The 119,888-nt window shown below is 46.5% G+C and overlaps 6 protein-coding genes across 6 annotated transcripts; 2 read left to right on the forward strand and 4 right to left on the reverse strand.

Annotated features, from left to right (window-relative positions):
* The first annotated feature begins 5,499 nt into the window (after positions 1-5,499).
* On the forward strand, positions 5,500-50,757 carry kirrel1b (kirre like nephrin family adhesion molecule 1b). The gene is made up of 15 exons (XM_068748834.1): positions 5,500-5,545; positions 33,040-33,189; positions 36,064-36,213; positions 36,834-36,991; positions 38,658-38,808; positions 39,250-39,355; positions 40,125-40,273; positions 40,739-40,866; positions 41,232-41,358; positions 41,623-41,723; positions 44,337-44,553; positions 45,992-46,099; positions 47,208-47,335; positions 48,457-48,531; positions 50,080-50,757. Exons 1-15 carry the CDS (start codon positions 5,500-5,502, stop codon positions 50,755-50,757), a joined length of 2,472 nt encoding a protein of 823 aa, XP_068604935.1.
* Positions 50,758-57,519: 6,762 nt separating this feature from the next.
* Positions 57,520-62,064, reverse strand: bpnt2 (3'(2'), 5'-bisphosphate nucleotidase 2). Its single transcript, XM_068749037.1, has 8 exons — positions 61,580-62,064; positions 61,056-61,128; positions 60,682-60,828; positions 60,386-60,542; positions 59,382-59,477; positions 59,150-59,311; positions 58,457-58,591; positions 57,520-58,036 (listed from the first exon to the last, which is right to left on the reverse strand). Exons 1-8 carry the CDS (start codon positions 61,699-61,701, stop codon positions 57,894-57,896), a joined length of 1,035 nt encoding a protein of 344 aa, XP_068605138.1. The 5' UTR covers positions 61,702-62,064; the 3' UTR covers positions 57,520-57,893.
* Positions 62,065-62,385: 321 nt separating this feature from the next.
* On the reverse strand, positions 62,386-67,661 carry dars2 (aspartyl-tRNA synthetase 2, mitochondrial). Its single transcript, XM_068749010.1, has 17 exons — positions 67,408-67,661; positions 67,169-67,268; positions 67,020-67,086; positions 66,814-66,915; positions 66,571-66,666; positions 66,329-66,452; positions 66,182-66,228; positions 65,103-65,209; positions 64,916-64,985; positions 64,657-64,836; positions 64,458-64,565; positions 64,314-64,376; positions 63,741-63,893; positions 63,411-63,629; positions 63,227-63,337; positions 63,069-63,144; positions 62,386-62,873 (listed from the first exon to the last, which is right to left on the reverse strand). Exons 1-17 carry the CDS (start codon positions 67,583-67,585, stop codon positions 62,689-62,691), a joined length of 1,986 nt encoding a protein of 661 aa, XP_068605111.1. The 5' UTR covers positions 67,586-67,661; the 3' UTR covers positions 62,386-62,688.
* A 406-nt stretch (positions 67,662-68,067) lies between these two features.
* On the forward strand, positions 68,068-72,842 carry cryz (crystallin, zeta (quinone reductase)). The gene is made up of 8 exons (XM_068748737.1): positions 68,068-68,606; positions 69,495-69,647; positions 70,806-70,969; positions 71,137-71,188; positions 71,270-71,419; positions 71,499-71,600; positions 71,879-71,974; positions 72,225-72,842. The coding sequence occupies exons 1-8, from the start codon at positions 68,499-68,501 to the stop codon at positions 72,384-72,386; spliced, it is 987 nt and encodes a 328-aa protein (XP_068604838.1). The 5' UTR covers positions 68,068-68,498; the 3' UTR covers positions 72,387-72,842.
* A 6,598-nt stretch (positions 72,843-79,440) lies between these two features.
* Positions 79,441-106,285, reverse strand: tox (thymocyte selection-associated high mobility group box). Its single transcript, XM_068749267.1, has 10 exons — positions 106,181-106,285; positions 92,397-92,462; positions 90,800-90,910; positions 87,959-88,243; positions 85,052-85,297; positions 83,170-83,406; positions 82,632-82,712; positions 81,958-82,458; positions 79,577-79,751; positions 79,441-79,475 (listed from the first exon to the last, which is right to left on the reverse strand). Exons 1-10 carry the CDS (start codon positions 106,283-106,285, stop codon positions 79,441-79,443), a joined length of 1,842 nt encoding a protein of 613 aa, XP_068605368.1.
* Positions 106,286-115,305: 9,020 nt separating this feature from the next.
* On the reverse strand, positions 115,306-119,271 carry LOC137904252 (lysine-specific demethylase 4B-like). The gene is made up of 5 exons (XM_068748411.1): positions 119,186-119,271; positions 118,743-118,919; positions 118,065-118,184; positions 117,428-117,520; positions 115,306-117,246 (listed from the first exon to the last, which is right to left on the reverse strand). The coding sequence occupies exons 1-5, from the start codon at positions 119,252-119,254 to the stop codon at positions 116,719-116,721; spliced, it is 987 nt and encodes a 328-aa protein (XP_068604512.1). The 5' UTR covers positions 119,255-119,271; the 3' UTR covers positions 115,306-116,718.
* Positions 119,272-119,888: the final 617 nt, after the last annotated feature.

A 119,888-nucleotide genomic window follows, 5' to 3' on the forward strand; every position in this document is an offset into this window, starting at 1 on the left:
ACACACACAAGGGTCAGCTTCGGGGTCGACGTGAACTCACGTCCACGCTGAGATCAACGAGCCTGAACCTCCAATCAACTTGTCCCCCCCACGCGTCGTGTGTTCCTAAGCGCCAGCGCCTCCTAAAAGCTCAATTGTAAGTAACGTTCCGGTTCCCTGACCTGCCTCCTCCAGCACCGGAGCAGCTCTGTCCTTTACGTCTGTCGCCCGTTCTCTCCATCCAACGAGGCAGGATCGCTCCATCGGAGGATCTCACCCCGCCCATCAGTAAGGTCCTCGACCCCCCCCCCCCACCCCGCCCGCCTGCCTGCTCACAGACCCTGGAGCCGACACGCGACCTCGCCACTCATGCAACAGCACCGTGCGCTGCCGAGCCAGGGAGCGCCGGTATACATATATAAATACATCTATATAAAGAATTCTAGAGCGTTCTGTTCACTGGACAGCAGATGTTTGGTGTTCTGTAAATACACTCTCTTCCTCTGTCTCAGTCGGTCGCTGATATACTCAAACAAAGCCTGCCTGTGTTTATTACATGCGTGGAAATGCAGAGTCTAAACTTTCAATACCGAGGGAGACAGTAGATGAACGATACTGACCTTACAAGGAAAACTAACCTTATACACGAATATTTGTTGAAACATTTTCCTTCCTTTTCTTTCTTGCATTCTGTCTTCCGTCTGTCCTCAGTGTCTCGGCGTTGACGTCACCGTTAGCGGTTTGCAGTGTCTGTAAGTCTGTCAGTCCAGGAATCCACAGATGTCATGATTTCTGACTTGGACTTTTATTCGAGGTTTTGCGTGTCCCTTAGTTGCTTCTGTCTCTGCACCACGTTCACCGGCTGTACTCGCCCTGGCCTCCTGGCCTCCTGGTCCTCCCCGGTCCAACACGGTCCAACACGGTCCTCCGTCCCCCCACACCCATGCGGCCCGTCCTGGCGCTTGATGCATCGAGCAGTTATCTCATGACTTGCTTGTAGAATGTGTCAGTTCTACTGCTTCAGGGCGGTGGAAATGCTTGCTTGCTTTCCGATGCAGAGCCGAACAGGACTACCTGCATTCAGCTGTTCTCTCTTCTGCTGTGTGTGTGTGTGTGTGTGTGTGCGTGTGTGTGTATGTGTGTGTGTTCTTGTAAGGAGAGGTCATTCGCCGGCTTAGCAAAAAGGTTCCCAGAATTGAACTGTGTTTTATTGAGGTTTGAAGTTCGCCCTGGCCCCGAGCTCTGCTTGGCCCGCTTGTGTAAGTTGAGGCTCTGATCCGGACTGTGCCGATGCCAAGGTTTGGCTTAGGTGGGCAGGATGGCGAGTCCGAGTCTAACGGACGCAGATGTCCCCTCGTCTGCTTCTTTTCGTCCTTTAATCAGTCATCTCATCTGTCCTGATCCACCTTCACCCGGCCCCTCCTCTCCTCGGCACGCCTTTCCCTCGTCTCCGATCGATGTCCGACTCTCCTCGTCTCCGCCCCTGTCTCCGATCGATGTCCGACTCCCCTTGACGGTAGAAGTAGCGCCTCTCGGTTTGCCTTTGTGCACCGAAGGCTCTTTGTAGCAGGCTTTTGGACAAGGATCCATTTGCCCTTGTTGGTCTACCTGTAGACAGGTGTGTATGTAATAGTTTTGTACACCTTTGTCGGGAACGTTCAGGGATTGTGCTTTTCGTATCCGCCCCCCCCCACACACACACACACACTTTGTCCAAGATAGCTGCTGTGAAAGCAAGTGGCCCTATTGTGTCTGTAAGAGGTCATGTGACCTGAAGCAGCGTCAGCAGGGTCATTCATTTGTTCTATCCCCAGCGTTTCTGTCCTGTCTGCAGACCAGAGGACGGGTTTAGTCCACTTTAAGGATTAGCTGTTAACCCCAGTCTGATTCTGCTCTGTGAATGGAGAAGTGAAGACCTGCCTCATGCCAACAAAGTGTTGTGTCTTTTACAAACTGCTGGACCTGTATTTGCCTGTAACTTATAGTCCTGTCCTTCGTCTTACTTAATGTGCTAGCATGTAGCTTGCATGAGAAATGAAAATGTAGATACCGCTGGAGGTGAGGAGGGCGGAGGTGTGTCCCACCGACCTCCCGGCTGTCCTCTGCTCTGCAAACAGGCCAGTCCCTGTTGAACCCGTCTTAACGCCGCGGTCATCGCAATAACGCGGACAAACTACTGGACTCATGTTGCATCAGTGCCGTGATGATGAGGCGTCACCTTCATCAGTCGGACCCAACTTCCATCAGGCGGTCACACACTCGCTGCCCAAAATCTCATTTCAATTGTAGTTCAGTCAAATTGATTTTTAAATTATGTTTTGTAAAAGCTGTGCATAATCTTAAATGTATTACTTTTGACTCGATTGATAACCATTTTCTGTTTTTATTTTATTAGATTCTCCAAAACTTGAAGTTTAGAAATGTTGTGTTTGTAGCAATTTTAAATCATTTCATGTATATAGTGTTGCCTTGACTGGATACTCTTACAAACACACCCACACACACTCTGCACACAGACCTTGGGTACCTGTGTGTGTGTGTGTGTGGGTGGGTGCGTGTGAGGTGTGTATTAATTGACCCAATCAGACGCCGGAGACACTCTTGTGTTACCTTCACAGAAATGTTTTCATTTCAATGCTTTTAGATTTATTATTTTGAATGAAAAGTCTTCCTTTTGAATAAATATCCATATCAATAGTGCTGTCATGTATGTGAATTAGTGCAATGGCTGATGATGTCATCAAGGTGAGGCCCAGCCGCATGCCGTGGTGGGCCTGCATCTGTTGGCTGTAATGTTCATTCAGTATTTGTTTTATATGTTGCTGGTTTTTTCTTTGGTCTTTGAGTTGTTGACTTCAATAAACATGCATTTGGGTTCATTTCACCGGATCTTTCTGCTGTTTTTATCTTTTCAGAAACTTTGAGATTCCTGAAATGCATGAGGCTTATCATTTTCTTTTCGACATGACGTACGTAAAACGGCCATTTGGTCAACCAACAGAAAAGTCTGCTTTCAAATCAGACAGAAACACATGAAACTACAACGTGCCAACATCACGTACACATATACAGTATGTATATGTGTACGTGATGTATTTATACATACTGTACAGTGCTTTTCTAATTTGCTTTGATCATTTCATATCATCGTAGCAGAAGCTACAATCCTGCATGGTTTCTCATGTTTACTTTTTACGGTGAGTGTGGATTATAACTGAATATTCATATTACACTGATACAATAAAGAATTATAATCTTAGTAATTCTGTCTTAAGGGTTTAACATAACTCATACAACAATATATATATAGCATATTTAACTCATATACAGCCTCACAACTGTCGTCCCATTTTCATACAGGTAAGTAAGTGCCTGACATGAACCTGCAGTTTTACCTGAAACACTGAAAACAGGCAGAATAGCGAGAGAGAAAGAGAGAGAAACAGTCCAGCTTCTGATAACAGATGTTGGAGATCAGCCACTTGTCAGCAAAGCTTAGCATTTATCCTTTTTTGTTTTAGATAAATAGTTGATGTGAATTAATTAACGCAGGAACAACATGCTGAGAACTCATCTATTTTAACAGGTTCAATACATTACAGTTAATCCAGCTGTCAGCTGTACTGTACAATTACAGAACACCACCAGCAGGTGGTAGCACAGCAAAATAAAACGTCTAAATACAGTGCATTGTGAGAAACGTCACCTATCGATGACTAAAACAACATCTTTTGGATGAAAAGTCTTCCTTTGACTATGTCTTTCCATGACGTAGAGCAGCTGGTTTGTTCTGCCATGCAGGTACAGCTGACCTCTGCAGCAAAGATTTCACCTCCCAGAGATGATCAATAATTCAGTTTCCTATAACTTTAGAATCTCAGGGATTACAATGCACCTGTCATCTTCAGGTGTTTAACAGAACGCTACAATGGTAAATTGACTGGAAACCTCCTCCCCAACGTGTGATTTGCATGGAGGCCAGTAGAAAATTAATGCGTTTATCCTTTGGCTGAACTGTTCTCTTAACTTTGGATTAAAATGCAGTCTGCACAATATTCTGCCACAAATGTTGAAGACCTGCTCTTCAATATTTTACAAAGTAAGAGGAGACAGCATTTTTTTCTGATGCACAAAGTTTAGTAAGTAACTGCATATTGAAAAACTCATAATAATAGTGAATCCTTTCATTTACAACATTCGATGTTGCATTTAGAGGCGTTAACTGGCAGCAGCGTTACCATCTAAGGATTGTACTTTTATTTTTACAGTTTTTAGAATTACATTACTCTACTCTTAATTAGTCTGGTTTGCTTCATTTCCACCTCACTGGTCCCAGTGTTGCCAGTAAATGATTGTGTATTTACAGTGTGGAAACACGTATTTGAATCTGCAGCATGAATCCTGCATTTATTGATAAGGTATATTGATAAGTTCACACGCTGAGTGTTCTGATACTTGGAGGCAGACTAAACATGACAGCTCATGTCACTTTGTGAGGTTGCATTGAAAGCAACCCAATCTGATCCAATGGCCATAAACCGGCTTGAGTTTTGGTAGCAAATGTCTTAAATTAGGACTCGCCATAGTTTTTAGCAACAAGCTCAGTGGTGTTTATTTTGCACCACGGATCTGATCCAGCTGCGCCTTTATCTTTACATTTATCTTAAAACGTAAAGTGATCTCTGTCTTGCCCGTTTTCTCTTTAGCCATTTTATTTTCCAAATAAATTTATATTCTATTTCTTAGCGCTTTAAAATTTTAACATGCTCAGATCCAAAAGCATCATCTCCTGCGGGATGGCTACAAGGTGGCGCAGTGGTTAGCACTGTTGATTTACAGCAAAAGAAGGTCCTTGGTTCAAGCCCACCTGGGTCCATTCTGTGTGGAGTTTGCGTGGGTTCTTTACGGGTTCTCGGGTTTCCTCCCACCTCCAGGAACACGCAGCGTGAATTGATCACTATTGATTGACTGCAGGTGAACGTGAGGGTGAACTGGGTTACCTGTCGCCCGATGTCAGGTGGGATAGGCTCCGGCGTAAAGACGAGTCGATGAATGAATGAATGAATGAATGAATGAATATCAGGCGCACTCAGTTGATGATTTCAAGTTTTATCGTTCAAAGCGCAATTCAACCTGCGGCCGCCGGAGCGCCCCACCCACACCCCCTCTCCGTGGATTTGGAGGCGTATTAGCGGTGGGGGGGGGGGGGCTGTCTGTGCTACTGGTAGTAAGAGAGAGTGAGAGGAGAGAGGCGGAGAGGAATTGACTCCTGTTTAAATGGAAAGAGCAGAGAGGAAAAGCGACGCAGAGTGTGGCGGTTCCATTTTACGCACGGGAGAAATGGAGAAACAAATCAAATAGAAGGAGCGGAGGAGAGAGAGGCGTCGTTCTTTGCTCTCTGCGTCTTTGACTCTTGTTGCTGGAGAGGATTCCGGTGAGATTCACCCGCGCAGGAAGGATTGATGGTCTTCTCGGAGAAGCGGCGTCGAGGGGAGCAACTGGAACGCGCGCCGCGCAATCATGGCAGATCTGTGGATCCTAACTTTGGCTTTCACTTTCAATCAAGGTGAGAGATATTGACACGCACGCGCGCATCCTGATCCGGCTCACGCGCCAACAGCACAAAGTTTCTGTTCTCCTTTGTGTCTGTCTGCGCTGGCAGCGCGTGTTTTTTTAAATTTACATGTCTGGCAGTGTGAAGTGTGTGTGTGTGTGTGCGTGTGTATGTGTGTGTGTGTGGGGGGGGGGGGGGTGTACACGCCACAGCTCTTTGGTGTGACCTTTAAGCATGGATAGGTAGATCCACAAACAAACGCAGAATGGGTCAACAGAACATTTGTAAAAGCGCGGCCCCCGAACACACACACACGCGCACACACACACACACACGCACACGCACACAGACTGCGCATAGCCTGCCAGCGGAGGATGATTGATGAGGAGAGGATTCAACGGAGTCTGGTAGCCGGGCTTTTAACATGGATCACACTGTATCAATTACTAACGCGCACACGCATTGAACACGCACACTCCTTCAATTTCTGCATGCGAGACAGTGGAGATTGGAACACAAGTGACCCTCAGTGTGTGAGAGAGTGAGCGACCAGAGACCCCAGTGCTTCTCCTCTTAACATGCAGGTAGAGTCTCCGGTGCTCGTGCCCGTGCGCGCGGCTCCGCTCCGCTGTACAATTACAGAACATCACCAGCAGGTGCCAAAAAAAAAAATCCTGTTTTACTGTAAAGACGGATTACTAATATTAACGTCCCCATTTATCGATCACCTTGATGGATTGCCATCTTTTTCTTTACACACACACACAAAGAGAGGATGCATGCAGTATTTACATTTGAGGTTATAGTCATGGTTTCAAAGGCTCAATTGATTGAGGTGGTGTGTGTGTGTGTGTGTGTGTGTGTGCGTGCGTGTGCGCGTGCCTGTCTCAGCACCTGGGTCCCCGTTGCTGCAGGCTATGATGTTGTGACGACACAGACGGTGATCTGCTGAGACAGAGCGCTGAGTATCCGCTGATAGTACAATAATACTGCGGTACCCAGACTGATTAGGGCTAACCTGCCCATCGTGTTGGACACACACACACACCTGTAAAGGAAAAGGGTAGAGAATTAAGCTGTATTATTCTCATAGAGAATTCAAGGGGGGGGGCAGCAGCAGAGCAGAAAGATGAAAGAACGAGACCGAATAAAGCAAGGAGGGTTAGGGAATGTCCATAAAAGAGGAGAAACGGAACACAAATGGAATAGAGTAGAAAGAGAACGGCGGAGAACAAAGCAGAGCAACAGAGAACAGAACCAGAACAGAGCAGAGGAGTAACAGAAAGGCAGGGAACAAAGCAGAACCAAAAGAGAACAGCAAAGAGTGGAGCGGAACACAAAACACAGCAGCTATAAGCAGAACAGTCCAGAAACGGAGCAGAACATCTACAGATCTGAACCGCTGCAGGCCTGTATTTGTGTTGTGAGCCCGCGGGTCGGCCTGATCTGTGCTCAGCCTGTCTGGGGTCCTCCGGGTGTATCTACCTGTGATTGACCATGCATCTATACGGGCAGCTGTAGACACACCTGGGCCCAGTGTGTGTGTGTGCTCGGTTATAGCTGCCGGCGCCGATCTGCCCACGGGCGAGGAAGCCCGGCTCTCGCAGTCTGTTCCTGAACAGCACTTTTGCTTGAGCCGAACATTTTTACAGCCTGATCATGCAAGCAAAGCAAGTAGAGCAAGTCTTGCCCTGCCAGCACCTGCCCCATCTCTCTTTCTCAAACACACACATAGACTTTCCTTCTCCCTCATTCCTCCCCTCCTCCTCCTCCTCCCACTCGTTTCTCCTGTCACAAGACTAGAGCACAGGCACAAATGTAAAGAGACAGAAAGATGGAGGCTGGGAGAGACGAAGAAAGGAAGAGACAGCGGGGTTCAGAGCTAATCTGTTGACAACAGGGGATGTTTGAGGATAAACCGAGGCAGAGAGCGAAGGGAGGCGGTCCACCAACATGGGCTCAGGGGCACCGGGGGTTCCTCAGGGAGCTGTCTGGGGATTCCTGTCTGAGCAGCAGAAGTACCTGCATGTAAGTTCAGGTCTGTGGTGAAATCAGGATTTAGACAAATGCATCACAGCAGAGGAGCAGGATCTTTATTTCTGTCATGAAAATCATCACTACAAATTCCAGTTTTCTTAAACGCTCACCACAAGTAGAAGCCTTGACCCCTCGCTAACTTTCCAAAGCAGTAGAAGCATTCATCTCAGTTACTGCACCAGCAGCAGAGGTCCCTAAAGGTTAGGATTTAAAATGCCCTCACAATAGAGCCCCAAAGGAAAGGAAAGACGCGTCGGAAGGAATCCCTTCTGAGAGGATCAATTAAACATGCAAAGAATGGGTGACCCTATTTCCTGATTGTTTCTTCCAGAAAATGTGATAAAGTCCCCCCCCCCCGTTCTTTTACACTAACATCGTCATCTCTTGTTCTTATCCACACTTTTGAAAACATGAAGGCTGAGAAGCAGGAATAAGTTAAGGCCCCCGCCCCAAAGTTGGGTTTAATTTTCTTATGATCACTGTCGCTCCATATTGAAAGGAGTCGAGCACATTGTCCTTGGTGCGTTTTATCATCGCCGCTGATGAGCATTGTGTGCATGAGTGTCCTCAGGATGAATCAGAGCGCCACCACTGGCCATCGGCGCCATCCGGTGCTGATCGGCCCATAAAAGCGCTTCTATGAAAGGATGACTGACTCTGTTGTTAAAAAGAATCCACTTCAATAAAACAAAATGTTGTACTCTCAAATGAAGATCGTTAAAAATGGCGTGACGAGCCGCGTTTAAGTGCAGAGTGGAGGTTGAAACGGTGCGTCAGTGGTGCAGGTTAGTGTGTGTGTGTGTGTGTGTGTGGGCCGCATCCCAAATCCCTGCAGGTCCGAGATCCGGATGGAGCAAGAGGCCTCATCCCGCAATCCCCTGCTGCTGGACACAACGTTCATTTCATTAGAAGTGTGTGCGTGTGTTTGATTGGGAGTGCATTAAGGGCGTAGGTCCTGACAGGAAGCGCCGGCTGGGATGAGGATTGACACTCGTCAATCTGGCTGACATGTCAGACGGAGTGTGGGAGGAGCTCTAGACTGGAAATGGAAGATGGGGGGAGACTTTCTGACCCAAGGTCAGATAAGGTCAACACGGAGATCAGAGGAAGAAGGTAGAGGAGTGAACAAGGGTCAAAGAAGAACGCGGGGACATGTTCTAATAGAAGGGCGGACGAGAGAAAAGTGAGACAGGGGAGGAGACAAAGCGTTGGAGCCAACGGGAGAAAGGCGAAGAAGTGCAGACGACAAGGAGGACAGAGGAAGGAGATCCGATTTACTCTGAGGAGTGACAGAGATGGGAGGAAGACAAAAACTGGAGGGGAGAAATTCAGAGGACTAGTTTAGGCTAGTGGAACCAGTCAAGAGTTAAAGAGGAGTAGAACGTGTTGGAGACATGAACAGGAGCAGATTGTTTGAGGTGGAGAGGGGAGCAAACAGACAGAAGGAGCAGTCAGAGAAAAGAGAAAGGAAAGCGAGTGCTAGCAGACTTATGATTGAGGGAATGAGATGAGAGGAAAGCAGAGGAGTCGATGAGGGGAGGGCTCTGATTCTGGTGGGAGGAAGGGGGACAGCAAAGAGGAGATGATCATGAGAGGAGGTGTGATTACCAATAGAACACAAACGGGAGGGAGGGGGGAAAGGAACAATGCATTATGGAGAAGACAACACATGATGGGGGGGGGGGGGGGGGTGACTTCTGAGATAGGAGAAGAAATAATGGAGATGAAAGGTGGAGCAGAGCATTGGGGGGGGGGACAGATTTGCTGTTTGACAATGACCAGGAACATAAGAATCATTAGATCAGGGGTGGGGAGGCAGGAGGTGATGAGGAAGAGGAGTGATAGTAAGAAAGAAGGGGAGGAGGTGTAGGAGTGTGGATGAGGGCAGGAGTGAAATCCTAAGAGGAGGAGAGCGGAGTCGGGGAGCAGAGATTTATGTGAGGGGAGGGCAGCAGCGAAGGAGCGCCGAGAAACAGCCAGCCCATTATAGAAGGGCTCTCCTGGGAGCGCCGGGCCAAGCAGCGCCATGCCAGCACCAAGCTCCGCCCCCTCAGCCCTCTGAGGATAAACAAAGTGGGTCTCCTGCCTCTGCAAGAGAATTCAATGAAGGCAATAAAAGGCTGCGGGCAACCCTGCTTCACGTTTTTGGATCTAAACTGACCAAGGAGAAGCTTTCAAATCGCTTCCTGCTCCACGAGGAGAATGTCCAGAGAGAGGACGGAGATCAAACACGCTCGTTGTGTCTCGCCTCCCGCCGTCCCACGCTGGACGACGGGACGACAGAACGGGCCTCCCACACGGAAATCCATTCAGACATCCTGATGAGAAATCAATCAATCAATCAATCTGATCCATTTCAAGATGGCCACTAGGTTTTACCTTTTGTCTTTGCCCTGGATTGTGCATGCTGCTGGATAGTGTGTGTGTGTGTGTGTGTGTGTGTGTGTTGCATTGAATCCCACCGTCCCATGTTATCAATGAAATACTGACATGATTTCAATTTACACAACAGATTATTCGTTTTGGTAATTCAATCACTCATGGACGGGGACGGGGACGGGAACGGGGACGTCACCTTTTACAGCAGAGTCGAGTTGGACATAGAGTCTGAACATCACAACTCAGAATGTAAACGTAACACAAGCTTCTCTACTTCTTTACTTTAGCTTTAGTTTAAACTACAATGCTAGTTGAATCTTTCTATTCATTCAGATTACGGGTCCGTGCCGTATAACATGGGATTAAAGTAGACTGCATCATCATATCAAACGTCAAGTCATTGTTTTTGCCTCGTCGTACTAATTCTATTAATGCAGCATATCTCATCCAATGAGAACTTCAGCTGAAGGAAAAGTTTGTAACATCTAATACTAACTCTGACAATCCTAATCCAATTTGAACGCGCCGCAGAGCCCGTATCTGCTGGCTGCACGTTCGCTTCATTTAGCATTAGCGCCTTTTAGTCTCCCCGCAGAGGCTTCTCCAAACTCATTTCCCTTATCAGAAAGCGAGCTTGTGTAACCAAAGGATTTCATTGCGTGGCTCGACGGCGTCACAATAAATCCCTCAATGCCTTTATTTCTGTTCCTGTGGCGGATTTTAAACGGTGATGAAGGGAGAAGCTAAGATGGAGATGGACAACATGATTACAGATGATGAAAGCTGGTATCCATCACCACCCACTCTGCTCGTGTTGCGTTCTCCTCTCCGTCAGCCCCCCCCCCATGTTTTAATGCAAGTCGATAACTATCAGGAGCTGATAACAGCCGGGCCCCCGCTTGGCTTGGCGAGGCTTGATGAGGCGAGAAGAGGAGCAGGCGAGAGCGGGGATTGGGTGAGGTGGGGGTATCTCCGCTCCGTGAAGCCTGATATGCCTGCGTGGGGGTGGGGGGGGGGAGATAAGGCAGCGTCTCGCCGTGGTGGCGGTGACATCACACGCCTCGGCTGTCCTGGGCCCGGCTAATGAAGTCGCGGGTCACAGCTGGAGGTCACCCCTTTGTGCCGTTTGTCGTTGCAGCTTGTGCTCGTGTCGTTTTACCAAAGCGACGTCCTGACGAGTCATAGTGGGGATGCTGCGCACGTTTCCCGGTGCACCAGGGTGGCTAACACACAATAGCAGCGTCCTGAATAATGCAGCAGCCATTAGATTCACGATTCACACCTGTGGCTCGTCTTCTATCAGGCTGTCTTCCGTTAGAAAGCTGGTCTCAGGACGCGGACGCGGGCGAGTCGCTTGATTCCACTTCCTTTGTTGCATTTGTTGTTTGTCTAAGGCGCCAATATGAAGCATTCCCTCACTAAAACGTCTTAAAATCACATTCTGCCGAAGGTTGTGATGAGTAACCATCGATGGCATGGGAGATGGGCGTCACAATGGAGCAGAGGATAGCGCTGTCGTGTCGCCTCGCAGCAAGAAGGTTCTGGGTTTGATTCCTATCTGTGTGGCGTTTGAACGTTCTCTCCGTGTCTGCGTGGGTTTTCTCTGCACGGCGCATAAAGGGAGATGTGTGTGTGTGTGTGTGTGTGTGTGTGTGAAGCGAAATAGACGAGTAGGTCTGCATGCTTGTGATTGAGAGAGAGGGGGAGGATGAGTAAGATGGGGCAAATGAAAGAAAGAGGATGCCTGTTGGGGAGAGCGAGAGAAAAGGATAATTTCTTAGCTCTTCTTTTAAATAAGTCTGTTTCTATAGCAACCATCCAACCAGCCGCTGCGGAGGGAGGGAGGGAGGGGGGGGAGGGGGTGGAAAGTGGGGGGTGAGAGACAGAGGGAGAGGAGGGAGAGAAGGAGAAACAAAGTTGCCATAGCAACGAAGAAATTGGGAGGAAGAAGCACTTGGAGAAACTTTAAAAAGAATATATGCGCCTGGGAGAAAACGTAAAAGACAAAGATGTAAGTGACTTAACGGGACTGCAATAACAGTAATCCAGCAGTGGTGGGCAAGTTAATCCTTGTTTTTTTTTTATTAATGATTGAATACTTATTGATAAGTGATTACTGGACTTTATCTAGAGGCCTGACTTCAGCTCTGAATAGGTTTATTTCCGGGGGAAACAGAGACGGTTTCCTGGAGCGCTTCCAGTATCCGGATCAGCATGAAGACTTTCCTGGTTGAATATCAAGTAGGAAGTGATGAGCCGCGTTCTAAAACATGTTTCTGATTGCGGCCTGGTGCAATCTTTACGTCTGCTTTGATTGGCTGATCCTTTTCCAACTCGCACCGACGGGCAGAATGGCAGCCTATCAGAAGGCAGCTGCGTCTGTCGCTGGATCTATGGCACGCTAGCAATCAGTATGCCAGAGAGGCTTTTGGGAATGTTGAAGTGCCCTCGGAGTCGGATCTGCATCCCAAATGCCCCCCCGCCCCCCAGACACTTCCCCGGTGAGCTGCCACCATGAGGCCGCAACGTATCGTAGCTTGATTGAGTTGATTTTCTGACCCACGGGCACTGATTTGTTGGGATGTCATTTAAATGGTAACTGCATGCAGTTTCTCAATCTCATGGGTAAAAGTTATTATGAGGTAAAATGTCGATTTGCAGAGGGAGTTTAAACTTTAATTCCATGTCCTAGTTTATGTTTAAGTTGATGCTGATAGGGCACAGCAGCCCCAACAAAACTGTGTAGGATGTATAAAGAGGCGGGCTTTGTAGTGAAAAGGAAACGAAGCAGGCTGCAGCTCTGGGATTCCTGTTCTAATGCGTCCTGTTGTGTGTTAGCAGGAACACAAACGACAAACAACACGATGAGTTTCATGCAACCCGGCGGGGGGGGGGGGGTTATTGGTCTTGGCCCAGAACAGATTCTTTCAGCATTGGACCTTTGACTTGTCAAGAGATCAACTACAAGCATCCTCCGTGTGTCTGATTGAGTGGCAGATCTGGTGCAGACCCGACAGCGATCCAGATCCAGATGTTTTGGGTGGGTTCTACTGGGCCAGGATTTGATTCGGTGACTACTGAGAGCTGTTATGTTTGCTGCAGCGCTAATTTATGCCCTTGACTACCTTCCTTGCCATCAATGACAGCCGAGCAGATGGTAGATGTAGAATTTAAAGCCACCCACATTCCAAACTACAGAGAGAGCAGTGTAAAAATAGGGTTGTTCAATAATCCAAGAGACTTTTGAGCAGTAAACATATTAATGCTTTAAAGTACTATAGTAACTCTGATGCTTTAAACACTCCTGTATTTTCAATACGGATCAAAATCACATGATTCATGAGGTTGACTCATTTGGGTATGTTGAAGGCACCACGATGAAACAAATACAGTCTAACGTCAAACTAGTGTCCAGCCGGGATGTTGTTAATGAATTTCCTTTGAAATAAAACGTATTCATTCTTGGTCTCCTGCTAAGCTCTGTAAATATTCGATAAACCCGTGAGCAGCATCACGTCCAGCCAGCAGAGAATGAGCTGCAGGGATGATCGTGGTCACGACGGCCGCCTGATTGTCCGTTCTCAGCTCTTGACCACATGACCCCCATCTCTGCGTGGAGAGGGCGAGTGAGCAATGAGAGACATGTAGTGGGGAGACAGAGAGCGAGCACCAGAGTTCCGACCGCACTGATCGCACAGGCATCCAGGCTTTCCCCCCCAAAAGCACTGGAGCAAGTGATCGGAAATCCGAATCCTGGCAGGTCATAAATTTGAATTTGTGATTGAGATGGGCCTTAAACAATTCCCACCCGGAATTACTGTCGTGAAGATTTTAAGGATTTTTCCTTTCCTTATCCCTACAAAGGACAGTCATAAATATAAAACAGACCTTTTCAAATAAAAGAGCACAGCCAGCATGGCTGCCTTGCTCATGGCCCATGCAAATATTCGACTACATGTACTTCTCTATCCGATGACGGCTGACTTTCTCCTTAGAATGTTCTGCATTATATTTGACACAAGCGAAATCAACAAACAATGAACATCAACTTATTTTTTTATACTTTAAAAGCCTTTTTTGTTTTTGCAAAGGAGCTGTGTATCAGGAATAATTTAAGTTTCAATTATTCTAAAACCTTTTCCGACATCAGTTTCCCGTTGGAATGTGGGTGCACGACTTTTCATTCTCGGCTGAATCAGAATCTTCCATGCTGCAGCTTTCTTACCTGTTTTGTTAAACGCACAGGAAATGGCTCTAAGATTTGACCTTTGAAGCGGCTCGCAGGGCGTCAACCTGCTCCTTGTATTCGAGATGGAGCAGGGTAACATTAATGGGGTCTGGAAAAAGATTTCCTGACTATTCCCCAACCAATGACTTAATCCCTTGTAATTAGTCTTCTTGTTTGAAAAGGAGGACGCGCTCTCTGACTCCCCCTCTGTGCTTCCCCAGTTGGAAGATCCTTTGTGGAGCATTCTGCCTGTCGACATCCACAGTCTGGCTTTGAACAGCAGTTATCATGATTTACATTTGTCATACTCAACTTCACAGGGATAATTATTTTTCAAGGGAAATGAGAATTTTAATTAGACATAAACAAAGTGTAATTTTCCTGTCTGAATAAGCATTTTTTTTTTTTCTCATGCACTCAGACATCCCGGGGAAGAAGCGCTCATCGCTTTCTTCTTTTGCGTTCACGAACGATGGTTACGTGATGAATTCACTGCAGCAGAAAATGAGGAGCACATTTCAGTTCTGGCTGAGCCCACACAGGACAGCTGTCTATTTTAAGCTATAGCTGCTGGCCAGCGAACCATTATCCTGTTTTACACCCAGAGCAAATAGCCATTAGCCATTATCTGCAAGCCAGTTAGCCAAAAGACATCTGCTGCACACTGAAACGAGTCTGCCTTAAAGTGCTGGAAACATAATATATAATAATGACCCGACGCAGCGGTAAGCGAAGGAGCAACAAAGGAGGCGTTGCCTAGCATGCAACAACATTTCATTTATTATTATCAGAAACATCCAGATGTTATTTCAATTAAGAGCAGAACTCCTTGCGCAAATTCAATTACGCAAAGTTATACCTCGGCTGACCTCAGATGGAAGTGCCGTATGGCAGCTAGCTGGTTAGCCGTTAGCTGGCTGCCCTGCTGGGTGGCAGTGAGCTCATTGAGCCCACACTGCTGCCACTGGCCCTCAGTGTAAATCTACCGGCCAGGCCTGGCAGTGACATTCAGCAGCAGTCGGGTCAAGCAGCTTGACCCGTGCCACAGGCCCTTTCACTTCCACAATGCTCCGATTAAGTGATACAATAGTCGTCAATCCGCTGGCGTGTTTGCTGAAGCGCAATTAGCAGCGTCCGATAAGCATTCTGGGGACGTTTCCCAGCTACATGATTTAGTTTTGCTGAATTGGCTCAGCCAATGATACTGGACACGGGCCTTGTATCACACACTTGATGAAACAACAGATTGTCTTGTATGCCATCCAACCCAGAAGGATGCTGCACGCTGTAATGATTCACACCATCCAGCAGGGTCTTTCCTGCATGCCTTCATCTGCTGCTGACTGGAAAAGCCGGAGCAGCACAAATGTGCATCGGGTTTTAATTGCTTGGGCTCAGGCCACATAAACGGGGGGGCGGGGGGGCACTCCGGACCGTAGCGCCGCGGCACAGGAAGGAAGGCTTCCCACTTCCTTCATCTGCGTCTGTGTGTGGAACCTCTCCTCTCTCAGGATCCCACCGTTAGTGTTACCATGGCGATGGCATGTTTTCTAGACCCCTCCTTCTGAACCGCTACTACTACCACCTCTCTTTTCCCTCCATCCTTTCACTCGCAGGTTTCAGTGTTACCATGGCGACGCATGTCTGTCTGCTGTCTGCCTGCTACCTGTTTCACATGCTGCCCTATCTCAGCAGGTCAGTCTGTCTGTGTCTTTGTCTGCTGCTGGGTGCTTGTGTCCTTGTGTCCTTGTGTCCCTGGCGTCCCGTCTCTGCTTAGCCTTTGTGTGCTTTATGTTTTACGTCTGTGCGTTGGTTGTCTCGCGGTTTCCCCGCGTCCGTCCTCTGTTTGTTTTCTGTCTCGCTGCTTGTCTGGCCACCACCAGGCTTGTCCAGCTCTAATCCATCCTCTCTCCTCTCTCCGGTCTGCTGCCTGGCATTGTTGCCCCCCTAACACCAACCCCTCCCTTCTTTTTCCACTCCCGCTTCAGTTGTATGCTCCCATATTAAAACGGCATCCACTGACTGTCACTGGGAACGTAGAGGGAAAGAAAAAGGAGTGATTTAGGTAATTTTTGCAGACGGCAGCTGTTGCTATGGTGACACAACTTTTGGATTTGCTGGGCAGAGAGTGAGGGATAAATGGAGGGATAGAAGTAAATGTGTGAGAATAAGACAAGAAGGGGTGCTTGTGCCTGGTTCTGATGGCGCAAGCTGGCCGTGGTTGGTCCTTTCAGCATTTAAACCAGAACACACCACTTTGGGAAGAGACCTAAAGGCACCTGGCGATGTCCCGAGAACCCATGTGGCCCTTTGGGTTTAGATCCAGTCACTGGAAATCATTGTTCTCTGTTTATGAAAGTGTGTGCCTTGCTTTTAAAATGAAAAGCATCAATGAGTGCTGATGCATCCAGAAAAGCACTTCATTAGGCTCTCAGGGGCCCGATCTGGCCCCGTGTTGTTATCTACCTCCCGCAATTAAAGAACATAGTAAATCAACTGTGCTGAATCAAGAACATGTTTGTACAAAGGTGAGTCCACATGAACCCAAATGAACCCCATCGAGTATTTTCTTTGTCTCTTTGAATCCTGTTCTAAACATGCTCAGCACAAAACGGAACATTTAGATTTAACCTCCCCACCAAGTGCTCCTGCATTTAGAAAAAACACTTTATTATAATATGCATCTGAATATTCATAGTAGGCAGGCGGCGGGAGGGAAGCTACGCGAGCCCTGCCGCGGGATATTGATGTAGCTCTGTGGAATTAGCTGTGAAACTGCTATTGATTCAAGCTGCGAGGACTGGAATGTGAAATTCGGAGGGGATGCAGAAAATGGCAAAAGACCTTATCAATGAACTTGGGGAAAGAAAGGAAGAGTAAAAAAGAGTGAGGACTCAGCAGAAGAGGAGAGAAAGGAAAGGCAGATTATCCTCTGGCAGAGAATTGAATTAAAGGGAGACAGAAGGAGAAAGTGTCTGAAGCAGGAAGAGGAGATTATCAAGCAACACAGAAGGGGAATGAGAAATGAAAGAGGCAAAGCTGAACAAAAGGGAGGCCAAGAAAGAATGACTACAAAAAGTGCATGAATTAAAGAAAGAAAGAGTTTGATTAAGGAACCAAAGAAGGCATAGTCGGATGAAAGAAGATGAAATAAGCTTAAAAGACTGAGAGAATGCTGAGAGGTCAGGGCTCGCTGCAAGTGGCGCTTCAGCCTGGAGACGTGGCGCTGCAGAAAACGCTGCCAGTTGTTGATGTCAGAGTCAGGATGCCGACAAATGTCAAAGTTTACATTTCATTAAAGGAGGGAGGAGGGAAGGAGAGGAGGAGGAAATGCCACGCATGCCATTAAGTGGCCAGAGCAAACCACAGACAGAAATGAGAGAGAAATGCAGGAAATGGAAGAAAAGTGGCGGAGGATGAGGAGGAGGAGGAGGAGGAGGAATAGACCACCAGACGCTGATGGATAGAGAAGGGGCTTTCACAGCAGACGATGAGGCGCTGGATTCACAGCCGCTGACCTTTGAAAACGGATTTAACATTTTACACGGCAGCACTTCACATTCTGATGGCCTCCGTGTTTGTTCTCACGTTGTCACGGAAGCCTCGTATTATTCGCTCTGATTGTCTTTTGAGATGTTCAGAACTCCCAACAGCAACAATGAACTGATGCACGAGCCCATACTAGATGTTGTTGTGGGATTATAATGTAAACGTTTAGCCCTGTTTGATTTGTAAATATCTGTCATTAAAAGACAGACCTTTGGCTTTTTGTTGAAGCTTCGTCATCGCCTGTGTTTTTCTCAAATGAAAGTTTCAGTAATTTGTACATGAGGTTTTAGATCAGGGGTGGGCAATCATTTTGACTCGCGGGCCACAATAGGTTTTAAAATTTGACAGAGGGGCCGGACCGAGAACAGATGGACGAAGTATTTGTGTGAGCTAATATAAATGACACATGAAAGCTATTGCATTAAAGGATTTGGCCTTTTACAGGTAGCATTACAGGGATTAGGTCAAATGAATGAGGTTTAATTATAATACAATTTTATTTAATGATATAATTTGGACAAGTTTGGCGGGCCGGATTAAAAAGACCAACGGGCCGCATATGGCCCCCGGGCCTGGGTTTGCCCATGCCTGTTTTAGATCCTACAAAAACTCTCTTTTGTACATTAAGTTAGTATTATGTAGTAAAATAAAGTGATTTCATCTGGGGTAATACTATGTATGTATGTATGTACATATATGTAGAAAGAGTAATACATGCTACTGTGTGACTGTACTTGTACTCTAACATTCTATCTAATAAATATATTCATATTCATATTCAGGCAGAAATCCACCAAGCCATCTTTTCCTGCCACATTAACATTAAATACATCTAAACAGTCTCACCAACCGTCTGCTGTGGACATCTTGTCCAACATTAAGACAATTCGAGACAGCATGTCCAACACAGTTGATGCCACAAATACAACAGGCCAGCCTTTATTGCCCTTTTCCAGGCTTCCATCATGGAAAAGCACAAATGAACACTTTGGTTTGGCAGAAAAGGTAAACTGCATTCACGCCGGTAAACACGAACGACCTGTCAGAATGTGCTCTGGCAGGCTTCACAGCATCGTCGCTGATGCACCAGTACGCCTCACTGTTGTTTCCTCGGGGCTGGGGGGTGGGGGCGTTTGAAACCAGTCTGGGCTCTGTTCTCATGTCTTCCATTGAAGGCTGCTGTTGGTTCAGGCTGAAGAGGAGCTGAGTGGGTTGTGATTCACAGCGAAAGAGAGCTGGAGTGTGTGACGGGTCTGTGGGGAAACACTGGAACAGGTTTGTTGCAGTGTTTTCTGAAATGACAAAGCGTGAGTTCACACACAGAAACACACACACACACACACACTCACACACACACACACACAAATACACACGGATTATGGAGAAATAAAATGTGCAAAAAACCATGATAACAAAGACATATGCACTCAGCCTTTGTCTCAAATGTTGAAACTGCAGATATGTGGCTGTACTGTGTGTGTGTGTGCGTGTGTGTGTGTGTGTGTGTGTGTGTGTGTGTGTGTGTGTGTGTGTTCCTACGTGCTGCCGAGAGTCCTGTGACTGGGATTTCCTCCTCCAGCCTCCTCTGCATCTCCCTCCACCGCCTTCATACCACGTCTAATGAGGAGCCTTCTCCTCCACTGTCTGTGTCTCTTCTAAACACACACACACACACACACACACACGCACCATAATCAACTCCACAGTGATGCCTTTCATTTCCCTCCTCCCTGCAGGAGTCGGTCACAAAAACATTTTTTTTTTCATTTTTAAAGTAAAAAAAAAAAAAGAATCAATGAAAAATTCATCAAATTGAAAAAGAAGTTGTGTGTGTGTGTGTGTGTGTGTGTGCATGTGAATTAAGTCTGCAGAAATGGAACTGATGCATCTTTTCTGTGTCACTGCTAATGTTGCATGTCACAAGAACCTCCAGGGGGCTGCAGTCCGCACACACACACACACACACACACACACACATGTTTCTGCTCAGCATCATGGGAGTTCACACTCTGGATATTAAGGGAGGAATGAGTGCATGTATCTGCTGTAAAACTACTCTGCTTGTGATACCTGACACACACAGTGTGTGTGTGTGTGTGTGTGTTCTGCTCTAATGCAGAGGTTGACCTCAGGCTATCAGCTAATTAAAACTAATTCGAGAGAGAGAGAGAGAGAGAGAGAGAGAGAGAGAGAGAGAGAGGGGTGTCTTATTGAGGATCTACGGCCACGCAGCCCTCAGTCACAAACGTTTGTACTGCATAAATAACTTTCTGCCTATAAATTAGATTAGATTAAGTGATTAATTGAAAATAACAAGAAATCATGGAGTTAAAATGTTAGCAGAAAATCTCATTCCCTCTAGAATGTGTGTTTGTCCTCGGTCCTCGAGGATATTCTCACTTCGCAGTAACATTAACTTTATCTCATTTGATAAATCTCAGTATAATCCTAGAACCAAACGCAGACCCGGAATGAGTTGAGACATGAGGCGCTCCCTTCCTGCCACTCGGACCACTGCTCTCATCCAATCAAAGCGCCACGAGGCCGGTGGCCCTGTTGAACTTCCCGCCTCATCCCAGAGGTTTAATGACTGGATGAGGTTGGGGTCAGTTTAATTCTAACAATATTTTTCTTTGGAAACGATTGAATCACGATTCTGGTTTTGCAGCGTCAGAGAATGAAATCCACCTTCATGACTTTTTATTATTTTGGGTTTTTTTTTCATAAACTGAGGAAATTAATTATTTGTTCACATAAAACTTTAATATCAAAACATCTTCTGAGATCTTCCACTGCAGTTTGATCAAAAGAATAAAACGTAGAGCGTGAATGAGTATAAATGAATGAATGAATATTGGATGTGTAGAACAGGAATCTAAGCAGCGAGAGAGAAGACGAGTGGTTTTATTCCTGATGCTGAACACACTCCTCTATTATTCTGTTGTTCTCATTCTTTACTTCCTTTCATGTGTGTAAAGCTTCATTGAGTCGAGCAGAATGTGACTGACAGACTTCGAGGTCGGGAGGTAGAAGCACAGAAGGAACACAGGATGTTCATGTTTATTCACACAACAGATATACAATCGATGTCTCGTTGTATAATTCATGCCTCATTTAAATATTTCAATGTCAACAAGCCAATTAGAAGTGGAGCAGAGGAGGAGGAGGAGGAGGAGGAGGGTGTAGTAAGGGATGAAGCGAAAGGGGGAAAGCCTGGGCTGAAGTTTGATCCGTTCGTTGTGTCCCCCCTTGTCCCACTTACATGTCCCGATGGACGCCAGAGAAGGAGGGAAGGGCGGGGTGTGTCCATGTTCATGTGTGTGTCTGAGCAAACATGAGAAACACGAGAGATAAACAGATAAATAGATCGCAATAGACAGATAGGCTGACAGGGAGGGGGGAAAGATGGATGAAGATGGTAAACACACACACACACACACACACACACACGCACAGCAGGGAGTGATTGACAGAGACCGACAGACTGAAAAAAGGATGAGTAAAGGAAGAATGACAGAGGGGAGGGGAAAGACATGCGGATCCACAGACAAACTCAAGCAGACAGCAAAGACACAAACAGGGAGACAGACGGACGGACAGACAGTCACTTCCTGTATTTGTCCGTTTGTCTCCTCGGCTGCTCTGTTTAGCAGCTCCTGAGCTTGTTGTCAAATATTAGCTTTGCTGCCTCGACAGCAGCGACGCGCCAATAAAGCGGCTTTATTTTGTTTTGTTTTATTGAATGCATATTTTACAAGACAGGATTTTTTTCTTTTTTAAGTCTCCATTATAATTAAACAGGAAGTTCCAGATTCTTTTTTTTATCCAGGCGGGTATCTGGATCACTCTGAAAATGTAACGGGATCTAAATTAGACAAAGACCCTTCACATTTCTTTCCATTCTGGATCCATCCAGCAGTTCCATCATCCTGCTCATGAAGCTTTCTGGGGGCGTCTGTACCCTCCCCACTATCTGGGGGTGTCTGTACCCTCCCCACTATCTGGGGGTGTCTGTACCCTCCCCACTATCTGGGGGTGTCTGTACCCTCCCGCTCTCTGGGGGTGTCTGTACCTTCCCCGCTATCTGGGGGTGTCTGTACCCTCCCGCTATCTGGGGGTGTCTGTACCCTCCCCACTATCTGGGGGTGTCTGTACCTTCCCGCTCTCTGGGGGTGTCTGTACCTTCCCCGCTATCTCGGGGTGTCTGTACCCTCCCCACTATCTGGGGGTGTCTGTACCCTCCCGCTCTCTGGGGGTGTCTGTACCTTCCCCGCTCTCTGGGGGTGTCTGTACCCTCCCCACTATCTGGGGGTGTCTGTACCCTCCCCACTATCTGGGGGTGTCTGTACCCTCCCGCTCTCTGGGGGTGTCTGTACCTTCCCCGCTATCTGGGGGCGTCTGTACCCTCCCCACTATCTGGGGGCATCTGTACCCTCCCACTATCTGGGGGTGTCTGTACCCTCCCGCTCTCTGGGGGTGTCTGTACCCTCCCCACTATCTGGGGCTGTCTGTACCCTCCCCACTATCTGGGGGCGTCTGTACCCTCCCGCTATCTGGGGGTGTCTGTACCCTCCCGCTCTCTGGGGGTGTCTGTACCCTCCCCACTATCTGGGGGGTGTCTGTACCCTCCCCACTATCTGGGGGCGTCTGTACCCTCCCGCTATCTGGGGGCGTCTGTACCCTCCCGCTCTCTGGGGGTGTCTGTACCCTCCCCACTATCTGGGGGCGTCTGTACCCTCCCGCTATCTGGGGGTGTCTGTACCCTCCCGCTCTCTGGGGGTGTCTGTACCCTCCCGCTCTATGGGGGTGTCTGTACCCTCCCGCTCTCTGGGGGTGTCTGTACCCTCCCCACTATCTGGGGGTGTCTGTACCCTCCCCACTATCTGGGGGCGTCTGTACCCTCCCCACTATCTGGGGGTGTCTGTACCCTGGACAACGGGGTGTCACCCTGCGTGCATACTATTTGCACGGCAAGTGTGAACGGCTGTTTTCAGCCGGCCTGTTTGGTCCGGTGCAGCTTACAGATGTCTGACTGGGGTCACCACTCGCTTGTTCCAGCTCCTGTTACTGCTCATAGCGCTCTTAGAACATTAAAGACGAGCTCCAGGACGTGAGCTCAGGAGTCTCAACTCTGCTGTTAAGATATATTTCCTTTGAGAGATCACAGCTGTGCTGAGGCAGAGAGAGGAAGAGTGATCCCACCATTACCTTAATTCTGCCCCTGCAGCAAGTTTCTCTCAGACCGCTTCTGGAAATGTGTGTTTTTTACCCAGAGACAAACCTGATGCAGTCTAATTATCGGATAAAAGAGAGTCATGGTCCCCTGAGGAGACACATTTGGAAGCCACGAGTCCACTGATGGACTTCAGTGCTGTTAAATAGACAGATAAACGCTTGCTTTTGCTGGAGCTAAACCTTAGCTTAGATGTTACACCTACAGAACAGACAAGTCTTTAGGTTTCTGAACACGCACACAAAACAACAATATTCTGATTTCTCCTTTTAATAAAACAGGCTGTGATTTAAACTTGGTATAACGCTGAAAAATAAGCAGGATTAAAAGTTCAGGCTTTCAGATATTGCCAGATCTGAGACATTCTGTGTGCGACTGAGTTCAAATCAGCACATACAGACATGAAAGGCCTTTTTCATAGTCCACATTTTTTGCAAAGGCAAGAACAGATCTTCAAAGTTTTTAGGCACTGAGGTGTCTGAAACTGAGAAACCCTATTAATGTTGGATGGCGCTCTGCTGTGGAGTTCTGGCAGAACAGGGCCTCCAACACAGAGCTTTAGCCCCCCCCCCCCCCCCCCCCACCTTCAATGCAGCTCTGTTACATTTTTAAGAAGCACAGAACAGCAAGGAGACGACATGAAAAGAACATTATCTGCATGTCCATCAGGCAATGGAAGAAGATATTTCCATGCAGACAGCTGTTCAGTCAGATGCTGCATGGCATGCTTTCATTTCGGAGATCTTTTAGTTTAATCATGCCTTTTGCATTTTGCGATGCACCGCTGCACTGCAGCATGTGGGAGGTCAGGATTTACAAAGAACACCTGACAAAGGTTCTCTTTTAACCTGCAGTCCTTCGCTTTTCCACCTTTTGTGAGCATAAACCTGACATTTAAATTCAGCTTTTCTTGTTCTTGGAAAAAAGCCCAGTTCTGATGCACTAACTGCAGCAGCGGCATGAAAATGTACTGTGCAGCTTATGAACGATGAGATTAAGCTGCGTGAGCGTTTTAATTGGATGGATTTTGTCCTGTTTCACGTCGTCATTAGGAGGAAAGTATCCTCTACGCTTTCTGCACACACGGCTCCACAGCAGAATCTCATCTCGCTCACATCAACAATTCTTACCGAAGGGGAAATCGTGCAGCGGTTGCTGACGCAGGTCATTATAATGACTAATCTGCTCATAACCTACTGCAAACATTTCATTCACACTTAAAGGAACTTTCTTTAAACTCCACATTTTATCACATTGCGGTGCATCATCTGTATGAATCAAGGTGTGTTTTGTATGACTTGTTTTCCATCTATACATTAAATTGAGATAATGATCACAGATTGCTGTGTCATTTAAAGGGATTTACTTCTGTCGAGAGGGCAGAAACAGGAATATTAATTATAATTATGGAAAAGTTTGCTTTCCTGGACTTTGTTTTTTAATTAGTGTTGTTACTTTTTTTTCCAAATATGTAATTATATTTCATTTCTTATCAAACCTTTCACCCCCTTAATTACTTTTATGTACACATTTAATCTTTCCCAAATAATTCTAATACATTTAGAAAGTAGAGATGATGCAGCTGGTTTAATGATGCCGATGAGCTGGCGACTCATCCAAGGTGTAGTCAGATGGGATATGCTCCAACAGCACCCGAGACCCACAAGTGGCTGTAGAGACGATTGAGGTGGATGGATGGATGGATGGATGAATGGATGGACGGATGGGTGGATGGATGGACGGGTGGGTGGGTGGATGGACGGGCGGATGGATGGATGGGCGGATGAATGGATGGATGGATGGGTGGATGGATGGATGGGCGGATGGATGGATGGATGGGCGGATGAATGGATGGATGGATGGGCGGATGAATGGATGGACGGATGGGCGGGTGGATGGATGGATGGGTGGGTGGATGGATGGATGGGCGGATGGATGGATGGATGGGTGGATGGATGGATGGAGGGGCGGATGTATGGATGGATGGATGGATGGATGTATGGATGGATGGATGGATGGATGGAGGGGCGGATGGATGGATGGGCGGATGAATGGATGGATGGATAGATGGATGGATGGATGGAATGGCAGAGTGCTGCGTAGCGACAGCTAAGCTAACCTTTGCCACCGCCGAGTGGATCGCCGTGTCCTGCAGGCCCGTTATCAGTAGCTGGTGAGACTTTGATGCTTTCTCCAGATCCTCTCAGAAGAACTGTCCGCTCTGCAGCCTCAAAGGGACGGTTGTCTCTAAAACACACGGATGTAAAGGACAGACTGCAGAGCTGATGGCACAAGCTTTTATTTTGTTAACATTCCCACGGTGGAACCGCTCTTCATTGGTTTGTTGGCTCATAAACTCGAAAGAAAAGCATCAAAACAAAGCTAAGATAGTTATATCTAGTTATAACCGCAGTAAAGTCAAGAGTAATGTACTATTATTTTGAACGTGAGATTCCACATTTTATCACATGCAGCATTCACACAATTGACCTGCTCAGTGTACCAAAACGCGCACACACACACACACACACACACTTCTTCCTGCCTCATGCTTTTTCACTCTGTGCTCATTTGATGATGTTAATGTCAGCAGACATGTACAGTGTGCTACAGTGTGTGTGTGTGTGAGAATGTCTCTGTGTGCTTTTGAGCATGTGTGTGAGAGTTGGCATGTTGAAACACAGTGTGTGTACGTGTGTGTACTTTCCACTCGTATAAACCAATTAACAGGACACCACAGCAGCATGCCCCCCCCCCCTCCTCCTTCCCCAAACGAAGAGGTGAATTAAACATCACCACGACCAGATGGAATGAAATCAGAGAGAGAGAGAGAGAGAGGCATGAATGATTGAAGACATGGGGGAGCAAAAAAAGGGGAAATAAGAGATTAAATGAAATGTAAGAAAACAGAAGTCAATTAGAGCGACTGAGAGAGCGCTGCAGGGAGGAGCAGATAGGAAGAGAGGTGTGTGTGTGTGTGTGTGTGTGAATTCTCTCTTGGCTGCTTTCTGGAATACAGTCGACCATCCCGGTTGTTTGAAGTCCACAGTGGAATAATCAGGTTGGAGATGATTAGACTGTGTTCCCCTTACGAAGCTGAACTTCAGGAGGACTTAATTCCATCCTCCGTGTGTGTGTGTGTGTGTGTGACCTATGAACCAGTGGCCTACTTCCAAAATATGATCTGTGAGTCCTGCTGACATGTATTGTGAATGTGGTGTTTCAGGAATAATTGGAGCACACGAATGACTCGTGTGCCTCAATTCATAAAACGTGTCTAAATTAACTGTCTCGTGTCAAACCCATTTCCTCTGCGGCGATGGGTGTACCAGACGCCTTTGATGTAATGCACCCCAGCGTTCCATGCGTTGTACCGTTCCAGCTGGGCAGCTTGTCCTGCCCGACGCTGGGGGGGGGGGTGCATCGCGGGGCTATAGCATATAGACACATCGGCGTCTCGCGCTCAGAGCAGCGTCGCAGCACATTTCTGTTGTGCTGGAATTCAGATTAAACTCCAGCGCTGTACAATCTGTTGCTGCTCCTTTTAGCAACTAAATCTGACTTCATTTAGAGGACTGAGCAAATAGGGTTGTCTTTTTGGAGTGCACATTACAACAATCCAATTACATATTCATTTGCATCTAATAATAACCCGCATATCCGAACCCAGAACCGTGCCGCCGCATCCTCCTCATCAACATGCACTGATAGATTCACATTAGGTTCTAATTCAGATCAGTGCCGTTATAAACTGCTGTATTTCCACCATCACCATGATGTATTTTGGTGCTGCAGCAAACTCATGTGTACAGATGTTTTCTTTGTGTGATTTTCAATATAATGTGCGTCTGATAATGGGGTTCTGCATTGAGCCGATGATTGTAACATTCTGCCCTTATCCCGCCGTGGTAGGAGGACAGTCTGTGTGGCCAATATGTTTCTAAAAATATAGTCGAGCGATAAAAGCACAATAAATCTTCAAAGTACTCTTAGAAAATGGTTGCCAAGTAGAACAGACGATCTCGGGCGTCTCGGCAGCTGCTTCATCCACCCTGCGGGTCACGGGTGGGTTTTTATCATTTTTTTTATTTGCTTTTTTCCTTCTACAAGGCATACCACATGGAGTACACAACTTCATACTGCTCAATTCTCCTACTTGCAATAAGCAAAATGTCTTTCAAATGGTCCTGCAAAAAAGAGATTCATGGCTGTTGCTGCAGCTTATCCCAGGTGACTACAGGTGAGAGGTGTGACACACCCCAGATGAGAGGCCAGCTCATCACGGAGCCACACAGAGACAGACTCACACACTATGGGAAATTTGTAGTGATAAATTTGCCAAAACTGCATGTTTTTGGGGGTGAGAGGAAGCCTGAGAACCTTAGTTAGGGTTCAGAAAGGAGTCGAACCCATGACCTTCTTGCTGGGAGAAGGCTGTGCCGCCCTATTTTTTGTAGTAGCAAAAAATGTAGTGTCATTGAAGCTAATGGGAAGTGAAATACTTTAATTAAGGACGTGCAGACAAGAAAGGAATAAGAGAGGGTTGAACTGTGACCAAATGCAACACTTAAACTTACGTTTCAACGCCGTCCCACTTTAAGTCTTCTTGGGGGTGTTTGAATCCTGCTGTGCCGCCGACTCACAGTAATGCTGCGAGTGAAACTGAGTATCTTAGTGTGTGAGTGCATTTAGATTTGAAAGGGTGTTGAACTCTGCAGGCATTTTTGTAAATTGTGTGTGTGTGTGCGTGTGTGTGCGTGTGTGTGTGGGCGTATGGTATTGGTGCCTGCTTTATCCTTTGTATGTGTGTTTGTGTACTTATGAATCATGCATGCAGATTGTTATGTGTTAGAGTGTGTGTGTTTCATTTCAGTTAGTAATTGTCCTAGATGAGTTTCTAAGTGCCTGCGTGTGCGTGTGAATGTGCGTGTGCGTGCGTGTGTGTGTGCGTGTGTGTGTGTGGGGGGGGGGGGGGCGCACAGCGTGACCGTCTCTGGGTGTCTTTTGGGTCCCTCTGCTCTCTTGCTCGTCTCTCAGCTTCACGCCATCGGCTTCCTGCGTTTAAATGTTGCATCAACAACAAACAGGCAGGCAGCAGGACGGACACAGTCATCCCTCACAGCCAGTCAGAACAAACAGGTCGTGCAGACCCCTCTGTAGACTGATAGTCATGTTGAGCAGGGGCAGTTCCGGGGTTAGGGTTACCTTTTGGGGGGGGGGCTGAGCCACCAGAGATAGGACAGATAATTGTGACTGTTGGTTGTTGCAATACCTGCACAAGGTAATGTAAAAACATACATGGGAGAGAATTGTGCCGACAACCTTTTGACACATAAAACATTCCTGACTTCTCCACGACGTCGTACTCAGCATTTGTGAAGTACCGTAGGCTCGTACCAGCAGTACCTGCGTTTGGATTTATATTTCAAATCTGTGTTCTAATTTGGGATGCTCTGTATATTATTTAAGTTCTCTTATATTATTTAACAATGTTTTAATTAATATATCTAAGTTTATATGTACCCTCTTGGAGGATGTGGCCGGCGGAGGTAGAGAGGTGTCCTGGGAGGCAGGGGGGGGCAGGAGATGGTTGGTGTATAAAGAACAATCTAGAACCTTCTGATGCTGGACGGTGTGCATCCAGTGAGGAGGGGAACGAGCTGCTTGGGGGAGGTCTGCGCTCTAACTCTTTTTATAATGGAGCTTCTCCAGTCAGCTGTTGGCCTTTACAAATGGACCACTTGTTCAGAGACGGAACATGAGCAGTGATTATCTGTAAAAGAAAGACGCCTAATCAACAAACATGTTCTTGACTTTGAAGATTTGTAAAAGGAGGAAGTCTCCCGATTCAATTCATTCCAATGTTCAAGTGCAGTAATGAGGCTTGAATGAAAACAGCTGCAGCTGGGCCTTTACCGTCGACTGCTGCCCTCCGTTCTCTACACACACGCACACGCACACGCACACGCACACACACACACACACATGCAGTGTGCTCTCTCTTCCCTGAGAGTGGTGTGCAGTTGAAATGGGATGGAGCTTTAGCCTGGAGGCAGAACTGGGAGATGAATACAAGGACAGGGTCAGTGTGGCAGTTTCTGGGGGGCAGGGGTTAAAATGAAGGCTCCGGGGGGGCTGGAGATTCCATGTGGCTTCTGGTGGCCCCATTGCAGTCTGATGGGAGGACAAGGTGTCCCGCTGAGGTTCCCAGAGACACGCTGGATGGACCTGGACCTGGACCTGGACTCCGACCGAAGCGATGCAGGACATGAGCGATGTGTTTGATCTCCAGTCACTGCAGGCCTTTTCAATATTAACATATTAGCTTGATTCTTAACGAGCCGTTAAACTAAAGATATTTTCATCAGCACAACGTTTAGTAGGAACTAAGTGACGCGTGTTTCACGAGTGTGACGATGTTTTGTTTAATCTCATCTTCTTCAGAGCACATTATTTTATCAAGCATGTCCTTAGAATAAAATCAGAAACACAACAGAGACCCTCCTCCCAAAAAGGTTACCCGAGATATCGTTTGCAGGGAAATAGAATGCTGGAATAAATCTATGACTAAACAAAGCAAAGTAGAGGCTTTGCTTTGTTTTCTCCAGATCGTCTGCACATTTATCGTCAAACCCGTCGGCAGCCTGCCTTTGTTTCAGGTAGATTTGAAGTACATGTTTTCCACTGAATTAATACCTCAGCTCATCTATAATATATATTTAGAGTTTAGTATCGTAAAGTGCAATGTGTGTTTATATTCAAATGTTAAGTGCACAAATTGATGCAAGGCTACTAAAAGAGCACTTGCGTTAAATAAAAGTGAGCCTGGTGTGAAACAGAAGAAAGTAAGAATTGTTAATGACATTAAAGATGATGTCTGGACAGGAAGCGTCTTGCTGCAGTCTACAGTACAATCAGCTCATTAATATGCAGAGAGAGAGACAGGAAGTGATGAGACGGAACATCCTATACCTCATGACGCTAAAACCCAAAACGAATGCTTGATAAATGAACCTTCCTGTCTGGGCGTGGCGTCCAGGGATTTGTGGGCGGGGCAGACATTGACCGTGTTTCAATCATCACATTTCGCACTTCTTTTTGCCGAATGGATGAGCAGATAAAGTGAATGGGGGGTTTAATTCGATGCTATACCCTAGAAGTGGGACTCAAGTCCCCTTTCTTTATGCCCCCACCAACGGTTATGGAGGCTTGCTGGACGGTAACCCTGGTAACCCTGCTCAGTTCCTCTATCGGGTTAGGGAGGGGAAATATTTTAGAAAGTAGTACAGTAGTAGTGCAGGCGTCTCAGGAGATGAAGCAGTTAACTGAAGGTAGGTGAACCCTGGCCCCTGGCCCCAGGACAGGTATTGCAGTACAGTTTTTATTGACTAAACATTAAACCTGCTTTGTCTTTATTTACAAGAACATAGTAATGAGCAATATATTTATTTCAAGTACTATAAGTACTGCATTCTAAAATACAGTAACAGTACAGAAACTGGTGTTGATTAATTTCTGTAAATTTATGTTAAAATATTTTGCCGAACTAGAGAGAAAAGAAAAGGAAATTAAAGAGGAAGGAAGGAAGTGAACAAAGAGAGGGAGAGAGCAAGAGGAGCGTGTTGAGGGGGTTTCTAAAGCAGCAGGGGGAAGAAGAGATAGAGGAGGAGGAGGAGTGTGTTCAGGGGGTATCCTGTAGGGTTAATTACATCTCTGTTCTCTGTCAGTGCTACAGGCTGACACACACACACACACACACATGCACACACACACACACAGATAGAAATGTTAATTTCCTTTCTCTTTGTGAGATAGGATCTCACTTGGTTGGTTGGTTGGTTGTCAAAACTATGTGGAAGAGGCTCTGGGTTTTCAGGACGTATGCTGGACCCTTGCTAGAGGGACAGTGGGTCCACATGAACTAGAACGTCCCTCTATAGTCCAAGAACTTCCTTCCAGGTCCAACAATCCTTCACAGACCTTCAGCTTGCCTGAACCCAGTCAAATGTGATTTATTGAACAAACTAGTAGCATCTCAACCAACCGGTGTGATTTACTGAACAAACTAGTAGCATCTCAACCAACCGACCAGCTGCTGGCTTTCATACACGATGCTTTGATCTCATTACAGTTGCTTGGAGACTCTCGGCTGTTTTGTGGACGACGTTTACGGAGCACTGTTGCTGCCATTGTGCCTTTTGACAAGCCAGAAATGGACTGGTTCTGTTCACACAGCGCACGCAGACTGCGAGGAAAGGCAGGAACCCAGGAGAACCCAGGAGAACCCATTCAGCACAACTAGGAGGAACAGCCTTGTTCTGGACACCAGCAAGACCAAGAAGGTCAGAGTGGACTACAGGAGGCCCAGGAAGACTGAACACGCCCCTCTGTGCATACGAGGGGAAGCAGTGGAGCGTGTGGAGAACATTCAATTCCTGGGCATCCACATCTCCTCTGACCTCTCCTGGACACTCAACACCAGACACCTGGTGAAGAAGGCCCAGCAACGGCTCTTCTTCCTCAGGAAGCTGAAGCGGGCTGGACTCTCCTCTGTGCTGCTTGAGAACTTCTACCGGGCCACGATAGAGAGCATCCTGTGTCTCAGTGCGACCGTGTGGTACGGCAGCTGCACGGCGCAGGACAGGAAGGACCTATCCCGGGTGGTGAGGACAGCTCAGGGGATTGTGGGTCACCGTCTGCCTGATTTGGACTCTGTTTACACCTCCAGAGTCCAGAGGAGGGCCAGACGCATCGCCTCAGACCCCACCCACCCGGGCCACAAACTGTTTGTCCCGCTCCCATTAGGGAAGCGGTTCAGGACAATAAGAAGCAGCACTGCGAGGCTCAGAAACAGCTTCTTCCCCCGGGCTGTGAAAGCAGTCGTTCCCTTGTAGCGATCTGGGATGCTTTATGTCGGCCCTGCTGTGCTGCTGCTGCTATTTTGCACTATTGCCTGTGATTCTCACTCTTTTTGTGTACATATATATTGTTGTTTTAAGAGAGAGAATGTGTTTTTTGTTTTTGATTATGTTATGATGTGTGCCTTAAGCCGTGGGCCCTCACGCGATTTTATTATGTTTGCGTAATGATAATAAAGTATCTTGAATCTTGAATCTTGAATCTGGCAGGCGGGATTTAAACGGACACAAATAATGCTGCGTTTTGAAACTGTAATGGAGATGAAATCGGCTGCTCGATGCAGAGAGTATTATTATTACTAGAAATAGTCCACCTCTCCCTTTTGCTTCGCCCGGGCCCAGCTATCAGCTCACAGTGCTCTCGTCTCCTTCGCTCAGACCCGCAAGAAGACGATGAAGCCTCAAAGTGCTTCTTGTTCGGATCCTTCTTACAGGTCCCCTAATCCTCCTGGCAAATCAGTAAACCCCCCCAGTTGTGATTGAATCCCAGTGAGACGCGTCCCTCAGAGCCTCGGCCTGCTTTATTAGGCTGCGGAGCCTTAATTAAGCCAACAGGATTGTTTTAAACCACGATCCAAGAACAGAGCAGCCCCCGGGAAGACGAGCCCGACTCGTTAGCTGGTGTGAGTCGTTCTTATGATGCATGAACTGGGTGGGATTTGGTGTGTGCAGGAGTGTGTTTCTTAATTAAAGCGCCTTCCTGCTAGACCTTCTGTGGAATATGAAGCAGTTTTACCTGATGATGCAAACAGCAGAAAGCAGCGCTGGGTTCTGCCCCGCCCCCTCACCTGACATTGTCTCTTTGTGCATGCTAACGTACGGCGGGCTGCACTGGGACTTTTTCAGAACCGTGTATCTCCAAAAGGCTTATTTTGCTTGAGGAAATGTGCGTCTAAGCAAAGTCCTTTGTACTGTGTGATGAAGAAGAGCGGGCTGCAGCTTGGCAGCCATCACACACACGCATCCATGCACACACATGTTCACTGACATGGACCCACGCAACCCAGAACCTGACTCACAACAAAAACACATCATAAAGGTCCATAAGAAAACAGCATCCATGTGGACATGTTGAGGTCAGCGAGGCCGGGGCGGGTCTCTGTGGGGCAATGCGCTGCTAAAACCCCCAAACATTCATTCCCCTTCTGCTCCTGTGTTGCAGTGTCCAGCATTCGCTTCTCCCTGGAGCCGGCGGACCAGTCGGTGGTGCTGGGGGAGAGGGTGGTGCTGTCCTGCGTGGTGTTCAACTACAGCGGCATCGTCCAGTGGACCAAGGACGGCCTGGCGCTCGGCGTAGGACAGGGTCTACGAGGTAGGGGGGGCAGAGAGGACAGAAAAAACTTCCGCAGGGATCTCCTGCTGGAGAAGTAAAGGCTTTGTCAACAGTCAGGGAAGGAACACTGAACAGGGAGCGAGCTCAGAGGACGTCCCTCACAAGGGTCCGACTCAGAGGACTTCCATCACAAGGGTCAACGTCAGAGGACGTCCCTCACAAGGGTCCGAATCGGGGGACGTCCCTCACAAGGGTCCGACTCAGAGGACTCTCTCACAAGGGTCCGACTCAGAGGACGTCCCTCACAAGGGTCCGAATCAGAGGACGTCCCTCACAAGGGTCCGGATCAGAGGACGTCCCTCACAATGGGGAGACATTTAGATCTCAGGCTGCAACGCTCACCCTGAAAGACACCGTGACAGCAGCAGCGCAGTGCACGTCATGTTCCAAGCACACCCAGGGACATGTGTCCATCTAGGACATGTGTCCATCCAGCCAGTCTTCCCACATACTCTGCATTCACACAATTCAGCAACATGCTTTGAAAGAAAAAGAATATCATTATATCACTGGACACACGTTTTAAATTCCTCTGCATTCAGGAAAGGTTCAGCCGAAGTCCATAAAAGGAGATGAGAACGTTTCCTCCCAGCTGACCTCGCTGCAGCCAAACCAGCGTTTCACTGCCACGGCACGAATTCAAATCTCATGACTGCGTTAAATAGTGGCAGCAGTTTTAGGAAAAAGGGAACGGAAAGGAATGTTATAAATGAAGTCAAAAGATTCGTTTGAAAATGTCAAATTGTGAAACAGAGTGTACAGTATTATGATATTCCCACTTTTACCCATGTCAAATTATATTTCTTTAAAATTAATCAATATTTAATGAAGTAAACATACTCACACACACACACTTTGATCACACTTATTGATACATGAATGTGTAGATCGGACTGTGTGTGAACCTGCTGATCCGCAGACACAGACTCAAACCTAATATGAAAGGTTAAAAGCATGTTTCATGTAAAAACAAATGTGAACCGTTATGTAATTATGTTCTCAGTCAAATATAACACGAACGTATAAATCACACACACACACACACACACACACACCGCAGCCTTCCTGTCTTCAGTGGTGCCTTTGTCCTTGTCTTTTTGCACCGCACGTGCTGGCGGTGACAAACACGTTGTCTTTGTCTGCTTTAGAGTCATGCATCATCACCTGCCCGCCCTTCATCCTGCAGACGTCTGCCCTTCGTCCTGCAGACGTCTGCGCTTCGTCCTGCAGACGTCTGCGCTTCGTCCTGCAGACGTCTGCTCTTCATCTTGCAGACGTCTGCTCTTCATCCTGCAGACGTTGGTGACAGTGTGGGAGGGGGTCAGTTCGCACCCCCACTCTGGCAAAGCAGTTATGTGATGTCATACATCCAATATTAAGAAGCCATGTTTACTCAACACACACGGCTGATCTACGACCGGCAGGCTTCAGAGGAGGCACTTCTTCATCTTCATCCTCCTCCTCTTTCTTCCTCTTCTCCCTGGGGGGCTTTCACCTCTGTGGTTGCTATGCTGCAAGGTGCTGGAGTGGATGATGTAATCGCCACTAATACTTTTTGCCCTCCACCTTCCACTTCCTCCCTCCACCCCTCCTGCCTGCCTGCCTGCTTGTCTGCCCGTCTGTCTGTCTGCCTCTCTGTGTGTCTGCCTGCCCTCCTTCCTGCCTGCCTGCCTGCCTCCCTGCCTGCCTGCCTGCTTGTCTGCCCGTCTGTCTGTCTGTCTGTCTGCCTGACTGCCCGTCTGTCTGTCTGTCTGTCTGTCTGCCTGACTGCCCGTCTGTCTGTCTGCCTGTCTGTCTGTCTGCCCTCCTGCCTGCATACCCGCCTGAATGCATCTGCCATCAGAATCCAATGTTGGGATTGGACACGGAGGATCGATGTGTGCCCCCTAGTGGGATGCCACGTTGCATTACGTCTCTGAGAAGCGAAGGTTCTCACTGGGAGGAGTGGGGGGGGGGGGGGCTGTAACTGGACCAGTTCCATGCAGGAAGTGATATTTGATGTTATATGATGCTTGTCGTTCAGGCTGTTTAACACGGTGTGTCTCCTCCTCCCGTTGTGTTGTCTGTGTGGAGGACACTCAACTCCTGAAACCGATTCCACAGCATGAAATGCTCTTTGTTTCCCCTGACGGCCCCCGATATTTTCACGTCCGCACACGCCTCATTAGCTGCTGGCTGTTTGGGATTGACGTCATCTAATTGTGATCCGGCTTTCATCCCTGTCCAGAAGAGCGTCCACGTTCCCTTCATCTTGTGAACGAGTCAGAGGACAAGATGCCGACGTCAACGCTGAGGCGATGCATCGCGCTTTTCTCTTTCAAGGCTTTTCTGTTGCTGTCTTTGACACACGTTTTTCACCCTGTGCTTCGTGACAGATTGCAGTTAGTTGTCCACCATTACTGCAACTAGTGACAACTAGGCCCCTCTCGTTCACCAGTCTTCATATAAACTAAGTTTCTTTCCTTTTTTGACAGCTAGAAATGACCATCGTGTCTGACAAAAACATTTGGTCACACATTTTTCTTAATTCCAGCTGGAAGTCAGTTCCATTCCCTCATGGATTCAGCTTTCTCATTTAGTCTTCTGTGAAGCAGCATTAAATGAAAGACTTTGCACCGCAGCCTGAAATAAGGCTTCCTGTGTAGCGCTGGCTGCCTCGGCACAGACGACCTTGACGCACCGATGGTTTGTGAAGGTCACGCTATTCTGACGACTGGAAGAGTGTCATTTTACGCCATTTAAAAACAGTAGGTTTTTTGACCTGCAGAAAAGACAAGCATGACTTCCAGTAGAAAGTCCGACCGAGGCTCGTCCTGCACGATGTTTCCCACTGACTGCCCTGTTGTCCTCCAGCCTGGCCGCGGTACCGTGTGCTGAGGTCTCTGGACATCGGCCAGTACAACCTGGAGATCTCCAACGCTGAGCTGTCGGACGACTCGCTGTTCGAGTGTCAGGCCACGGAGGCGGCTCTGCGCTCCAGGAGGGCCAAACTCAATGTCCTCAGTAAGTGAACTGGCGGTGTGTGTGTAGAACTTTGGAATTGATGCACGCGTGCTATTGAGAACCGGCTCCGCCCTAAGAAACGCCTTTACATATGAGGAGCGTGGTTCGGCGTTCTCCATCAGTCGACGGTGCTGCTTTAGCCATGTCTGTTTGTAGAGACGTATCTTAAACTTAGCAGGATGCAGCTCTGGACGGAATTATTGACTGCAAGAATACGTGAGATACAAGAAAACACGACCAGCTACAAAGTTCACTCTCATGCATTTCTAACGCAATGAGAAAGTTTAGATGCCAAAACAGACTAAGCTGATCTCCAAAATTAGCAAGACAGTTTAACGTAAAAGTTCCCTGCTGGGTTTCTCTTATAATTACATTATGGATGTGAGTTATGTGTGTAAGCGGTTAAAGGGCGTGGCGTGTTGGAATATGTAAATGCCCTGTAAATGATTGGATGATCTGTCTGAGGTGGAATCCCTCTTTGATGAACAGTGAAATAAGCGAATCGGCGATCTTGAAGTGAGTGTTTGGCGACTCTCTTCTGTCACGCTGCGGCTTAGTAGCCGGTCAGAACAGCTACACAAATGTGTTTTCTACATTCTGGATTCCTGCGTCTCCTCCAGTCCCCCCAGAGAGCCCGGTGGTTGACGGATCCCCGGAGCTCCTCCTGATGGCAGGAACCCCCTACAACCTGACCTGTGTGACCCGTGGGGCCAAGCCCGCAGCCCACATCCAGTGGACCAAGGACGGAGCCACTGTGGAGGGGGCCCACCAGTCCACGGTGACTCACACACATCCTTGCATACGCTCAGATACTAGACACACACATGCAAGATAAAACACAAAGTGGAAAAGCTTGCCCTCACTAGCAGCTTTTTGTTGTTTGTTTTGCTGTGGGCGCTGTAAAAGGGAACGAAATACACAAGTACACCTCAGCTCAGGTCCTGCAGTACACAGCGGGTATAATACACAAGTACCCCTCAGCTCAGGTCCTGCAATACACAGCAGGTAGAATACACAAGTACACCTCAGCTCAGGTCCTGCAGTACACAGCAGGTAGAATACACAACACAAAGTCAGCACAGGACCTTCTTGGGTTAGGGGGGCCCAATGATAACACATCAGCAGATATGAGGACTAGACTTAACTAGTTTGTTATAGCATTAATGTATAACAAACATAGCGACAGGGTGGAATCACGTTTAATGAAGCGCGAGCAGCAAGTCTGAGATCTGACAAAGCTTTATTTAAAGGCGACTGAATCAGAAATACTGAAAAGCACACAGAGCCAGGCGGCTGCATGGCTTTATCAGTCTCCTGTATAAGTATATATATATATATATATATATACCTGACAATATTCTGAGAGTTTACCGGTAATACAGCATTCACTAATCTGAGCAGTTTATTAGAAACTTCTACCCTGGCTCCCGGACACGGACGTTTTAAATACGCATTGTGGGGAATTTCCATAATATTATTTTATGCGGCCAGAACAATGGGAATTTAGTTTTATTGATAATTCTGATCACATTAAACTACATTAGCAGACAACATATAGTCACTGCACACGGCTATTGATTTGCTCAGGTATCACGCAGGGATTGGTCCCTCCCCAATGGGAGTTATAAGGAACCCCCCGAGAGGAATGTCTTCGTGCCTCAGCGCTGACTTCCTCACCAACTTGCTCCTGACTTTGTTTAACTCTTACAAATATTCTCTTCATTGATTACGCACCTCTGAAAGGGATAAGAGTATTGACCTCTGCGTGACCTTTACGTGACAAAGTGCCTTCCAGACTCACCTGTGCACGTACCTGCCTCCCAGGTGTCTTTGTGTCTGACCCGAACCCTTTAACACTTTAACACACCTGCCGCCATGTTCCAACGAGACTTGATTTCATGTGTAGAAATAAATATCTGGCTTTTGCAGCTAACAATTATTTTAATAACTGACTCATCTTTTAAATATTTATAAAAGAAATACATTTAAAATGTCCAAAGCTATGAAGAATGGCCATCACAAACTTGCAAACACATTATGACATCTTCAAATAAGGTTTTTCTGAATGTCCAATGAGCCAAACGTTCGTATTCAGTGGACAATGGAGTTAGAATGAAAGAAGCAGCGTAATAATTACAGCTGATAATTCAGTGTTAATGTATTCAGCTGTCATTCGGAATGCAACATCCAGTCATTACAAACCCAAATAGCTTGTGTTAATCCTAAGAGCGTTTTGCATGCAGTTATTTTCCTGCGCCGACATTAAATGTCTGTATTATGGAGATAAAGTAGGAGAACATTGGTCGTGTAAATTCTCCTTTTGCACTTTTTCACTTCTCTTTCTTCTGTCATGTTTAAAAGTGTTTCTTGCTCTGTTTGTGACTCTCTCGTGTCCCCCCCTCCTCTACCTCCCCTACCTTTCCTCCTGTTTGCTGGAGTACCAGGAGGTGCTGCCAGACAGGAAGAGGGTGACGACCAGGAGCTACCTGCCCATCACACCGGCTGACACTGACAGTGGATGCAACTTCACCTGTGTGGCGAGCAACCCGGCGGTACCCGGGGGCAAACGGGCCACTGTTGCCCTCAACGTCCACCGTAGGTCCCGCTTGGCCCCGGCCCCTGCCAGAGTGCACGTGCACTTACCGGCACTATGTCTCACCATAGTGAGCCTTGGACCTGCTCCAGGCTTGATTTGGCTTTTTCTGTGGGGCCGCGGATTTTCTCCCGGAGCAGTTCATCAACTTGATTTTTCCTCTATATGTGAAAAACCAGAAAGCTTTTTATGTTTTAAAGAATTTCTGTCATTTCCCCGGAGAAAACAAATTATTGCTGACAAATGAAGAAGATGAATGTGTTTTTATCCAAACCAGTGTAGTTACTACTGAGCGGCATCACATCTGTAGTAACACTAGAACCACTAGAAGCAAGCTTTGTATTCAGGGAGATGAATGAATGTTCCTGCGTGTGTGAAATCGCTGCTCCTGCTTCGTCGCGGTTCAGTTTAGCTCAGGTCAGTGTGTGTCTGTTCCCTCTCAGATCCTCCTATGGTGACCCTGTCCATCGAACCTCGCTCCGTCCTCGAGGGGGAGAGAGTCACCTTTACCTGCCAGGCCTCCGCCAACCCTCCAATCATGGGCTACAGGTCTGAGTACAAATGTTACCAGAATTTAACCAACAAACTACCTTTACTTCCAGTAAATCTAGTTACTATCAGCCATGAGAATATGTTGCCACCACATCTACTGGTTTGTTGTGATCGACGGACCAGGACAAAAATCATTTTGTTGCTTATAGGGAGAAAGAATGGCGGATAAAAATGAAACTATTTTCTGGGGTCAGAAGAGTTAAACTTTACTGTAGAGCGCTGCCAAACCCACTCTCGTTCAGAATGTGGCGATCTATTTGACGATGTCATAGCTTTTCATTCTGCAGCATCAACAGACAGAGTGAAATAGCTTGTTGTTCCTCTGCTCTGTTCTACGTGGAACCACCATCTGGATGTGACGCTGGAATTTCATCTGCGCTTGCAGAACATTGCAGAAAGGCATAGTTTTTATTTATTTCTTAAATGGCAGCAGTTAAAAGCCCAGTGGTTCTAATCTGAGGTTAAATGCTCCCAGTGTGGGAGCCAAGCCAGGCACTTAGGCACCGTGCCTGTTGAATGTATATCAGAATGTCGTCTAACGGCAGATGTTTAATGTGGTTATCTATCTGTCGGAATACGGCACATAAAAGGAGAGCGATTACGATCTTTAACTTGCAATCATCCCCACCGGCGTTGCCATCAAGGCCCTTTAAGTGTCTGTCTGTAATAGCATCCATTGATTATATAAAAGCACTCATTGAGATCTGCCACTGACGGATAGATATGCCACACCCCGGTGACTAACTGTGATGCGTTACCTGCTCAGGTGGGCTAAAGGCGGCGTGCTGCTTGAAGGGGCCAGGGAGAGTGTGCTCATCACCACAGCGGATCACTCCTTCTTCACCGAGCCGGTGTCTTGTCAAGTTTTCAACGCAGTGGGAAACACCAACGTTAGCATCCTGGTGGATGTGCACTGTGAGTGGAGTGTAAACCCCCCCCCCCCCCCCCCCCCCGCACTGCATGAGTGGGTCTCTGATGGAGTGTGTGGGAGCTATATTTGTCAGTATTTCTTCAAAGAGCCGAGACACTGCATTTATTTACCCTGCATTCATGTATTGTGCAGAAAACACTTGCAATTCATTGTTCCTGTATAATCTGTTCTCTCAGCTCAGTCCAGAGAAATTCTGCAAAACCTTATGGGAAAGAAAATGCTAAATAATAACGAATAAAACCATTAGTTACTTAAAATTAATCAATAAAACAAATTAAAAGTTATGCTGAATTAGAAAAGGACCAAGAAACCTGACACCCACTGCGTTTGATAAAACTGATAGAGGAACACACACAAATCATCTTTTCTTATGATAGGAGGTTATATTCTCCTCCCAGGTCTCAGTTTCAGTCACTTTTATATGTCATAAAATGATAACTGTCTTTCAGTCGGCCCGATACTGGTCGTGGAGCCCAGGCCGGTCACCGTGGACGTGGACTCTGATGTCACTCTCAACTGCAAGTGGTCCGGTAACCCCCCCCTCACCCTCACCTGGACCAAGAAGGGCTCCAACATGGTGAGAGAGAAAACAGCAAGCGTTCCCACACTTACATTTTCTACTCATTCCACTGACATTTAATATATTCAGATCCAGAAGAGCAAGTCAAAACAAAAACACATTGGTGTAAAGCACATCCTGAAATTCCACACACTCTTCCAAGTCCAAGCTCAACCTAAATCACCAACTTCATTCATGTTTGCTGAGCCCACATCTTAAATCTTTGATTCATGCAGAACAAGGTCCAGGGAAAAACTCCTAATGGAGTCACCATGTTTTATGAATTAACTACTGCCCCCCCCCCCCCCCCCCCTCCTTCTTGCCTGTCTCCACCTCACAAATCTATCCATGCATCTTTCATGCATACTTGCACGTGTGTCCAGGTACTCAGCAACAACAACCAGCTGTATTTGAAGTCGGTAAGCCAGACGGATGCAGGCCAGTATGTCTGCAAGGCCATCGTACCCCGGATTGGAGTGGGAGAGACCGAGGTCACGCTCACTGTCAATGGTCAGTTATTACCCAGTTATTACTCTGCTATTAACAACGGCGCTGATATGAGCAGAGAGGATAATATAGACATGTAAACATGTTCTATTTGTGTCATGTAGCAGCTAAACATGCTCAGTTTGTGTCATTTTATCATTAATTTTGCAGTTATACTGACGCTGTCGCTGTCAGTGGGAGGTTTCTTGTCATGGTCAAATATTGAGTCGGATGCTCGTGTTCTCCTCAGTCCAGTTGTGGTAATCCTCTTACGTGTCTGTTTCTCAGGGGCCCCCATCATCTCCAGCGATCCGGTCCAGTATGCTGTCAGGGGGGAGAGAGGGGAGATCAAGTGCTACATCGCCAGCACCCCCCCACCTGATAAGATTGTAAGTTCATCCATGGGAAGTTGTAACCTGCTGCAGAGGTGCTGAACCTTTTCCCGTCGCTCCCGCCTCAGACAGCCGCTCCTCGTCTTCCCTCGTCTTCCTCGCCACCTTGTGTTTGCAGCTAGACAGACGGCACTAATGGCTCTGTTCTCCGACTGTGTGGTGATTGAGCGAGGATGCTCTGTTCTTCCTCTGTGCTGGATGGTGCGACCCACCAATAGCAGCTGCTGTAGTGTTTGGTCCAAACGGCAAAGTGACACTCAGCGCCGCGCGCACGTTCCACTGAGCTGTGGGAGTGTAGCAGATGAAATGGAATTAATCATGAGACGATGATAACGCGGCTCCGAGTTTTACCACATGCTCTACTATTTGCAGGTTATGGGAATAGTTACTTATATGGAAATTCTGAAAACAAAAAGGCAGTCTAAAAGTAGAAATCCCTTCATTGTCTTATCGCTGAAATATGATTAGCTGATCTATAATCCAAGAGCTCTCTTCTCAATTAGACAATGGATTTGATTTTATTCTATTTTATGACAAGTTTAATCAGGAAACTCACTGAAGTCTGTATCCATCATTCCCTTTTGATGACAGGACGCCGTACGGTGCGACGCTGCTCTGCCATTGGACCAGCGCTCATGATGTGTATTTAAACAGGCCAACGTTTTGCAGGGCCTCTCGTTGATAATAGCTAATGATTAATAGTTCAGACCACAGATTTCTCCTAATCATTTAGATTTACTCCATCAGTTATAAATTATAAAGAAGCAAAAATATGTAACTATAACTCTGATAAAGTCCTTACGAAGAGATGGTTTATATATCCGCTGTAAACACTTAACATATTACATCGACTTTTTTTCACATTTTCTTTTTTTCAGTACCAGATATCCTTTAATATTTTATTTATTTATTTATTTTACAATGATTGGCCCCACTGTAACTGCTTTACTATTTTTTACCTCTAGGTCTCAAATCTTTGGGTTCCGTTTAGGCTTTACGGAGATCTATTCCTCATAAAGATCATGTATTGAGGGTAGACTTCTTCTTTCAAGAAGCTACTAGCGGTCGTCCTCCAAGCAGCACTTTGTACAGCCAAGAAATAAACTACTTAAATTAATGTTCAGATTTTTTCAAGAAATGAAATATAAAATGAAAGATGCACATTATAGCAACGGGCTCGGTGCTATGTATGTCGTGTTAATCTCAGAGAAAATGATGCTTACATATCCTAAAATGAAAATGTGAATTTCTGGCTGCAGTTTGAAGGATAGAAAGGGTTGAGAGAGAGACTGTGTGAAAAAAGATGAAAGGAATTGCAGTAAAATTCTGTCAATTATCTAATTTTACTGTGAAAACATGATAATAAAACTTTTAAGGAGCTTCAGCCCCACTGGTGCTCTGAAAGAGTTCAGGGCATATAATCTGATACTGCATGGTCGTTTAATACAGACGCAAGTGTGTGTGTGTGTGTGTGTGTGTGTGCGCTCATTTTCTACAGCCATGTGGGTCACAGGAGTTGCTGGAGCCTGTCCCAGCTTGCTATGGGCAAAGGTTGGGGTACACCCCGAATGCGTCGCCAGCACATCGTGGGGCCACACGGAGACCGACAACCATTCACACTACGGACAATTTAGAGGAATCCGGAGAACCCGGAGAGAACCCACACAGACATGGGAGAACATACAAACTCCTCACAGATAGGATTTGAACCCAGAACCTTCTTGCTGTGAGGCGACAGCGCTAACCATTCCGCCACCGTGCCGCCGACTCAGATTATTATTGAAAATATGACAAAAAGTAAATTCGCAGATTTTAAGTGGAACATTGTGGAAGATTATTCAAACAAAAAATATGATTTTTTAATACAATACATTTTCTTCACATTGTCCTGTTTCTTTTTTCAGAGCAGGATCAGCCCAACATATGGCTCCAGCTATAGTTGATGTCACCGTGCTCCATATTTAATAACCTCAAATTTCTACCACGGCAGATTTCAAGTCGAAAAACCTGCTGTGATTTTTTTCTTTTCTGGTGTGAAAAGCTGCTGCACAAATATACATATATATTTACATGGTAAAGAGTAGAATTTGAATAAAAATCCAACAAATATATTAGTAAATTGTTTCTTTATAAAACTGCCACATGCACTTTTCCTACTGGGTTGATTAAGAGCACATTTCTAAGATGCTTAATTTTAAGATCATTAAGAATGTGTGCAGAACCTTTTATTTTAAAGTGTACCTGCTTTTCCAGTGGGACGGGCATTTGCCTCCAGAATTCTTTTTCGTGGCCATCGAGCATGTTGACATTTGGAAATTGAACCACTTTTTAAAATGACATGTGAAAGAGAACAAATGAAGTATGATTAAACCCAACAATGAGTCATATGATTACATACTCAAGTATTAAAACTCAATATTTCTTTGAGAAACTTTGTCAAACAGGTGAATTTTCATCACATGGCTGTGGCTCAGTTGGTAGAGTGTAGAAAGCACTTTATGAGTGCAGCACATTCACACAGTCTAACATCTTAACATGTCAAACAGCAGCTCAGCTTCCCTTTGATGTAATGTCAATGGAGGATGGCGCTGAGCCTTCTGTCCGTTTCAGGTTTGGGCATGGAAGGAGAACGTTTGGGAGAAGGAGAAGGGCACCCTGATGGAGAGATACACCGTGGAGCAGAGCAAACCGCCATCCCAGGGCGGAGCAGTCCTCTCCACGCTGACCATCAACAACGTCATGGAGACGGACTTCCACTCGCCTTACAACTGCACCGCCTGGAACGCCTTTGGACCTGGAACCATGATCATCACCCTGGAAGAGACGGGTATAGAAAGCATTACAGCGTAACCCAGCAAGGCAGTCGATGAGCGCAGAGTGTGCTGTAGGCTGAGATCGGCATGTTAGGCCCGATCAATCACTTCCAGTTTATCAACCTGTGGTAACATTAAAGGCCTAAATGGTCTGAATTTCTGCGATGGGCTGGCGTCTTCTCCGGGGCGTGGCCCGCCTCGCGCCCGTAGCCACGCTCCAGCAGACCCGTGACCTGCAAGGTGGACACCCGGCTGGAGATGAGACGATTGCAATTGAAGATGAATTAATAAAATGAGCATTGATGAACAGTGGAAACGCTCCACGTGCATGTGCACGCATGGGGATGATGTAATACACCTGCAGGCTGTAGCTGTTAGCTTAAATGTGTACTAACAACAATGACGAGCTGTCCGTCCAGAAAACTCACAACGGCGTCTCTGCCATCGCAGCGTCCCGGTCGGTCTCAGGGGCGAGCCTGGATCGGTGTGAGGACGCTTTCATTGGTTTCCTTGGCAACGCTGAATAAAGTTTTGGTTTTTGTGGGAGATATCTGATCCCACTACCCTGACATAAAATCTCAATACGTGCTCCGTGCAGCTGGAGATTAGGGATTGATTGTTACATGGATTAAAGAGACAAGGCTTTATGAGAAGAACGTATGACTTGATTTAGACACTGGAAATATACCTGTTGGCCAGGTATGACCAGGAAGGGTTAAAACGAAAGCACAACATGCTGCAAACAGAGCTTCTACACTCTCACCCAAAAACGCCTTGAGCAATATGAGCATATTGTTCAAGGGCAGGAGCGATGGCCTCAGCTGAAGGGCAAACAGTAGCCGTAGTAGTGTAGTAGAGTGTAGTAGTAGTGTAGTAGTAGTAGTCTAGTAGTAGTTATGGTGTAACCTGTATGAGTTACGGTTGTTTTAATGTGAAAGGTTAACCGGATGTGCCGGAACGGAAATTCGGATTGTGGTTCGTGGAGTACGCAGACGGAATATAAATGCGGTACAGTTGCTCTACAACGTGTCGCGTGAATCCTTACGTCGAATAACGCGACAGTAGTGTAGTAGTAGTACCACACCGTGGGAACATTTACATTTACCCAAAATCGATTTGACAACCAGGCATTTCACATTCCATTGAAATAATTATATTTACTGTGCTTTTTCTATCTTATCTGCCTCTTATTTCTTCAGCTGTCAGATTCAGAAGACATTTGAGAGCGAGACAGAGCTCAGATTTTTTTTCTCGCACAAACACAAAAGGCCATTTTATCCTTCCCTGATTTTCATCCCTTATCAACAAAACCAGCCCTGAGAGATGCAAAATGAAATGTTCCGAGGGCAGCGCATGATTTATGCTTAAATGACACAATATCCGTGCAGCTTCCTGTAACGAGGCAGCAGCTGTCCCTCAACCCCAACACTTTCCTCCTTGTGTTCGCTTCAGATATTGTTCCAGTGGGAATTATCGCCGGTGGAACCGTTGGCTCCTCCATCCTGCTGCTAATGTTTCTACTGGCACTCGCCTTCTTCCTCTACCGCCAACGCAAAGGCAGTGAGTGCACGCCGTGGGCTCTCTTATATACGCATGCAAACACACACACATACAGTCTATCAGTCTTGCTTTCATCCACTCTACATATTATATCTATCATTCTGCCTCGCCACGTTTGAAGGAAGCAGCGTATGCGAGCTGCATTGGATGTCATTCAAATGAGATGAATGAATATTCATATAATACAACAAACTGCCTCTTCATGCGTTCCCCTTTTATTTTACCTACGTTAAATAGTTTTGATCTTCTGCTCATACCGTTGATAAAGTACAGAAATAACAGAGGAGGAAACTAGAGCATTTAGAGGTGAATGCTATTCAGGTTCTTAATTTCAATATTTTATTTTCAATCCAATTATCTTTTCATGAATGCAAATCAGAAAGTGAAGCGCTTGTGTTGTTGTGAAGTTGTTTAAATATGAGCCTCTCCATAGCGCATAAAGAATCATGGAATACGATGAAGGTGACCGCCGGAGCCCCCAGAGGGATTTTCTGGTTCAGAGCTGATAGCAGTACTACAGAGAAGAGAGCATTTTCAAATAGAAACGCAAACAAATACCAAAGATTTAAATCTGTAAAGTTTTTTTTGCCTTGGAGGAGAGTTGTATCAGCAGGTACTGGCTGCTCCATGTATCGATCAGAATGGGTAGCATTATCATTCAAGTTGTGCAAAACAGTGTCTATGTGAAAGTTAATCCAACGTTGGATGAATAACCTGTTATTACATTCAACATTTTATACTGTTATAAGCTTCTGAATGAAGGTGACAACCTTTGGCGTCTCATGTTGGAAGTGTTGGTGCTCGGACCTGATATCATTGATGAGGGTGTCTTTCACAAGCCAATGACTGCCGAGCTCAAATCAAATATGAGATGAGCATTTAAACGTGCTTATTTTATATAATTGTATAATCCCGCAGTGGTGTTGAGACAAAAACAGCCTCCAAGTGTCTGAATTTCTGAAGTCACACACTTCCTGCTTCAGAAGATATACGTGGAAATGAAGCGTCGGGGCTGCTTCGATGCTTCTCTTTCACTGGACTGTTGCACAAAATCTGAATTTATATCAACGCTGACCCAGATTGACCGGTGGTTGTGTTTCCCATCCAGCTCGAAGGGGTGTCACTCTTGGTAAACCAGACATCAAGGTAGAGACGGTGAACAAAGAGACCCACGGCCTGGAGGAGGAGGCGGCCGACGTCTCCACGGCAACCCGGATGGTCAAGACCATGTACTCCGTGAGTAGACATCCACCTGAGTCACTGGAGGTGGCGGAGAGGAGCGTATGGGACAATGACCTGACATGGACAACATGGCAGGAGACACACACACAGTGCAAAAAGCCTACACACACACACACACGCACACTTTCTAATGCATCAACCATCAAACACTAAAATCTCCCTTTTTTTATTTTGTTCTGTTTAATTTTATTGGATGGTTAATGCTATCAGTAATAGGAACAAAATAAAGCTGAATGAAATTAAAGAAACAGTAAATAGAGTAAACCTTGAAGGGCATATTAAGGGCATAGTGCATATTAACAGTGTGTTTAAATCACATTCGTTCTGAATGACCAGTTTTGCCTCAGTGTAACACACTTCATGAGGGTCCGATAAGGACTGAGCAGCACATGCGCTTCCCTTCCACAGAGTTCCACGGTAATCTGTCAAATAGTTTGTTCATGACTCACAAAACGGCACAAAACAAATCTCACCTGCAGAAAGTTGCAGAGAAAATGCTTGAATCAGGATCCCTCTGAAGTGTGACAGGTCGTCCCTACGTGCCCAACCCCCAAGCTGTTTCTGTGTTGGGTTCTGTCTTCCCCTGCTACGCCTGCAAAGTGCCTTGAGAGGAACTTTCTGTTGCGATCTGGCGCTACAGAAATAACATTGAATTGAATTGAATTATAATCCTGTTTAAAGACAATCAAATAAACATTCAAAACAACATTGGCCTTTCAGGTGAGCCTTCCAAAGAGGTTCACCTGAATCAAGCACAAAAATTACTTTAAAATAAAGCAGATGGATATTGATAAAGAACAGAACCATGCACACAAGACGCCGTCCCTGTCCTTTCCTTAAGAAAAGAGTCCTCCCCTGGACGTCCTGCATGGACAACCTAATTGACGAGGCTCCTCTGGAGCGGTTTTAAAGTTCGTCCCAAAACCTTTTTCCAAAAAACAAACGGTCGTTCTCGACTTCCTCTCTCTTGGGATGGAAAAACCTGAAACTCTCTTTTCCTCTCCCTCCCTCTCTTCCTCCCTCTTTCCTTTCTCACCCTCCCTCTTTCCGTGTTTGTGTTTCGTTGTTTGATGGTTTAGTTTCTGCCCTCTGTTTCCCTCTCTCCCTCCACTCAGCCCTTCAAAGATGACATAGACCTGAAGCAGGACATCAGGAGCGACAGCGACACCAGGGAGGAGTACGAGCTCAAGGTAAGGCGTGTCGGCGTTGTTTCTGTCCAGCGCTGGGAAACTTGAGTCCTGCATGAGCCGCAGCTTGATCAGAACTCCATCAAAGCGTCCATTATCAGATCTGACTTTGCCTTAGGTTTGGTTTAATGCGTCTTCTTAACAACAACACTTTAGCCAGCTGGCTGTGCTATTAAATAAAGCAACGTAGCATGACTCACCAAGATAGCATAACGTAACTTAACTTGACTTACACTTAACTTAACGCAACATAACATTACAGGTAACAAAACAATATAACTTATCAAGATGACATAAAGTAACGTAATGTAACATGACACAACATGACATGACATGACATAACATGACATAATGTAATGTACTTTAACACAACATAACATGACACAACGTGACATAACATTACAGGTAACAAAACAATATAACTTATCAAGATGACATAAAGTAATGTAATGTAACATGACACGACACAACATAACATGACATGACATAATATACTTTAACACAACATACAACACAACTTAATTGCTGCCAGTGAGCTGCTGTCCAGGTCAGCCTGCATCTGAAACCATGTCCATCCTCCTGGTGAACTGAAGGTTGTGTGTGTCGTGTTCATGTATACATGCTACGGGCTGCATCGCTCATGCTATTACATGCCATGTACATGCTACGGGCTGCATCGCTCAGGCTATTACATGCCATGTACATGCTACGGGCTGCATCGCTCAGGCTATTACATGTCATGTACATGCTACGGGCTGCATCGCTCATGCTATTACATGACATGTACATGCTACGGGCTGCATCGCTCATGCTATTACATGCCATGTACATGCTACGGGCTGCATCGCTCAGGCTATTACATGTCATGTACATGCTACGGGCTGCATCGCTCATGCTATTACATGACATGTACATGCTACGGGCTGCATAGCTCATGCTATTACATGCCATGTACATGCTACGGGTTGCATCGCTCATGCTATTACATGCCATGTACATGCTACGGGCTGCATCGCTCATGCTATTACATGCCTTGTACATGCTACGGGTTGCATCGCTCATGCTATTACATGTCATGTACATGCTACGGGCTGCATCGCTCATGCTATTACATGCCATGTACATGCTACGGGCTGCATCGCTCATGCTATTACATGCCTTGTACATGCTACGGGTTGCATCGCTCATGCTATTACATGTCATGTACATGCTACGGGCTGCATCGCTCATGCTATTGCATGCCATGTACATGCTACGGGCTGCATCGCTCATGCTATTACATGTCATGTACATGCTACGGGCTGCATCGCTCATGCTATTACATGCCATGTACATGCTACGGGCTGCATCGCTCATGCTATTACATGTCATGTAACACAAAGTGCACCAAGTCTGCAGTGTGTTTTGACAAAATGACAGCATACAGAACTATATTGACACAGATGTGAAGGATTGCATGAGGCAGATGTTTTTAATATGGCTCAGTATATAAAGGAGGAACCCTAGTCCGGACCCTGACCTTAACCCGACCACTCTTACATTCTAACCCAGGATCCAACCAACGGCTACTACAACGTCAGAGCCACCAGCCACGATGAGGCCCGCCCCCAGTCCCATGCCATCCACTACCAGGGTGAGTTTCGTCCATCCAACTCAAACAGCGGACCAGCCGGTGCCGCTTCCAGCGGAACCTCGGGCGCCGCCAGCGGTGCCGTTCCACCCAGTGCAGTGCCAGGCTCAAGAGCAGGCTGCTACGATCCCCGCCCCCCATCCAGGATGTCCCATACCTCCTATGCCCAGTTAAACACCTTTTCCAGAGTTCCACAGAGCCAGAAAGCGCCTCCTAATCCAGCTCTTCAATCACCTGGAGATTATCCTGGAGACTGTGGCACGCTGGACAGCACGACACAGCTGTCTTATGACAACTACGGATACCCGTGCCAGTATCCCAGCTACCGTATGGGTTTTGCTCCACCCATAGAGGAAGGACCAGCCTATGAGATGTATCCAACAGGACAAGGGAGCGGGCCAGGGCCAGGGCCAGGGCCAGGACCAGGGCCAGGACTAGGGCCAGGGCCAGGGCCAGGACCAGGGCCAGGGCCAGGGCAGGGAGAGCAAAGTCCCGAGACAGGACTGGGGCAGTATGGAAGCAACACTCGGTTCTCCTACTCGTCTCCACCCTCTGAATATTCCCAAAGACACACTCAAAGGATGCAGACTCATGTTTGAGAAACACTCATACACACTCTTTACATGCATACATACATACATACATACATGTGAAAAACGTAAACAAATACATCTGTGTCTCCATAGCAACAAGTGCATGGAGTGCGGTTCATTTCCTGAGCCAGTGAGACGCCCCAGCCACTCACAGCATGCTGTTGGCAGCACTGCCTGTAACAGGTAGCAGCAATACATTTTACGCGTGTAAAGCAGCATCTATCCTCCTTTGCGCAGACTTTCTATTGTGCACATTGTTTATGCTCCAATGAGAAGAACAGCGAGAGACACAATCATGAGAGGCGGAACTGAAAGCACTTTGAAGAGAGAAAGACGAAGCGTTCCAGGTGTCCAGAGTCCAGAGTCCACGTCGGGACTGCATCCGGACCATCTCCCAGCCCCACCTCTGTAAATAACCACAAATGGAGATTTGGGTCGTCGAGATATTTCATGAACCCACACAATCTGATGCAGTGCAGCGACCGACAGCAAGCCTCCTTGGAATTCTCACTCTCTCACATATTCCAATTGAAAAGACCAGATCTCTGCAGACTTCCTGTTCCAGTGCATCGCAGCAACGAGGCAGCTTGGACTGAACATTTACTTGCCACTTTTTGATCAGTTACTTGGCCTAAGCCTACCCAGTGGCCGTTGCTAACCAGAACTACGTTGACTGAGGCAGGACAGCCGTACTGATGTGCCAACACGCCACCGGATTGAGGTGCGTCTTCTTTTGTAAAGAACGGACAATGACACGGCGAAACATGTTGTGTACATGCCGGTGTCTCGATGTGCCCATCTGTGCTTTCTGTCATCACGACACATTTCATTCAAGGTCAATGCTGTGTAAAGTGTTTGTGAAATGAGGCGTGGCAGGAGTGTGTTTTCATTTGATGAAGTTCTACAAAAAGATACCTCCCCTGCCCTCAAGTGTCAACAAGTATTTGTTTCTCTCACTTGCACAGTAGGATAGTATTTTTTTTTTTCTTCCATATTTATACTGAGACGTATGAAGAAAAGGCGTTCAGAAACATTTTATAGTATTTTTCTAAGGAGTTGTGGACCAAAGGTTCAGCATTTTGGGTGAAAGTCACTTTTTAACGTTTCTTATTGGAAACCTTTTGCATTTCTGTAAAGCGTGATGGACGGAAGATGATGGAGGCTTAAATGAGACATTTCAGAAGAGTGTCTTTCCAAATTGATAAATGTCAAGCCAAAGGAAGTCTGTTTGACAGATATTCCTCTTTGGTGTGAAACTCTTTCTTTGACTTCCAGCCTTCTGTCTTGACTGCCTGTTTTCACAGTCGGAACGATGGATGGCGAATCTGCAGCACGGATGCTTTGAGCTGTGCTGTGCAAAGTGTAGTCTAACATATCAAAGTGAAGTTTATCTAGCTCCTATGGTACTCGATCAGAAGTTTGCTAGCTTGTTCACAGCGACCTTTAATGTTATCTTCTGTCTGATATTTTCCCATGGTATTATGTTTTAGCTTTGTTAGATATGATTGGCCTCTAACATGTTCATAATTCCATTCAGCATTACTATCTGTCCTCTACTGCGGCAGCTACTGTACAAGTCCTTTCATTTAAAGGGGACATATTAGGAAAAACTCACTTATTCATGCTGTAAACAATTCTACCCCACCTTTTTGTACACTAAAATGAAATCTCATCGTCTCTGGATGTAATCATGGTGTCTTTATACTCGATCAGTCCTTCACAGAGGGAGGGTAGTAAGCTCAGGGGCTGTAAAACTGTCATTACAGCCCCCGTTTTGAATAAATACTCCAAGACAGGAAACCAATGCCAAACCATGTCTGTTTAGAAGAAGAGACAGAGTTTGCAGCTCCAAGGTCACGATGTAACGCCAATCCAGAAAGGCAGATTGAGTACCCTTTAAACTTTAGATGGTACCACAGCCAGGGTACTGCATACTATTACCTCTTTACAACCATTTTACACAGTTGTAGCAGTATTTTGCATTTGACTTCAACATCACTATACGTACAAAGGTGAACCAAAACGGGGCAAGGCCAGGCAGGTAGGCTGCTTGTTGGCAGTGGGGCACATAAGCATGTAAAAGACGTCATACATGAGCATGTAAAATACGTCATACATGAGCATGTAAAAGACGTCATACATGAGCATGTAAAAGACGTCATACATGAGCATGTAAAATACATCATACATGAGCATGTAAAATACGTCATACATGAGCATGTAAAAGACGTCATACATGAGCATGTAAAAGACGTCATAAATGAGCATGTAAAATACGTCATACATGAGCATGTAAAAGACGTCATACATGAGCATGTAAAATACATCATACATGAGCATGTAAAATACGTCATACATGAGCATGTAAAAGACGTCATACGAGGTATAAATGTAAATTGTAAGCGTTGCTTTAGCGATGAAAAGGACTGACTCTTGTATTTGACATGGTTTCCTGTCTTTTCCGTGTGTACTTTTACCCGTGGTACAAACGCTACACTTGTTTTTCTCGCCTGTGGCAAATGAATATCATCCTACCTGCTTTAGCGCCTGTGCTAAAGGCTGAGCCTCTCTGAACAAAGCTTGCTTCCATATTTTACTTTAAGATGATGACATATGGAGTAGAATTGTAGCTCGCGTTAATGTGTCTGTCTTGGGGGGGGGGGGCATCTGTCATGAAATCCTCCCCAGCGTTCATGTATTCTTCTTTGTATGAAAATCAGTATTTGAAGTCTTATTTTCTTGGTATTGCTTTGTGGAGTTACAAAGCAGTGACAGAGATTACTGTGTATAAAGCGTGTGTTTGAACTGTAGTGTCCACAGTTTGATTTTATTCTGTGATAATTAGAGAGAGGGGGGGGGGGGCTGATCAATCAACCTTCGACTCGTCAGAGTTGTTTCATCTTCTATCATTGTTTCGGTCGCCACAGTTCTTGGGGGTGCTAAAGGGGTGCTATGTATATCCAAAGGGTAGCTACAGCACCGCCCATGACTCCTTTAAATCTGCACTCAGAATCCCTCTAGATTAACATTAACTGAATGTCCTTTCTGTACCCGCACTTTAGTAACAATCCTCACATTCTCTATGATATCTATTATCTACTCTGTTTGTATTTGAATTTTTATGATATCAAAATGGCAAAAAAAAAAAATGGCCTTTTGTAACTGCTTCACTGCAGATTGTTCAGAGATTATATTAATCCTAAATCAAGCATTTTAAATAAACAATCCCAGCTAGCTACCTTCTGTGTGGGATAATACTTTTTAAATAAAGTATTATTTAAAAAATGGAAACTCGGACTAAATCAACACAATATCAGATGCACTGCAGCAAAAATGAAGAATCTCACTTGCTGCTTCGCTTGAACGACCCCCCCCAAATTGTCAAGGAAACTATTTGAATCCTCTTTGTGTGATGAAGAGAAGTGATGAACAATCTGCCAGTATTGAGAAGTTCCTCAGGACACGTCTCTGTCTGGGACTGAATGTTGATTTATTATTTCAAACCAAACCGTGAGCTTTTACAAAGAAAAGAGAAAAGGTTCAATCATACACATGGGTGGGTGGGGGGGGGGGGGCAGGAATTTACTGGCGAGGGTAACTGGTGAGCCCTGATTTAAAGCGGGCTGGTTGTGGGAGGCATGGATGAAGAGTAACTGGATCTTCCCTCAGCTGCCTGAAACGGTTCGGACAGCTGTGATCCGTGCACTGAGAAGGTTCCGTGTTTCCAGAGGAGCTGCACGAGTCGAGCTGCACGAGTCGAGCTGCACGAGTCGAGCTGCACGAGTCGAGCTGCACGAGTCGAGCTGCACGAGTCGAGCTGCACGAGTCGAGCTGCACGAGAGACGCGAGGCTTTTATTTCTGTCCTTGTGCTAAACGCTCCTGTCGGGTTTATAATTCATTTCATTTAGTTGTACAAACCGTGTAAGATGTTACTGAAAGTTTCCTTTATTTTCATGTTTCTCTATTTGAATTCAGGCTTTATTTACACATTATTTTTCCACAGTATTTCATGACAAAAATAAAATAAGATGTACCTTTCATGAGAACAGCGGCAGAGACTCGTTTATTGTAGCTGATTACCCTGGAAGAAGAAGCAGCATGTGTCTGACTCTGAGGTGTCAGTTTGTCTTTGTGTACGCGAGACCTCCGGATGTAAAAGGGCCTAGCCCCGCCTGCCCAACATCTGGCCTAGCCCCGCCTGCCCAACATCTGGCCTAGCCCCGCCTGCCCAACATCTGGCCTAGCCCCTCCTGCCCAACATCTGGCCTAGCCCCGCCTGCCCAATATCTAGCCTAACCCCGCCTGCCCAACATCTGGCCTAACCCCTTCTGCTCAACATCTGGCCTAGCCCCTCCTGCTCAACATCTGGCCTAGCCCCTCCTGCTCAACATCCGGCCTAACCCCGCCTGCCCAACATCTGGCCTAACCCCGCCTGCCCAACATCTGGCATGTCGTTTTGCTCCTGCCCTCCTCCCCTTCTCACCTTTTCCCTAATCTGGTCTGTCCTTTCTGTATAATATTCTACAGGTGGACTCGGGACTTCTTTCTTAATCCATCCTTTCTCCTCCCCTGCCATCATTTTGTCATTCCTCCCTTCCTCTCTTTTTTCGGATACTGCAGTGGCTCCCACATCCCAACCTTCCCATCTCTCCTTTATTTCTCTCTCTCCTCTTTCTGTTCTCCTCTCTCTTTGGAATGACAGCAAAAAGGGATAAAATGAGTTAAAAGATACAACAAAGGCAAAAGATAAACAGATATGACAGGAAAAACAAAGGCAAGGACAGAAGACGGACAGAATGTCTCACAGTCCCCCCTCGTCATGGTTATTTAGTGATTCTCGTCTCCTGCTCATATTGAGGAATAATGACTGGAATGACCTTCAGCACTGCCCCCCCCCCCTCTCCTTCCACACTGCTTCCACCTTATCCCCTTGTTCACATTTGCAGCGCTCCTTGTGTGGATTATGGCCCTCTCATTCTTGGCACCGCACTCAGGGCCTGTGATATATTATCATATTAGTGGAGAATGATGTAATGCATTTCAGGACATTCGTCCTTCGGCACCCTCTGTCCCTCTGCAGGGACACGATGAGGGTTTGATGCTGTCGACATCTAGTGGTGGGTGAGTGGAACGCTGCCATTAGGATGGAAGCCGGAGATTACTATGATTTATTACTGGACCAGAGGACAATGTGACTCATCAGAAATGTCCTTGGTGGCTGACGGTCCTGGCGCAGACAGTCCGGTCAAGGAGACGGAAACGAGATACGACTGGATTTCAAATCAGGCTTTGACCGACATGACATTCTGGAGCTTAGATTCAATGACAAAATTTCACTTCATTTTTATATGAATAAAAAAATCGTCTCCGGTTCATCTGTCCTTAAAGAGCTCCGGGTTTGGCAGAGCATTTCAACAGGGAGCGCAACTCGCTCAGCGTTTACTCTACCTCTGTAAACTTCTGTACTATCTTTGTTCATGTGCTCTACATTCCATTTATATATATATATATATGTGTTATTACAAGGGGTCTGAAAGAGTCAGTTAAGAGTAATGCTGTATTTCTGCTTCGCTAGGGGCAACAATAATAAAGTAATAGATATCTGGAGAACTTTGAACAGAAATGTTAAACAATTTACCTGGTATAAACTTAGTGATCAAGTAAGATCATTCACTGATTATTAGTTTGTTTCAAATTCTGTTTCACAATGCTACAGTGACATTATTTAATGCTAAGAAATGTGGAATACTGTAACTATTAAAACAAAACATTTTGATATCACAAATGATGACACCATTGGAACATTGATAGTATATAGTATCCTTGTTTTGCTATTTTTTTCTTTTCCTTCTAATTCTTTCTTAAAGTAAAAGCAGAGGAGCCCACAGCATCATGCATACTGGTGTTTTATTGAAACTGGTTCTGTCGATCAATAATCCATGGCCGGGTAACCCGGTGTCGCCCAACAGTCTGCAAGAACAGGTTGGAATCCAGCCTGTCCGTCTCTGCCTGCTGCAGCTGCTGCTACGAATCGAAGGTTAGAGGCAGAGTAACCACGAAGCTGCTTTACGGCCATCATGGATTCACAGTTTTATAACGCTCCACTCACACGGACACATGAAAAACTGTTCCTCAACGTTCCCCCGGTCGACTAAAACTTAAAGGTCCCATGTTTCTCTAAAAGTTAACGCGGTTCCCAAACACTTACATGAAATATCTGTCTCAAACAGCGTCAGAAACGGCTCTGGAAATGAAGCCACCTCGTTTTTAGCACACAAACATTTTTGCAGGAACATTACCACCAAAAATAAACTTTATCCACTCTGCTGTTCTTCTTCTTCGACTCATGTACGAGCCAAAGGTAGAGCGTGGTTATTAAATATGTCCCCCTTCAGGAACTTTCCTTCAGCTCCACGTTGGAGACAAAATACGTGTCTCTGAAGCCTCGGTTGTTCGGTAAATCCCCAGAACCAAGCAGGAAGCTTAATGTCATTATGGTTAGAAAGCAGAGACCCAATCACCTTCAGAGTTAACACGTTAGTCGAGAGTTCCTCGGATCAGAGGAAATGAGTTTTTCTGTGATTCTGCCATTTGACAGGCGACATTCACATTGAATGGGTTCTGTACATGGTGTTACCATAGCAACAAGCAGTCTCAGGTCAACCTGTTAGCTGCACTTCTGGACCCCAAGAACTTCACCCCCCACCCCCCCCCCCCTGATTTCCATAGAGACCCCTGAGAAATGAAGATGGAGACCCCGCTTGTGCTTCATTTGTGTTACAGGAGATGAAAGCCTGCATCACAGAGCAGCGCCCCCCCCCCCCCAGTCTCAATGCCCGGTCCCGTTTGGCATGTCCGTCTCCACGGCGTTCTGTTCCCCGGAATATCAGGGAACACAACGGACATCGTGTCCACCAGGACAGGTGTTGTGTTCATGTCCAGCTTTGTGCTCCTCAGTTTAACTTTTCAAATAAGAGTCATCCTGCTGTCCAGCGTTCCCTGTGCGTGTGTGTGTGTGTGTGTGCGTGTGCGTGTGTCGACCGCTGCACTGTCTTTTGGCTGGTTCCATGCCTGCGAGCGAATCCAGAGCCTGTGATTGGCAGGTGTTTGATGGCGTCGCCCTGAACCCGCCCGGACCGTCTCAGTGTCTCTCAGGGTCCCACTCGGGCAGTCTGTCCACCAAGGCCCGATGGTCCACCCCGATGCTGGCCACCAGTCCTCCCGTGTTGAGTGGTGACGCACTGTAGTCGATGCGTCCCCCCCTCAGGGTGGTCATTTCACCTCCTAAGACCATTGTGATGCGTTATTGATCCAGTGATTGGTATTAACGGATGACACTCAGGTATTGGTTACCGTGGATACCTCTACTGGTAAAAGCACAGACAGTCAGTCACAAGCGTTTCCATTACATCAAGACACTTCTACGTTTGGCTCTCCGTGTCTTTTGACTAACGACTCGCTGAGGACAGCGGGGGACGTCCAGCAGCATTTCTGTCCCATCAGGCTGGACACGCGCTGTCCAGATGATTCCCAGTTTAAAGCTCCAATGGTACGGAATAACTACCTTTGCCTGGACTATTTAATCCCGACACAAAATTAGGATTCAGAAACAGAATTCCGGAGCCCTAAATATAGACGTGTAGTCCATTCCGATTGGCTAAACCAACGCGAACATGGAATCAATAGGTATAGTCGCTTCAATACCTATAGCATTCAGTAGTGCTGCTCCGGCGCAGATGTCCCACTTCTTAATGAAGGTGATGTGGATGTAAGCGTCTCCCTTGTCCATGTCTCCAGATGTACTCGAAGGCATGTCCAAAAGTGACAGGACCTTATATCCTGGGGAGGGAGAGAGAGAGAGAGAGAGAGAGTGAGAGAGCTGAGCAACAGGAAGGAGGCGTGGCGTCCTCATCACGCCGCTCTGCTGACAGATGTGGAGTTAGACACAGAGCGTCTTCCGTCCTGGAGACGCCGCATTCCTCGACACGATGGACGCCATTTTCTCAACGTATCACCAGTGGCAAAAATAATGAAGGATTTCACCATTTTGTGATGAAAGGCTGATCTGCATCTTTCATGGTAGTGATTTAACGTGGACGACGGCGCCGACTCATTTCCTGTTATGAACATCCAGCGCTCGTTCACCGGCCTAGAGATGGATCCCTCATCCGTCGCTCTCCCTCCTCCTCAAGAGTAGCAGGTGTTACTCTGTACCGATTGAACAACCCAAACTGCCCTTTGTGAATCTGGGCTATAAATAGAACGCGATTAGCTGACGGACGCTGGGCTAGCCGAGGCGATGCGGGCATGTTTCATGAAGTACAGGAAATATGCACGTGTGTTTGAAAAGGATTCGTTTCAAATAACATAAATTCAGGATCAGAAAGACGGCCTCACCTGCCCCGCCCGCTAAGATGACCGTCGTGCCGTTGCCAAAAGCACTACGGACATAACTTTCCACTTGTCCGGGGTGAGAACGCGACACAATCACATTTGGAGGGTTGGTGCTGTAGGACGATCGGCGCTGCATATTGGACCCCTGACCTACAAAGCCCCAGGCTGAGAGAGAGGCAACCCAAAGATCAATGCGTTTCCCTTCGTCGATTAATCCGCACGGACACACACTTACCGGTGAAACCAGTGAACGGCTGGTGAATGACCCCGATCATCGGTTTACCATCGACAGCCACACACACCATCGTGGTGACGTACTTCAAGAGATTCTCTAGAAAACAATCAGGACACGAAAGAGGAGAGACGTAAGGAGGAAGAGGATAAGGAGGAAGAGTGAGCTCAGCAGGTATCTCAGCATTCACCTTGAATGAAACGCAGCGAGGTTTCGTTAGACAGGAGAGTTTAAAAAAATAACAATATATTACAAGACGAGGTTCAATGAATTGTATTGATTCTAAATCATTTGGACTCTGCAGGCTGCCCTTTCTCCTGAGCCGGGTGGAGCTTGATTCCATCAGCTCTGACCACATGGACCCCCCCCAAGGAGGACCCGCAGCAGACAGTGGAGGGTTTGAGGTGAACGTTAGCTAGCGCTCTACTGTCGACCAAGAAAAGGTTGGCCTCGAGGCTGCCCCCCCGGGGAATTAACTCCAACTCTGCAGTAGCGACAGGTAGGCCATTAGCAAGCAGCGGAGGCGACTGCTGGCTGGGGGAGGGGTAGCGAGTAGCGACGCTTCAGCCCTGTCAACGTGGCAGGCGGGCGGCCTACGGAGGCGTTGAGTCGTTCTGGATTAGCACAAAGCCAAGGAGCGCCAGGGAGTGGAGCGTGTGTCAGAGCAGAGCCCAAACAGGAGGAACAAGAGGAACAGGAGGAACAGGAGCCCAAACAGGGGGAACAAGAGCCCAAACAGGGGGAACAGGAGCCCAAACAGGGGGAACAAGAGGAACAAGAGCCCAAACAGGGGGAACAGGAGGAACAAGAGCCCAAACAGGGGGAACAGGAGCCCAAACAGGGGGAACAAGAGCCCAAACAAGAAACACCCAGCTAAGAGGATTGGAAACATACCTCTCTCACACACGCACACACACACACACTGACATTGGAGATTCTCTCCATCTTCTCATCAAGAGGAGTAACGCGGGCTGCACCTCTGGAACATCTGGAACACCTGGACACACCTGTATATTCCTGGGTGGCGTCTAGAGGATCGATCCACACGGTGACGCGGTTGGCAGGAACAAGCTTGCCTCCCTCCACCTTCGCCAGTATGTCATCTGGGATCTGCCGGCTCCAGGTGACCTCGTCCTCCAGGTTGTCGTGCTCCTCGCTATTCACCTGGACGACGCGCGGGAAAGGGGAACCCTGAGTCTCAAGCATCACCATTCATGCAGCGCCACCACACGACTGCAAGCAGTGAGGTGAGAGATGAAGGCGGGCGAGGCGGTTGAAGACCTGGGGGGGGGGGGGGGCTCACCGTGACTCCGGGGAAGCTGCTCTTGAGGAGGTTATACATCTTGACGTGAGACTGCAGGTCGCCCTTCGTGAGAGGCTCGCTGGCTCCCTCCCTCGTCTTTCCCTTGGACTTCTCTTCCAGGTGATTCTCATCTCGCACCGCCTTCACCTGGACAGGAAAACACGCACAGAGCAGGTCACGACCGGAGCACCTGCTCCGCCGCCAGGTCACCCGAGCAGGAAGCATCCATTGTCCTAGTCGTTCTAAACGAGCGTCGAATCGCTCCAATTCCAAATGCCGATTTAACAAGAAAGAGAAAACGGTGAACTCGTTGGTAATGAACAAAACGCCGGCGCTCGCGTAACATTTGTTGGAGTCGTGTTTTCAGTTTTCACCTCTTTGCCACCGAGGACGGCCGCCTCCACGGACACAGCCAGCAGGTCCCTCAGATCCACGGACGTCCTCCCTCTGCAGAGACGAAGGGACAGGAAGACAACACTTTCACCTTAGAAACGGTGGCTTTGGCAGATGTTGAACTTGAATCCAGATGCATCATGGGAAGGGACGCAACGGAATCGTATCGCATCGGAGCTTTTAACAGATGCATCTCGAATGAATCGGATCCTGACGAGTGGACGGACAGCGCTGGGTGTCACTGGCGTAGCGGTGGGAGTGGGAACTCCATTATAACCGAATTAAATCTTTAATAACTGATCTAACTTTACTGTGATTGATTGAAATTACTCCTTTAATTTAATAAAGCTGAATCAAAAATCGTGTAACCACAATTCGTGGTAAATGGATAGCCAACCATTCAAATCTGCCAGATTGTACACAGACTGAGTATTAGGCCTGTTTTCATCCAGATATTTGTATTATTCCTAAGGAATTGGGACGCGTGGAGCGAGAGGAGCCTCACCTGAAAGCGGCGTAGCGGTTAGAGATGACTCCCGCATACAGGTGGTAGATGACGCCGACAGCGAGCAGGCAGAACACCGCCGCACCGAGCGGTGACAGCCGGATTCCCATCGGAGCCACCATCAGGACGGTCGCTCGAAGCGCAGCGCAGCGCAGCTAACCCGGACCGCGGCCGGTGCTAAGTGACGTGTCACCGTCACCGTCGGCTCGGCCACTCCCCTACCTGGCGCTGAATAAACACGTCGCCTACCACGAACCAGCGGCAGGAAGGTGGCTAGCACACCGGGCTATTAGGCTAGCACACCGGGCTATTCGGCTAGCACGCCGGGCTATTCGGCTAGCACGCCGGGCTATTCAGCTAGCGCTAGTCCGCCTATGGAGGTCAACGGGAAACCGACCGCCGCGACTGTCGTGGCAGGTCACCGGTTAACCAGCGTGAGAATTGTCCTAACTAGTCTCAGTACTAGTTAGGACAATCGCATCTCTGTTCACCAATGTCCTTCCTCGACGTCACGGAGACGGCGCAGCGGTGACGAGCACGCGACTCCATTCACTTCCGGTTCACCGCTTGTGTCGTCATCGCTGTCGGCTTCCCGTTTGGAAATTAATATTAATAATGCATTGGGTTTATGCAAATGTGTTCAATAACTTGAATAAATGAGTGAAATCTAGAAATGTAAGGCTTCGCTTCACGTGACAAGGATCAATATCTTTATGAGCCGCTTTCTATTGGTCTTTAATTTGTTGTTATTGTGTATTTTGCATGACTAGAACGTCACAGACAAACATTTTAATGTTTTACACTTCTTTATTGGGTGAAATCATTAAAAAAAAAAGATTCAAAAAGCCTTATTCACAAATACTTTGAACAGAATCGACCTTTTATTGATCACATTGTTGACCGTTTGTCAAACATTTGGACCATTATGTGATAAAATGAGAGAACAAACTTTGCATTTGAGTAACATCAGTTCTAGATTTCCATGTTTCTTCTTCTCTTCCAATTCATATCAAAGAGTACTGAGATGCAATCACAAGATCACCTCCTCTCTGTTGGCTAGCTGGCTCCCCAGGATTCAGCCTCACCTGCTGACTGTCTCCTCATCCTCCTCATTCCTCCTCTTGTTCTCGCTCCTCTGGCCATTTGACAGCGATGTGGTAAGCCTTCAGCTCCTCCTCCGATATCAGGTCAGGGGCACAGCTCATCAGGTCGCGTCCTCGTAGTGACTTCGGGAAGGCGATGACGTCACGGATGCTAGCAGCCCCCACCATGATGGAGACCAGCCGGTCCAAGCCTAGAAGAGGATGGAGTAGTTAGACGACTCAACGCTTTTACGTCATAACTAGAGCATTTGTAACTGTATTGGATATTATAAATACATTTATATATATGCTCTGCTCAATATACAACTACTACTTTAACACTGAAGCAAAATATAAAATGATATATGACACAGTTTGTGTTTGCACCATGGTTGTCGCCTCCTTACCCAGAGCAATGCCTCCATGAGGGGGCGCTCCGGAATCCAGAGCCTCCAGCAGGTGGAGAAGAAGACTCGGATCCTCCTGCATCACACACACGATCGCAATGGATTCGACCCGCAAGCATCGCGGGCGGATCACGAGTAACGGGGGGACAAGTAGTGACCTTCAGGATGTTCTTCAGCACATGGAGCTGTTCTGAGGCCTTGTGGATCCGGATGGAGCCTCCGCCAATCTCGCTGCCATTGAGCACCAAGTCGTAGTGCTGACCCCGCACCTGGGAAAGGCAGGGCACGCGTGACGCGTCCCGCACGCGGGTGCTGGTGCGTGTGACTGTCGGGGGGGGTTACCTGGCGTGGCTCGGTGTACAGCAGCGCCGCGTCCTCCGGCAGCGGCGCCGTAAACGGGTGATGGGCCGACTCCAGCTGCTCCGGCTCTCCTTCTTTGGGCAAGAAAAGAGGAAAGTCCACAACCCACAGGAAGTGGAAGGTCGAGGGGTCGCGGAGCGGAACGCCACGAGACTCCAGGAGCTCTGCGCACTGCAGGCGGAGTTTACCCATCAAAGGACACTAAGGGAGGGGGGGGTGGGGGCGGGGGGGTCAAAGACACAGCGGGTCGGACGGACGACAGCACAAACATGGACCACTTCATCAGTCCACAGTGGACGAGTGGGACTTTACCACAGTGCGGCGGGAACCAGCAGCCATCAGCAGCAGGTCTCCGGGTCCGGATCCAGTCGCCTGCAGCAGCTCACCTGCAGCCGAGTCCGGCAGCAGCTTCCCCAGGGCAGATTTCATTGTTCCATCTGCTCTGATCAGAACCACGCTGAGGGCCTGAGGACAGAACACACACACACACACACAGAAAGGATCAGAACCACGCTGAGGGCCTGAGGACAGAACACACACACACACACACACAGAAAGGATCAGAACCACGCTGAGGTCCCGAGGACAGAACACACACACACACACACACACAGAAAGGATCAGAACCACGCTGAGGTCCCGAGGACAGAACACACACACACACACACAGAAAGGATCAGAACCAATCTGAGGTCCTGAGGACAGAACACACACACACACACAGTGGATCAGCATCAATCAGCCGCTTGTTCTCCAGAACCCCTGATGAGGTAGTCTGAGGATGAAATGTTCTTTTTACATTTATTCCAGAGCATCTTCAATCATGAGTTCAAAACAAGAAGACAATAGATTTGAAGCTGCAGCGATTCAGAAAGACAAACTCACCGTCCCAAACTGCGTCTTCGCGGCTTGTTGAAGCTGCTCCAGATCCTTCCCGGTGAATAAGGTCTGCCAGCAAGAGACGAAAGACTGGTTGCTATGACACGGCTCAGACGAAGTCCTTTCAGCAGGACACAGTTTGGTTCTTACCGCTCCGCCGGGGACACGGATGGCCCGAACAGAACCGTCCGGCTGCTTGAGCGCCGACTGCAGGAACTCAATAGCCGTCGATCGGAACAACTCACTGAGGTCGATGAGCTGGACAGATGGAGAAGGGGAAAGGTCACATGAAACGGGTCCCATAGACGGACTCGGGTCTCGGACCCTGGGACCCCCCCAGGCTGCCCACCTTCATGCCCAGTCTGGTGTCGGGCTTGTCCACGCCGTAGTCCCTCATGGCCTCGTCATAGGTCATCGTTGGGAACGGAACGTCGATGGCACCTTTCTCTGCAGGCCAGGAGTGCTGCAGCAAGCCCTCCACCAGGGACATGACCCCCGCCTGGTCCACAAAAGACATCTCTATGTCTACCTGGGGGGGACACCGGGAGGAGGTGTGTGAGGTACAGTGTTTCAGTGCTGCGGCTGCAGACGAGCAGGGCGTGTCTTACTTGGGTGAACTCGGGCTGCCTGTCGGGCTTGGAGCCTTCATCTCGGTAGCACCGGGCTATCTGGAAATACCTGCACGAGGACATCGAAAGACAAACCCTGAGGTTATTGTCCATTCGATGGAGAGCATTCCGGGCTCTGCTCTTCTTTTGCTGAGCTACCAGCCCCCCCGCTCAGGTTCGCACTCACCTGTCGACACCAGCCACCATCAGAAGCTGCTTAAACTGCTGTGGACTCTGGGGTAAAGAGTAAAACCGGCCCGGCTCTCTGGAGGGAACCACAAACTCTTTGGCTCCCTGAAACACAAAAAAATGAGCCTGTCCATACCTGTCCTCTGGGACCCCACGCCTGTCCCTCTGGGACCCCACGCCTGTCCTCTGGGACCCCACGCCTGTCCCTCTGGGACCCCACACCTGTCCTCTTGGACCCCACGCCTGTCCCTCTGGGACCCCACGCCTGTCCTCTGGGACCCCACGCCTGTCCTCTTGGACCCCACGCCTGTCCTCTTGGACCCCACGCCTGTCCTCTGGGATCGCACGCCTGTCCTCTTGGACCCCACGCCTGTCCTCTTGGACCCCACGCCTGTCCTCTGGGATCGCACGCCTGTCCCTCTTGGACCCCACGCCTGTCCTCTTGGACCCCACGCCTGTCCTCTGGGATCGCACGCCTGTCCTCTTGGACCCCACGCCTGTCCTCTTGGACCCCACGCCTGTCCTCTGGGATCGCACGCCTGTCCCTCTTGGACCCCACGCCTGTCCTCTTGGACCGCACGCCTGTCCTCTGGGATCGCACGCCTGTCCCTCTTGGACCCCACGCCTGTCCTCTTGGACCCCACGCCTGTCCTCTTGGACCCCACGCCTGTCCTCTGGGACCCCACGCCTGTCCTCAGGGATCTGAGTATAGGTGTGAGCGTCCTCAAACCATGGACAGGACACATTTGACTCGACCCCCATTCGAAGCTAGCGGTTAGCTCCAAACCTGTCAGCAGAGCGCTGAAACGTTCTGAGCTCGACGGATCGGAGGGCAACGTGATCGATGGTTGCGCCTCTTCATGCAGCTCTCTGACCCCGATGCCCCAATCTCTTTCTCCAATTAGCTCCAGCAGAAACTGGCTTTCCTGCCACGAAGCAGCTGTTCGGTTCCAGTCCCTTAAGTTATCTTCACGCTGTTCTCGTGCTCCATGCTCTAAAAGACTTTCTATTAGCCACAACCCCCCCCCCCCGAGAGGCATTTGTTCTGGAGGCTGAACTCAGTGACCCGGTTCTTACCCCCGGAGTTCTTTTAAACAACGTCGGAGTTTCCACGTCGACAAAACCTACGAAGGAGACAGAAGACGGTTCTAGTCAAACGGGCAGATCAGGAGGTTCGGGATCAATGTCGTGTTAATAATAATAATAATCAACGAGCATTCCTACCATGCACATTGCAGAGATATTCTCTCATCCTCATCACCAGCTGAGATCTCATTCTGAGGTTCTTCTGCATCTCGGCAGACCTCAGGTCCAGGTATCGATACTGCATCCGCAACGCCTCGGACTTCTGCGCAAGAAAAACGACGACAGAGCCCGGCCGCTGGGAACCGTCTGCCGAAGCATCTGTAAATAGATGTAAACGTGCACTGTGCACTGTGCACGTGCACGCACATCCGGCTGCCTACTTTGATAAAGTCTTTTATTTGAAACGGCAACTTGCGGCAGACGTTGAAAACCTCCACGTTCTCGGCCAGGAGCTCGATGTCTCCCGTCGGCATCGCCTGTTGGTGCAGAGAAACGTTAAGACATGAACGGCTGCTTCAAAGCGGCGAGGAACCCCCCCGCCCCGCCCCCCCCCCAGGGTTCAGTGTTCGGGTCACATCCTCAGCGCACGAGAGGCCAGTCGGTCCCACTCAGACGACACCCACCCGGTTCTGCTGGCCCGGGGGCCGCTGTCGGACTCTTCCCGTCACCTGGATGACGGACTCTGCTTTCAGATCACACAGCAGCGCCGTTAAACACCTGGCAGACTTAAAGCACACGACGGGACACGGGTCAGGACCGGATCTGGACCGGATCTGGACCGGACCGGACTAAAAAAACATGAGCAGAATGACTGTGTTTTCATCCTTACTTCTTCCCGAGGGATCAGAACTTGCGTCAAGCCGCTGAAATCTCGCAGGATGACAAACAGACCCTGTCTGTTGGAGACAGGCGAGTTTAGGTCGAGGCCCTTTGGGAACAGAACCCGAGGTCCACGTTCCCTTTATGGCTCCGGAGTACCTGAGGTATTGGACCCAACCGCACAGCGTCACCTCCTCCCCCACGTGGCGTGATCTCAGCTCGCCACAGGTGTGACTCCTGAATGACAGACGGCTGCAACCTGGAACAGAAGCGGAACTAAGGCTCTGATCTGCATCTCCAGACGGGCCGCGCCAGAACCTCCGGTCCAAACGAACGATTCCAGGCTCCTCGTGAGACAAACGGGCAGCCTGGTCCTGGGTTCAAGAGAACACAAGTACCTGTGGTGAGCGAGTCAGACCCGTAGAGTCTGGAGGAGCCGCTCGGAGGTCCGGGCTGGGGGGTCCACGGCTGGGGGGTCCACGGCTGGGGGGTCCACGGCCGGGGGGTCCACGGCCGGGGGGTCCACGGCCAGGGGAGTCCACGGATCAGTCTCTGCAGCGGACTGCAGGATGCCATGCTGTCCCCGCGTCCTAACGGGGACGTCCAGGTGTCTTCCTGTCTCAATGAAGCACTGAGCTCTACCTGCTGTGAGGGGGGGGGGGGTCCAGGTGTCTTCCTGTCCTCAGGTGGGGACGGGCTGCTGAAGACAATGTCTGGTTGCCATGGCACTAATATTTAACGTGAGACAAGCCGCCTCTGAAAGTCAGAGCCACCTGCTCCGTCCGCTTCTCGCCACTGGCGCGTCCTGATGACGTCATCATCAGACTAAAGTAATGTATCTGCGGAGTAATCGATCGAATCGGCTGGGAAAAGGTTTGAAGTTGGTTTCCAACTAAGGATGGATGTTTGGTCCAACAATTACACGAACAGTAACAGATGCTTCGATCATTACCGGATGCTGCGCGTCTCATTTACTTTATAATCATTCAAGACAAACACACAACAATGATCAGCATTGTAAATGTGTCTGTTTAATGCAGATTATTATTACACTGGACTCAACTATGAACACTTTCGTTTTCTTCACGAGTTGAAATCAAAGATCTAAGACTCGTGCCCGGGGGCTCGTGCCCGGGGCCGGTGATGCCGTGGGCTCGTACCCGGGACCGGTGACGCCGGGGGCTCGTGCCCGGGGCCGGTGATGCCGGGCGGGGCTTCAACCACACAGAACTCGAGCAGGACATCTAGTGGTCAATAAAACAAGCTGCAATCGAGCCTGGTCATTGATTGATTCCCGGAGTGTTTGGACTTGGGTCGCACATTCTTGGTGGACTTTGGTTGTTGGTTTCTAGCTGACAGTCACGTTCTCGAGTCGATGTAACCGAACCAGTGACGTACGAACCTCCTACGTCACTGGCCACGTGACTGACCCGCCGCTTCAGGAGCTGCAGCGTGTTCGGGGGGGCATCGATCCCAGCCTGGTGAGAACATGTCGGGCAGCAAACTGATGAGCGCCGTCAGAGTGGCTGAGTTCGGGGCTCCGTCTGTCCTCAAGCTGTCCTCTGGCCAGACTGTCCCTCGGCCTGGACGCAGGCAGGTAAGACACGGGGACAGGTGGACGCGTTCACCTGTCAGCCATGCGCGCGTAAAACGTTCCGATACGCGTAATTAGCGTTCTCACAAGTTCTAGTAGGAACTCACCGAGCCCCCCCCCCCTCTCCTGGGGAGGGGTTCACTATTATTTCCTGTTATCCGAGTTGAGACGGGTCGGCCTGCCCCCCCCCCGGGAAACATGCGGACATGAAATGTTGCGCAAGCAGAGAATCACCCAGAAGTATAAAAGTACGCACGGAGTACCCGAAGCGTGTATTTATTTAGGCGGGGTGCTATTTTTTTACTCCCTTAAATATCATCCACAACAACATTCCCACTTCCTTTATGAACATCCGCCTTGTGCGTCAGAGCCGCGGCGGGGAAGCTAATAGAACTAACGCGACGATATAAGAGCATGTAGAAACGATGTTAAACTGAAACGAGGAAATATTACGAGTGCGTTTTATTTACAGAGTAAAGAAAGAACAACGCAAATAGTCTCTCCACGGATCCTCCAATCATCGTGCAGTCCCGGCCAGGGGGCGGCCCGCCCACTGCTCCATTCACCAACAGAGACGAGCCATTCAAAGAACCAATGACATCCAGCCCCGCCCTCGCGTGGGCGGAGCTATGGGCAGAGCACATGAGTCTCTGTCTCATTGAAAACTGAACCGAATCAAATTCATCCGTTCATATGTTTTAAGCCCACGTCTGTATTAGAAATATGAAAAAGCAATGAATACATGACGTATAAACTCATAACAGTCCCTGAACACATGCTACTAAAGGAACTATTAGGATCTTTGTTAATCTCTTTATAAACATAAACGATCGATGGCTGACCGTAGTATAAAGTATATATAACGGGTTTCCCACTCTCTCCCCGCTGTAGGTGTTGATCCGTGTCCATGCCTGCGGGGTAAACCCGGTGGAAACGTACATTCGAGCTGGAACACACATCCGTAAGCCCCCCCTGCCTTATACCCCCGGCTCAGACGCAGCTGGAGTGGTGGAGACTGTTGGAGACGGAGTCACTGTAGTCAAGGTCTGCGTAACGAACAGAGCTGAGTGCATGCATGAGTCCGGGGGAGCAGTCGTCTGGGCGCATGCAATATAGATTCATTTTACTTTTACGCACTTTCCGTGCATGAATGGAGGTTTTTGTGTCTGTGCTGAATGTTTTATTTAATTTCCTATTTATCTTTACAGATTTAACCTTCTGTGTAGAAATGTGATTAAAAGTAAAGCTGCGTACTAGAAGCACCAACCCCTATTCCTAAAATACTTCACATACCCCAACAACCCCTTTTCTTAAAATGTTTTGGAGAATGTGTAAAATGTAAATTAAAGCAAGATGCACGGATTTGCAAATCATTGAAATTAGAAATATCACAAAAACAACATTTCAAATAATTACTTGTTATTTACAACCAGAACTTTGTATGGTACTCTCAACTATCGTTTGTGGATGCAGTGACGTTTACCTTCGGAGGTGTTGCTGGACCCATTCAGTGATGTCACTGCAGACGATTGAGGTCGTCTCGTCGACCAGAGAAATCAATGATTCAGACTTTACTATAGAAAACTGAGCTAAAGAGAAGGAATAACCCTCCCCCTCCCTTCTGTCCCTCCCCCTCCCTCCCGACAACGCAGCCACAACGGGATGGAAATGATGCAGAATTGTGTTAAATGAACTTTTATTGTGCGTTCATTTTTCAGACTATTTGCACTGTTGTGTGTTTTCTGTTGTTTAGTTATTAATACGACTGTAGGCGTGTAAATGGTCGTTTATCTGCTGCGTAGGAACCGAGTCATCGAGTTTACGTTATTTATTATGGGAAATAGAGTTTACGGAAGGAATTGTGTTCGGCCACCGAGGTTCCACTGTGCTCATCGTCCGATCAGCTCCAGCTGTACATGTTGCTAAGCAACAGTAGCAGCGCCTCATGAAAGAAGCCTTGCCTCTGCTGGACCAGCACTCTGAGGGGTTCGCTACTGGACCCTGCTCTTCTGGCTAGCGTTAGCATACTTCAGAAGCCGCCGTGTTGCTGACAGCAGTGATCCATCTTGATGTTGCCCTCATTGGATGCACGGTTCTCATTTGTGGATTTGTGGGTGTTTTTCATTGCAATTGACACTGTTGTCATGTTTTTGGCATCGCATGTAGTCCACGTGTGAATGCTTCTGCCTGCGTGTTTTCCAGGCAGGAGACCGCGTGTTCACCACGGCGACAGTCAGCGGCGGTTACGCCGAGTTCACCGTGGCAGCCGACGACTGTGTCCACAAGCTGCCTGATGCGTTCGACTTTAACCAGGGTGCAGCCATAGGGATCCCTTACTTCACCGCCTACAGGGCTCTCGTCCACAAGTAAGACTTCATTCAAAAGAAAAAGACAATCCCCCTTCGCACTTTTCATTTCAACCCACGAGGACCTTCCGCTAAGACAGAGATCGCCTGCAAGGAAATAACTTTAAACTCCATTAACGTCATTTTGATAACCAGGCAATCACAGAAACGGATGTTTTGTGTTGCAGAGCCCACGCCAGAGCAGGCGAGACCGTCCTCGTCCATGGAGCCAGTGGAGGGGTGCGCCACGTTTTCTATCCTTCTTTCGGATCACATTCAAAAATGCCATCCACACGTGTGACTGGGCGTTTGCGTGTTTAGGTGGGCGTGGCGGCGTGTCAACTGTCCCGTGCACTGGGCCTCAAGGTGTTGGGGACAGCAGGGACGCAAGAGGGAATGAAGTTGGTCGGAAAAAATGGAGCTCACCTGGCCTTTAATCATCGAGACGATGGTTACACCGATAAAATAATGGTATCCGGTCACACCAGTCTCTGCATGCGGGAACGCTGGGAGGAAACGTCTGAACACTGAATATGTTGCTCTGCTGCAGGAAGCCACAGACGGGAGAGGCGTCGACGTGATCGTGGAGATGCTGGCCAATGTCAACCTCAGTAAAGACCTGCAGATGTTGGCCTACGGAGGACGTGTCGCGGTCAGCAGGAGCCCCCCAGGCCTCCTTCTGGATGCCATTAACCCTTCCCTCCCTGCCCCAGACAGAATTTACCCCATGTGCCCTGAGCCAATCGGGCTGCAGAATAAACACTCATAACTTTCATTATTATTATTAAGCTCCAGATCTTTTCGTCACTTAAAAATATTTGATCAACATTTAATTTCAGTTTAAGTTGTCGGTCTGGATATGTAATAGCCCCCGCCCCCGTGAAGTTCATAGGTCACCTTTCTAAATACTCCGTTTGGCTTTTCCCCCAGATCGTTGGCAGCAGAGGCTCCGTAGAGATCGACCCCCGCGACGCCATGACTAAAGAGAGCTGCATCATGGGCGTGGCTCTGGCTTTCGCTACACCGGTACAAAGCAGTGACATCATAGCAACCGTTTTTACACTCGCTGATGGGCGTGCTTCAGTTGTAATAGCGAAGATGAATGAGAGTTTTGTGCACGTTTTTAAACGTTGGTTTTGACAGTTGGATGGATACGCAGCTGATGATCATTTTGCAAAGGTCTTTTGACGTGAAACTGCGGCTAGACGGCTCCGGATGGCGTGTCGGAGCTGCTTTAGATGCCTGTTGTCCACCGTGTCCTGTTCCCGGCTCTCAGGAGGAGCAGAAGGAGTGTGCGGCGCTGCTCTTTGCAGGGATGGAATCTGGTTGGCTCCGTCCGGTCGTCGGCTCCCAGTATCCGCTTGACGAGGCTGCCCAGGCCCACCATGACATCATCCAGTCTGCTGGAGCTGCTGGGAAGGTGGTCTTGACCATGTGATACAAAGACAGGCCAAAGGTCACCACAGAGGGAGGGAGGCCTCTGGAGGAACTGCTGCTGGTTCCAGGATTCATGATTACCAGAAATAATCCGAGCTGCTGTCATTCAGTATTGATTCCTACTTTACTCTGTCTAATTTAGCCAAGGTGCCAAATATCTTTCTGATGTGCTCAAATAGTAATGAGATGGTTGGAGATCCTAAAGTGAGTAGAATTAGGAGATCGGCAACAGGAGACGGAGCGTATTGGACGAAGACGATGCTGTGTGGAAACCCAAACGGGAAAATGCTGATAAGAGAAGATTTGTCTTCTTAAATGTCCAAATGCTGATTTAATAAAAGCTCAAAGAAATAATTTGCTACATTTTTTAAGAATTGTTAATCAAATTCATAATTTCTTTTGAATGTTTTATTAAAATATTGTTAGCGTTTTGTAAAGAGATCAAAATAAAAGGGTTAAAGCAGGGGTGGGCAAGCTTTTTGACTCGCGGGCCACAATGGGTTCTAAAATTTGGGGGGCAGGAACAGATGGATGGAGTATTTGTTTGAACTAATATAAATGGCATGTAAAAGACATTACATGAAAGGATTTGGCTTTTTACAGGTAGCATTACAGGGAAAAGGTCGAATGAATGAGGTTTAATTATAATAAAATGTGATTTAATGATATAATTTGAACAAGTTTGGCGGGCCGGATTAAATAGCCCAACGGGCCGTACATTGCCCCCGGGCCTTGGTTTGCCCATGCCTGGGTTAAAGGCTTGTCTCTACTTCAGGGACCTGAGTCAGGTATCGGTGTCTCAGGTGACAGCCAGCTGTACTGGGCATGCTCAGAGAGGGCCAGGTAATTTAAGCTAGACCCACCTTTAAACGGTACCTGCCACCGGACTGCAGAAACCTGCAGCGGCAGACGGAACCTCCGACCTCATCACTCATCTATAATGTGACTGGATCGTACCATGTCTTCTGCAGGGGTGGACCTTTGGGATCTGTTCAACAGGTGAGGACTCTGGAATAGTAAAAAATGGAGCCAGTTATTTGTACTGTGAGTCAGTGTCTCCTTGTGTTGTGGTGAAGGTCAGTCAGCTCTTCATCAGAGTCCAGTCACCAAAGAGGTGGTGGCAGACGATTGCATTGATCCATTATTAATTTGGACATTATGCACACCATAACTCGGGTGTCAAACTCATAAAATGTAACTAAATGTAATGTTATTTAATGTAAAATAAATAACTACTCCTTAACATGCTGTTAAATAACTATTATTTAATTGAACTCTTTAGCCGCCTCAGTAATTACAATAAAGTATTCCATTTTGATGTCACTTTTTTAAAAGGTTGTAACTTAAAAATTGTTAGAGATAAAGCCATACTGTAAAAAATCACAAGTATGAACCAAAGTTTGTGATGGGAATAAATTAGCACATCTAATAATGTGGAAAAGTTCCATTCAAATGGGAACATCATGCAGGAACAAAAATAATCGATACAAAATCAAAGCAAAACCAAAAAGCCACCACCTTGTCTTGTCATGGACATGCTCAAACCAAAACAAACAAACCAAAGTTGGCAAGATTAAAAACATTCCCAGTCAATGCCGGGGAAAATACGTCACTTTCAGGATCAGCACTAGACAGCTCCATATATAGCCGACTACCTATGGAGCTGTCCAGTGCTGATCCTGAGCATCCCATGAGATCAATAATTACACGTTATTTCCGAACAGGAAATATTCTGATCCTGGTGATATGAATTTACCGCATAAATAATGCTGCCACAGATCAAGATGAATAACTAAGCCTTAACTGGTTCAGTTTGATGCACTTTCAAAGGTTAGTGATGACCGTGAAGACAACCTCCATTGGGGAAATGTTATTTTTGAATAATAATTATACCGATATATAATTCCTAAAAGGTTTCTTGGTCACATTTAGAGGGAAGGAAATATTACCTTTAGGCTATAATCGTCTTTCAAAGTCCTAAACCACGCAGCAATTTAGTAGAGTTATCCCCCCCCCCTTTTTTTTTTAAAAACTAAGATCACTCTTGTAAAGTCAAAGCCTTTTGGCACCAGTCTGTGGCGGGTTCATGATTTATTCAACAGTGAACTGCTGAATGTCTGTCCCACCTCCAGGCCTGCCTTTCTTTCCAGCTTCCTGCAGCAACCTAACCAGGTGAGGGCTTCTTCAACCTGCACAGCCTTGCATTCTGTTCGATGACACAGGTATAACTAGTCATTTAAAGAAGTTATACTCGACATTAAGAAGGTTTCAGTCCCCCCCCCCCTCCCCCCCTGCTGCAGACCCTCTATAATGGCCGAAGGACGGTGTGTGGGAGCATGAACAACCCGGCTGTAACCACAGTTCCAGAGCTGACTGAGGCCAGCTGTGTCCCGCCCAATCAGAAGCTTACAGTGCAGGTACAGACGAGCGACAGCGTGATGCCCCAGGTGCACGCTCGAGACCTAGTCGTCACAGCCGTCATCTGCTTCGCTGGTGAGAGTGATGCAAAATCATTTCAAAAAGCGCTGAAGGTCAGAGCTACACTGTTCCAGTGACTTCAAGTGATTTGATGCTAAATGGATTTAACAGAAATGTTGGTCTGGACCGAGCCGAATGATTTCAGTCCATTTGTGTCTTTGGGTAGAATAGTTCTGAGGAATGTGAATATTCATTAAAGACATTCCTCGACATTTTACCTGTCATGTCCTGCTGCAGGTGGCATCGGCTTGACCCTGCTGATAGTCCTGATCTACTATCGGGTCTATATAAGGAAGAAACGGAATAGACGGAAGGTGGAAGAGGGGGGAAACACAATGGAAGATCACCATGGCAACCATCAAGATATAAGTGGAAAGAACAGAGACCGCTTCTTACAGGCGAATAGCAGTCAGTTCTGGGACAGGGACCTCGTGGCATTGGATCCTGGGTCAAATGGCTATGGTCGGAAGTTTAGGTCCAGAGTTGATGAAAACAGCAGCGATTTTCTCTGTCCAGGCTGTAGCTATGACAACCAGAGAGCGATGGAGGCAAACCCAATGAGGTTTAACCACAGGATAACTGCTGGAATGGAGGAAGAGGGGGAAATAGAGAAGAGGAGCGTAAGAATGATGACAAAGGAAGACAGGAGGAGGCGTGGGACTCATCAAGGAATCTTGAGCAGGGACTTTCCAACCAAACTTCCCTCTCATGGCAACATCAACTCCTCCTCTTATTCAAGGAAAGACACATCCATCCAAAGACCAGAGCCCCTTGGTGCTCATGGAGAGATGGGTGAAAGCTCCAGGACTGAGATGGATGAACAGAGCAAAGGACATGTACAGTGCAAGAACTGCCATAGAACGTACAGAGCACCAGGGAGGATTCACAACATGGATCACTACTCTCACTACAAACAGATGGACACGGGTACGAATGTGAACCACAGCCAGCCTAACATGAGGAAGAGAACAGAGTTGACAAGAGAAACGAGGAATGTCACATTTGATCTAGAGAGGTTAAGAAACCTGGAACCAAGGAACAGTCCAGGCAGAGACAAGAGTGGTGACAAGGAGAAGAGCTCCAGAAAAAAGGGGTCCAAAGTCCAGTCAAGCAGGTTACTGAAGGTTAAACCTAACCTGAACCCACTACGAAAAAGCAAAGTCCATTCAGAGAAAAGCAGCCCAAGGAAGAGTAAAGATAAAAGACAAGATGGAAAACAACGACGAGAGAGGGATGGGAGATCAGATAAGAGCACAAAGAGGAGCACTGAAAGAGTTAAGAAATCTAAAAGAGCAACTGAAGATGCACAAAAAAGAAAAGGAGCTTCACAAATGAGGCCAGCTGGTCAGGAAGGTACAGAGGATGACCAGGGTGAGTATAAAAACCCAGAGAACTCAGATACTACCAATACTGCTGACCACTCAATGTCTGCTGTTGCCATCGGACAGGGACAAGCGAGGGACATGCAAGGAGAGAGTCTTCAGTTTCAGGGAGCTGGACTGGTTCTCGGGAGCTCTGAGCTTCCCACGCAGCATCACTTAAACATCTCTGCCACTGAACACAGCGCCACCCTGTCCCCGTCTGGTTCAGCAGGCCCCCAACCGGCTGGTCAAAAAGGGACTTCCATTGTCACCAGGACTGTCCCAGGATCTCATGCAGTGTTCCCTAGCAATGTAGCTAGTGCTATTGCTCCTAGCATAGCAATCAGTGGTGGTGCTGGGGCTGCCGGGTTGACACTCATGACTCCTGCTACCTCTGTCCTAGCTTGTCCTCTGCAAGCAAGTTCAATCCATACGTCTCCTCTTCATACCAACCAGCCAACTGGGCTTGACTCCAGTTTACCAGTAAACCCAGCTGTTAATCTGGTGCCTGACCAGTCCCTCCCACAGACTCAGCTATCTTCAGACAGTTCTCCATTTACAGCAAAACTCCAGGATGATCCGGTCCAGGGACCAGTCTCTCAGACCGGCAAAGCCGTGAATCAGTTGCCTCCTGAATCTCAAGTACTGGACTCCAAAGATCCCCCCACTCCCATTACTAGGGCACCCGCAAGTGTGGATGTTCTTTCTGGGGTGCCCACTAGGGCTCAAGGGCCAGGGATTATTAAGGACAATCCGTCAAGCAATAACAACCAAGCGGGACCTGGACATGCCCGTGCTGGGTCCATGGTCAATATAACATCTGGGGTTGTGGCACTAAAGGAAGGACTTGCAACAAGAGTGTCAGAAGATGCATCAGGCGTCTCTGCGTCCACCACGTCTCCCCAAGACAACGCTTCTGTGCTGTTACAGCAGGAGTACGTGTCAGAAGGAGGAGGATCCTCCCCCAGGAGGAAGCTGAGGCTGGTGCTTCCCGAAAAGACATCCAGCCGACCCCCAACGGCACTGGAGAGGAAAATACGCTAGCTCTAATGAAGTTGATGGATGACATTCATAGTCTTTTGAAAAATGTCAGAAGACATTTAATTTGACCTCAACGCAGAACGTTCTAAAATTGAGACTGTTATGGATGTTTGGTGTTTTTTTTTAAATGAATAAACACTGAATAAAACAATCTTCCATCCCAGAAGTATCTTTGACCTTCTTCTGATGTGAAGATCACAAATTCCTACATTTTTACTTTTCACTTCACCAATTTTCAGATTAATATGGCCAGAGCTGTAAAAAGGGAGACGCAGCACCCTCCAAATGCCTTTAGGGGGCGCTGTGTAGCTGTTGACACAATCCCAGTTAGCTTTGACTCATGATGGAGGAAGAATTGAACACTTTCTGGAGACAAAATATAATTAAAGCTGAGAAGCATCAACGTGTTGTTATGTACAACCAAAACACATGACTTTACTAAAGGACTCGTTTCTTCAAGGAAGCCAGAAACTTAAACTTAAAGGTGTTTGAGGTTCTAATGAAAGGTTCATATTAATGCATGCAGATCTCATTGGATGGCTCCCACCTCTGGGCGATGGGAGCCCCATGAAAGTAGGCAACACCTTGAATGCTCGCTAGGCTAGGGCAGTGAGCGTTTGGTTCCGTTAGCGTTAAAGTGAGAAGATGGGATAGGTTTTTACAATCCTGTTTCAACCAGATCATATCTGTCCAACGGATAAACACAAGACAGAGATTCCGTCGGGACCAAAGAGGTGGACCAGCTGAATGAGGTTTCCGTCTCACGTGGCTCTTATTTCTGCAATTCTGTTAAAACTGTTCGGAGAAACTTTAATCATAGCTAAGAGGTTAAAAGTACATATTTTCTGAGCCTTCAAAGACATTTGTTTTTCAATTACAGCTTAGCGACTGAGCATGAATGCAAAGGCCAAGGCAGCAACACAACGCGCGCTGTACTGCAGGAGTACTGCAGGTGTACTGCAGGTGTGCATTATTGCAGTATGCGCAGTTAATTAAAGCAATTGTCACCGAGCGCTGAGAAATAAACAACATGAAAGAGGCTGGTTTCAGAGCAACGTCTGCACATCAATGCAGCGCTGACTTTATTCCCAAACACAGTATTAGAATCTAAAAATAAGAAAATCTTCATGGTTGTTGTTGCTCAGAGTCCTTTTATCTGCCAAAAAAAAAACCCCACATGAATACAAAGAGATACAGAGCAAGAGATATGTCCCAAGAGATATGTCCCTCATCATCATCATCATCATCAACACTAAAACAAAACTTGATTTGATTAAAAAGCATTAAAACACAGCCAACCCAGCAACACTTATAGTTTCTTAAATAGCCTCCGTGTACAGAGAAATAGAGATGACAAAAGAGACCATGCAGCCAATCAACCGCTCTGCCTCCTCATCATCACTTCACGCACAGGACGAATCCAAATCAATATTATCAGCAGACATATGCCAGGAGGAGGAGCTGCCATCCTGCAAAGGATTTTACAGCAAAGAATCATTTGTCATTTCATTATTTTAGCTAAAATACGCTGGAGATCTGAGCCTCAGAGGCGGCGCCGGGTCAAAATGGCAACAGAGTGGATTCAGCAGGGCTTTTGGTTCAGATCCCAATCCGCCCTCTGACTCTGCAGAGGGTGAGGCATCAAACCGAAGGCCCAGAACCAGCGAGGAAACGCTGCGTGCTGCTCGTCTCTGTGCGCCGTGTGGAAATTCATTGGCTCTAACTTGACAGCTCAAACATTTATGTTACAGAAATATACAGCAGCTCTTCAGCCTGTTGGACCCGGTGCATAACAGCAAACAGGAAGTACATGTAAGGACTGCAGACAGGAAAAGAGAGAGGCTTGGGAGTACACGCCTATAATCAGGGGTCACAGCACAGAGCTCCGCCTCTCCTCACCGCGAGACGCGCTTCAATTCAAATCAGAGCGCGTCTCACAGTCACAACAAAAACACGGCCAGACATGCAGCAGCTGGATGAAGGTACTTCTACTTCCTGTCTGCTCAATAATACACAGACATCTCCCGCTACTCTATGGACTGAAGTGCTGAACTTTATTAAAGTGTAGTGGCCCGTTGGCGGAGTCCCCGGGGGGGGGGCCAGGCTGGAGCGGGGCCGGGTGCAGAGCAGGGAGTGGCAGTAGACGGGCGGAGCTCGGCGTCCTTCGTCCTGAGATTAGCTCAGATAGGGATTTTTGTCTCTCTGAAGACCTCTGCAAGAGAGGACAGACAAGCCGTGAGGACGCAGTGAGCAGGACGCCGGTTCTTACTGCACCGCAGCAAGGTCGAGACCAGCAGATGTAAACGGTTGCTCCTGAATACACACCCGTTGCCGTGGTAATCGGCGCTCCAGTCCAGAGAGGTGTGGTGGTTTGGCGCGTGTCGCCCCAGCTGGTGGTAGTCCATTGATGATGACATCACTGCGCCGCCGCTGAGCACACCTCCTCCTATCGACTGATAGCCAGGTTGGAGGGAGGGAGGGTAGCCCTGGAAGCCAAAACAAACGCCTTTACTGTCAGTGCAACACAGCGAGGAGGAGGGGGGGGGGGGGGGGGGGGGGGGTCCTTCAAATACAGGTGAAGCTGTTTGAACAGCCGACGGGTTCTGGTGATTTACAGGAGCTTTGAATCGACCCGACAGAACTGTGCAGGTCGCACCGCGAGACGCCGTCACAGCAACGGTGGCTTATTTACAGCCTTCAACTCCTCCTGGAGGAGGAGCTTCTGATTCACGCGCACGTGAATGGATATCAGACGGATCAGACACAGGTTCATCATCAGCACCAATTACAGCTTCAAGTGGCATCTGTAAGGGGGGCAGGAGCAGCAGGAGGAGCAGGAGGAGGCCAGCCCGTCTCTCACGAGAAGATGCTCGGAGGAGAGAGACCGAATGAGGGAGTGCAGTGAGAGAGAGAGAGAGAGAGAGATGCTGAAAGGGAAGTTAATCTGAGTGTTGACTGAAAGAGGAGGACAGCAGGTGGCTGGGTTCTCCCCCTCTCCTCCTCTACCTCACCTATTCATCCATTGTTGAACAAATTCTTCTCCTTCACTCCTTCACAAAGACCCCATCTGCCTCTTTTGTCTCTCTCCCTCCCCTCCCCCATCTCGTCTCACCCTCCTCACTCAAAATAAGAAAGTTGAGAGTCACCTCTCCCTTTTTTCCTTAACTTTTTTGCTGGCTCTCTATTTATTGCTTAAAAATATGCTAAATCTGGGGGAGGGGGGGTTATGGAGTGTGGGATTTAAGTGCACTATGAAAAGGGGGATGAGATGGGAAGTGAACCAGAAGGAAATCCATTCCCCCAACTTTTAAATATGAAACTAGGAGCTGCTCATCGCACGCTGCCTCAGCAGACTCAAACTAGCAACCAACGCTGACTGACTGACTGTTCCATTAGAGGAAGGGGGCAGTTCTTTTATTATGACCTCCAACATGGAGTTCATGTTTCTCCCAGCGTTGGTTTGTAGCTCGGTTTATTGTATTAGTATTTTAATAAACGCAGGGCGGCACAACGGTACGAGAGTTGTTCTTCTGAATCGCTGAATTTCAGCAGAGTCTGCGCTGATTCCAACAGGACTATCCTGTAAATTAAATATCTCTACGTATGAAACGGTCTGGTTTTCTGAAACAATAAATATAATAAATACACATTGGGTTATCGGTGGCGTTTCTGATGGGTCTTTAATAAGAAGCCGCTTTTTGCTTTCTCATCCGTGTAAGTGCAGGAACTGTCATTCTCCATCCGGATAATTGGTCCAATTAATGGTCTGACTGTTTAATCTACCGCTAAATAAAAACACAACAACTGCCGAGTTGTTTGGAAGAACTCATTTGGGCTAAAGGATGGTTTAAATAACACGGTTACAATCAATTAGTACTGAAAGTACTGCGAGTACTTGGTGGATTATTAAGCCTAAAGGAAAAATACCTGCTAGATAATAACACAAACATGTTTTTAAAGTCATTTACATTCATGAAATAAATCCATAACGGGTCACCACAAGGTTTCAGTCTTTATTTTAGGACTGCATTCTGGGATTTAAACCTTGAGTTCACCCGACTAAAAACAAGACTGAATATTGTGTTTCTTCATGTGTGAAAAACATTTATTTGATTAATTAAATGAAATCAGGAAAACCGTGTGCAAGCAGGCAAATCCGTCCATGTCCCCTCAGTCACTACTATGGTGATCCAACGCACAAGCAAAACGACAAGGTCACTGAAATGTTCCAAAAACATCCAGTGTGCAGACAAAAGCATCAAAGCCTGAACTATCGCAGCACTGCACGCTTGTGAAGGAACCACGAACACACATGTTGATTTATCAACACACACACACACACACACACACACACACACACACACGTTCCTGCTGCTAGATGTACTCATCAGGAGGCTGTAAGGGGGTTAATCCACAGCTGAACGCAGACCCTCACAAACACGCCTCCACTTGTTTGTTCTGTCACACTCCCATAGTAGCACTCTGTCACTCTCCCATAGTAGCACTCTGTCACACTCCCATATTAGCACTGTCACACTCCCATAGTAGCACTGTCACACTCTCATAGTCGCACTCTGTCACACTCCCATATTAGCACTGTCACACTCCCATAGTAGCACTGTCACACTCCCATAGTGGCTCTCTGCCACCCAAATGTTAAGGTACATGACGCACCTTCAGAGTGTGACGTACCTGTGTGATGACAGGTGAGTGTGTCATTCCCAGTGGGTGTCCACTGAGCTGCTGGTGCTGATGGTGGGGACTGTGCAGCCCCCCCAGGTGAGCCTGGCTGTGGAGGGGGGGGCTCACTTGGAGAGGAGGGGTAGATGCTGCCGTCAGGCCTCCAAGGGACAGAGATCCCTGGTGGGGGACGCTGGTCCGTGGGACTGTCCCTCTGGAGGACAGAGCCTGGAGCTGGGGGTGGATCTGGGGGTGGGGGGGGAGGTGCGGACCGAGGCCGGGGCCTGAGGTGTGGGGAGGGTGATGCGATGGGTGAGGGTATGCCATGTACATGCCTGGGTGGTGAGTTGGGGGGAGAGAGTGGGGGTGGGTGAGCGAGCCTGGAGAAGGGTGCTGGCCGGGGTGACCAGGGTAGACGGAAGGTCTGGGTGTAAACACCGAGGAAGAGGAAGAGGAAGAGGAAGACGTGGAGGAAGAGTGGGGCGGCTTCATCTCAGATAGATCACTGTAACTCTGGAGGAGGAGGAGGAGAAGAGGTGTAGCAGAAAATCAGTTCACTTTCAGATCCAAAGCTTGTAAAGCACTAAAGCATTATTCCTGCGTGTGTGTGTGTGTCTGTGTGCGCGTGTGTGTGTGTGTGTGTGTGTGTGTGTGCATGCGTGTGTGTGTGTGTGCATGCGTGTCACCTGTGACACCAGACTGGCCCTGTAGGCAGCAAGTTGTTTCAGGTACTCCTTCTTAGCAGTCTCTGTTCTCTTCTTGTACACCTGGAACAAACATTTTGCTTCTGCTTTACTCTGTGAAGGTAGATCTGTCTGTGACCTGTCTGTGACCTGTCTGTGACCTGCAGACAGGTAACGCCTGCACGGGGCTAGTCATGCATCTCCCTCAGCAGTTGTCTAATAATGTCTTCCTGCTAGAATGTGGGATTCCTCTCACTCGCCTTTAGTCCTTCCTCTCACGACGACGCATCGTTCTTCTCAAGACATTTCCTTTCCACTTATTGTAATCGTGAACCAGGACCATCTACAGGTACATCGGAGTAGGTGATGCTGTAAGCTGCAATGACAGGATGAACTCCTCCTCCTCCTTCACTCGTACCTGCTGTGCAGCGACTCCATGAATGTCTGACGCTGAACTGCAGCTCATTGGTTAAAGCGTCCTCCACGCACCCGTGTATCTGCTCAGCCCGCAGTCCCGCTCCGTCCCGCGGCGAGGGCGTACCTGTTTCTGTTCCTCCCCGAGGCCGTCCCACATGGAGGCCACGATCTTTGACACCTCCCCAAAGGTGGCGTTGGGGTTCTGGGCCTTGATGTTGGCTTGGGTGTCCCTGAAGAACAAGGCGTAGGCAGACACCGGCTTCACTGGCTCGTTGGGATCCTTTCGCTTCTTCTTCTTTGGGGTTTTGGATTTCTTGGAGACGTCCAATGACGCTGGCCTTTTCTCTCCTCCAGTGCCCAGCTAAAAAGAGGAGGGGGAGGGAGGTTGCGTGAAACGGTCCCGTTAAGGTAGCGACCAGACACGCGTCTACGCTAGCTACACAGCTAAACATCTCCTTTCTCAAACCAACCACGGAATTTGCCACGAATTTCCAATAATTGGTGCGCCTAATCACCAATTAACGAGTCGCAGCTGAGCGCCTGAGCGCAGCGGTTCAGCGCCCCGAGCTGGAAGTTCTCTACAAACACGATCCAATCCTGTCAGGACTGCGTCTGGTAAATCATTGATCGGGAACAAAAACCCGGTGAGAGAAATGCATCTATTCTCACTTTAATTATTCGTTCATGTGTGGAAAGGTTCAAATCCCATCCACGTTCATCCGTGGAAAGGTTCAAATCCCATCCACGTTCATCCGTGGAAAGGTTCAAATCCCACCCTCATTCATCCGTGGAACGGTTCAAATCCCATCCACGTTCATCCGTGGAAAGGTTCAAATCCCACCCTCATTCATCCGTGGAAAGGTTCAAATCCCACCCTCGTTCATCCGTGGAAAGGTTCAAATCCCACCCTCATTCATCCGTGGAAAGGTTCAAATCCCACCCTCGTTCATCCGTGGAAAGGTTCAAATCCCACCCTCATTCATCCGTGGAAAGGTTCAAACCCCATCCACGTTCATGTGTAAAAAGGTTCAAATCCCATCCACGTTCATGTGTAAAAAGGTTCAAATTCCATCCACGTTCGTGTGTGGAAAGGTTCAAATCCCATCCACGTTCATGTGTAAAAAGGTTCAAATTCCATCCACGTTCATGTGTAAAAAGGTTCAAATTCCATCCACGTTTGTGTGTGGAAAGGTTCAAATTCCACCCTCATTCATCCGTGGAAAGGTTCGCAGCTTTTACAACATGAATATTTTCTGAAATCACTTGTGTTCTTTTGTATTTGTGATTTTAAAGATGCATCCACGATGAAGTGTGCGTTCAGTTGTTCTCGACTCACGAGTAGAGATTCGTGTTACGTCTGAAATTTAATCGTGACGCGTGTCAGATATTCCGACCGGTGTGAGCCAAGCCAACAATGGCGGCTCTGTTTATCTCCCCCACCTGCCCCTGTTTTATCGCGGTGTAATATGTGTTGAGCTCAGACACAATGAAGCCCTTCGAAAGCATCGGACCTCGACCTTTTCACCTTATCAAAGCGTTCCTTGCCAGAGAAAGGACGATGCCTCGCTTTGCTAACTGTCGATAGCATAGCATTAGGAAACTGAGATGCGAGTGGACGAACCTGTGCTTCAATAAAATGGATTAGAATCATGTTAAACACTCTAAAGGAATTAAAAATAAAATTAATAAAGCACTTGAAATCTCCCATTCCAAAATAAACAATTTCCTAAAATTACAAACCAGCTAGCGCAACTGATTTATACCGCTAATAGGACAAGTCAATTTAAACGTGCTTCAGTGTCCTGTTGGGGAAACGGGACACTGAATAGTTGCGTCATTAAATGTTCATTACTGTATACTTTACTAATGGTTCCAATCCCCCCCCCAGAACATGGAGAACCAGGCCGGTGCAGTGTGACGCCTGTAATGGTGCCATGCAGTGAGAACGGCTCTCTGCACGCGCGCCAGCCGACGGCTGCAGCCAGAGACATACGATGTGTTTTTACCCGGAGTCCTTCATCGTTCTCATCCTCATGAGTGGAACTGGAGGGAGACGGTGTGGCAGATTTGCTTCCAGGAGGGGATGGAGAATTGTGGACAACAGAGTTGCCACTCAGCCCCAGTTGTGATTGGGCAACGGTGGGCAGGTGCGTTTGCTGGCTCATGCCTGATTGGTTCCTTGGTCCAAGCGCTGCTTCCATTGGCTGCTGGCTGCTGGTAAACCGAGAATCCGAGTTGACCATCTGTTGCATCTGTAACAAAACAAAATAAAAATAAAACCCTGTGATAACGTGAACAACTGAAGGCAGAGCACCCAGTTTCTAAATAGAGTCACTGGTAAGTAATACTCAGTCCTGTTCTGAGTCACTGGTAAGTAATACTCAGTCCTGTTCTGAGTCACTTGTAAGTAATACTCAGTCCTGTTCTGAGTCACTTGTAAGTAATACTCAGTCCTGTTCTGAGTCACTTGTAAGTAATACTCAGTCCTGTTCTGAGTCACTTGTAAGTAATACTCAGTCCTGTTCTGAGTCACTTGTAAGTAATACTCAGTCCTGTTCTGAGTCACTGGTAAGTAATACTCAGTCCTGTTCTGAGTCACTTGCAAGTAATACTCAGTCCTGTTCTGAGTCACTTGCAAGTAATACTCAGTCCTGTTCTGAGTCACTTGTAAGTAATATTCAGGCCATTTCTCAGGAAACCTAAAGTAATAGCTATCAACCTGCCCAGAGGAACTTTAACAAGCCAAAGCCGGGACACAGGCGGATGATGAGTTACTAGATTTTCCTCTCAAGTCAACGTGAAATGATGATGGTCACATTTAGATTTACAATTTGTAATTTGACATATATTTTGAATTATAAAATGTTGTAAAAGCGTAGGGAAATTAAATATTTGCTATTTGAAGAACCAAAAGGAAACCAGCGGTTCAAACATCTCAGAACTATCCGTATAAAGAATAAAACATAAATACCCTTCCTCTCAGAAAAACGCATTTGTAAAGTAATGCAGAATGCAAATATGTATATATTACTTATCATACTCAGTGAAAACTGTTGCTGTTATTAGGAAAGTGATAGAATTATTAAAGGATAAATTACACTGGAGCACAGCAGTGGCTGTTTTTTTATTATTACGCCGATGCGTTTCAGAATGTATCAGTGTAATAATAATCAATAACGTTATTGTCACCCATTAAACTGTAATACTGAGGAGCAAATTGATCGCATTGACACAGCTCAAAGCAGCTCAGTAAAGTCCAGCTGCCAACGATGGCCCAATGTAACTAAACACATTGTTAAATCTTGCTGCTGTAATTTACCTCTACTTGTGGGAGGGGTCATTTCCTTTGTTCAGACACACTGAGCTTCATGCTCGCTCCTGTACTTCCCATTGTTTCAAACGTGCAGTTGGAAAGTTAAGCCGACAGCATGTTATCCCAGACAACGTGTGAAACGGCGACAGGTTTGAACTTTCTACAGTTGAGGAACGGCACGAAAGCAAAACCTTGAGTCCTTGAGACATTGACCTTCAATCAGAGGACAGCCCAGCTGTAAAAAAAAAAAAAAAGAGCAGTAGCACTTCTAAATTAACTGTAACCGAGTCCTCTACGAATAATACACACACACACAATCACGGCTCTATCCCCCACCCATCTCCATTAGGCTGAGCCAGGCACGGTTGCTAGGCAACCATCATTCATGGCCTGGCAGTAAATGAATGTTATTATGAGAATATAAAAGGGAGGTAGAGAGAAAAAGGTGAGACTCAGAGAAACAGATGGAAAATAAAACCCTTCAGGCCTCTAAAATAATGATCTCTGCCGATACGCAAGTTCGTCACGTTAATAGAACACAGGAAAGAAACTGCGTTTTTATCAATAAATAATACAACTACAGCCAAGGTGCGTCTTACTGTGAGCTGTAATATGATAGAGGTGATCTGGAGATGAGAGAAGACAATGAAAGAGAGAAACATCCATCACAGATAAGGACACGCAGAATACCTCAGAATACTTCAGACTGAGGTACTTTTAAGTAGCTCAGTCTGAAGCAGCGCTTTCAGTTCATCACTGTATGACACAGGCAGCTTAGATTTTCACTTTACTGTGAAATGAAGACTTAAAATATGAGGAAACGTTCCCATCGACAAGCTGCCAAAGGCAATATCTTATTTCAGTCACTTAAACGCAGTAAAATATGAAAGAACAGTTCAAATATATCAGCTGGCTGTCAGTTCACAGTGTCTTTGAGCTGGACACAAAGACGTGCTCCATTAAATAGAGAGAATACACGCACAGACGATGAGGACGACTATTATCACCAAGGGTTCGAGTGCCAAACGGTGCTCATCGTGTTTCCTCCTTTCTGTCATTCCTTAAAACCCTCCATCTCGTTTAATTCATACATCTCATGACGGCGGTGTAAATTACGCACGCTTAAAGAATAACACGCATTTACCTATAGGGAGAAATAAAATAATGGCCCATCGATCCTTTACATCAGACACTACTATTTGTATATATTTAAATAGTTCTATAAATGACCATTACTAGAGTAACAGCAAAGTACTTCCTGTCCTGGGTTTGTAGGCGTCGGACTCCTGAGCTAACTTTGTCACGTCGAGAGTTAAATTGTAGGTTTCTTTGTTCATACTTAGAACTATTGCTCTTTCATTTAACCCCCACCAGGACACCACCAGGCGCCTCCTGATTTTCATGGGGTCAGTGATGGCATAGGTGACCTCGTTGGGCCGAACTATGTGCAGCAGACTGTCCTGTTGAACGTGAAGTTAATAAACTGAGGATTATTTCTCATTTTAAGTGACATTAAGTCAAGAAGGTTTTTCCAGCAACACCCGTATAGCTAGCAGGTGGGACACACCTTCTGCTCCTCACCAAGGGGGGGGGCACTTACCACAGACAGAGTACTGGTCATTGGGCCGCCATTCGGGCTGAAGCTGCCCCCATCTTGGTTCAATATAGCAGCTGCATCTCGTCTGCTGGGCATGCCAGAAAGATCCATTCCCTGCAGCTGGTAGGGGTGATGTGGCGCTGCGCTGGAGGGGGGGTCCAGAGAGTGGTATGGACCAGAGGTTGAATCCTGGGGGAGATGGGGGGCCAGCATGTGGTCTGGCAGGGTGGGGGGGGTGATGGGTGGGATATTGAAGTCCTCGTCGCCTAAACCGCCCACCGAGAACGACTGGAGAGAGACAGGAAAGCAAAGATCAGGTCAAGCACAAAGCAGACACCCGTCAGCTCGGCCTTTTGATCAGGCAGCAGCACTTTCATTTGTCACACAGCTGGTTTCCTGCCTGACTACACCCTGCTCGGGACGTTTTAGCACGCTAACATATCATGCGTCTGTGGATGCTCAGTGTTGCCCCCAGCAGAATGACAACCGGGGGGGGGGGCATTGATGGGATTATATATATGAGAGCAAAGTGTCGGAAAGCATCACTGTCAGAGCTAAAAGACGGACGAGACGGAAACACTGCCCATCACCATTGCCCCAGCACGCCGAAGCCAGCCTTGCACCACTACACAGTCGTGTATAAGTACAAGCCCCGCCCCGCCCGCCGCCAATGCAATGTGTAAAAATATATCACTCAGAAATGAAAGCCGCTAGCAGCGCCATATATGATAATGAATTATTCTGAGAGCAACTACAAATGAGAGGGAGACATGTGCAGCGAAATGGAGTGAAAGAATGGAGCGAGAGAAGAGTGAGAGACATGACGGTGAAGAGAGAGAGGCTGTCTCATACTAATCTGACAGAGGAGATCTTTTATGGAGACTGACAGCCCTTTCTGCTTGGCTGGCCACACCAGTCTCTCCCTCTCCTGCTCTTCATCTCCTTCCACCCCTCTCCCACTCTCTCGCGCTCCTAATCTCATCCTCGATTTCTCTTTCATCTCTCTCACATTTCCATCTCTCACTCTTTTCTCCTCAGACATTGCACTGTGGACGTTATGTGCTGCATGAGTGGCGGGTCATGTGTGCACTCCGGTTATTTAACTGACATTCACTCAAGTGCAGCCCGAACCATTTAGCAAATCATCACTAACTGATCAGGAGGGTGAACCTGACGTATGGATCGCCTGTCACCACCAACAGATTTCAATCAGTTCCAAATTAAAATATACTGGGAGCCTTTTATTAAAATATAAGGTCCCTTGAATTCAACCCGGGGCTTATAATTCAGAACCAATTATTACAGCTTTATGCGGTAATTCTCAGGCTATTCCATTTTTAACGTCTTTTTTAGCAAGAGTTAAAAATAACCCCAATGCAGTTGCTCATCTTATTTCTGCCACACATTTCTATCTGGATAAATTGGATAACCACGGCCCACTTTGGACCACTGCAGTGGAGCAGTCAACGTTTCACGGCGCCACTCTCAGACTCTGAGTCCTGCTGGAGCTCAGAGCTCTGCATAAATTACACTGATTGTCTGCCGTCTCTCTGCCTCTCTCGCTCTACTTCGTCTGCTCTATCATTTCTTCAAGTTCTGCATAAATTGCTTCCGTCCCTCTCTTTGCTTTTCCATTCATGTCCGTACAATAGCTTGTTCCCCGCGCACGGCGAGCTTCCAGAAAGACTTGTGGAGGCAGGATTAAGGCCTTCAAGAATCCATGTTCGTGACTATTCCAGATAATATGACAAAGTAAAATTATGTGCGACCATCAACATTCATTTCTGTCATCTGATCAAATATCTGGAAGAATAAGAGATTAATGCTTGTTTGATAAACCGGGAATGTTGGAAATATTACTTTCCACATGTTGTAATGTCTGTATACTCACTAATGTACCACGATGCTGTGTTTACCTGTATACTCACTAATGTACCATGATGCTGTGTTTACCTGTATACTCACTAATGTACCATGATGCTGTGTTTACCTGTATACTCACTAATGCACCACGATGCTGTGTTTACCTGTATACTCACTAATGTACCATGATGCTGTGTTTACCTGTATACTCACTAATACACCATGATGCTGTGTTTACCTGTATACTCACTAATGCACCATGATGCTGTGTATACCTGTATACTCACTAATGCACCATGATGCTGTGTTTATCTGTATACTCACTAATACACCATGATGCTGTGTTTACCTGTATACTCACTAATGTACCATGATGCTGTGTTTACCTGTATACTCACTAATGCACCATGATGCTGTGTATACCTGTATACTCACTAATGCACCATGATGCTGTGTTTATCTGTATACTCACTAATACACCATGATGCTGTGTTTACCTGTATACTCACTAATGCACCATGATGCTGTGTTTACCTGTATACTCACTAATGCACCATGATGCTGTGTTTACCTGTATACTCACTAATGTACCACGATGCTGTGTTTACCTGTATACTCACTGGTGTGAAGGTGTGAAGCAGCAGAGTATGAACATCGACACAAAGCAATGTGTTCAAGACTAGTCATTAAAGGGAACACGAGTATTCAGAGCCACGCAAAAAGATGAGCGGAATGAACTCCAGAAGAAACCCTGAGCCAGCCGCTGATGACATCAAACAGGAGCGGTGTAATATACGGAGCGATAATGTGTCACCAGGTTGAAGGCACTCCACAAATGAATCGCATAACGCTCATTTCCCGTGAGCACTGGTTTGTCAGCTGGTTCAACACCGATGGCGTTCAATCAATCCGGGACTAATCCTGGACAGCTGAACTTCACTGTTACCGGTAATTAGAGTAAATGTGAACGCGAGTGCTCACCCAAGGCAGGCGGTGTGAATCGGCCATGTGTGTGTCCCTCCTCCATTGCTGTGGGGCTTGGTTGTGTGGCGTCACCTTGCCCAGAGGGTGAGGGGGCTGTGGCACACGGAACTGTGGGGAGGAGGACAGAGATTAACAAAGGTTCAGATGGACCTGGACCAGGACAAGGTCAGAGGTGACAGGGGCCAGAGAAACCGATTCTACACCGTGCTGAGGGCATCATGGGGGTAATGCAGCATTTAGAAACTTCACACGTATAACACTCGCACTAACTGGGTAAACCTGGCTGTTTTAGTCAACAGTACTTCTGGATTTTGGGAAGCATTTTAATGAGAATAAATACTACAAACATATCAGTCTCAGCAGTGCTATTGTACTGCTACTTTACTGCGTCAGTGTAAACAGGAGGTTGATCGCGGCCAGCGTCGTGTTCTGGTTGTGTGCATTCGTATTCCCGTTTGATTCTGTCGTCCGTTCACAATGGGAGTGTCAGCGGAGCTTCCCCTCTAAAGCGAGCAGCTTGTTGAGACTGCCGACGGTTTATGTTCAGAGTCAGGCTTGGACAACTGAAGCATACATGAAACTCTAAATGAGTGGGACTAGCAGAATGCAGCCGTTTCAGTAACGGTACACTGAGGGAGGGTCAGACTGGACTGAAGATGGCCGCATCCATCACAGCAATGATACTTCAATAATAAAGCAATACAGTTATATTCCACACACAGCTCTGCATCTTCCTATGCAATGAATAAAAGATCAAATCATAGATTCATATACCGTGTACTCTATGAATAAAACATGATTAATATGAGCTTCTGTACCAACAAACACACGTTTCTCTCTAGAGGATTCTCTGGAGATGCCCGGTGAACTCGCTTGCTGCATAGCGCTGCTGCTAAGTCGTCTTTGTGGTCCTTTTACTCCAGTGACATAACAGGACAGCTGTTCACCACCAACTAGCCTCGAGACCGACGTCTGACTTCATGTCATGGACACAATGTTGACTCGTGAAAAAGTATTTTCATCGACACTTTCTGACCTGTTCAGCGAACCAGGAAGACCGATACCGTCACAGAACTCATTTAGGACATTCTGGACAAAGACATTTTTAACTGATATGTCCATCCCTTTCTTAACCGCAAACAAGCTCTATTTATAATAACTAAAATTGATTTGATCAAAAATAATTAGATGAAATATTCATATTGAAATAATGTCCTCAATTCAAATTGAGCATTTTGACATTAAAAACATTGTCAAAAAAAAAAGCTGTGTCTCATTGTGTGTTGCAGTAAACAAGAGTTAGAATGCATGGAAAGCAGTTCTTCTTCGTGGATCTTTGCTGTTTATTTCTACTGATTCACTTTCAGACATTAGTGAGGAAACCTTTGAGGAATACTGCGACCTGATGGAAAACAGCCAACTGATATCTAACAATAATCAGTAAACTAATCACCTCAACTTCAATAAATTACTTCATATGGAGTATGCGCAAGCTGCGACCAGCAGCAGTTCAAACTGCTGTAAACCAAATTGCCCTCCAAGGGACAGATTAATAAAGTATTATTAATCCATTCACACACACACTAGCACCGACCTGATTGGTGGAGCTGAAGTCGAGGCCTGCGTCTGGCATTCCCAGGAACACGTTGTCCCCATCCAGCTGGACAGAACACAAAGGAAGCGTGACAATGTCAACAAACCGTAATCAGACAGGTCAAAGGGAGAACAGCCAGCAAAGCGACAGCGAGGACAAGGAGGTAACAGGTTACTGGCTGGTGAGCAGTCTGAGCAGTCAGTCCACTGTCTGCGGGCCATCGTCTTCAGACACTAAATCCTGCAGGAGGTCTGGATTCATCGTCAGTTTGGTTCATAGATTTAAGAAAATCTTCAGGGTCCATGATGCAGTTTGCTCTCGTGCTCTTCCCACTCAAACACAACCTTCCAAAGAGGACCAATTAATACAACACAATAAAACACGTTCTGGTAAACACAGGTTGGAACGGCTGAAATAACCGGTTCCAACACATGTTACGCTTCAGTCTTCTCTTGGTGACTCTAATCTGCCCAGTTTCCTTAATGCCAGGCTCATAATCCCAATCCGTGCAGATTATCTTCTCTCAATTATAAAACACGCACTCAACACACGACATGCGAAGCCTCAGACACTGCAGGGTTTCATCAAGCCTCACATCACCGCGCCAGGAATGACAAATTCCCTAAATGTGTTTCTGAGATATTACTTTCGTGAGATTGGGATGGATGGACCCACAACTTGAGAACATTAAGCCAACGCCAACTTTTCCTTCCTTTGTCCTTCCCTTATCTCCAGCACTTCCTCCTCTACTCCACCCTTCATTATCTTTTATTTGTCCCTCGCTACAGACAGACGGTGTTGTTACACACAGGTATGGCTGTCAGACGCTGGACATCCCAATCTGCCTCGAGCGATGAGAAGCAGGGAGTGTGATGAAGGCTCCTGGATCTATAGTCAGGAAAGACATTTTAATACATCTTTAATAAGCAGCATCTTTTTCAGAGTAAGTATCAACTTTCAAACGCAGACTGTCCCAGAAGATTTTCAAAATTAAAACTTTATTCAATTGTTATGTTGATGCAAGATGATGTGAAATGACATAAATGCCAACGACACGTATTTACTCCGAAGAAGTGAGCGGAGGAACTAAATGGGTACTTCTAATTGCTAAGTAATCAAAAGTCAAAACTGTGAAACCTTTCTGTAACATTTTAATTATTCGTAGCAAAAGTAGAATTAAACGTCTTGAATACTGGCAGCATTACTGATCACTAGCGTCAGCCCGAAACTGTAATAACAAGTGTAATAACCAGGCCAAACTCTACATTACACACCAGCAGAACAAATACATCCATAAACCACATTCAAATAATTCATGATAGCATGGGCACATTTATTGTCTTGGTTAACACACACACACACACACACACACACATACATACACACACACACAGGTAGACAGGTGGACCGGCAGGTGAAAATGCCCGATCCATTTGCCAGCTGTTGGTTACTATGCAAATGAGGGGTACGTTTACTGAGGCAACAGGCAAGGTAAACAGTGATGACGGACATGAGACGCACACACACGCGCACACACACACGCACACACAAAGATCAGCTTACATCATACACAGTTAATTCGTTGCCTTGGACTAAACATCTTCCTTCTCTTCCTTCTGTTGGTTTTTCAGACAAAGCAGACAGAAGGAACAGAAGAAGAGACATTATGATGTCATAGTTCAATCAGCTTCATCATTCATTTGTGTTTGACGACACACATCACACACGGACTCACACTGAATAGAGGACAGAGAACAGCAGAAGCTCAGGGTGACAGAGCCTCCATCCTGGGAGGATGATCTGTGGCCGTCACTGACCCTAGATCATCTAACCCTAACCCTAGATCATTTAACCCTGACCCTAGGATCATCTAACCCTGACACTAGATCATTTAACCCTGACCCTAGATCATCTAACCCTGACCCTAGATCATTAACCCTAACCCTAGATCATTTAACCCTAACCCTTACCCTAGATCATTTAACTCTAACCCTGACCCTAGATCATTAACCCTAACCCTAGATCATTTAACCCTAACCCTTACCCTAGATCATTTAACTCTAACCCTGACCCTAGATCATTAACCCTAACCCTGACCCTAGATCATTAACCCTAACCCTGACCCTAGATCATTAACCCTAACCCTGACCCTAGATCATGTATTTAAAAACCTAATTACAATCTTGTCATGCTTGAAGCTGTGCAGGCTTCATGGTATAAAACGACGGCTGCTGATCTGTTTCTGTGAGTAGAAGGTCGCTCTGCTGCTTCCGTAGTCAACGTTGTAAACTTTATTTAAAAGGCATTCATCATTCACCTTATCCGTGAACTTCTTGAGCTTGATATAACTCACGTTTATGCAGGTATGTCCAGTAATCCCATATGTGTTCATGTGTTTGCCATTTTAAAGACGGTTACTACAGCAGAATGAAAGCTTTAAAGATGTTAAACAATGACCAACAAGCCTGGACTCATAATCAGTGAGCAATACTGCTTTATACAAAGAGTACTTTAAACTTCAGTAAATAACTAGAAAACGACAATCAGAGATTGCAGACCCAAGCCTCCAATAGACTATTGGATCTTGTGAGACAGTAAACAGGGCTTCCGGATCAGAGGGGCCAAACCTGCTCTAGTTTGCTGCTCCGGAACGTACTACAAGACGCTTTCTGGACTCTTTTTCCCATCATGCCATTCGTTTCCCTCCCTCTTAAAGTGACAGTTTACAGCACAGGCACAATTCCAGATGTAAAAATAATTTTAGAATCTGGATCCAGATCCGGATCAACGCCATTCTCGGGGAGGACCGAGCCACGGACAGAACCTTGCTTGTGTAAAAATTTCAAGTCGATTGGGTTACTAGTTTTTGAGGTAGGCGCTCGGACAGACAGACAAACAAACAAACGCACCCAATTGAAATACCCTCGCCTCCGCTTCGGCGAGGGTAATCACAGGTACCAAACTACCATGACTTCATTCTAAACACGTTAATTTGTACAACGTCCTACCGATACGGATTAATCAGATCTAACCCAATAAATTAGCTGATTTCGACAGTACAACGAACGACACGAGCAAATGCATCCCACTCGTCTGAGACACGGGATGCAACGTGAGACAACGTGATGGCCGGTGTGTTTCTGTGCCGCTTGTGTGACGAATGCCCCCTTTCATTTTCTGCGTTCTCCTTCGGGTGGCATTTGTGCACCGAATGAGATCATCTGTATAAGACGTTCCCTCAACATGTAAACAAAGCCAGCAGCTCAATAACCCCGCTGTCATCTTCAGCATCCCAAAGACGAGCTCGCCACTCTGCCAGGAAAAACCCCGTCACTGTTATGCTGTGGGAATACTGGGAAAATGTGGGGCCTTTTTCCATGTATTTATGGTTTCATCGCAAGATTATTAGAAGTGCATTGATTATTTGATTAACGAGTGTTTGGGTGACATGAAGTCAGTTCAGTCGCTGTTTGCAAGCTGAAATCACAGCGCGCGTTCAGCTTCTGCTGATCGGAGGGCTTTCCTGTCACACGCAAAATAAAGGACGACACCAACGCAGGGCAGGAGAAAGTATGAAGGAAAGATTCATTGCAATAAAACCTGTAATACCTGAGTATAGTTTAAACATTAGACTGAGAAACATAAAAAAGAACAGCGAGCTCTATAGTCAAACCAAATGACCCTACCTCTCTCTGTCTCACTCTCATCCCTGATACTGTGTGCGTGTGTGTGTGTGTGTGTGTGTGTGTGTGTGTAAAGCAAATGTTTGAATAACAAGCAGCAAGCTAAGTGGGTCAGGGTCGGGGGAAGGGAAAGGAGAGACTATTCGGATGACAGACAAGGACAAAGGAAAACAGAGAAGTACAGTTTTTAAGAAAAGAGAGAGGTTGTGATCAATTAAATGTGCAGGGAGATGATGATGGTGGAGTGATGGAGTGAAGAGTGATGCAGTGAATAGTGATGCAGTAAAGAGTGATGAATGAAGAGTGATGCAGTGAAGAGTGATGCAGTAAAGAGTGATGCAGTGAATAGTGATGCAGTGAATAGTGATGGCGTGAATAGTGATGCAGGAAAGAGTGATGGAGTGAAGAGTGATGCAGTAAAGAGTGATGCAGTGAATATTGATGGAGTGAAGAGTGATGCAGTAAAGAGTGATGCAGTAAAGAGTGATGCAGTGAATAGTGATGCAGTGAATAGTGATGGCGTGAATAGTGATGCAGGAAAGAGTGATGGAGTGAAGAGTGATGCAGTGAATAGTGATGGCGTGAATAGTGATGCAGGAAAGAGTGATGCAGTGAATAGTGATGTAGTTAAGAGTGATTGAGTGAAGAGTGATTGAGTGATCCAGTGCAGAGTGATGCAGAGCAGAGTGATGCAGAGCAGAGTGATGCAGAGCAGAGTGATGCAGAGCAGAGTGATCCAGAGCAGAGTGATGCAGAGCAGAGTGATGCAGAGCAGAGTGATCCAGTGCAGAGTGATGCAGTGCAGAGTGATCCAGTGCAGAGTGATGCAGAGCAGAGTGATGCAGAGCAGAGTGATGCAGAGCAGAGTGATCCAGTGCAGAGTGATCCAGAGCAGAGTGATGCAGAGCAGAGTGATGCAGAGCAGAGTGATGCAGAGCAGAGTGATGCAGAGCAGAGTGATCCAGTGCAGTGATCCAGTGCAGAGTGATGGAGTGCAGAGTGATGGAGTGCAGAGCAGAGTGATCCAGGGCAGAGTGATGCAGAGCATAGTGATGCAGTGCAGAGTGATACAGCAAAGAGTGATACAGCGAAGAGTGATCCAGGGCAGAGTGATCCAGTGCAGAGTGATGCAGTGTGGTGGAGGGTAAGAAGACAGATGTGCATTGTCAGTTTCCTTCAGACCTTAATTTCACCTGATCTCCTCATTGAATTATTAGAGCAATCATCCAAAAACACAAACGTCACACATTGTTGTAAAACCATTAAATCATCCACGTGTAGCTTGGAATGAGGAAGAATGAAAAACAAGAGGATCTGAAATCACTGTGGAGATTTTCATGCAGGAAAAAAAACTTTAAGGGTAAAATAAGAGATTTCAATTAGATACAATTTCAACCTATAATCAAATACAGTGTACATAAACATATTCCTCAGATGGTTAAACATTAAATTAAACGTACTGTAGTACTGTTTGTGTTGCAGGGTGGGGCCAGAGTCATCGCTGCAAACATCTTTATGTAAATGTCTCACGTTGAATTCATAGAACTGCAGCGGTTGGACGACGTGAAAACATGAGGCTGAACTGGATTACACAGATTACACAGATTACACACGGCTGTAAACTGCAGAAACAAACTCGCTGCCGTGTGGGGCGGATTGGAGGGGGGGGCTAGAGAATAGGGAGATTCACACAGCTGTGCTTGTTCAGCTCAGCGACTGTTTATCCGTCTTATCTGGGCCTCCATGACAACGACATCAACAGTGTTTTATTTGCTACACGGTATCACCCTGACTGTGTGTGCATTTTCTACAAAGGTGATCTATAGGTGTGTTGTTGGGAACCTTTTCCCAGCCCCTGGTTCCGGATGCCACTCGTTGTTTGTCCGCCTCAGGTGAATCCTACCTTTGTAAAATGGTGCTAACACGTGAGCAACAGTGCCTCAGTTATAAAACAGATATCGTTCTATGTAGCATATCGGTAATTACTCTTTATGTGCTTTTCATCTTGTATTGTTAATTGTGGATGATTTATGTACGAAGGACTTTCAACGGAAACAAGACCGCAAGGGCTTTTTTGAAATGCTCCTCTTAGACAGGATGTTTGACTTTATTTGTACTGTAATACATGCTACTGTGTGACTGTACTTGTACTCTAACATTCTATCTAATAAATATATTCATCATATTCATCATCATCCATGTCCGGGTTCATTTTTTCCTAATTCTACTAACAGACTTTATCTTCCTCTTATATTCTGCTACATTACTTTTATCTTAAATACAAACAAATGTACTTTCGCTACAAGCTTGGAGCAAAATGCACGATAATGGCTGGAAAAGTTATTTTCGTATCCAAGTGGAGCCGGTAAATATTGAGAGGCTTGACAACTTGAACAAAGACAGACGAAGTACTCCGAGATATTCATCTTCAAATGTTCCTACATGACTTTTGTACTGCCGTGATAAGCCCTTTCCAACTTACAAAGCGACCCCCCCCCACACACACACACACACACACGTTGAATGGGAGGTGAGCTTTAAACCAGATAGATCCACTTCACTGAGACATGCAGATGGGTATAATGCCTGAATCGATGTTGACAGTCAGACCCAATCCTAGTCGGCTGTCGGAACAACTCGTCAACATGGAGCTTCAACGTTTAACAGGACAAGTTACTTCCTGTGGAAGTACTACTGCAAAAGTCGGAAGAGTACATTCTGAAACCTGTTCACACGACCTCCATGTTCTTATTGCAAATATTGAGTTCAGGGCCGGCAGGAAATGAAATCTACAGCGGAAAATACACGGCACAAAGGTACATTTACTTGAACCTTCCTGCAGTAATAACCACAGTTACTGTGTGCTGGTGAACAAAAACTCAGGAACGGATCCAATCTCCTCCACCATAAGTTAATTGATCCAAGTCATTGCCGTTAACACAGTGCACGCACGCGCACGCGCACGTACAAGCGCACGCACACGCACACAAGAACAATGCAGCGATGATTGCACTGTGTGATTTGATTGCAATATGTTTGTTTTGGAAATGAAATCCTGATAATTGGTCTCTTCTGGCTGTGCTCTATCGCCACCCATCTGCTCCACTTGGCACGCCTCCACCAACCAGGAACCAGGAGCCCCTCGTCACTCTCAGACACACCCACACACACGCAACAGTGCTGAGCGTCACCCCACAGGCAGCCAGCTTAAGAGGGGGGGGGGGGGGGGTTGGGCATGTCTGGCGAGCTGTTCGGCAATGACGGCCAACATGGACAGACGGATGGACAGATTGACTGGTTACGTTCAGATAGATAATTAGAGGAGATGCCGACACTTCGGCTTCATAGAAGAAGAAAAAAACCTGTCAGAATAGACAATGGGGGGTGGGGGGTGCAGTACGGATTTCAGTGATAACGCCCCCCCCCCCCCAGAGAGAGTGGCTCCTCTGTCCCCACCAACTCCTGTTACGTACCCTGGACCCCCCCCACCCACCCACCTGACCCGCCTTCCCATGGCTGGACAGCATCCTTATCGTCGTGGGAAAAAGAATCCCTGCCCGTGTCCAGTGCAGCATTGTGATTCCAATCGATCAAACGGACTCTTCTTCCCTCTCCTCACTGATTATTAGACTGCCTCTTTCCTTCCTCTGCACTGTTGTCTGGGTCAATTAGCAGTAATGGCTGCACACCTCACTGAGGCAGTCACAGGTTGGCTGAGATGACAGGCAGGTGGAACAGGTGTAAAATATTTGGGCCGATCATTTCTGTGATCAATCCCCCCCCCAAAAAAAGGCTCAAGTTGAACACAGACACACCCGATGTGTAAAGCCTGATCAATATCTTGATCGTAGCATAATTCTGCTGATATAAGAAGCAGTGAAGCTGGTTGCAGTAAAGCAGATACGTGACACACGTTTTACTTTCTAAATCATTTCCATGATCCTGAATGACAGAAACGCTCCTTTGACCTGGAACCAGTGGCGTGAGGGAACAGCATCCTGTTGATGCCAAGTCACTGAGCAGATTTATTGTTGCAGCATCACCCACCAGGACCCCCCCCCCCCCCCCCGGGTGTATAATAAGCCCACCGCAGTGTGAGGATTGCAGAGCCCCCGCTGTGCCTCAGAGTCTACACACAGGTGGATGCTCGGTTTATGCAATACTGCAAAAGCAGCAGAAAAAGAGCAGGATGGAAAAGGAACGGCTTCAACAGAAGCTCTGATTCACACGGGGGGGCGGGGGGGGGGGGGGGGCTTAGTCATGACGACGTTAATGAAGGCTCGTCTCCATTCAGCGTGGCGCCGCCCAGACTCTGCCCCCTACCTAGAATCATAGGTAACGCCTGTGTGTTCTTAACCCTTTCACCGCATTCTAAATGCCTTACACCTGTGATTGATGTCTTCCACGAGGAAGGAATCACAGACTCAACTTCCTGTCAATCCACACGGAAAATTATTCAACCGACCAGACGGTCGCCGACGATTCGTCTGAACCTCTCTACATAGTTTTGCGTGTGAAGAATTCACTCATTCATTCTCTCTCTCCTTCTAAACCCAGCCGGTCCAGACAGAAGGTCGTCCACTATGAGTGTTAGGTTCTGTCCAAGGTTTCTGCCTGTTAAAGGAAGTTTTTTTCTCGCCTACGTTGGGTTCTGTCTTTCCCTGCTACTCCTGTAAAGTGACTTGAGATTCATTCTGGACTTTCTCTCCTTTCTGTATATTCTCCTGTTCTTTCCCCACACCGACTTCTCTCCTCTCTATTTGCTTTAGAAATACCTCGCCCAGCTTTCACAATGATCATGTTTACATTAGTCTCTCTCTCTCTCTCTCTCTCTCTCTCTCTGCAACACTTTAAACTTCTGTGGTTTCATGCAGGAGTTAGCGTCACCCTGTGACAGAGCGAAGTTACGTTTAGTTTAAATGAATCTCTCCCGTTAGTGCTGTGCCGAGTGGCATTTTGGGTGCTGCAAATCACGGCCGTCCGCTCGGCCGTTGTTCCACGCGACTCCTCGGAGCGTGTTTAGAACACCGACTCCAAGCCGGGAACAAGCATCTTGTTTCTGGTGCATATTTTACAGCCAAATCATGTTAAAACTGAGATTATAGACTTTGAGATTTGTGCCGTCAAGTGATTAAAAAAAATTTGAGCAATGAATTAATTATGATCCGTAATTAATTAATCTAATTAATCTCCTTTTTTTTTATCTCACCGAACACAATTTCAGAGAAAAGCCCTCAACTTGATGTATTTACATTTAAATTCATTACATTATTGTGGCAGATCAAAAGAAGAATGTATAACAAACAGTAGCTTTATAAAGTCATTTCTTGTTTGATTTGAATCAGAAAACTTTATTAATCCCAGAGGGCGGGCCCATTCCAATAGATGCAGTCCCATCGTTTACATTCTGCCGTGTTTGCAGAATGTCTTTGTTTCTCTGTTTCTCTCCGGCGTGCATCTTTCTGGTTTTGTTCATCGCCGTCTTCCTGCTCGGAGGCTCGTATGACGCGTCGCCGGACGCAGGTTGCAGCACCTCCTGTTAACCCCTCGTCTTCCACCGTGTTTACCGGCCTGCAGGTCATCGCTAGCCACCTGGCGAGTACGTTTGTCAGCGCGTCGGTCGCAGACTTGCTCATAGCGGGGTGTCTCCTCCAGTTTAGTTTGATGAAGAGCTTTGTTGTGGCTCGCTAAACTGCTAACGTCAGCTTAGCTGTAGGTGCACGCATAAAAGGATTTTATAAAATGGCAAAACAGAATCAGTAAAATTAGAGATTAACAATTAGATTAACACGATTAAGACACAAACTAAATATGACTAATTAATTAATCGCAATTAACGCAATCATTGGACACCCCTATATAAAATGACTAATCTTATATTACACATGAAAGAATCATTAGATCACCATATTTACAATCATCTTTTGACCATGAGCAGACTACAGATTTCTTTGCATGACACAAGCCTTCTCTTTACAGCCTTTGTATACTTGTATACATTTAAATAGCATACCAGGCTATGCAGAACACATCAAATTCTGCATCTGATGTTTTACGAATAAAGAGGTGCTTTGGATAAATCCAGAAATCACGGCATCAAGGATTTCATCGACGAAGCGTCGATGTCTGACGAGCTCCAGCCCTTGTGCTGTCTAAGTTTGAGCTGGCAGCGAAACATCAAACCTGTCCGCTACGGTATATAAAATACTACTGTCCATCCGTCCTCGTGAAACATCAAAATACTACTGTCCATCCGTCCTCGTGAAACATCTAAATACTACTGTCCATCCGTCCTCGTGAAACATCAAAATACTACTGTCCATCCGTCCTTGTGAAACATCAAAATACTACTGTCCATCTGTCCTCGTGAAACATCAAAATACTACTGTCCATCCGTCCTTGTGAAACATCAAAATACTACTGTCCATCTGTCCTTGTAAAACAACAAAATACTACTGTCCATCCGTCCTTGTAAAACATCAAAATACTACTGTCCATCCGTCCTTGTGAAACATCAAAATACTACTGTCCATCCGTCCTTGTGAAACTAGTCTGTGAGACGCAGCAAAATGATGAATCAAAGACGGGACGTATGTATTAACAGTCCCAAAAATAAAAGTCTACGTCCAGAAGAGTGAACCAATAACAGCCTGGTTAAGAGAGTAAACCAATAACAGCCTGGTTAACAGAGTGAACCAACAACAGCCTGGTTAACAGAGTGAACCAACAACAGCCTGGTTGACAGAGTGAACCAATAACAGCCTGGTCAACAGAGTGAACCAACAACAGCCTGGTCAACAGAGTGAACCAATAACAGCCTGGTTAACAGAGTGAACCAACAACAGCCTGGTTAACAGAGTGAACCAACAACAGCCTGGTCAACAGAGTGAACCAATAACAGCCTGGTTAACAGAGTGAACCAACAACAGCCTGGTTGACAGAGTGAACCAACAACAGCCTGGTTAACAGAGTGAACCAACAACAGCCTGGTTAACAGAGTGAACCAACAACAGCCTGGTTAACAGAGTGAACCAACAACAGCCTGGTTAACAGAGTGAACCAACAACAGCCTGGTCAACAGAGTGAACCAATAACAGCCTGGTCAACAGAGTGAACCAACAACAGCCTGGTTAACAGAGTGAACCAACAACAGCCTGGTTAACAGAGTGAACCAACAACAGCCTGGTCAACAGAGTGAACCAATAACAGCCTGGTTAACAGAGTGAACCAACAACAGCCTGGTTGACAGAGTGAACCAACAACAGCCTGGTTAACAGAGTGAACCAACAACAGCCTGGTCAACAGAGTGAACCAATAACAGCCTGGTTAACAGAGTGAACCAACAACAGCCTGGTTAACAGAGTGAACCAACAACAGCCTGGTTAACAGAGTGAACCAACAACAGCCTGGTTGACAGAGTGAACCAACAACAGCCTGGTTGACAGAGTGAACCAACAACAGCCTGGTTAACAGAGTGAACCAACAACAGCCTGGTTGACAGAGTGAACCAACAACAGCCTGGTTAACAGAGTGAACCAACAACAGCCTGGTTGACAGAGTGAACCAACAACAGCCTGGTTGACAGAGTGAACCAACAACAGCCTGGTTAACAGAGTGAACCAACAACAGCCTGGTTGACAGAGTGAACCAACAACAGCCTGGTTGACAGAGTGAACCAACAACAGCCTGGTTAACAGAGTGAACCAACAACAGCCTGGTTAACAGAGTGAACCAACAACAGCCTGGTCAACAGAGTGAACCAATAACAGCCTGGTTAACAGAGTGAACCAACAACAGCCTGGTCAACAGAGTGAACCAATAACAGCCTGGTTAACAGAGTGAACCAACAACAGCCTGGTTGACAGAGTGAACCAACAACAGCCTGGTTAACAGAGTGAACCAACAACAGCCTGGTTAACAGAGTGAACCAACAACAGCCTGGTTGACAGAGTGAACCAATAACAGCCTGGTTGACAGAGTGAACCAACAACAGCCTGGTTAACAGAGTGAACCAACAACAGCCTGGTTAACAGAGTGAACCAACAACAGCCTGGTTGACAGAGTGAACCAACAACAGCCTGGTCGACAACAGGCAGCAACGCCAGCTTTTCAAAAGGTAGCGCTGCTAATTCTGTCTGATTGAAACGGGAAAATGTTGTGTTGTTATCTTCACAGGAACACACCTGGACACACACACACACACACACACACACACACACACACACACGAGCCCTCTCCTCCCTTTTATTGGCACAACCTCTTCCTTCTCTTTATTTCCTGGCTCACATCTCTCCATCTCTCCATCTCTCCGTCTCTCTTCCTCCACACAGTAACATGATCTTTTCTATCAGACCAACAGAGACGTGAATCAAAAGACACGGAGAGAGAAATGTAGTCCAAACCGCCGTGGCCCCACCCCCACTCTCCCTCTTCTACAACATCCCTACCCCCAACAGCCCTCCTCTTCCTCTCTCTCCCGCCTCTTTCTCCCTCTCTCTCAGTCCACACTTCCAACCACACACCTCTCCCTCGTTCTCTCTCTCTCTCTCTCTCCTCTTTCTCTGAAACAAATAACCCCACTAACAACAACGCAGTCCAATAACGTGTGCAGGGAATTTCAGCACATGTAAGACTCCGAGCCTTAAAGCAGCCCATAAAACACAGTGCGTTATGAGTGAGTTTTTAAACATGAGGGGTGAAGGTTAAATAAAACATCAAATAATAACCATAATCTTGCTTGAGAAGACATTTGGTCACATCCAATCAGAGCTCAGTGATGTCAGAGGTCACCCCAGCTAGAAAATAAGACGCTTTGCCCCAAATCTATCATCTCGTGTTTCTCTCGGTAAAGCGGTGCTCCTCCATACGGAGTCAGATGAATATTTTTACCTTACAAGGTTTTTCCCCACCGTTGGGAGCAGCTTCGTTATATTTGTACATGTAGCTTTTACTTTTGGGATTGCCTTGATTATGAGCACTCTATCAGAAATTATCCTTAAAAAATTATCAGAAAACCCAAAAGTACGCTACATCACCGACCTCTGCAGACATCGGGTGGGTGCACGTATATATTACTCCCACTGAATTTCAAAAATGATAAAGTCTCATTTTTAGCATCAACAGAACTGCACACACATTCAGCAGGCACGGTGAGAAAACTACATGGCCACCTTTCGGGGGGGGGGCGGGGGGGGGTTCAAGTCCCCCTTTTTTGTCCACCTACATTGTACATATGTCTTTTTTTAATTTATTGATATTTTGCATCTGTGGAGTAATTTATTGTTATTTTATTTGTATTGTTAAATGTCGATGATTTGTGTATACGATGGACTTTCAACGGAAACAAGCCCGCAAGGGCTTCTCTGAGGATGTTTGACTCTACTTGTACTGTAATACATACTATTGTTTCACTGTACTTGTACTGTAATACATTCCATCTAATAAATATATTCATCGTCATCAACACAGCAATACTCCCCCTGCTGGTGGAAACTAAATGTTGCAGGCATCACTTCGTCACAGATACAGCAGAATGTAAATGTCTGGGCTGCATCTGTTCAAGTCTGTTACGATCAATCAATGACTTCATCAAACTACTGTTTGTTATATATCGATCCTTTGATCTGCCACAATAATGTAATGAGTTGAAATGAAAATACCTCAAATTGAGGGCTTTCCTCAGCAATTTTTCAGTGAGATTAAATAAGAGATTAATTAATTACAGATCATAATTAACATCCTGCTGAGGGTGTTTACCAAGTTCCCTCCCAGCTCCGGTTGTTAATCTGACCCTGACCTTTGACCTTGCACTGGAGGTAGAAAAGCAGCAGGGCATGCAGCGACACCAATTAACAACATCATTAAACATGAAAGAGAAGCAGAGCAAACTTAATCCTGGACATTTGCCTTGATTGAATTCTAGCAATAACAGTTAAAACGCCATTTCTGAGAGTCGAATAAAGAGATGAATTATTTCTAATTGACAGAGAGAGAGGAAATAGTCAGGGTAATCAGTAAATGACACAGTAACGTTGGATCTTGACATTACGGGAACCAGACGAACAATGTAAAGCTTTTGATTTTTTCCCTTTCCTTGCTCACCTTGTTGGTTCCGAAGGACGGGTCGGGGTAGGAGAGCTGGCCCAGCTTGGGGCGCTCAGACGCGGCCAGAGGTTGCGGAGGCGGCGGGTAAACTGTTACATCCATGGCTGAAAGTACATCCACTTCTCGTTCTGCTCGAGTCCCCCCGTTTCTCTACCTCTGCGCGCAGGAGGAGGAACTACCGACCGCCTTTAAACTCTTTTATCCTGCACTAAACTTCAGTGAAGTTTCGGCTTCCTCCGCCGCCGCCGCTGCTCCTCTCACCGGCTCCCGGTCTCCGGTAGCTGCCGCCGTGACAGAAAACTTCTCCGTAAAAAAAAAAAAAAAACCCCGTCTTCAATGCCTGATGTTAAAACGACCCTCCCAGAAACGACGCCGTTCTCCCTCCACTTAGCGCCGCTGGCCTTCGGCGTGGACAGGGGACTTCCGTGGACCCTGTCTGTCCCGCGCTGGGACTGCGTTCCTGCGGTGCTGCGGGGCTGCTGCTGCGGTGCCTCGCGGACCAGGCGTACAAAGAGCTGCTGCAGCAAGCTAGCACGAGTTAGCCTCCGGAAACAGGAAGCTCGGCGGCTTTGTAAAATAAAAGCACGGACCAGGCATACAAAGAGCTGCTGCAGCAAGCTAGCACGAGTTAGCCTCCGGAAACAGGAAGCTCGGCGGCTTTGTAAAATAAAAGCACGGACCAGGCATACAAATATTTGCTGCAGCAAGCTAGCACGAGTTAGCCTCCGGAAACAGGAAGCTCGGCGGCTTTGTAAAATAAAAGCACGGACCAGGCTTACAAAGAGCTGCTGCAGCAAGCTAGCACGAGTTAGCTTCCGGAAACATGAAGCGCAGCGGCTTTGTAAAATAAAAGCACGGGGGCTGTTTTAAAAGCATGTGACGGATGAGTCGCAACTTCAGACACGCATTTTGCTCTAAGCGTTTTAATGTGCGAGTAACCGACAGATCTGTGAATGTCAGCAAAGATAATTAATGTCCTCCCTTCAGAGGTCGTGTGAGTAAAATAGCAGGTAAAACAATTACCTGCTATGCACCATTACTAACGGTATTATGAGAGATATACAAGAAACTAAAATATCAAATATGAAAAAAATATGACATTAAGATATTAGAGTGACAGACAATATACACATACACTACTATTTCACAGTACAACGTGTACATATTGTGCCATTTCAAGGTTGTTGTTTTAAGCTTTAGAAAACTATTTTTCTGCAGTTTTGTTTGCTTGTATCCAGACGGGTATCCGGATCACTCTCAGAATTTGATGGGATCTAAGTTAGTCCAAAACCCATCTTCAGATGTTATTCATCAAGATCCATCCAGCAGTTCTTCAGGAATCCTGCTTACAGACAAACTCACAAACGCCATAAGGGGAAGTAAATATGGAGATATACATGTATACAGATTCATACAAACAAAGAATCCAATCCTCCCACACACACACACACACACACACTCTCTCTCTCTCTCTCTGGCGGTCACACTTGCATATTTAATAAAACTTCCACTTACACACATAAAGTACTTGCAGACACAGTCATAATTATACTGCTGTAATAATGTGAATGTGCTCTGAGAGCAAACACACACAAACATTAGCAAGTACACAAAATGCACACACATCGCAGTTTGTTCACAGACAAAGAGGCATCATATACGACATTTCAAAACACTCTCTAACTCTCTCTCGCCCTCTCTCGCTCTCTCTTTCTCTTGCACACACACACACACCACGCATCATCCCACACATACATACATTTTTACGATCCACCCATCCCCCCCCACACACACACACATACATATATGCACCCTTCCCTCTGAAAAAGGCATAATTCACATCCACATTTTCCTCCTCCCCCACACACTGCTCCACTCTACACAACCACACACACACGCACACACATGCACACACGCACACACTATACACACACAAAAGGACATATGCACTGCACCAATGAAGTGTACATGTTTGCAGAAATGCTTATTTACATATGTGCACGGCCACACATGAGCATACATGAGTGTGTTACACTATATACGCATACAGTGTATAGTATATAGTATTATATAGTAGTACACATACACAACGCACACACACACGCACACATGTCCACTACAGAGGATGCATTTCAACAAGCTGGGTCTCAGGAGGATATATGCTGTTTAAAAATAGTAACAGAGGTTTGAGGAGGTAATAACTGAAGGTGCTGGATCTATGTAATCCAGACGATTCACATGCACGCAGGCACAACATGTCCAGGTTACAGTACGTCCAGCACATTTGAGTCTTGCTTGCTCTGAGAAACCGCGTCTCCATCAGGACCTGGCATGTCCAGTTTATATTGCAGCATGATTTATGCGGCAAGACTCCTCCAATTTAGTTAAGCGCCATATTCGCTCCAGTCTTCGGGCTGTTTGCTTTAACAATCTAATTTCAGAATTGAACCACGGAGCCTTCTTTTTTAAACACTGATATTTTGATAGTGTTGCCGCAGGTAGAGCAGATGTTGGCCATTAATCAGAGGGTTGTTGGGTAAATCCCTGCCACGTCTTGGTGTTGAAATGTCCTTGTGAGGGTAATGAACTCCGTGGGATCACATGGTCACACGTGTGACCACGTCATGAATGTGTGTGTGAACCGGTATATTGTGGTTTGTTCAATGCTGACCTGTTTGTATTTGTTCACTTTAAAATAAATAGTATTAAATGGACCTTGTTGCATATTAAAGCTTTATGTTTAACTCATTTGATGAAGTGGTGTGACGGCTGTCAATGCACATCTGCACAGATCTATAATCAGAAATACGTCAGATCATTACTTTCAGTCAGATATCACTTGATCTATCCGATGGAAAGCTGTTTGTCTTAACCATTTGTACATTAAACCCGAGGAGAGGCCAGATGAGAGGGAACCTCCTCACCTGTTGTGATGCTAGGCTCTGAACTCGGTTCCTACAGTAACCTTAAACCCGCTTTGCTGTTTGGACCTCACTCTGATGTCAAATACAATATCCATGCCTTCAAATCAAGTACCGACAGCATTAACACACTCCAGAGCTGTAATCAATAACTGCAGGGCGGCGGTTCAATTCAAAGGGAATGGAAAACAGGTAAGAGGCATGAAACAGGAAGTAAAAAGGAGAAGCTGTGCTGATCCACACAAGCACAGATTCATCATTAACGTTTATGATCCTTGTGCAAACCAACATATTCCCTCTGATTCTCACACACACACGCACACACACACACACGCACACACACACACACACACGCAGCTCCGCTGATCTGACAGCTTCTTGTTCGATGAACATCAAGTCCACTGAATTAATTTGCACATTTTTAGCTGGAGGTTGATGGTTGTGCGTTGTTAGTTTTTGCTATTGGGTCTAGAGCCTGTAATAAAGTTTATATATATATATATATATATTAATCCAACACTAATGTGGGTAGATTATATGTATATGTGATTTGGGACTTTATTGTCAATAGCAACAATAACATGCGCGTCTTTAGCTATTAGAGACCTATGCCCAGTAGGCCCATTGAGGTTGGGAGGTACGAGATTCAAACTGATAGTTAAATAGTCTGTTTCCTAAGGAGAGACTGATGATGTTGTAACACAATTTTAAATGTGTATTAATATGTAATAGAGGTATTTTGAAGGAGAGAGATCATTGGCTGCTGACTGTGTGTGACCGCCTCAAAGCTTTAAAAACAAATCTATAATGATAGATTGAGTAGTGTGTGTGTGTGTGTAGGGGGGCGGGGGGGGGGGGGGGGGGGGGGGGTTATAGAGGGATGGAGTGAGAGTTATGGAGAGGATGAGAGAGTGTTGCTGACAGCCTTTCAGTTTGCATAGACAACAGAGTCATGATGAGTTCTCCTCTATTTTGACAGATCCCCACTCACTCTCACACACACACACACACACACACACACACACACAGATCTGAGTGGGTACATTAACTGATTATTGGTCAGCTGGCAGCACCTCAGTGAACGACAGTGGGTTGTTGACGGTTGTGAGTTCAAATCCAGAGCTGGACTTTCTAACGGATTTTTTTGTGTTTTCTGTGTGTGATGTTCGGGATTATTGTGTTTGTGACAGAACGAATATCCCACATGAAGAACATTCCTTTGGTCATGTTTTCCCCACTGACTGAGTTGATGGTCGATGTTACACACACACCAAAAACATGCTTATTTGTCCATCTTTCATTACTTGCAGGAAAATATGACTCTCTTCTTTGGTTGTCTGTTTTGCAGTAACAATAGAAAGAGTGATGGATCTAACATTTGTGAACTACTTAGTATTTCTCAACACCTTTATGTGACGCTGAGCTGACCGCCTGCTGGCTCTGCACTCATACATGAAGGTGAGGTGAATCTTTTTATCTAACTCCAGTCAGCAAAGGAAATAAATAGTAATACAAACATTTTTCAAGCTGCTAAATTATTACATTTCATTTCATTTATTTGTGTCTTTAACTGTACAGTCTCAAATGAGTCAAAGGTAAATACACTAAAAAAACATAGTATTATATGTGACATGATAGGAATAGAACTAACAGCAAAAGTAAGAAACATTTTTATTTACTACATTTTATAAAGGAGAGGAACTAAGAAAGGCTAGCTGCTTTCATGAAAACTCACAGGCTAAGGAGCAGAGCAACAAGTCTACAAATATACAAAGTAAAATGTCTATACAGGCAACAAGGAGCAGAGCAGCACGTCTACAAATATACATAAAAATCAAATCAAGTTGCTCACATCACTAAGTCAGAAATAAATATGTGTATTATCTTACAACCAGTTGAGCGTCGTTGTGTCTTATTCCAGTTTGTCCAAAAGGAAACTGCTGCTGGATGCTGATAGCAACAAGCCTGGCCTGTAAAAGAACCCTTTTAACATTTATAGAGCAATGTATATCACAAGGTTATCTCATATGACACTGTAACCCCCCCCCCACCCCACCTTCGTATGAAGTACTCTTTTGCGTAATCCTACTCTGTGACCCAATGGTTCCAGTTTTGCTGTTTATTTTTTCGTTGCAACATGCTAATGATCCGCGTGTGCATGGCAGCACAGACACAGAAAAACGAGGAACAGACAGACGGAGTGAGACAAGAGAAGCACGGCATCTAAACAGGGAGAAATGGAGCGCAGCACATCAATCATTAAGATGATTATTATGGCAGTTGTCATGGCAACCTTCGCCCATCCCCCTCTCCTCTCCCTCTCTCCTTTCCTCCCTCCCTTCCTTTTTCTCTCAAATCAATTCAAATGCACTTAAATGCCACAGCAGCAGAGTGGCGATGCTGCTTGTGTCGATTAACGTGTTCAACAAAACACTGTTTATATCCAGAAAGCATGATTGCAATGGGACAAACTGGAAGAGGGAGAACAACTAGAAGGCACAATTCTGTCTGCCTTTGCTTGATTGATGGTTGGTTGATTTATTTGTAGGATTCAGCAAAATCTTTCAAACTGATTTCAACAAAAAATAACAAGAGATTAATGACATTACGTTGCATAGCCAGATAAAAGGGTATTTTATGGTCTGTTTTAAACATATTAACATATTTTTACTATTTGTATTTGCTTGTGTTTTAACTGTGTAACCTTCTAATGCGTGTTTTTGTATCTGCTGCTGCCTATGGTGGCCAGCAACCCCTTGAAAAAGAGGTTCTTAACCTCAACAGGTTATTTCCTTGGTTAAATAAAGTAAAAAAAAATTTTTTAAAAAAGGAGTACGGCAAGGTGTTACTTTACATTTATACCAATAACACAGAAACCGCTGAACAGATTCCCGAAGACGTGTCGCCAACGAGCTGAAGACGTGTCACTGTTAACAGGATGTGCAGCATCTGCTGCTAAACTGCATATAAAAGACAGGCAGCACAGATTTAGTACAAACAAGGTGGAACATTTTTTAGATTTGCGGAATTGATTGATTTGATTTGATCTGAAGAAGACGAGCGGATGTCTGCGTGACTGTGTGCATTTGTTTACGCACATTAAACACATTCTGTGCATTGAAAACTCAACTATTCAAATAGACTTAGTTCAAATGAACGTTTTAATATCTGGTTGAGTTGAGTTAAGAGCTGTCTTCATCGTCTCTGCTGCTGTGAGACCTGTCAGAAGCAAAGCAGGTAACCGAACCTTCACGTCTAATATTACATGTCCAGTAGACATTTCACGCCAACAACAACAACAACAAAACACTATAATGAATAAGTTCTGACCATCTTTGCAGTATTTAGTTATAAAATATAGTATGATGATTACATTCCCATTAGACTAATTGCTTTCTTCAAACTTTATAAAAACAATTTGTGGATGGATACATTTTTCAAAAACATTTATTTCAAAGTGATCATTTCCATTTTTCATAATGATGCATTTTATTTATTATTTAAACTGGTGGCAGTCCTATCCGGATGGATGGATGGATGGATGGTTTCATGGATGGATGGAAGGATTGATGGATGGATGGATGGATGGATGAATTGCCCATCCCTCCAGTCTGTGGGTTATTGAACTGAAGGACATGCTTTTCAGAGTGTCTGCAGCTCCAGACTAGACTCTGAAGAGGTTTTCTGCTGCTCCCAACGCATGAGTCAAGCGTAGAGACCTGCAGACTCATGCTCATGCGTGTCTTTAGAATGTCTCTGCTAGAGAACAACATGCAATAAACAGGAAACTATACATGAAGCAAAAGCAGACACCAGTTTATGTACAAGTGTTGATGTCGGATGAACATCCTGCTAAAGGGTCCTTCGTAGAAATCGCCATTTCTGAAGTCTCGATGTTAAACGTTCTTTTATTGTTGCGGTTGGAATGGTTTCTTTGTTCTCGGCCATTTTTGCCTGTCTTGCAATAAAACACAGACTCTATCGGCATCACTTCACCAAACATCTGCTGAGAGGAATAAAAGACGGACAATTCGCTTCTTCTCTCTCTCCATCTGTAGTTTCTGTTTTCTCAGACATGAGAGGATCGATGCAGCCGGATGAGAACATGTAATGACCCGATTAAAACGCATGCCGCCTGTTTGAAATCAGGATTCTCCTCCCGTTCAGAACCGCTGCACGGCTGCCGCTGCCGTTACATATTGCAACTTTTACGGACAGAATTTCTAGGTGCAGCCAGGGCGTTGAGGGGGTTCGGTTTGGTGACCTCAGGATTGGATCGCTGCTTTTTGCAGACGACGTGATCCTGTTGGCTTCATCAGGCCGTGCCCTCCAGCTCTCACTGGATCGGTTCGCAGCCGCATGTGAAGCGGCCGGGATGAGAATCAGCACCTCCAAATCCGAGGCCATGGTTCTCAGCCGGAAAAGGGTGGACTGCACCCTCCAGGTCGGGGAGGAGATCCTGCCCCAAGTGGAGGAGTTCAAGTACCTCGGGGTCCAGCTGTTGGCCCTTTAGCGACACTTAGAGGTGATGCTGGGAAACTGTTATATTAAATAAATGTCACACACACCATCAGAGAAACATAAACAATAAACAACAACAACGCACCCAACTGTCTGCAATTACAGGCGTGGATAGAGAAACATGCGCAAAGTGGCGCCGGGAACACCGTCAACAATGGCTGCCTTGGCACTATTGGAAGACATTGCAAATGGAGCGTGTGTGCAGAGACAGGGAGGATGACGTACCGGCACATGATGATGACTGGCGCGTCAGCCGCTTCGGGTTCCCTCGGGCAATCCTTCCGGAATGCGCGCACTGCGCTGAGCTGCGGCCGGCCTTGGAGCGCGGCACAGCGCGGACCCATGCGCTGCCACCTGCCGGTACCGACACAGGTGCTGACCACACAGGGGGGGTTCCTCGGAACCGGGGCCTCCCAGAGGGAGCTGGCAGACCGATCGGGACTGTGCCAGTCGACCCTGAGCCGCGCGGGACGGGATTTTACGCACGTCAAGTTCATCGGATATATCGACTGCATCAAGATATTCATTCATCCATTCAAGTTATTGCCCTGTTGCGCATGTGCGCCCCCAAATACTGTCCTGTCTTCACAGCATCACTACCAGTCGCTGGTTAAAGTCAGTTAAGTTAGTGACCTCCTGTTTTGCGCTGGTTAAAGTACAGCTTCAGGTCTTTCTAACAAGCCCCTGATTGCCTCTGTGCGCAAAGAACTCGTGTTAACAACCCCGTGCGTAAAGTGTGAGATCTCCCACGCACTCCTCCTGCGCGTCCTGCTTATACCGGAGAACAGCGTGCCAAACAGTATATTTTTGCGCGTCTCCAACTCGCCTCCTCAACCCTTAGTTTTAATTTTGTGAACGCTCAGGCGTGTGTGTGTGTGTGTGGGGGGGGGGGGGGGGGGGTCACTTAACGATGATTTGCGTATCGAAATGGCAGGTGGACAGGGCGGGGTTGGCGACTCCAACATGTGCGCTTAATTCCACGTTGATTAGTATGGGATGTATGAAGGACATGTGCTTGGATTCATGCGTACGCACGGCTTCGTACATCTGGATTTATTTGTGTGTGTGACGTTTTCTGGATTTGAGCGTACATCATGTTTCAGTCGGAAATCCACGCAGGTCTTGACGCGTGAGGCCCGTGGGGATTTATCCATTCAGGCACAGCTGTGGTAACGTAAATAAACCCCACGTGTCTTTTACTATTGACGCATGCGCACCACTTCTGCCCACCGCCGTTTAAGGCGCACATCCCAGCGCTTTGTAAACAACGGAATTACTTTTTAAAAACATTTACCTTCCCTGTTTTATGGTGGCTAATCTCGTACCCGGGGATTAAGCAGCTCCTAGCCCGCGACCCTCTAATAGACATTTTATATTGCTTTTAAATATCCCAGTTTTGGATGAGCAGACTTAAATGCATCGTCAAAACGCCACAGCGTAATTTGATAAGATTCAGCAGCTCCATCAGAGGTGGAGCTGCTGAATCTTAACGCTTACACAGAACGATGAGGCTCAAACAGCCTACTTCAAGGGCCAACCCCCCCTGGTTAATGAAACGATAACACAGAATTGATCGTTTCGTCTAGGGAGCACACCCGTTGATAGGACATGCGTCAGAAGGTAAGAGATCGATGTCTTGATATTACTAGTGAACACACAGAACACACTAGAGCTGGTGACTAGCACCCCACTTTAATCCCCATGAAGTAAGATTTAATCCGGATACAGGAACAAAGACATGTTCCAATATTCTCAATTGCAATGACAGGAGGAAAAACTGTATACAATGTGACATCTACAAAATTGATTGACAATACACAAGGGCTGCAGTATGTACAAGGTGCCAGTGTTAGAAAATTCAGTTCATCAGTAGTTTATCTTCTTGGTAGCACCTCTGTAGCACAAAATGAGCATATCCAGGAAAAGAAAACTCTTTACTGGTACAAACGGAGTAAGTTTCTGTGAAAACCCGTCAAAAATAAAGACATTTATATTCTGCATTGTCCAAGTTTGTGAATTAATTTCAGAAAATGAAGATAATTAATAGAGAAATATAAAACAGACAACATTATTATACAATACTGGATTAACATACATTTTAAACAATAATGTTACAAAATCTTTAAATATTTTTAGGGTTCCTACATACTTTACATTTTCCATCTTTATTCAAATTCATTTTATTTGCTAATAAGAGAAGTGTGACAATATACAAAGACATGATTCAGTATTAAGGACTGACAGCTAACAGAGTGAATTATAACAAAAAATACAATAGGCAATTCATGTGCCAATAATGACTAATCATTTCAACTATGTGAAGACTTGAGTTATAACTTATATATACATTTTCTTTTTCACATGTAGGAACCCTGAGAGAGATTTGGTTGTGAAAAGTGGAGCCACCAAATAAATGACCATTAGCTAAAGTGTCTCATCTTTAAACTACAGTTCACAAAAATGCAATTCATCCTGCAGGCAAGCGTAATAGTGTTTCCCTCAAATTATTATTGTATTATTTGACATTTAAATACTGAGCTTCCCCAACAATATATTTTTTTACCACATTCCCCATTTACCTCTTACTATCTGGCATTAAAACACCTTACTGAAAATATTCTATAGATGGAAAATGTGACTTTATTTCCACCAGTCTCAATGCCAGAAGAGGCTGGATTGAAAAATAGATTTATTTTTTTTGCTGGTTATTTGATTTTTGATACACACTGTCATTAGTTTATTGCACAAACGAAATGGAGTGTGCTGTTTTAATGCAAGAAGTAATTAATGCAACGAGGTATGGAGTTGATACCACCCACATATGTATTCCAATTACCATGGAAGAAAAAAGCCCCTCCCCCCAAGAAAACACACAAAAAAAACCTATATATATATATGCCGTTTCACAGCAGAATAACTCATAAAGCATCACTGAAAATACATTAAATCAAAAACAGGAACGGTACCATGCATTAAGAGTGCTCGTTCGTTGTCCGTCCGTGGAGGAAATGCTTTGTCCATTAATACTGCACGCTGTACAATCCGCCTCCTTTAGGTTTCTTCCTATTGGTTGGTCGAGCAAAAATGTGATTCTTAATACAGGGGACCGGGGCCATCGTCCTGAGGGAAATGTGAATGGAGGAGGGTTTCCATGTAGGAGACGTAACCACTGCTCGGCATGTAGATATCTGACATGTGCTGGGGTAGCAGGGGAGTGGAGGCGGCGGACAGGAGGGGATCGGAGTTCAACATCGATTGAAAAGGGGTCGACAGCGGCGTCAGCGTGGGACCCGAGGCCAGGGCTGGGTCAGTTGACTCTGTGAGGGCAACACTTGTGTCCATCGGGGTCTCAGTATCCAGCTGAATCCCTCCGTTTAGGGAGGGGGCATCCTGTTGTGCCATGATGGGCCGGGACTGGGCTTGTGAGGTTGATGGCGTGCCGATGCTGTTAATAGTTGCTGTTGGTGCTGCTACTGGAGTCGTAGTGAGGGGATTGCTGGGCTTATTGGGCGCCTTCATCAGGGGGTCAGTGGGTGGGGCTAAACCTGAGGGCAAGCACCGCCGTTTGGCTGCTTGGACTTCATCTGCTGAAGAAACTTCCAGTTGTGTTGCAGGTATGGCCTGAAAACAGACAGGTACAGTCAGAAAGAAGGCGAGTTGATCACAGTGAGCTTTAAGAAATAACTAAAATAAGGTAGAGAGCTAAGCAGAAATAAAATGTTAAACCAAGACAAAGTTACAGAAGTAATGTGATCCTTAAAATGACACACAAACAAAGAAAAAAACTACCGAGTACACTCACCAGTCTGGCTCGGACCCTTTTTGGCAGATCCACTTCCAGCTGATGGATCTCTGAAGGTTTTAGCATTAGCTGACTCTGGTCCTGAAACTCAACCTAAGCAAATGCAATGAAATGATCAAATCATTATCAATAGCTGTCAAATTTAATACAAATATGTAATGAACTTGCAAAGTAAAAGAAGATACATCTGTGGACAGTAAAAGACAAGGTGGTTCAAAAACTAAACCTTGGAACCAGAAACTAACCGATCAGTTTCTTTCTGCTCTTTCCACTTTGTAAGAACTCTACACATTTGCCCCGGAAGCTCCAAGTTGCATCCATTGATGCTAAATGTCCCCACTTAAAGTTTAATGCTATACTGTAGAGTTTACACTTTTATTTACCTAGCAAATGCCTGCTCTATTTTTTGAAGAATAATTTTTCATAGATTTGTATACACTAAAGGTGGAACATTATTATTGTTCTTCCTTTATTGAATATATTTTTACCTATTGTGTGATTTGCAGATCTAAACTGTGGATTAATCAGCTTTGAAACTTCCCTGCCTTGCTTCTAGTTGGTTTTGGGATTTTAATGGGTATCTTTGCAGCATCGACCATAAATAAACAATCTAATAACCTTAAGCTGTTTTCCTCACCTGGTAAAACTTGTGGGTGTGCTCCTTGACAAAGGAAGCATTTAGGATCTGACCCTCAGGCATACAGACAACAAACAACTCTCCAACATCAGGAGGCCCGGCACTGAGGCAGTCATGACTCTGAAAAAGAGGGGGGGGGAGATAAACAAAGGAGAATAGAAGAATGACAGAAAGCCATTTTACTAAACATGATCTTCTCAGATACTGATGAACAATGAACGTCCAAGAAATAATACAAGAAATCAATCAGAGACATCTAACAGATTTGATGAGAAAGACATGATGAACAATTATTTTTGGTAGAACGTTCTTTATGTCTGATGTTCACGGAAGTTTGACTAAAGACACACATTTCAAGAGTGTTTTACTGTGCAGCAGAAAATTAATTTTAAAGTTCTCCGATTCCATGCTTTAAAAAAAACAGAAATAAAATATATATCTTGCTATCGTTCTTGTGTATTGTTTTCTCAGCCCCTTTAGGTGTAAATGTAGTCCTTTACTCTCTGATAAAAAAATATATATTGGTTTGCAAACATTTAAGGTTATTTGATGTTTAAGTCATATTTTCATGTAATACAGCATATGGCATTTGCAAGTAAATTTCATCCTGGCTTTTAGAAATGGAAACCATTGAGTCTTATCAATTCAGGCAGGCCTCTAACCAGTAAGCACACTCACTATTATGTTTTCTGGGTGAATGTTGTCACAATATGAGCCGTCGTCAAAGTTGACTTCATAGAACGGCTGTTCTGCCATCCCAACGATGGTACAGTGGTAGTACCAGCCATCACTGTTGCGACCAATCACTTTCTGACCCAAGGTCGGGCCCCGTGGGACTTTCGGTGCTCTCTGAGCCTGTAGGGAGCAAAATACATGGTCAGAGCATTTCGGAATAAAGTAGGATCAAACAACATTAAAACTATGTTACATGTTGTGTTCATCCAATGAGACAGAGAAGAGAAATGGATATTCCTTTTAAATACACTCGCTGCCACATGTTCTGTCTCCTCTTTGACTGTCCCTGGCGCACATTAACAACCGTCATTTCACAAATTCTGAATTATATCCTTTTTGGTTTTAGTATGATCAATAACAGTCTAATTCTCTCTATTTGCACTTACCTTTGGTGGGTTCCTCTTATGCTTGAGACAGGAGACTGATACCACGTAGGGCCAGTCGGCAGGTGTCATGACAATTCCAGCGATTTGGGCACAGGTAACGTGGAAGGAAGTGGCACATTTCTCGTGCGAGCACTGGATGCAGGCGCCACGGTTCTGATTGGCAGTCTTTCTATAGCAGATCACACACTTCTACAATGAAAACAACAAAAAAAACATTTTTAGTTTAGGTTAGCGACAAATTCTCCTCGACTTCCTAAGCCTAATTTTATTTGTTGCATTCCCTCCCATGAACCTTGAAGGACCACAGGAATGTTTTTAATTAACCTACGTGACAGAAAAATCTGTTTTTAGTTTTCAGTTGATGTAAATGTCTAGTTCTGTCAAGGCTGCATTAAGTTTGAGCCACAGGCAGCAGCTGGACCGCCATACTGTTCTATTTGGTTCTACACATTTTTCTAGTCGAAGAAAGCTAATGCTAATGAATGCTAATCTGTGTGCCAAGTCCACTTGTTCTAAATTAAAATTAAAGAAATAAAAAATTAGCCAAACTTTGATTTATTTTAACTGCTTAATGTATTTGAATGAAAATGATTGTTCTTGCATGTAACAGGTGATGAAGTAAAAAGTATTATTTATTAATGCAGTCTGTTTTTCCGAGGCAGTTTTCTGACAAAGAAAGGAAACTGGAGAGTCTCTCATTGCA

Source organism: Brachionichthys hirsutus, chromosome 15 (genome assembly GCF_040956055.1).
Source record: "Brachionichthys hirsutus isolate HB-005 chromosome 15, CSIRO-AGI_Bhir_v1, whole genome shotgun sequence".
Taxonomy (NCBI): Eukaryota; Metazoa; Chordata; class Actinopteri; order Lophiiformes; family Brachionichthyidae; genus Brachionichthys; species Brachionichthys hirsutus.

Coding starts and splice junctions, on each gene's coding strand:
- kirrel1b (XM_068748834.1), top strand. CDS start 5,500: ATGGCAGATCTGTGGATCCTAACTTTGGCTTTCACTTTCAATCAAG. Junction 5,546..33,039: donor GGCTTTCACTTTCAATCAAG/GTGAGAGATATT, acceptor CCTGTGTTGCAG/TGTCCAGCATTCGCTTCTCC. Junction 41,359..41,622: donor GGTCACGCTCACTGTCAATG/GTCAGTTATTAC, acceptor TCTGTTTCTCAG/GGGCCCCCATCATCTCCAGC.
- bpnt2 (XM_068749037.1), bottom strand. CDS start 61,701: ATGGTGGCTCCGATGGGAATCCGGCTGTCACCGCTCGGTGCGGCGGTG. Junction 61,129..61,579: donor AACCGCTACGCCGCTTTCAG/GTGAGGCTCCTC, acceptor TCGTCTCTGCAG/AGGGAGGACGTCCGTGGATC. Junction 58,592..59,149: donor CATCTTAGCGGGCGGGGCAG/GTGAGGCCGTCT, acceptor CTCCCTCCCCAG/GATATAAGGTCCTGTCACTT.
- dars2 (XM_068749010.1), bottom strand. CDS start 67,585: ATGGCATCCTGCAGTCCGCTGCAGAGACTGATCCGTGGACTCCCCTGG. Junction 67,087..67,168: donor GGTTGGGTCCAATACCTCAG/GTACTCCGGAGC, acceptor TGTCTCCAACAG/ACAGGGTCTGTTTGTCATCC. Junction 65,210..66,181: donor TGTTTAAAAGAACTCCGGGG/GTAAGAACCGGG, acceptor TTTGTGTTTCAG/GGAGCCAAAGAGTTTGTGGT.
- cryz (XM_068748737.1), top strand. CDS start 68,499: ATGTCGGGCAGCAAACTGATGAGCGCCGTCAGAGTGGCTGAGTTCGGG. Junction 71,601..71,878: donor CCTACGGAGGACGTGTCGCG/GTCAGCAGGAGC, acceptor CTTTTCCCCCAG/ATCGTTGGCAGCAGAGGCTC. Junction 71,975..72,224: donor CTCTGGCTTTCGCTACACCG/GTACAAAGCAGT, acceptor CCCGGCTCTCAG/GAGGAGCAGAAGGAGTGTGC.
- tox (XM_068749267.1), bottom strand. CDS start 106,285: ATGGATGTAACAGTTTACCCGCCGCCTCCGCAACCTCTGGCCGCGTCT. Junction 88,244..90,799: donor ATTCACACCGCCTGCCTTGG/GTGAGCACTCGC, acceptor GTCTCTCTCCAG/TCGTTCTCGGTGGGCGGTTT. Junction 79,752..81,957: donor ACTCACCTGTCATCACACAG/GTACGTCACACT, acceptor TTTGGCTTCCAG/GGCTACCCTCCCTCCCTCCA.
- LOC137904252 (XM_068748411.1), bottom strand. CDS start 119,254: ATGACACCTGCCGACTGGCCCTACGTGGTATCAGTCTCCTGTCTCAAG. Junction 118,920..119,185: donor ATAAGAGGAACCCACCAAAG/GTAAGTGCAAAT, acceptor TGCTCCCTACAG/GCTCAGAGAGCACCGAAAGT. Junction 117,521..118,064: donor ACACCCACAAGTTTTACCAG/GTGAGGAAAACA, acceptor GCATTTGCTTAG/GTTGAGTTTCAGGACCAGAG.